The sequence below is a fragment of the Pongo pygmaeus genome, chromosome 1 (genome assembly GCF_028885625.2).
Source record: "Pongo pygmaeus isolate AG05252 chromosome 1, NHGRI_mPonPyg2-v2.0_pri, whole genome shotgun sequence".
Lineage (NCBI taxonomy): Eukaryota > Metazoa > Chordata > Mammalia > Primates > Hominidae > Pongo > Pongo pygmaeus.
Window position 1 is genome coordinate 214150441 of NC_072373.2, and position 143719 is coordinate 214294159.

General features: G+C 46.8%; 1 protein-coding gene and 2 pseudogenes across 10 annotated transcripts; 2 read left to right on the forward strand and 1 right to left on the reverse strand.

The window, feature by feature from the left end:
- Positions 1 to 13618: 13618 nt before the first annotated feature.
- LOC129006519 (neuroblastoma breakpoint family member 1) lies at positions 13619 to 85870 on the reverse strand. Of its 10 annotated transcripts, none has more exons than XM_063659070.1 (45): positions 85630 to 85870; positions 85065 to 85193; positions 80788 to 81059; positions 62489 to 62571; positions 62150 to 62219; positions 61284 to 61313; positions 61000 to 61127; positions 59388 to 59597; positions 57544 to 57646; positions 56493 to 56707; positions 55370 to 55442; positions 54693 to 54904; positions 53432 to 53641; positions 51586 to 51688; positions 50535 to 50749; positions 49412 to 49484; positions 48735 to 48946; positions 47474 to 47683; positions 45628 to 45730; positions 44577 to 44791; positions 43454 to 43526; positions 42777 to 42988; positions 41516 to 41725; positions 39670 to 39772; positions 38619 to 38833; positions 37496 to 37568; positions 36819 to 37030; positions 35558 to 35767; positions 33712 to 33814; positions 32661 to 32875; positions 31537 to 31609; positions 30860 to 31071; positions 29600 to 29809; positions 27765 to 27867; positions 26714 to 26928; positions 25590 to 25662; positions 24920 to 25125; positions 23580 to 23631; positions 20233 to 20396; positions 19141 to 19192; positions 18308 to 18480; positions 17555 to 17606; positions 16769 to 16941; positions 16003 to 16054; positions 13619 to 15375 (listed from the first exon to the last, which is right to left on the reverse strand). In XM_063659070.1, the coding sequence occupies exons 8-45, from the start codon at positions 59560 to 59562 to the stop codon at positions 15132 to 15134; spliced, it is 5799 nt and encodes a 1932-aa protein (XP_063515140.1). In that variant the 5' UTR covers positions 59563 to 59597; positions 61000 to 61127; positions 61284 to 61313; positions 62150 to 62219; positions 62489 to 62571; positions 80788 to 81059; positions 85065 to 85193; positions 85630 to 85870; the 3' UTR covers positions 13619 to 15131. The 10 variants fall into 10 exon arrangements, with proteins under 10 accessions (XP_063515140.1, XP_054292207.1, XP_063515143.1 ...); XM_054436232.2 differs by having other exon boundaries at positions 61000 to 61203; XM_063659073.1 differs by lacking the exon at positions 62489 to 62571 and having other exon boundaries at positions 61000 to 61203.
- On the forward strand, positions 63177 to 68606 carry LOC129006527 (profilin-1-like; annotated as a pseudogene).
- Positions 85871 to 93584: 7714 nt separating the features above from the next.
- LOC134737843 (rootletin-like) overlaps positions 93585 to 143719 on the forward strand; it is a 68939-nt pseudogene continuing 18804 nt past the window's right edge.

Consider the following 143719-nt stretch of genomic DNA (forward strand, 5'->3'; position numbering starts at 1 on the left):
TGCTCCCGGAAGCTCTGTCCCAGGTAGTAGTCAATGTCATTGCTCCTTAGGAGATCCTCAAAAGATTTTACTGTATCTTTTGCATGCTGGGTGAGAAGATAACAAATACCTCTCCCTTCTTGTATTTTTTGCCATAGGTAAGACAGTTCCCCGGGCCTGATCCTAAATCAGGGAATCATATTTCCTAATGCAGGACAGAAGAGGAAAGGGTGGATGATAAGTTATGGGGGCTTCTGTAGAGATTTCTGTGAGAACATCTCTAAGAAACTCCCCCAGACTGAATTCTGGCACACAAGCCATAGGAGGTATTTAAGAGTAAATTCTTCCCTGATAAAGTATTGCACTAAACAATTTAGTATGGGCCGGGCGTGGTGGCTCACGCCTGTAATCCCAGCGCTTTGGGAGGCTGAGGCAGGCAGATCACAAGGTCAGGAGCTCGAGACCAGCCTGGCCAATATGGTGAAACCCCTCCTCTACTAAAAACACACAAAAAAATTAGCTGGGCATGGTGGCCCATGCCTGTAATCCCAGCTACTTGGGAGGCTGAGGCAGGAACATTTCTTGAACCTGGGAGGTAGGGGTTGCAGTGAGCCGAGATGGCACCACTGCATTCCAGCCTGGGTGACAGAGCGAGACTCTGTATCAAAACAAAACAAAACCAAAAATTTACCATGCTACTGTTCTTCAACTGTTGTATATATGTTAATTATATGTCCCTAGATAAATCATAAGGTCTGTGAGAATGAAGATAGTTCTGCATTTCACATCCCTTACAGCACCAATATCACAGAGATTCACAGCAGATACTCAATGAATAATTAGAATCATTTCATCCTAAGTCTAGACAGGACCTTTCATGTCTTCTGTTTTAACCACCACCTGATGCCTGAATTTCTTCTATGTTGTGATACTGTGGCTGACTGTATTTTGCAATCATGCCCATCACATAAACTCTCATGCCATCAACCGATGGGACCCAAAACAAGAGACCCTAAGTGACAGCCACCCAGCTGAGCCCAGTCAAACCACAGAACCATAAAGCAGAATAAAGTATTGCTTGAAGTTACTAAGTTTCAGAGTGGTTATTACTTAGCAATAGATAACCAGGACACATATCAAGATGAATGTCTGTGTTTTCAACACAAAGTATCAATAACACTTATAACTATGGCAAATAGCATTGAGAGCTTAATATATGCTAGGCACTATTCTAAGCACTTGTACTTTTTTTTTTTGTTTTTTTTTGAGACAGAATCTTGCTCTGTCACCCAGGCTGTAGTACAGTGGTACCATCTCGGCTCACTGCAACCTCCACCTCCCAGGTTCAAGCGATTCTCCTGCCTCAGCCTCCTGAGTAGTTGGGATTACAGGCAAGCACCACCATGCCTAGCTAATTTTTGTATTTTTAGTAGAGACAGGGTTTCACCATGTTGGGTAGCCTGGTCTTGAACTCCTGACCTCACGTGTTGCGCCTGCCTTGGCCTCCCAAACTGCTGGGATTACAGGCATGAGCCACCGTACCTGACCAGCACTTGTATTAAGTCATTTAAACCTAATATCCACCCTTTGAGATGGGTTCTCTTATCATCTCATTTAATGGGTAAGGACAAAGGCTCAGAAAGGTTAAGAAGGTTGCATGGGTATAAGCATCAGAGCTAGGCAGTCTGATTCCAGTATTACTACTATACTATACTATTAATGTACTATTGTTTTACTAATATATCTCTAAGAGGAAATCCCTGAGACCTGGTATCTCCCAGATACTGGGGCATCATCCTATGCTCTCCTGCTTGCCTACCTGTCTTTTCCACAGACCTATATCTACCATTTAAATCAGTGTCCTTGTGAATACCCAGACATGTTCTTTCTTCCAACTGCCTGAGCTACCCTACACCAAGCACAAACTTACACATTTTCAATCCAGACAGTGTCCAAACAGTGCCATCCTTACCCAGGCCATGAGGCTGATTTCAGCTGCTCAGCCAGCTTCCCTTTTAGTCGATTTTTTGGGAGCTGGGCCTCCAGCTGGGATACTCTCTGGATGAGACTCTCCAGATCCTTTTTGGCCTCAAGTCCTGGAGAGTAGAAAGCTCCAGTGCCATCAGACAGCCATACCTCATCCTCATCAGTGACACTATGAGGTGAAGACCCCTCCAGGGTGTTAACAGCTCCCAGCTTCCAGGGTCTTTCCAGACTAGACAAATAATCACTTGTAACCGAGAGGGTCCAGACCCAGCTCTTGAGGTTTTGAATGACCTTGTTGGCATTCTGCAGCTGGCCTTCAGATGTTTGATGTCCTTTCATAGGACTGAGATGTTTTCTGACTTTCCATATACCTGGAACTCTTCCTGCTTCCCTAGCTGGTTCTGCAAGGGCTTCCTCTCAGAGGAACTAGCCAGCATTGAGCCCCAGCGCCCCTGCTCAGAGCACAGCCCCTCCATCAGGACCATTTCCTTGAGGCTGTTGTGCCCCTCACACTCTGAAAAAAGACAAAGATGTCTTCCTAAATAAAAGTTGGATGTGCCATTGTGGCCACTGCCTTTGAGAAGAGGCAGGTTTGGTCATGAGGACAATAATTACTAGGGAAAAAGGTGAGGTAGTACTTTATTCAACCCTGACACTGTGCTAGGCATTCGAATACAGTATTTCTTGTCCTCCTTATACCCACGAGTTAGGTTTCACCACTTTCTATTTTACTGACTGGGGAAACCAAAACGTAAAGAGAGGCGGTAAACTAGCTTGTTCTAGATCACTCAAACCAGCACATGACAGAGCCACAATTCAAATCCTCCAACGTCCTGTGTCCATTTCACACACACTGATGTTTCTCAAGACACTAACATGGCCTTATCTAGTTACAATGGCCATAAGAATGTAGGACAAGCTATTCCTGCATGCTGCTAGTTTAATGCTCTCTAAATTTTAGTATAATTTAAAAGTTTATTGGGTTACAACTGTGTGAAAAATAGGCATAGGAAAATAAGACTTCAAATAAAGATGTCAGCATGTTAACACCAGTGTATTAGGGCAGTGGTAGTCAGAATCACAACTAATTCACGGCATTTTACCCAATGCCAGGCACTGTTCTAAAACATTTTATAAGAATTTACTCATTTAATTGACATTAGTACCTGATGGGGTAGGTCGTTCCTTTATTACTATTTTAACATTTGAAAAAACTGGGGCATAGGAAAGTTTACAAATTGGGATTTGAGCCAACCAGTCTGGCCCCAGGATCTTTTCTCTTAACTGCCACACTACACTTCCTCAAGAATGAGAGAGACTGTGTTTTTCTTCTCTTCTGGTTTTCAATGTGGTGGGTGGCCCTATAGTTGTAGTCCTTTTATAATGCAAAACAAAATTATTTTTAATTTATGGTTTGCATGTTTCCAAAACCTCATGTGGTCTCTAAGTAGGCCTTAGTATTTCTATAATAGTCAGTTGGATAGAACTTCATATTACTGTTATTATTATTAGCAATATGCCACAAACTAATTGTAGAAATTCAAACTTATACTCAGTCTCATCCTGGGTAAGAGTTCTCCTATTAACCTCCTGTCCTCCTCTTCCCCACTACTTGTCAGGTGTGGAATTGGCCAACAGCACCCTAATGTGACAGCTGACTCCAGGGAGGGAAGGTGAGCCCCACACCTTGTGCTCTTACTGGGACTGGTGGTTTCCTCCCATTCAGCCTCATTCTTGCTTCGGCCACAAGTCTCATAGCCCAGGTCCTGGAGGTCCACCTGGACCTGCTTGCTGTCCTGCTTCACCAAGGATTCACTTGCTTGGGAAGAGACAGCAGGTGTTACAGAATGCCTGAATTTCCCACGTATGCCCTCAGCCTCAATGGCACATACCCTAACCTTTTGGGGCAGGGAGGGCAGATCCACAGTGCAAGAGAAGCTTCTTTGAACTGGTGGGAGAAGAGACCACCAGCTCCAGGAAGCAGAATTTCTTTCCACAGGAGGAGCCTGCATTTGCCATTGATAATCTCCCCTTCAGATAACCTAGGCTTTAGTTGGGACAAGATATCTGTAAGTCAGGGATTGTGTACTCTCATCTCTAGCAGCCCCATTGAAGCTGGCAAGTGCTTTATCAGCAGGGGTTCAATAAATGTTGAATGTAAAACATGGCTGATTACTTTTTATTTTCAATCCAACAAACCTCCATTTCCAGTGAGAAAATCTTGCCAAAACCAACCAAGCAAATGCGTAAAAGTATATGAAAAAGAAAATGAAAGCGTCCCTGCCTCCCAATCCCACTTGCTGGGTGTCAGCTATTATTGATTACATGGAGGAAGGGGGCGAAGCACCCAGGAAGTCCCAAGTCCTGTTCTGACAATCATCTGGCTTCCCTGGGCAAAGGGAAAAGAGGGAAGGCAAAAAGAGTATAACATTACTGTGTGCAGAAATTTCCCCTTGGTACAGGAAACGCTGGTAAACTGAGAGAGTATGTTTACCATGAGGGAGGCCTCAAGGGCTCTTCTCTGGCCCTAAGCCCAAACTGGATTTTGCCTCATTTTCCAAGGTGCAAATGAAATGGTAAAAGTTGATCAAAGGAGAGGGCAGAGAAAGAAGGAGGACGACTCCTCCCTCCCAGGTCCACCTTCCTTGGTGTTGCTCGAGGGATCAGAGGAAATGCATGAACATAGGTGCGTGGGAACTATGGCTGCTATATGAACTCAGTGCCCTCCAGTTATGAGCTATTGTGAGGTTCCATGATGTAATGGTGAGCGCTTTGGACTCTGAGTACAGTGATCAGCGTTCAAGTCTCAGTAGGACCTTTCTGAATAATGCCAGTGATGTTCCTATTGCTCCCTAAGCGGAATGGGGGAAATTGCCCCAGTCATGTTCACAGACCGTCCAGGCCACTGGCTGTGTGCAATTGGAGTCCCGGACCCAGCGACCCAGCAAGACCCTTCTCCTCTCACTGTGACCCTGGGCCTCCAGGTGACAGGTCTCCTCCACTGAAAAGGCTGCCTCCCCTCAATCTTAGACCCCAAGTTCTCTTTTATTCACATCATTGGGCCATTGCCCTGTGTCTCTTTGGAAGAAATGACCTATATGGAAAACTTTACTTCCAGGATTCCCTAATTCCTTCATCCCTTAGGACGGCGCAGTTTTTCAGCTGCTGGTCTTGGCTCCAGTTCTAATGCGCACATTTCATTTTGTTGTCATGGGATCCCCTCCAACCGGCTACCAGTGGGTTCATGTCCTTGGGGTCTCTGTGGACGGCAACTAGATGCTGCTGTTGTTCCAAGTCCTGACACCTGTCTCCAGGGAATTGCCTCCCTTAGCCTCCTAAATCAGCCAATATTTAGATTTGGGTCTGGGACCCCAGCAACTGTGGAGAACAGAGGTTCCCGATCCCTGGCCAGCTCTCCCGCAGTGAAGGGGAGAGGAGCAGAGCAGCTGGGAGGGGCAAGTCTGGGGCCCTGGGCAACCCCCTTCTTCCTGCCCAGACTCTGCTCCAAGGAGCAGTTGCCTTAGGACCAGATCAGATGGAAACTCTTTTGTTCTCTTCTCATCAGCAGAAAAATTTAGGCAAGAGCTCTGGAGGACCTTCCTAGCTCCTAAAAATGATGTGGCCAAATCTCTCCAGTTTTGGAAATGCCCAAGGTTACCAAGTATTTTGAGGGCTCACTTTGGAGCCTCTGAAAAGGAGGGGTGAGGGCCCATGGAAGGTACCTGAGGAATGCAGGGGATAGAGGGGAAAGAGCAGACAGGAGGGAGGAGAGAAGGAGGGAAGGGGAGACAGTTCAGTGACTGCCCTCTGCCCCCAATGTCCCCACTGTGGCACCTTCCAGCAGGTGGTTTCCATCTCTTATTGATGTCCTAAGAACTTGGCTCTATGGAACGGTCCCATCCTATTTGTCTGGCATGAGTCCTGGCAAAGTTTCTTTTCATTGTCTGGGGGATGAGATGGGGGTATATAGGTTTGCAAGTGACTAGGAGCTAAGTCAGGACCCTGTGGAGCCACTCAGAGTCAACTGTCCAGTAGCCTCCTTCCCCCATTCCCTTGCAGGATGATGGCCGGCAAGACAGGGCCTGGAGAAGACCAGGGCACCCAAGGCCACAGAAATGCCCAGGGATGAGTCCTGGCTGGAGATGCCTTGGCTGAACTCACTGTGTACTTCCAGGGTGCACAGGGCAGGGACTCTGGGGGTCTGGCCGGGAGACTGAGCAAGGGGACCTGGCAGCTTATGCAGAAGGCTTCTGCACAGCAAAGCAGACATTCTTCTTGGAACCCCCAACCCAAATCAGGTCTTCCACCTCCTCTTCCTAAAGACCCTTTACTGCAGTCATTCTTTTACTAGAACTACAAGTTTATAGCACATACATTTCAGTGCGCTCATCTGGCCAACCACCTTCAGTGGCCAGTGCCCAAGGTAACCTCCCTCCCTACCAAGACCTGAACTCAGGATCTTACCTAAGGAGAAGTTGTCCTGTTCTTTCTTTCCCACCAGAACTGCCCTGGCCCAGACCCCATTTCTGTCTGATGACCAGGACAGTCCCCTCTCCAGTCTCCCAGGTTGGGGAGGGCAGATTCTCCTCAGCTCCCTGCCCCTGAGAGACCCCAACAGTCCTGCATGGCTTCAGCCCACAGAAGACTATCCATGGCCCATATCTCTCAAAACTCTCCCCTCCCACTCTGAATCCACCCTCTACTGCATGCTCCCCTCACAGAACAGACATGGTTTCTTTTCATGTCCTCATTTTCCCTACCCATATCCCAGGTTGACTTTTCTGTCTTAGAACTACCTGTCCCTCTTTGGACAGCATCTTCTTGGTACTACACATGAAGATGTCCTGCTCTCCCCTGCTCAAGGAGAGAGTGCCTGACCTGAGCTGGGCCCATCAGATCCAGTACTTACCCAGAATAGGAAAAAGATGGGGAGGGTGACCAAAGATTACAAAAATCTCTGAAGCTTATCCACTTGAGAGAGAGTCCCTGAAGATACTGGCCTTTCATTCCCGCTATGTATATCCAATGTGACTGAACTCTGAATAACATATACAAGTTATAATAATGTAGTAGTTAGTCTTCAAACTAGGACACAAACATGCTAGAGGGTAAGGTAGTGAGAGGCATGTTTGGGGGTGGTGGTGATGAGCAAGTATGTGAAGGAGATATAGCCCTAAACTTGAAAATCAAAAAGTAATAATATCCATTTAGACATAAGGAGATAAATAACTAAATACTTGCTTCTATGTGATGAGATTCTGGGAGTACACAAGGGGACTGCTGTTTTACTAAACAAATTTTCAAGTCTATATAACTTTGATAAAGTATCCAAATAAAAAAATTCCTTTCCCATATATGTATGTGTGTATATATGTATTTGTATATGCATATATATTTGCATTCTTTGTATTTTGAATATAAATATTTATATAGTCATGTTAATCCCTCTTTTCATTTAAGGATTTGAGTTTGATGTGATGCATGCAATGTGGTCCCACTGTGTGACTACAGAAATGTTGGCAAAAGTAAGTTCAGAGGAAATGGTAGGCAAGTACTTCCCAGTTTTGGCCAGAGATGCAGAAAAAAAGAATTCTCATAAAATAATAAAAGTATGACTTGTTATAGCTTCTTTTCACAGTAATTTGGATAGAAATTAGCAAAATCAGAAATGTATACTTTGGTCCGACAATTCCGTCTCCAGGTATCCATGGAGAAATAGACAAGGGATGCACGACAGATACCTGTGTCAGTCTGGTCCCTGCAGTTGTATTTGTAATAATACACATTGGAGAAATTTCACGGCCATCGGTTAGAGAAGGTTTGAAGAATGACCCATTCATATCAGGAAGGACTTTTCAAAGATCAAAGCCTGATGGAAATGCTGGAGGCCGTGACACTGATAGGAGCTCATGCGTGTTGATCAATTACTATGTGACAGGCATTGGCTCCATGCTTTTCCTGCACTGCTCGTTTAAATATTGGACAAACTAAGTGTTCTGATTTAGCCCATTGGACAGATAGAAATGGAAGCACAGAAAATTAATGTGTTTAACTTCAAACCCTGGCAGATTAGGTTTTTCACCCAGAGCCTGTGGCTTCACCATAGGTGTGATTCAGGTTCTGTCGTTCTCCACTTTAAGAATTTCCAGTATTCCAAATACGAGAAGCTGAGAAAGCAAACAAACAAATAAACAAACTCAAAACCCTAAAAACTGGGATAAGTGAGGGTAGATGTTTGCTGGGTGTGGATTCATAATGGACTTTTTTTGCCCCAAGCAACAAAGAGGCACCTTGGAAAATAGACAAGAGACAAGAAGAAGAGAAGCTTTAAGATATATTTGGTCAAGGAAGAGACTCTTCAGAGGGAAGACCACATCAGCTAGAAACATGAATGCGACTGGCTGGGCTCAAACCACTGACTTTTCAGTCAACTTCTGACAGCACTAACCTAGTGTTCCAGAGACACTGCTTGTTAAACAGTGAAAGCTGTTGCTCAATTGTGTCATCCATAATTGTCAAATATTGTCATTTAGCAGCACAAGGAAGTATTCTCTGTTGCCAAGCTAGAGTACCCATTACTCTTCTGTTTTGCTGAACATTCTTCCCCACCACAAACCCTCTTCAGAAGACTGGGGGCTCCTAAAACGTTGAGGCCAAGAGTCCTGTCCTTGTGCATGTTTGGGCATTGACCCAGGGCCAAATCAGTGGGAGACTCCTCCACGCACATGCCAGGTCCCAGGTGACAACTGCAGTCTCTGGATCTCAGGTCATCCACTTTCCTATTCCTAGCTCACTTCACCCATCATGAAGCCTGGTCAGGATTGCCAGAGACCCGAGTGGGCAGGTGCCCACACTAAAGACAGAACCTGCTGTGTGTCCACCTTGCTGATCCCTCCATCATTCTAGACAAGGCTTTGTGAGCCAAGGACCTTGGGTTTGCTCACAAGGCAGCCCCTCACCTAGTGGGCATTTGTTCATTATGTATATGTATATGTATATGTATATGTATATGTATATGTATATGTATGTGTATGTGTATATGTATGTGTATATGTATATGTAGTCCTCAGGTTGTATTCCTTAAATATATATAATATATGTAATTCCTTAAATATATAATTTTAATACAAAATTTTTAAAAGATTCCTTTCATAAACATTTACAATAACACCAAGAAATATCAACTACATAGCAAAGATGTGAAAGCCAGCCAGGCTCGCCATAGTATCAAGAAATATAAACTACATAGCAAAGATGTGAAAGCCAGCCAGGCTCAGCTTCAAATCTAGCACTTAGGAAGGCCATGGCAGGAGGGTCGCTTGAGCTCAGAAGCTTGAAACTAGCCTAGGCAACATAGTGAGACCTCATCTCTACTGAAAATCAGAAAAATTATCCGGGTGTGGTGGTGTGAGCCTGTAGTCCCAGGTACTCAGTGGATGAGGCCCTAGGATGTCATCAGCCTGAGAATTCCATGGTGCAGTGAGCTGTGATCTTGCCACTGTACTCCAGCCTGAGTGAAAGAGTGAGATCGTGTCTAGAAACAAAAGAAGAAAAAAAAAAGGTGTGAAAGCCTATATATTGAAGACTACCAAGTACTGCTGAGAGCAGTTAAAGACCTTTGGAACAGAGAATATTCCTTCTTGCATTTCAAGATTGCTTTTGTTTTGGGGGGACACTTGCTATTTTTTAGGAATATGAAGTTCTTCTTAGGTATTCCTGTAAAAAAGGCCACTTTTTGATAGGATTGTGTTGAGTCTGTGGATTGCTTTGAGTTGTGTTTTTCTCTTAACCATGTTACAACTTCCAACCCATGGACACAAGATGTCTTTCCATTGATTTCGGTCTTCCTTAGTCTCCTCGAGCAATGTTCTGTGGTTGTCTGTGTACAAGTACTGCACCTTCTTGAACAAATTTATTCCCAGGCATATGATTCTTACGGGTGCTATTATAAATGAAATCATTGTGTCCGTTTTCTTCTCAGATTGTTCATTGCCATCACAACGGATTGTTTGCTGAAAGTTTGCTGAATTCACTTATTAACTCTGATAGTGTGTGTGTGTGTATGTGTGTGTGTGTCTGGTGTCTGTGTGCAAGTATGTGTGTTTGCATTTGTATGTATTATTTGGGATATTCTATATATAGGATCACACCATCTGCAAATTGAGATCATTTTGTTCTCTGTTCAAAAATATTTTTTCTCATGTTTATTTTTGAAAGATAATTTGGCCAGGTGTAGAATTGTAGGTGACAGGTTTTCTTTTTTTAAGTACTTTATTGCAAACTTCTTGTTTGTAAAGTTTCCTATGAGAAATCTAATGCCATCCTTACATTTAGTGCTCTGTATGTAACATGTTCTTTTCCCTTTTATTACTTTTAGGATTTCCTTTTTATCACTGGTTTTGGGTGGATTTGATTAAGGTGTTCCTTGGTGAAGTTTTCTGCATGTTTCTTGTTCTTAGGATAATCATATTTCTGTAATATTTGAAGTTGATGGTTTCCATGGAGCTTCTAAATCTTTCATCCAGTATGTTTTAAATATCTTTGTCTCTCTTCTCCACTACCTGCCCTTCAGGGATTCCATTTAGCCCTATACTAGGGTGTTTAAAGTTTTTATGCTGATGGTCTTTTTATGTTTTCAAGTCATTTGTCAATGTGTGTTTCATTTATGTTAGTTTCAACTTCTATTCCTTCTAGTTCAATAATCTTCTCTTCTGCAATGTTTAATCCAGTGCCTTCTTCCATTTCAGACTGTAAGTCATAGTTTTTATCTACAGAATTTGATATTTAAAAAATCTTCAACCTCTCCATTTAACTAAAATACAATTATTGCTCTAATGTCCTTTTCTTCTATTTCCAACGTGTTTGTCAATTTCAACTAGATTATTAGATTCTTCATTACGTGTCATGTTTTCCTGCTTCTTTGGCTGCTTGATATTCTTTTATTTTTATTTATTTATTTTTTTGGGGATGGAGTTTCACTCTCGTTGCCCAGGCTGGAGTGCAATTGTGTGATCTCAGCTCACTGCAACCTCCGCCTCCCAGGTACACAAGCCATTCTCCTGTCTCAGCCTCCCAAGTAGCTCAGATTACAGGCATGCACCACCATGCCCAGCTCATTTTTTTGTGTTTAGTAGAGACGGGGCTTCACCATGCTAGTCAGGCTGGTCGAGAACTCTTGACCTCAGGTGATCCACCCGGCTGCTTGATATTCTAAGATTTGATGCTGGAGCTTCGGTGTCAATGCTCAAAAGTGCCCAAAGACACTGCCTGACCTCAGTGTCTATGCACACCCAAGCCTTTGCAACAGGAGAGGTAGAGACAGCAGAGATGAGTGTGCTACAACATGCTGGTAGAGGGTACCCCAATTGTGCTTGGGGCTTCCTATGCCTCATAGAAAAATGTGCCTTCCTTAATTTTTCCCATAAGAACAACCCTACTTCATGCCCTGTCTCTCTGTCCAAACACCAGGACAGCCCTCAGACCAGTCTCGACCACCCAATGGATTGACAAAGGTCCAGACATGATTCAGTGGAGAATGCATTCTCTTGTCAACAAAGGGTTGTGTAGAAACAACTGGACATGCATATCCCCAAAGGAAAAAGATTCACCTGAACCTCAATACTGACTCAAAAACTAACTCCAAATGGATTATGCAACTAAATATGAACTATAAAACTAGAAAAAGTATAGCAGAAAATATAAGACAAAATCTTCATGACACAGTTAGGCAAAGTGTTCTTTGTTATCAATAAACACAAACCATGAAAGAAAACGTTCATAAATTCAACTTTATAAAAATTAAAAGTTTTTGCTCAACACAAGACAGTATTAAGAGAATGAGCTGCAGATTGGGAGAGAAACAGGGGAAATGACAAATGTGACAAAGGGCAAGTGTGGTAGTTACTTGCACGTGTCACTGTGACCGAGCACCAGGGTACAGGGACATTCGGCCAAATGTGATTCTGGTTGTGCTCCAGAGAGTGTTTCACATATGATTAACATCGGGATGGGCAGACCAAGTGAAGCAGATTGCTCCCCTTAACGGGGAGGGGGGGACTCATGCGATCAATCAAAGGCCAGGAGAGAATTAAGAGGCCTAATGGGAAACAAATGCTTTCCTGGGTATCCAGCTTTCCTTCCATCTTGGGAATTTCAGCCTCCATAATCTCAGAAGCAAATTCACATATGTATACACACGCTTATACATTTCATAGGTATGTGGCTAAGAGTGTATTTTTAAAAGTTCAGCCATGAGATGATCGGTGAAGCCAGCCAGTGAATAAGGGTGTGTTCTTTTATATGACTTAGTCTTCTTTCGTACACGATTGAAGTTCTGCATTTGAAGTAGGAGGATAGGAGACAGCAAGTCCACCTAGGATGATAACAGCTGAATTTCTCAACAGACACTTCAAAGCCCTAGGGGTTAACTTAGAGAGTCAAAAATCCCACCCATAACCCTGCCCCTAAACACCAGGGCTAGGGAACACTGTGGCCCTCAGGTGATTTTCTTTAACTGGGTCTGGGAGCCACACAAGGGCAGAGGGAGCAGGAAACACTATGCAAATCGAGGCCAGGACAGCAGGGAGGGCCTGTTCATGACAGAACACAGGTAAAACTCTCCTCAGAAAGAGCATGTGGAGAAACACAGATCATGCCTGAGACCTGCTGGATTAGAGCACTGGCTACTGGGGAATTGAAAGGAAAGGGCTTCACCGTGCAGGGGACCAGAGGTGCCAGTCTTGGAAATGCAGAATTGCTGTGAGATGGGGAGGCATGGACAAAGGAAGCATCCTCTGGAGACTCATGGTGAAGAGAACAAACAAATGAAGTAACTGGCAGAAATTAAAGGTCCTGGTAGAACAGAATAGAATCCCACAACGAGAACATACACCATGTATGTCCCGCAAGGAAGACAATATCTCCTAAAAACGCAAGAAAAACCATTTTGGGCAAGCACCTTATATCCACTAATGCGATCCATGTATCAAGACCGTGAGGAAGATTAAACATGCTAAACTCAGCGAGACCTGACTCCCTCATGAGGACTCTGTTGAGGATGAGTACCACTCAGCAAGTGATGACTGTGACATTCACTTTTGAACAGCTCATGAGCATTAATATATTTAATTGTGGATCTAAACCAAAAACCAAGGTGCGGGCAAGATGACAACCACAGAGTGTCACTGCTATATGTTTAGGTTCAAATACTATTATGAGAAGTGGCCGGTAAAGGAGGTAGGAAAAAGAAAACACATCATGTAATTGACTGTCATATGGAAATATTTGACGTTGAAAGTCATAATTTAAAACGTATAAACCAAATATTAGAAGTGTGTCTAGTTCAAAGGGGGGAAAACTGTGAAACATTTTTAGTCAATATCAAACATGAGCTACACAACCCTTCCTAAATGCCAGAGGCACACACAGACACACACACACACACTCTCACAAAGAATATAAATAACTAGAACCAAGAAATGGAGTAAATACATTCTGCTTCATATGGTAAACATAGCCTACAATGTGGGAGAGATTAGAAAATAAACAGGGAAATGAAAATGTTTTTATTAATTCGCATCAGTACCCACCAAAACCAACCAGCATAACAAAAGATTATAACACTGAATGTAAAAAACAATCCAACAGTCCAGAGTGATAGGCAAAAGTTTTTAATCGTATAGATTAAAATGACTTTGGAGGAAAATTAAAACTCAGGCAGAGAATGTTTTTTTTGAACAATAGACACTAGCAAAAACAAAGGCCCAGTAAAAATTGAGACAGAACATTTCCAGTGTAGAGATATGAATATAAGAATAGACACAGGCAGGGATGATTAATAAATGATAAAATGTTTAGAGGATGATCATTGGAATACAGGACGTTTATACTTTTAAAAACCACTCTCCCAAATACTTCATTATAAGTAAGGTGTCTCTAAAAGGGATAGATCTCCTAGACCCCTCCTTAACCAAATAACCAGTCCTGATATCATGATAATGCTGATAGACAAACTAGACCTTCTCTGCCCACAGATGGGCTGAGGTTGGAAACTCACAGTATTGACTCTGCAGTGTACTTGACAAAACGTTTAGGCTGAATTTAATCATGAAGACATTTTCAGACAACTTCAGAATGTAGACCATTGAGCCAGACAGCTGACCTGTCCTCTGCAAACAAGTCCATGTCACCACAATCAATGACAACAACAAAAAGATGAGGAAATATTTGGGGTTCAAAATAAGTAAAGAAATGTAGATACATTATCATTTACTTTTTTTGAACCCAAAATATCCCTCCTCCTTTCTGTTGTGTGATTCGTGGTGACGTGGACTGTGTGAAGGAGACAGGTCAGTTGTCCTGCTCAGCGTTCTACATTCTGCAGTTGTCTGGTGATTACCTCCTATGAAACTCAGGCTAAGTGTTTTCTGCAAGAACATGGCATTGTTCATATTCTGCACTGGCAGAGTCCCGGGTGACATGCTGTCTCTTGCCAGCGGCTCCTGACTCCTGTTCTTTATAGGATGGAATTGAAAGGAGCAGGGCTAAGGCCTCTCAATGCTGTTTGTCCATCTAGCTGTGGTCTTCCTAAGTATTGATATCAATTGGAGGCTGAAGGACTATGGCTTCTCTACTCAAAGGAGCCTAGTGGGGTAACAATTGTCAAGAGCAGTCAGTGGTTCTGAAATACAATCCTCAGCCAAGGATCCCCCCTGTGTTACAGATGGATCAGCTAAAACAAACCAACGCTGATGATACAAAGAATGGGGTTAGGTTCATTGAAACCAGGGTAACACCTTAGGATGAGCTAAACACAAAGATGACACTGACCTTGAGCAGGTATAGAAGCTCAGAGACATGCCTGCAAAATGAAATCCCTGAGGAATTTTGTAGCTACCCAGAGATATCTGGTTCAAATTAGAATGTCTGGCAGATCACTCCCGGCATGTGCTACATAGTCATGTGAACGTGTCACAGCTAACTTGGGTCCAATGTCTTCAGACTGAGCACAGGTGGCCACTGGCATGGTCTCAGAATAGGAATAGAGCCACGCCCACTTTCCCATCCTATGTCTGGGCTTCCAAAGGGAACTACAGTTTCATTCAAACCTACATGTGCCTATAGGTCCTGCCTGCAGCAATGACATCTCTCAGCTTAGTAAGGGCTACTTAGTGTGGGAATATGACTCCCATCTGGAAGACCAGGTGGTGCCTTATCACCGTCAAAGTAAAAAACCTATTGTCCATGTCAAGGGCCAAGCTGATGTGTTGTTCATCAAATGAGTAAAAGGCACTTCTGTAGTGCTGGAATGAGGCATGTAGTTCAAAGTAAGTTGAAGTAGTCGAATAACATCTATCCAGTGAGTCCTGCAAGACTTCAGGCTCTTCTGCTTCCATCAGCACCCCATCGAGCCTGGAAAAGGAGACAAAACTAAAGAAGCAGCCAGGGAAAATCAGACACCACAGAGCCCCAACTAGATTTCAGGGGTAACATAAGGAAGTGGTTAAAAAAGGAAAAGCATAGATCCATTAATGAGGTAAAAATATTATTGCCTTTATGTTGGGATAGAACAGAGTCAGGTAGAAAACAGTGAAAGAGAAAGACAGAGACAGAGAGAGAGACAGAGACAGAGACAGAGAGAGACAGAGAGAGAGAGAAAGTTAGCTCAGTGAATTGGCCAGGCGACACACTGATAAGGGAGTAAAAGGACACTCTGAGTTAGTGCCCTCTTGACACACAGCAAACAGTGATCATGAGAAGAGTGAGCTCAATAGTTTTCCATCAAGTGTGCTTAAAATTCCATGCAGTCGCCATAAGGGTACAAATTCTGAGGTATGGTCAACCTATGGTATATTAGTAAATGATAAGGGGAGGAAGAAATGGAAACCTAAACGTCTACTGCAATGAAAACCAATAGCAATGTCAGTAGGAGTAATTCAGCCTTCATTGAAAACATGAAATCAAACACAGTGTTTTCCCTGGATCTGTTGTCTCCAGGTGTTAACACAGAATTAAGCGACCACAATTGCTGAAAGTTACCTGGGGCATGGTAGGTTTTGATCTTCTTCCCCTTCTTGGTACTTTTCAATTTCTGCAATAAATTCAGACATGGACAGACACATTAAGCTGATTCCCCTACACACATAACATTCCACTGCCTAATCCTCACACACGGACCTCAGGCTCCTCGGCATAAGAATAGGACACTGTGAGAGATATATTTCAGGAGGCCTGAAGGCTGGTCATGATAGAGATTCCTTGGTTTTTGTCCCAGAAACTAAGGGTAAAGTGTTCCTATTCTGGTAGATCATTATCCCAATACCATTTGTCCCAAGTTTCTGCAAATGGTTATGCCATATTTTTCCAATCAATTTAAAGCAAATGCCCTCAAATGATTTCTAGGAGAAAACCCACAATATTCAGCCCTGTCTCATCAAATACTCAGATCGTTCATGGTTGTGAGGATTTTAGACACTGAAATGAGAGTGAGAAAGGAAATCTACAAACCCTTGAGTCAAAATCATAGTTCTCTGAATTTGTCCCATCTGCCCAGGTCCAGTGCCTTGAGAGTAGAATCAGAGTGCCACAGGTATGGCCTGAGACTAGGAAGAGAGCCACGCTCACTCACCCATCCCATGTTTGGGCTTCCAGTTAGAACTAGAGTTTCATTCAACCTACATGTGCCTATAGGTCTTCAGTGCAGCAATGACATCTCTCAGCTCAGTAACGGCCTCTTGGAGCAGGAATATGATCTCTATATGGAAAACTCAGTGGATCCTTATCACCTTCATAGAAAGGTACTCACCATCCACGTCAAGAGAAAAGCCAATGTGTTGTTCCTCCAATGAGTAAAAGCAACTTCCGTAGGGCTGGCATGAATCAGGCAGTTCTAGATAACTAGAAGGAGTCGAATAACATCTCTCCAGTGAGTCCTGCAAGTCCTCAGGCTCTACTACCTCCAGCAGCTCTCTACTGAGCCTGGAAAAGTAGAAAATGTAAAGAATAAGCCAGGGGAAATCAGACACAGCAGAGCCCCAACTGGATTTCATGGGGAGCACAAGGAAGTGGTTAAAAAAGAAAAAGGATACATCCATTAATGAGGTAACAAATTATTGCCTTCAGTTGGGATGGAACAGGGCCAAATAGAAAAGAATGAAACAGAAAGACAGGCAGAGAGACAAAGAGACAGAGGCAGAGAGAGAGAGAGCTTAGTGAGTTGTCCAGGTGACACACTGATGAAGGAGTACAGGACACTCTGAGTTAGTGCCCTCAGGACACACAGCATACAGTGATCATGAAAAGACTGTGCTCAATAATTTTCCATAAAATGTGCTCCAGTTTCCGTGCAGTCACCATGAGGATACAGCTTTTGAAGTATGGTCGACCTACGGTAGGTTAGTAAATGATAAGGGGAGGAAGAAACGGAAACCTAAATATCTACTGCAATGAAAACCAACAGCAATGTGAGTAGGAATAATTCAGGCTCGGTTGAAAAGATGTAATCGATAATGTCGGCCTGCTCTGCTTTCCCTGAACCAGGAGTCTCCAGGTGTCAACACGGAATTAGCTGTTGACAATTGCTCAGACTTACCTGGGGCATGGTGGGCCTTGGTCTTCTTCCTCTTCTTGGTCCTTTTTAATTCCTGCAATAAATTCAGACAGGGACAGACAAAATAAGCCAATTCACCTACATCCATAACAGTCCACTGTCTAATCCCCACACAGGGACCTCAGGCTCCTCAGCATGAGAACAGGACAATGTGAGATATACTTCAGGAGGCCTCAAAGCCAGTCAATAGAGATTCTTTGGTTTGCATCTCAGAACCAAGGGTGAAATGTCCCTATTCTGGTAGACAGTTATCCCAAAATCATTTATCCCAAGTTTGTGCAAACAGTTATGCCTTATTGTTCCCATCAATTCAAAGAAAATGCCCCAGATGATTTCTAGGAGGAAAACTGCAGTATTCAGCCCTGTCTCATCAAATGCCCAGCTCATTCATGGTTACAAGACACTGAAATTAGAATGAAGGAGGAAATATACAAACCCTTGAGTCCAAATCATTGTTCTGTGAATTTTTTACATCTGCCTGGGTCCAGTGTGCTGAGAGTGGGCTCAGGTTGCCACAGGCATGGCTGGAGACTAGGAATAGAGCCATGCGCACTGACCCATTTCATGTCTGGGCTTCCAACTGAAACTACAGTTTCATTACAACCTCTATGCGCCCACAGGTCCTGCCTGCGGCAATGACATCTCTCGGGTCAGTAAGGGCCACTTGGAACAGGAATATCACCCCTATCTGGAGGACCAGGTGGAGTCTTATCACCTTCATAATAAGGTACTCACTGTCCACGTCAAAAGCCAAGCCAAGGTGTTGTTCCTCCAGTGAGTAAAAGGCACTTCTGTAGGGCTGGCATAAGTCAGGCAGTTCAAGATACCCACAAGGAGTTGAATAAAATCTATCCAGTGAGTCCTGCAAGACTTCAGGCTCTTTCTCATCCAGCAGCTCCCTGCTGAGCCTGGAAAAGTAGGAAAAGTAAAGAATAAGCCAGGGGGGATCAGAAACCACACAGCCCCAGCTAGATTTCATGGGTAACATAAGGAACTGTTTGAAAAGAAAAAGGACAGATCTACTAATGAGGTAAAAAATTATTGCCTCCAGGTTGGGACAGACCAGGGCCAGGTAGAAAAGGATGAAAGAGAAAGACACACACACACACACACACACACACACACACACACACACACACACACACACACATTGAGAGAGAGAGAGAGCGAGAGAGATAGTGAGCTCAGTGAATTGGCCAGGTGACATACTGATGAGGGAGTCAAAGAACACTCTATATTAGTGCCCTCAGGACACACAATGAAGAGTGATCATGAAAAGAGTGGGCTCAATAATTTTGCATAAAATGTGCTCAAGCTTCCCTGCAGTCACCATGAGAATACAGCTTTTGAGGTATGGTCAAACTTCACTAGGTTAGTAAACGATAAGGATAGGAAGAAATGGAAACCTAAACATTTACTGTAATGAGAACCAAAATCAACGTCAGTAGACATAATTCAGACTTGTCTGACAAGATGAAATCATTACTTTCAGCATGTACTGTTTTCCCCGGACTTGGCGTCTCCAGGTGTCAACATCAAATTAACTGTCCACAATTTCTCAGACTCACCTGGGACCTGTGGCCTCTTGGTCCTCCTTTTTCACTTGATCACACCAATGTCCTGCAAATAAATTCAGACAGGGCGTCTTACATGAAGCAGTTCTTCCTTGCACACAAAAACATTCCTCTGTCCAATCCTAACTCAGGGACATAAGTCTTCTCAGTGTAAGAACAGGAGACTTTGAGAGAAATATACCAGGAGGCCTGAGGCCAAGTCTTGAGAGAACTGACTTGGTTCCTTTCATGAGCCTTGGGCAAAATTCCCCTGTTCTGGAATGTGATCTTCCCAGTGTGCTCTGTCCTAGGTTTGTGTACACAAATGAGCAATGTTTTTCCCAATAGATTTGAGGCACATCGTTCTAATGCCTCGTAGGAGAGATACTGCAATATTCAGGCTTCTCTCATCAAATACCCAGGATTTCATAGTTTATGAGATTGTGGACACTGAGATTTGATGGAAGGGTGCGATGTACCAGCTCTTGAGTCAAAATGAGACTTGGTTCTACGCAGAAGCATCAGCTATCATGGCTTTTGTGGGTGAAAAGTCAGCCATTTATCTAGAAAACATACCAGCAAGATGATGGACAGATGAGCTAAAACAAGCCAACTAAAAGACACAGAAAATGGGGATAAATTCAGTGAAACCTGGGTCACATCTTGCATGGAGAGGTAGGCAAGGGTGACACCGGCCTTGGGCAGGTAAAGAACCACACAGACATGCTTTGGGAACAAAACTCATAAAGAACTTTGTCGCTGGCAAGAGACATTTAATTCAGGTGAGCTGATCTGATAGACAACTCCTGGACATGTGCTGCATAGCTTGGTGTGAGTTTGCCACACCTGCCTTGAGTTCAATGTCATGCCAATCGGTCCAGGGTGGCAAGGGCATGGCTGAGACTAGGAAGAGAGCAAAGCTCACTGACCCACCCCATGCCTGTGCTTCAGACTTGATTCCAGAGTGATTGAAATCTACACTGATATATAGGTTCCACCCACAGTGATGGCAACTCTCAGCCCAACCAGGGGCGCAAGGCCCAAAGATTATGGGGTCTACCTGGGACATGAACTGGAGCTTTATCACCTTCACAATGGAGTACTCACTGCCTATGTCAAGAGCCAAGCCGACTTGCTGTTCCTCTACTGAGTGAAAGGTGCTCCTGTCAGACTGGTATGAGGCAGACATGTCAGGAGAAATTGAGAGAGTCGAATCATCTTCATCCCAGGACTCCTGGGGGGCTTCCTCCTCTTCAGACTCCTGCAGATTCCTGATAAGCCAGGCAGGACAGGGTTGACAGAAGACATAACCAACAGAGATTAGACGACAAACCTTCCAGATGATCTGATGGGAGACAGAATGGAGTGCTCACAGAAACCAAAGGCATTTTTCCTTCAAGAGAAATAAAACTATCCTTCGAAATGCAGGCTGGAGGTTGACTGCTCTGAGGACTGAACAAAAATGGGCAGCATGTGCTCAGTACATTTGCCACAGATCAGCCAATGCAGGGCACCTAGACTCTCTCTGTAAACTACTATCACGACTTGCAGCACAGAGAACTAACACAGGGCTTCAACTACTTTGTATAAATTGGGTTGAATTTTACATGCAGCATTGAAGTGAACAGAGCTCTTGAGGCAGTGCAGACACAGATCTTGCGTATTAAGCATCCCCTTTTTAAAATATTTTGATATAATATGCTTATTTTTTCAATTTCTTTGCTTACACAAATACTAGCAAACATACTAACAAAAAATAAGCAGAAAGCATATATACATTCTCTCCCTGGTTTTAAACACATGGGAGAGAACAGGTGACACCAAGAAATCCCTGTTTGAAGGTCTGGAGTGGACCTCCAGCAAACTCCACCAGACCTGCAGCTGAGGGACCTCACTGCTAAAAGGAAAACTAACAAACAGAAAGGAATCAACGTCAACAAAAGGACATCCACACCAAAACCCCATCTGTAGGTCACCAGCATCAAAGACCAAAGGTAGATAAAACCACAAAGATGTGGACAAACTGGGGCAGAAAAGCTGAAAATTCCAAAAACCAGACAACTGCTTCTCCTCCAAAGGATCACAGCTCCTCACTAGCAATGGAACAAAGCAGGACAGAGAATAACTTTGATGAGCTGACAGAAGTAGGCTTCAGAAGTCGGTAATAACAAAATTCTCCGAGCTAAAGGAGGATGTGCAAACCCATCGCAAGGAGGCTAAAAACCTTGAAAAAAGATTGGACGAATGGCTAACTTGAATAAACAATGTAGAGAAGACCTTAAATGACCTGATGGAGCTGAAAACCATGGCACGAGAACTACGTGACGCATGCACAAGCTTCAGTAGCCGATTCGATCAAGTGGAAGAAAGGGTATTAGTGATTGAAGATCAAATTAACGAAATGAAGTGAGAAGAGCAGTTTAGAGAAAAAAGAGTAAAAAGAAATGAACAAAGCCTCCAATAAATATGGGACTATGTGAAAAGGCCAAATCTACATTTGATTGGTGTACCTGAAAGTGACGGGGAGAATGGAACCAAGCTGGAAAACACTCTTCAGGATATTATCCAGGAGAACTTCCCCAACGTAGCAAGGCAGGCCAACATTCAAATTCAGGAAATACAGAGACCACCACAAAGATACTCCTCGAGAAGAGCAACTCCAAGACACATAATTGTCAGATTCACCAAGGTTGAAGGAAGGAAAAAATGTTAAGGGCAGCCAGAGACAAAGGTCGAGTTACCTACTAAGGGAAGCCCAACAGACTAACAGTGGATCTCTCTGCAGAAACCCTACAAGCCAGAAGAGAGTGGGGGCCAATATTCAACATTCATAACGAAAAGAATTTTCAACCCAGAATTTCATATCCAGTCAAACTAAGCTTTCATAAGTGAAGGAGAAATAAAATCCTTTACAGACAAGCAAATGCTGAGAGATTTTGTCACCACCAGGCCTGCCTTACAAGAGCTCCTGAAGCAAGCACTAAACATGGAAAGGAACAACCACTACCAGCCAGCCACTGCAAAAACATGCCAAATTGCAAAGACTATCAATGCTAGGAAGAAAGTGCATCAACTAACAGGCAAAATAACCAGCTCACATCATCATGAAAGGATCAAATTCACACATAACAATAGTAACCTTAAATGTAAATGGGTTAAATGCCCCAGTTAAAAGACACAGACCAGCAAATTGGATAAGGAGTCAAGACCCATCTGTGTGCTGTATTCAGGAGACCCATCTCACGTGCAGAGACACACATAGGCTCAAAATAAAGGGATGGAGGAAGATCTACCAAGTAAATGGAAAACAAAAAAAAGCAGGGGTTGTAATCCTAGTCTCTGACAAAACAGACTTTAAACCAAGAAAGATCAAAAGAGACAAAGAAGGCCATTACATAATGGTAAAGGGATCAATTCAATATGAAAAGCTAACTATCCTAAATGTATATGTATCCAATACAGGAGCACCCAGATTCATAAAGCAAGTCCTGAGAGACCTAAAAAGAGACTTAGACTCCCACACAATAATCATGGGAGACTTTAACACCCCACTGTCAATATTAGACAGATCAATGAGACAGAAGGTTCACAAGGATATCCAGGACTTGAACTCAGCTCTGCACCAAGTAGACCTAATAGACATCTACAGAACTCTCCACCCCAAATCAACAGAATATACATTCTTCTCAGCATCACATCACACTTATTCCAAAATTGACCACATAGTTGGAACTAAAACACTCCTCAGCAAATGTAAAAGAACAGAAATCACAACAAACTGTCTCTCAGACCACAGTGCAATCAAATTAGAGCTCAGGATTAAGAAACTCACTCAAAACCACACAACTACCTGGAAACTGAACAACCTGCTCCTGAATGACTACTGGGTAAATAACGAAATGAAGGCAGAAATAAAGATGTTCTTTGACACCAATGAGAACAAAGACACAACATACCAGGATCTCTGTGACACATTTAAAGCAGTGTGGAGAGGGAAATTTCTAGCACTAAATGCCCACAAGAGAAAGGAAAGATCTAAAATCAACACCTTAACATCACAATTAAAAGAACTAGAGAAGCGAGAGCAAACAAATTCAAAAGCTAGCAGAAGGCAAGAAATAACTAAGATCAGAGCAGAACTGAAGGAGATAGAGACACAAAAAACCCTTCAAAAAAATCAGTGAATCCAAGAGCTGGTTTTTTTGAAAAGATCAACAAGAAATCCCTGTTTGGCTAGTTCACCTGGCTCATCTGATTGCAAGTTCCTATCTTGAGAGGATTATGAATTAAAACCACCACAAGGGCCACAAATAATGGACAACATTGTTAATAAGGACAACTTGTAGCTGGGTGAATGGAAGAAAAAGTTCTATTCATTGCTTCCTCATTTTCTCTAAATCTACAATCTCCAGCTGCCACTACTGAATTAACAGCCCACAATTCCACAGGATTACCTGGGAGACACTGGCCCTTTTTCCTCCTCTTCTTCATGATCACTTTCATTTTCTGCAAATAAATTCAGAGAAGCAGGTCACATTAAGCAATTCACACATCACATATGACCAAATCAGTGTCCAGTCATTACACAAGGACATAACTATTCTCAGTGCAATAATATGGATTCTGACAGGAGTATTCTAGAGTGCCCTAGATCAAGTCTGGTGAGAAGTAGATGACCCTGCTTTCCAGACCCACAGGCCAAAACTTCCCTCTACAGGTAGACCATAATGCCATATTCCCTGCCTCAGTCTATGCAAAGTTAAACAAAAATCTTCCCCCAAAATCGCCAACAATTTGTCAAACAATTTTCTAGAAGTGTTGTTGCAATACTGACTTACATCACCAGGTAACATGGACATTAAATGTTTAGAGGGATCTACACATGAAACTCGACTGACAGATAAATTCTAATAACTTTTGCATTAAAAAGAATCTGTGATTTGGGAGGTCAAGGAAGGTGAATCATTTGAGGTCATGAGTTCAAGACCAGCCTGGCCAACATGGGAGAATGCTGTCTCTAATAAAAATACAAAAACTAGCCAGATGTGGTGCTGAGCACCTGTGGTACCAGCGACTCAGGAGGCTGAAGCAGGAGAATCACTGGAACCTGGGAGGCAGAAGTTGCAGCAAGCCAAAATGGAGCCACTGCACTACAGCCTGGGTGACAGAGCGAGACTCCATCCCCCCCCCAAAAAAGAGAGACAATCTGTGAGGCTACAAAGAAACATTGGATCAGCCATTGCATTGATGGGGTGGAGAACCAGGGTACAGCCTTGCTTTATGGAACTATATCAGCAAAGTAAAAAAGAAAAGTTTCCATCCTGATTTCAAGGTGACTGTGCAGCTAGCCAAGCTGACTTAAAGGAGATCAAGATTAAAGCTGAGAGCAGTAAAGCCTGGGGAACAATACTTCCAAATACAAATGCAAGGCCGCCAGTCTCCTTAAAAAGGCATAGAAACTCCATGGACATTGCTCAGGGACAGACGACTTAATCACAGGTGACAAGAGATACTGAATCGAAGCTACGAGGCCTCACAGATACTTCCTGTGTACCTGCTGCACTCAGGTGACTATGACATTGTCACACTTGTCTGGGGTCCAGGAACTTGACACTTGGGACTGGGAGACAAAGGCATGATATGAGCTGAGAAGGACAGAAAATCTCCCTGATGTCTCTGTTTAGAATCCCATCATAGATATCATTAAAACAAATTTGTGTGTAGAGAGCGTCTCTTCAGAGTTTATCATCCCCAGCATAGGAAAAGCTGTGAGACAAAGGAAAATAGAGGCTACCTGGGATAATGCACACAGCATCCAACCATTCATCATGAGAGAATGAGTCAATGAGAGTTGAGTCGAACTGGTTTGCCTCAAATGTGATTTTGGTGTTCCTGTGAGGCTGGTTGGACTCACAAGGGCCGTGGCTATTTGAACAAGTGACGACACATTCCTCCAGTGAGTCCTCAGGGACTTCCTTTTCTTCAGGCTTCTGCACCTCCCTGATGAGCCAGGTGGGATAGTGATGACAGAAGATTAAACACACAGGGATTGGACCCCAGGGAGTCCTAGCCGGTTTTGACAAGAGGCATTAAGAAAGTGGCCCCAGAAAGCAAACAGGAGGTTCCCTTTCAGAGGGAACAGGCAATCCTCTTCTCTCTGCAACAGAGCATGGCTGCCATGGGAGCCAGAGAGGAAGACAGCAACTGGTGTTCATTGAACTGGACAGACAGGAGCCGAGGAGGATGAAGACTCAGCTATCCCTGAATGGCACAGACATGACACCCGCCACACACAGAGAAACACAACAGCTGCCACACCCTGTGTCCAAGCTGGGTTGAGTTTCACATACTGTGGCCAAGGGAATGCAGGCTTTCGGCCCATCGTAGATGCCAGAGAGGGTGTGCCTCCTAGACCTTTTTCATATGTTACAACCCATTACTTGCTCCCGATTATTCAGTGTTACCTGGGGGTACATAATTCCTGCACTTTCTCAGCCTCCTCAACTTTAACATCTTCATCCTCATCTTCGTCATTTTCTGTAAATACAGATGTGTTCTTTCAGATATTTCCCACTTCACACTCTACAAGCACAGTCAGTCCAATGTGTACACAGACATCAACATCAAGGCATGGTCACTGTTCAACTGAAAGCTCTCATGTTTTCTCTTTAACAAAATGCCCTGGCATGGTTTCCTGATCCATCAGGCAATGCATTTCTGATCCGGAGGGCCACCATCAAGATGTGGCCAAATATGGAAAAGATCTTTTGCTCCCCATATGATGGAGGCTTCTACAGCCTCTCTCTGGACTTTGGCAGCTGTCCCCCCCCATGCCACTACAGGTCTGATTCCCAGGCACAGGCTTGGTGTCCTGTCACAGTTCACATTTCAAACATAATTCTTTCTCTTAGGAGAGGACAAACTTGTCCTACAGTCCTCTATGCATCAGGAGACTTCACAGGCCCTCCAGGTGGCTTCTGTCCTGTTATTCAGGGACATTCTCTCCATGGGGAGTGCTCCACTCTCAAGCACTTCCTACCACCAAATGCCCCCACATCAAGTGCCTTCTCCAACACCACACGGTGAGGGGCTTTATCTCATTTTGAAAAGCAGTCGTAAGCGTTCCCACATTTGGATGCTTCAGACCCTTGCAAGAGACAATTTGCCTGCCTTTGCAGATGGAGACAGAGAAACTCAGGAAGGATAAATCACTCACTCACGGACACTTTCTAAGAACATTGCCAAAGAGACAGCCTGGGAACCTGCCTTCTGAGTCCAGAGCTCTTTTCACTCTAACAAGCACCCTCCTGTCACAGCCTCCTTCCTGTCCTTTAAAACTAGAAACGTGCTGCTTCTTGCTCCAAAGACCACCTTCCATCAAGGAAGGAGGGACATTTGCAATACTGTGACCTCCAACCCCATGGGTTTCCCATCTCTATTCTTATCCAGGAAGTCCTGGTCATGTCACGGCCACATATGTTTAGTGGGAAAAAACACCACCGATACAACTGTCATTGTGAAAGTATGGAGGTCTGGAGTCTCTCATAAGCCTGGGGTTTTCGCTCATCAGGGCCTATGGCCACATTACCTGGGCTGAGCTTTTGGACGAGGTGCTGTGCCAGCCTACATCCCTCAGCCAGCTCTTCTCGGAGGTCCCGTCCCTGGGAGTTGTCCGGCTCATCCAGAGTGAGGAGGGCCTGGAGATGCTGTTTCAATGAGCGGGAGGCATCTCTCCCTTCCTGTAACTTCTCCCTTAATCGGGTAAGCTCTCGTTCATGAGAGTGAACCAGGATTTTATATTGCCTAAGGTGAGAGAGTAGAGAAAATTTAACAGTGGAAAGAGATGAGTGATCAGTTCCAATATTGTGACACAGATGTCTGAGACAATGTCCTCAAGGAGACCTCCAAGCAGAAGACCAGCACGTGTGTAAAGAAATGTCTGTGCCAAAGAGAAAGAATAAAAAATGGTTCACGGGCTTCCTCTACATGAGAGAGGGCTCCTGGAAGACCCTCCACGATGTTGCATTCATCTTTCTCTTCTGTCAACAAAAGTAGGTGTCTTCCTAATTCAGTTTCAAAAACACATCCATCCTTTCAGTTCCTCACTCTGGCCATGGACATTTCCACGTGAATATACACATAGTGCATCTTGCAGCGACTAGATACAAAGCCATGGACAGAAATGAGGCTAGGTGCAGATGGGGCCAATTGAAAAGATGAAAGTAAAGAATGACAGGCTCGAGAAGGCAACATTGATTGAGTGAAAGGATGAGAAGCCACAGTCAGTCAGGAGGTGATTCTGACTAAGGGTAAGTGGGGTGGTGATGGCACATCAGTTTGAGTATACTGAATGCTGCTGGCTGGTTCCCACTCCTTCGATTAATTTTGTGTTATGCGCATTTCACCTCAACAACTACTTGTTTGAAAAACAGAAAATAAGGCTCTGAGAAACAACTGCAACCCATAACTTATTATTGTCCTTGTTCTCTGCTTGATAAATCTTTGTGTGTCGTGAGCCTGCCATGGCAATTCCTGCCCTTCCGCTGGCCCAGCTTAGCTCTGATTTCTCCCTGCCGAGCTGCTGTACTTCAGAGATGTACACACCTGCCCACCTGCCTGACCCCACGGGGCCCGCTCACCTGAGCTCCTCAGCTTGCCCGAGCTGCTCTGCAAGCTTCTCTTCCTTGAACAGCCGCTCATCCCTCAGCATAGATTTGAGGAGGTCTTTGCAGTCTTCATACTCTGAGAAAAGACAGACACGCCTGCCTCAGTGAAAGGCTGGACATGCTGCTCTGGTCACTGCCTACAGGGCAGAAGCCAGGTCCATCCCAAGGACAAAACTGTGCCCACTACCAGGCTCTAGGCAGGGATTTCCACATCTTTACTCTTCAGTCTCCCGATTTTCTGGCATTTGATCCTCCAAAATTTAGAGACGAAGAAAGAGAAACTCAAGGCACGTCAAGGAAGTTGACAAGATGATTCAACCACAACGAAGTGGAGTCAGAATTCACAGCCCCTGAGGTCTGACTCTGAATGTGGGGCCACTTTCCCAAGCCTTGCAGCCTCTCCTCTAAAACACTGCACTGGGGCATGAAGTAGTGATTTCTTGTACAGTCGGGAAGGCCCTTCGGACTATGGGACTGATGGTTTCCCTTTTACTGGGAAATTCAACGACAAATACATCAAAGATCTTAAACATCTTTGATTTTTAAATCATATCTTCAGATGTGATTTTAAGAATCACATCTGAAGCATAAAGTATGAGACATAAGACCATAAGGCCATGAAGGAAATCTGCCCAAATACTTATAAGGTTTGTGTTAATTTAGAAACAGTAGAAAGAGGAACTAAGAGATACGCCAATAAACGTTGTAAGAGATTGACAAGAAATAGCTCATGTAATTCACTGCAGCAATTTACAGAGGTAGGTATTTCTCTAGTACCCTATGTACAGATGAGGAAACTGAGGGACAGACAAGACAAGCAACTAGGATGGAGCCGAGAAGACAGGCTCAGGGTCCCTGCTCTGCACGCTGCACTGCTACTTCCACATATTCTCGGGTGCGATCTTTCTTCCCCTTTAGGAACAAGAGCCTGTGACCCAGGAAGCAGGACTTCCCTCTCACCAGGGAACTCTCTGCTTTTCTTTTGATCAGTCTTGCCCTGTCACCCAGGCTGGAGTGCAATGGCCTGTTCTTGGCTCACTGCAAACTCTGCCTCCTGGGTGCAAAGGATTCTCCTGCCTCAGCCTCCCGAGTTGCTGGGATTACAGGCGCCCACCACCACGCCCAGCTAATGTTTATATGTTTAGTAGAGATGGGGTTTCTCCATGTTGCCCAGGTTGGTCTCAAACTCCTGACTTCGTGATCCCCCCGCCTCAGCCTCCCGAAGTGCTAGGATTACAGGAGTGAGCTACCGTGCATGGCCCCTACTCCCCGCTCTTGATGCTGTCACTTATAGATACCACAGGTTCTATTAGGAGCAGACTCCTCTTGAAGTCCCTCAGAGCGGGTACTGTGTACTATCACCAAGTTTCCCTCAGGGTCCCTAGAACAGAGTTTTGCCTATTGGGCCTCAACAGAAGTTTGAACAGAATAAGGGTTCACTAGTCCCACATATTTAGAACAACAGACTAGGTGTTATTTGTCTGCCGGATCTTATATGGTACAGAGAGGATTCTTGAAAACACGATTTAGCCTCTTGGAGAAAACCAGTGGTTCTGTGCCTGTGTCCAAAATGAATAACTGCGATTTTAACTTTAGGCCCACCCCTACCTGACTGCAAACTTGGAAAGTTGCTAAATACTTTGGTACCTCTGACTTCCAAATTTAACAAAATGTGAAAATGCCCATTTCTATTTTCCTAGAAGTATGGGAAGGTTGAAATTATTTTCAATGGAGAGAGCATGTAGTTTCTCAGAGAGAAGACAGGACATCGTTCATCACTTTTGTGAAGGTGAGCCTACAGAACTTACCGTAATTATTCTGCCGGTTGGCCAGGAAGTAGGCCAGTTGAGTTACAAGAAATTTCTGTTTGAGGTTTCTGAACTGCTGTTTGTGCTCTGCCAGCTGGGGGCGCGATTTCCTGTTGATTTCTAGAATGTTCATCTCTGCCTCCTCACTGGACCAAGGGCCAGCAGACACCACCATGCTGACGTTTGTGGCAGAAGAGGTGGGGCCAGGGACTGGGGAGAAGACAACCAAGCACATGATGGGTTAAAAACTGGTGAAATCAAGTAGGTTTAATCAGGACTGAGGGATGTCACTGACAGCCTTGTCCACTTCTTTGAAGATGTTGTCTCCCTGGTTTCACTCTTCTCATCTCCAGTCTTGATCTCCTTTAAGTCAACTTGTCTTAGCTACGCAGTCACCTTGAAACCAGGACATAAACCCTTCTACCTTTTCTTGCTTATAAGTTTCTAAAAAGCAAGGCTGGGCCCTGAGTTGTTGACCCCATGAGCGGCCAATGTTTCTGTGTAGCACAACAGATGGCTTTTTGTTTTTTAAATTTTTTTGTTTGTTTGGGTGCTTGGTTTTTGGTTTTCTGTTTTTTGTTTGAGATGGAGTCTCACTCTGTGGCCCAGGCTGGAGTACAGTGGTGCTATCTCAGCTCACTGCAACCTCTTCTCCCAGGTTCAAGCGATTCTCGTGCCTCAGCCTCCCAAGTAGCTGGGATTACAGGCGCCAACCACCACGCCAGCTAATTCTTGTATCTTTAGTAGAGATGGGGTTTCGCCATGTTGGCCAGGCTGGTTTCGAACTCCTGACCTCAGGTGATCAGCCCACCTCGGCCTCCCAAAGTGCTGGGATTACAGATGTGAGCCAGCGCCCCTGGCCAGAGACTTCTTATTAATAGCTAAGACAAGCCAATGAAAAGGAGAGAGAGTCAAGCCTGAGAGTCGTGAATGAGGGTGGGAGGACACTCTGAACCGACCCTCCCACCTAAGCCTCCTGAGCAGTTGGGACTATAGGCACGCAGCACCATGCCTGGCTACTTTTTTGTATTCTTTGGAAAGATGGGTTTCACCATATTGTCCAGGCTGGTCTTGAACTCCTGAACTCAAATGATCCTCCCACTTGGGCCTCCCAAAGTGCTGTGATTATACGTGTGGGTCACTGCACCTAGCTCCATCCTAGTTTCTGACTAAACCAATATGTATGTATACAGCCTGTCCTCAGAATTGATCTTCCATAGCCTAGACAGAGGTATGAGACACAAGGAAAATAGAGGCTACCTGGGAGAAGGTCTACAGCATCCTGCCATTCATCATCAGAGGATTCATTGTCTACAACTAGAGTTGAGTCGACTTGGTCTTCCTCAAATATGATTTTGGTGTTCCCGTGAGGCTGGTTGGACTCACAAGGGCCGTGGCTATTTGAACAAGTGACGACACATTCCTCCAGTGAGTCCTCAGGGACTTCCTTTTCTTCAGCCTTCTGCACCTCCCTGATGAGCCAGGTGGGATAGAGATGACAGAAGATTAAACACACAGGGATTGGACCCCAGGGAGTCCTAGCTGGTTTTGACAGGAGGCATTAAGATAGTGGCCCCAGAAAGCAAACAGGAGGTTCCCTTTCAGAGGGAACAGGCAATCCTCTTCTCTCTGCAACAGAGCATGGCTGCCGTGGGAGCCAGAGAGGAAGAGAGCAACTGGTGTTCATTGCACTGGACAGACAGGAGCCGAGGAGGATGAAAACTCAGCTATCCCTGTACAGTACAGACATGACACCCACCACACACAGAGAAACACAACAGTTGCCACAACCTGTGTCCAATCTCGGTTGAGTTTCATATACTGTGGCCAAGGGGAATGCAGACTTTCGGCCCATCGTAGATGCCAGAGAAGGTGTGCCTCCTAGACCTTTTTCATATGTTACCACCCACTACTTGCTCCCGATTATTCAGTGTTACCTGGGGGCACATAATTCCTGCACTTTCTCAGCCTCCTCAACTTTAACGTCTTCATCCTCATCTTCGTCATTTTCTGTAAATACAGAAGTGTTCGTTCAGATATTTCCCACTTCACACTCTGCAAGCACAGTCAGCCCAATGTGCACACAGTCATGAACATCTAGGCATGGTCACTGTTCAACTGAAAGCTCTCATGTTTTCTCTTTAACAAAATGCCCTGGCATGGTTTCCTGATCCCTCAGGGAATGCATTTCTGACCTGGAGGGCCACCATCAAGATGTGGCCAAATATGGAAAAGACCTTTTGCTCCCCATATGATGGAGGCTCCTATAGCCTCTCTCTGGACTTTGGCAGCTGTCCCTCCCCATGCCACTACAGGTCTGATTCCCAGGCACAGGCTTGGTGTCCTGTCACAGTTCACATTTCAAACCTAATTCTTTCTCTTAGGAGAGGACAAACTTGTCCTACAGTCCTCTATGCATCAGGAGACTTCACAGGCACTCCACGTGGCTTCTGCCTTGTTATTCAGGGACAGTCTCTCCATGAGGAGTGCTCCAGTCTCAAGCACTTCCTACCACCAAATGCCCCCACATCAAGTGCCTTCTCCAACACCACACGGTGAGGGGCTTTATCTCATTTTGAAAAGCAGCCATAAGTGTTCCCACATTCGGATGCTTCAGACCTTTGCAAGTGACAATTTCCTTGCCTTTGCAGATGGAGACAGAGAAACTCAGGAAGGATAAATCACTCTCTCACAGACAGTTTCTAAGAACATTGCCAAAGAGACAGCCTGGGAACCTGCCTTCTGAGTCCAGAGCTCTTTTCACTCTAACAAGCACCCTCCTGTCACAGCCTCCTTCCTGTCCTTTAAAACTAGAAACGTGCTGCTTCTTGCTCCAAAGACCACCTTCCATCAAGGAAGGAGGGACATTTGCAATACTGTGACCTCCAACCCCATGGGTTTCCCATCTCTATTCTTACCCAGGAAGTCCTGGTCATGTCACGGCCACATATGTTTAGTGGGAAAAAACACCACCGATACAACTGTCATTGTGAAAGTATGGAGGTCTGGAGTCCCTCATAAGCCTGGGGTTTTCGCTCATCAGGGCCTATGGCCACCTTACCTGGGCTGAGCTTTTGGACGAGGCGCTGTGCCAGCCTACATCCCTCAGCCAGCTGTTCTCGGAGGTCCCGTCCCTGGGAGTTGTCTGGCTCATCCGGAGTGAGGAGGGCCTGGAGATGCTGTTTCAATGAGCGGGAGGCATCTCTCCCTTCCTGTAACTTCTCCCTTAATCGGGTAAGCTCTCGTTCATGAGAGTGAACCAGGATTTTATGTTGCCTAAGGTGAGATAGTAGAGAAAATTTAACAGTGGAAAGGGATGAGCGATCAGTTCCAATATTGCAACACAGATTTCTGAGACAATGTCCTCAAGGAGACCTCCAAGCAGAACACCAGCACGTGTGTAAAGAAATGTCTGTGCCAAAGAGAAAAAATAAAAAATGGTTCACAGGCTTCCTCTACATGAGAGAGGGCTCCTGGAAGTCCCTCCACGATGTTCCATTCATCTTTCTCTTCTGTCAACAAAAGTAGGTGTCTTCCTAATTCAGTTTCAAAAACACATCCATCCTTTCAGTTCCTCACTCTGGCCATGGACATTCCCACGTGAATATACACATAGTGCATCTTGCAGCGACTAGATACAAAGCCATGGACAGAAATGAGGCCAGGTGCAGATGGGGCCAATTGAAAAGATGAAAGTAAAGAACGACAGGCTCGAGAAGGCAACATTGATTGAGTGAAAGGATGAGAAGCCACAGTCAGTCAGGAGGTGATTCTGACTAAGGGCGAGTGGGGTGGTGATGGCACATCAGTTTGAGTATACTGAATGCTGCTGGCTGGTTCCCACTCCTTCGGTTAATTTTGTGTTATGCGCATTTCACCTCAACAACTACTTGTTTGAAAAACAGAAAATAAGGCTCTGAGAAACAACTGCAACCCATAACTTATTATTGTCCTTGTTCTCTGCTTGATAAATCTTTGTGTGTCGTGAGCCTGCCATGGCAATTCCTGCCCTTCCGCTGGCCCAGCTTAGCTCTGATTTCTCCCTGCCGAGCTGCTGTACTTCAGAGATGTACACACCTGCCCACCTGCCTGACCCCACGGGGCCCGCTCACCTGAGCTCCTCAGCTTGCCCGAGCTGCTCTGCAAGCTTCTCTTCCTTGAACAGCCGCTCATCCCTCAGCATAGATTTGAGGAGGTCTTTGCAGTCTTCATACTCTGAGAAAAGACAGACACGCCTGCCTCAGTGAAAGGCTGGACATGCTGCTCTGGTCACTGCCTACAGGGCAGGAGCCAGGTCCATCCCAAGGACAAAACTGTGCCCACTACCAGGCTCTAGGCAGGGATTTCCACATCTTTACTCTTCAGTCTCCCGATTTTCTGGCATCTGATCCCCCAAAATTTAGAGACAAAGAAAGAGAAACTCAAGGCACATCAAGGAAGTTGACAAGATGATTCAACCACAACGAAGTGGAGTCAGAATTCACAGCCCCTGAGGTCTGACTCTGAATGTGGGGCCACTTTCCCAAGCCTTGCAGCCTCTCCTCTAAAACACTGCACTGGGGCATGAAGTAGTGATTTCTTGTACAGTCGGAAAGGCCCCTTGGACTATGGGACTGATGGTTTCCCTTTTACTGGGAATTTCAAGGACATATATGTCAAAGATCTTAACATCTTTGATTTTTAAATCATAACTTCAGATGTGATTTTAAGAATCACATCTGAAGCATAAAGTATGAGACATAAGACCATAAGGCCACGAAGGAAATCTGCCCAAATACTAATAAGGTTTGTGCTAATTTAGAAAGAGTAGAATGAAGAACTAACAGATAGTGTTTTCTCTGTGCCAATGAACATTCTAGGAGATTGACAAGAAATAGCTCATGTAATTCACTGCAGCAATTTACAGAGGTAGGTATTTCTCTAGTACCCTATGTACAGATGAGGAAACTGAGGGACAGACAAGACAAGCAACTAGGATGGAGCCGAGAAGACAGGCTCAGGGTCCCTGCTCTGCACGCTGCACTGCTACTTCCACACATTCTCGGGTGCGATCCTTCTTCCCGTTTAGGAACAAGAGCCTGTGCCCCAGGAAGCAGGACTTCCCTCTCACCAGGGAACTCTCTGCTTTTCTTTTGATCAGTCTTGCCTTGTCACCCAGGCTGGAGTGCAATGGCGTGTTCTTGGCTCACTGCAAACTCTGCCTCCTGGGTGCAAAGGATTCTCCTGCCTCAGCCTCCCGAGTAGCTGGGATTACAGGCGCCCACCACCACGCCCAGCTAATGTTTATATGTTTAGTAGAGATGGGGTTTCTCCATGTTTCCCAGGTTGGTCTCAAACTCCTGACTTCGTGATCCCCCTGCCTCAGCCTCCCGAAGTGCTGGGATTACAGGAGTGAGCTACCGTGCATGGCCCCTACTCCCCGCTCTTGATGCTGTCACTTATAGATACCACAGGTTCTATTAGGAGCAGACTCCTCTTGAAGTCCCTCAGAGCGGGTACTGTGTACTATCACCAAGTTTCCCTCAGGGTCCCTAGAACAGAGCTTTTCCTATTGGGCCTCAACAGAAGCTTGAACAGAATAAGGGTTCACTAGTCCCACACATTTAGAACAACAGACTAGGTGTTATTTGTCTGCCGGATCTTATATGGTACAGAGAGGATTCTTGAAAACACGATTTAGCCTCTTGGAGAAAACCGGTGGTTCTGTGCCTGTGTCCAAAATGAATAACTGCGATTTTAACTTTAGGCCCACCCCTACCTGACTGCAAACTTGGAAAGTTGCTAAATACTTTGGTACCTCTGACTTCCAAATTTAACAAAATGTGAAAATGCCCATTTCTATTTTCCTAGAAGTATGGGAAGGTTGAAATTATTTTCAATGGAGAGAGCATGTAGTTTCTCAGAGAGAAGACAGGACATCGTTCATCACTTTTGTGATGGTGAGCCTATAGAACTTACCGTAATTATTCTGCCGGTTGGCCAGGAAGTAGGCCAGTTGAGTTACAAGAAATTTCTGTTTGAGGTTTCTGAACTGCTGTTTGTGCTCTGCCAGCTGGGGGCGCGATTTCTTGTTGATTTCTAGAATGTTCATCTCTGCCTCCTCACTGGACCAAGGGCCAGCAGACACCACCATGCTGACGTTTGTGGCAGAAGAGGTGGGGTCAGGGACTGGGGAGAAGACAACCAAGCACATGATGGGTTAAAAACTGGTGAAATCAAGCAGGTTTAATCAGGACTGAGGGATGTCACTGACAGCCTTGTCCACTTCTTTGAAGATGTTGTCTCCCTGGTTTCACTCTTCTCATCTCCAGTCTTGATCTCCTTTAAGTCAACTTGTCTTAGCTACGCAGTCACCTTGAAACCAGGACATAAACCCTTCTACCTTTTCTTGCTTATAAGTTTCTAAAAAGCAAGGCTGGGCCCTGAGTTGTTGACCCCATGAGCGGCCAATGTTTCTGTGTAGCACAACAGATGGCTTTTTGTTTTTTAAATTTTTTTGTTTGTTTGGGTGCTTGGTTTTTGGTTTTCTGTTTTTTGTTTGAGATGGAGTCTCACTCTGTGGCCCAGGCTGGAGTGCAGTGGTGCTATTTCAGCTCACTGCAACCTCTGCCTCCCGGGTTCAAGCGATTCTCATGCCTCAGCCTCCCAAGTAGCTGGGATTACAGGCGCCAACCACCACGCCAGCTAATTCTTGTATCTTTAGTAGAGATGGGGTTTCGCCATGTTGGCCAGGCTGGTTTCGAACTCCTGACCTCAGGTGATCAGCCCACCTCGGCCTCCCAAAGTGCTGGGATTACAGATGTGAGCCAGCGCCCCTGGCCAGAGACTTCTTATTAATAGCTAAGACAAGCCAATGAAAAGGAGAGAGAGTCAAGCCTGAGAGTCGTGAATGAGGGTGGGAGGACACTCTGAACCGATCCTCCCACCTAAGCCTCCTGAGCAGTTGGGACTATAGGCACGCAGCACCATGCCTGGCTACTTTTTTGTATTCTTTGGAAGGATGGGTTTCACCATATTGTCCAGGCTGGTCTTGAACTCCTGAACTCAAATGATCCTCCCACTTGGGCCTCCCAAAGTGCTGTGATTATACGTGTGGGTCACTGCACCTAGCTCCATCCTAGTTTCTGACTAAACCAATATGTATGTATACAGCCTGTCCTCAGAATTGATCTTCCATAGCCTAGACAGAGGTATGAGACACAAGGAAAATAGAGGCTACCTGGGAGAAGGTTTACAGCATCCTGCCATTCATCATCAGAGGATTCATTGTCTACAACTAGAGTTGAGTCGACTTGGTCTTCCTCAAATATGATTTTGGTGTTCCCGTGAGGCTGGTTGGACTCACAAGGGCCGTGGCTATTTGAACAAGTGACGACACATTCCTCCAGTGAGTCCTCAGGGACTTCCTTTTCTTCAGCCTTCTGCACCTCCCTGATGAGCCAGGTGGGATAGAGATGACAGAAGATTAAACACACAGGGATTGGACCCCAGGGAGTCCTAGCTGGTTTTGACAGGAGGCATTAAGAAAGTGGCCCCAGAAAGCAAACAGGAGGTTCCCTTTCAGAGGGAACAGGCAATCCTCTTCTCTCTGCAACAGAGCATGGCTGCCGTGGGAGCCAGAGAGGAAGAGAGCAACTGGTGTTCATCGCACTGGACAGACAGGAGCCGAGGAGGATGAAGACTCAGCTATCCCTGTACGGTACAGACATGACACCCACCACACTCAGAGAAACACAACAGTTGCCACACCCTGTGTTCAAGCTGGGTTGAGTTTCACATACTGTGGCCGAGGGGAATGCAGACTTTCGGCCCATCATAGATGCCAGAGAGGGTGTGCCTCCTAGACCTTTTTCATATGTTACCACCCATTACTTGCTCCCGATTATTCAGTGTTACCTGGGAGCACATAATTCCTGTACTTTCTCAGCCTCCTCAACTTTAACATCTTCATCCTCATCTTCGTCATTTTCTGTAAATACAGAAGTGTTCATTCATTTATTTCCCACTTCACACTCTGCAAGCACAGTCAGCCCAATGTGCACACAGACATGAACATCTAGGAATGGTCACTGTTCAACTGAAAGCTCTCATGTTTTCTCTTTAACAAAATGCCCTGGCATGATTTCCTGATCCCTCAGGGAATGCATTTCTGACCTGGAGGGCCACCATCAAGATGTGGCCAAATATGGAAAAGATCTTTTGCTCCCCATATGATGGAGGCTTCTACAGCCTCTCTCTCGACTTTGGCAGCTGTCCCCCCCATCCCACTACAGGTCTGATTCCCAGGCACAGGCTTGGTGTCCTGTCACAGTTCACATTTCAAACATAATTCTTTCTCTCAGGAGAGGACAAACCTGTCCTACAGTCCTCTATGCATCAGGAGACTTCACAGGCCCTCCACGTGGCTTCTGCCCTGTTATTCAGGGACAGTCTCTCCATGGGGAGTGCTCCAGTCTCAAGCACTTCCTACCACCAAATGCCCCCACATCAAGTGCCTTCTCCAACACCACACGGTGAGGGGCTTTATCTCATTTTGAAAAGCAGTCATAAGTGTTCCCACATTTGGATGCTTCAGACCCTTGCAAGTGACAATTTCCTTGCCTTTGCAGATGGAGACAGAGAAACTCAGGAAGGATAAATCACTCACTCACGGACAGTTTCTAAGAACATTGCCAAAGAGACAGCCTGGGAACCTGCCTTCTGAGTCCAGAGCTCTTTTCACTCTAACAAGCACTCTCTCATCACAGCCTCTTTCCTGTCCTTTAAAACTAGAAACGTGCTGCTTCTTGCTCCAAAGACCACCTTCCATCAAGGAAGGAGGGACATTTGCAATACTGTGACCTCCAACCCCATGGGTTTCCCATCTCTCTTCTTACCCAGGAAGTCCTGGTCATGTCATGGCCACATATGTTTAGTGGGAAAAAACACCACCGATACAACTGTCATTGTGAAAGTATGGAGGTCTGGAGTCTCTCATAAGCCTGGGGTTTTCGCTCATCAGGGCCTATGGCCACATTACCTGGACTGAGCTTTTGGACGAGGTGCTGTGCCAGCCTACATCCCTCAGCCAGCTGTTCTCGGAGGTCCCGTCCCTGGGAGTTGTCCGGCTCATGCGGAGTGAGGAGGGCCTGGAGATGCTGTTTCAATGAGTGGGAGGCATCTCTCCCTTCCTGTAACTTCTCCCTTAATCGGGTAAGCTCTCGTTCCTGAGAGTGAACCAGGACTTTATATTGCCTAAGGTGAGATAGTAGAGAAAATTTAACAGTGGAAAGGGATGAGCGATCAGTTCCAATATTGCAACACAGATTTCTGAGACAATGTCCTCAAGGAGACCACCAAGCAGAAGACCAGCACGTGTGTAAAGAAATGTCTGTACCAAAGAGAAAGAATAAAAAATGGTTCACGGGCTTCCTCTACATGAGAGAGGGCTCCTGGAAGACCCTCCACGATGTTCCATTCATCTTTCTCTTCTGTCAACAAAAGTAGGTGTCTTCCTAATTCAGTTTCAAAAACACATCCATCTTTTCAGTTCCTCACTCTGGCCATGGACATTTCCACATGAATATACACATAGTGCATCTCGCAGCGACTAGATACAAAGCCATGGACAGAAATGAGGCTAGGTGCAGATGGGGCCAATTGAAAAGATGAAAGTAAAGAATGACAGGCTCGAGAAGACAACACAGATGGAGTGAAAGGATGAGAAGCCACAGTCAGTCAGGAGGTGATTCTGACTAAGGGCGAGTGGGGTGGTGATGGCACATCAGTTTGAGTATACTGAATGCTGCTGGCTGGTTCCCACTCCTTCGGTTAATTTTGTGTTATGCGCATTTCACCTCAACAACTACTTGTTTGAAAAACAGAAAATAAGGCTCTGAGAAACAACTGCAACCCATAACTTATTATTGTCCTTGTTCTCTGCTTGATAAATCTTTGTGTGTCGTGAGCCTGCCATGGCAATTCCTGCCCTTCCGCTGGCCCAGCTTAGCTCTGATTTCTCCCTGCCGAGCTGCTGTACTTCAGAGATGTACACACCTGCCCACCTGCCTGACCCCACGGGGCCCGCTCACCTGAGCTCCTCAGCTTGCCCGAGCTGCTCTGCAAGCTTCTCTTCCTTGAACAGCCGCTCATCCCTCAGCATAGATTTGAGGAGGTCTTTGCAGTCTTCATACTCTGAGAAAAGACAGACACGCCTGCCTCAGTGAAAGGCTGGACATGCTGCTCTGGTCACTGCCTACAGGGCAGGAGCCAGGTCCATCCCAAGGACAAAACTGTGCCCACTACCAGGCTCTAGGCAGGGATTTCCACATCTTTACTCTTCAGTCTCCCGATTTTCTGGCATCTGATCCCCCAAAATTTAGAGACAAAGAAAGAGAAACTCAAGGCACATCAAGGAAGTTGACAAGATGATTCAACCACAACGAAGTGGAGTCAGAATTCACAGCCCCTGAGGTCTGACTCTGAATGTGGGGCCACTTTCCCAAGCCTTGCAGCCTCTCCTCTAAAACACTGCACTGGGGCATGAAGTAGTGATTTCTTGTACAGTCGGAAAGGCCCCTTGGACTATGGGACTGATGGTTTCCCTTTTACTGGGAATTTCAAGGACATATATGTCAAAGATCTTAACATCTTTGATTTTTAAATCATAACTTCAGATGTGATTTTAAGAATCACATCTGAAGCATAAAGTATGAGACATAAGACCATAAGGCCACGAAGGAAATCTGCCCAAATACTAATAAGGTTTGTGCTAATTTAGAAAGAGTAGAATGAAGAACTAACAGATAGTGTTTTCTCTGTGCCAATGAACATTCTAGGAGATTGACAAGAAATAGCTCATGTAATTCACTGCAGCAATTTACAGAGGTAGGTATTTCTCTAGTACCCTATGTACAGATGAGGAAACTGAGGGACAGACAAGACAAGCAACTAGGATGGAGCCGAGAAGACAGGCTCAGGGTCCCTGCTCTGCACGCTGCACTGCTACTTCCACACATTCTCGGGTGCGATCCTTCTTCCCGTTTAGGAACAAGAGCCTGTGCCCCAGGAAGCAGGACTTCCCTCTCACCAGGGAACTCTCTGCTTTTCTTTTGATTAGTCTTGCCTTGTCACCCAGGCTGGAGTGCAATGGCGTGTTCTTGGCTCACTGCAAACTCTGCCTCCTGGGTGCAAAGGATTCTCCTGCCTCAGCCTCCCGAGTAGCTGGGATTACAGGTGCCCACCACCACGCCCAGCTAATGTTTATATGTTTAGTAGAGATGGGGTTTCTCCATGTTTCCCAGGTTGGTCTCAAACTCCTGACTTCGTGATCCCCCTGCCTCAGCCTCCCGAAGTGCTGGGATTACAGGAGTGAGCTACCGTGCATGGCCCCTACTCCCCGCTCTTGATGCTGTCACTTATAGATACCACAGGTTCTATTAGGAGCAGACTCCTCTTGAAGTCCCTCAGAGCGGGTACTGTGTACTATCACCAAGTTTCCCTCAGGGTCCCTAGAACAGAGCTTTTCCTATTGGGCCTCAACAGAAGCTTGAACAGAATAAGGGTTCACTAGTCCCACACATTTAGAACAACAGACTAGGTGTTATTTGTCTGCCGGATCTTATATGGTACAGAGAGGATTCTTGAAAACACGATTTAGCCTCTTGGAGAAAACCGGTGGTTCTGTGCCTGTGTCCAAAATGAATAACTGCGATTTTAACTTTAGGCCCACCCCTACCTGACTGCAAACTTGGAAAGTTGCTAAATACTTTGGTACCTCTGACTTCCAAATTTAACAAAATGTGAAAATGCCCATTTCTATTTTCCTAGAAGTATGGGAAGGTTGAAATTATTTTCAATGGAGAGAGCATGTAGTTTCTCAGAGAGAAGACAGGACATCGTTCATCACTTTTGTGATGGTGAGCCTATAGAACTTACCGTAATTATTCTGCCGGTTGGCCAGGAAGTAGGCCAGTTGAGTTACAAGAAATTTCTGTTTGAGGTTTCTGAACTGCTGTTTGTGCTCTGCCAGCTGGGGGCGCGATTTCTTGTTGATTTCTAGAATGTTCATCTCTGCCTCCTCACTGGACCAAGGGCCAGCAGACACCACCATGCTGACGTTTGTGGCAGAAGAGGTGGGGTCAGGGACTGGGGAGAAGACAACCAAGCACATGATGGGTTAAAAACTGGTGAAATCAAGCAGGTTTAATCAGGACTGAGGGATGTCACTGACAGCCTTGTCCACTTCTTTGAAGATGTTGTCTCCCTGGTTTCACTCTTCTCATCTCCAGTCTTGATCTCCTTTAAGTCAACTTGTCTTAGCTACGCAGTCACCTTGAAACCAGGACATAAACCCTTCTACCTTTTCTTGCTTATAAGTTTCTAAAAAGCAAGGCTGGGCCCTGAGTTGTTGACCCCATGAGCGGCCAATGTTTCTGTGTAGCACAACAGATGGCTTTTTGTTTTTTAAATTTTTTTGTTTGTTTGGGTGCTTGGTTTTTGGTTTTCTGTTTTTTGTTTGAGATGGAGTCTCACTCTGTGGCCCAGGCTGGAGTGCAGTGGTGCTATTTCAGCTCACTGCAACCTCTGCCTCCCGGGTTCAAGCGATTCTCATGCCTCAGCCTCCCAAGTAGCTGGGATTACAGGCGCCAACCACCACGCCAGCTAATTCTTGTATCTTTAGTAGAGATGGGGTTTCGCCATGTTGGCCAGGCTGGTTTCGAACTCCTGACCTCAGGTGATCAGCCCACCTCGGCCTCCCAAAGTGCTGGGATTACAGATGTGAGCCAGCGCCCCTGGCCAGAGACTTCTTATTAATAGCTAAGACAAGCCAATGAAAAGGAGAGAGAGTCAAGCCTGAGAGTCGTGAATGAGGGTGGGAGGACACTCTGAACCGATCCTCCCACCTAAGCCTCCTGAGCAGTTGGGACTATAGGCACGCAGCACCATGCCTGGCTACTTTTTTGTATTCTTTGGAAGGATGGGTTTCACCATATTGTCCAGGCTGGTCTTGAACTCCTGAACTCAAATGATCCTCCCACTTGGGCCTCCCAAAGTGCTGTGATTATACGTGTGGGTCACTGCACCTAGCTCCATCCTAGTTTCTGACTAAACCAATATGTATGTATACAGCCTGTCCTCAGAATTGATCTTCCATAGCCTAGACAGAGGTATGAGACACAAGGAAAATAGAGGCTACCTGGGAGAAGGTTTACAGCATCCTGCCATTCATCATCAGAGGATTCATTGTCTACAACTAGAGTTGAGTCGACTTGGTCTTCCTCAAATATGATTTTGGTGTTCCCGTGAGGCTGGTTGGACTCACAAGGGCCGTGGCTATTTGAACAAGTGACGACACATTCCTCCAGTGAGTCCTCAGGGACTTCCTTTTCTTCAGCCTTCTGCACCTCCCTGATGAGCCAGGTGGGATAGAGATGACAGAAGATTAAACACACAGGGATTGGACCCCAGGGAGTCCTAGCTGGTTTTGACAGGAGGCATTAAGAAAGTGGCCCCAGAAAGCAAACAGGAGGTTCCCTTTCAGAGGGAACAGGCAATCCTCTTCTCTCTGCAACAGAGCATGGCTGCCGTGGGAGCCAGAGAGGAAGAGAGCAACTGGTGTTCATCGCACTGGACAGACAGGAGCCGAGGAGGATGAAGACTCAGCTATCCCTGTACGGTACAGACATGACACCCACCACACTCAGAGAAACACAACAGTTGCCACACCCTGTGTTCAAGCTGGGTTGAGTTTCACATACTGTGGCCGAGGGGAATGCAGACTTTCGGCCCATCATAGATGCCAGAGAGGGTGTGCCTCCTAGACCTTTTTCATATGTTACCACCCATTACTTGCTCCCGATTATTCAGTGTTACCTGGGAGCACATAATTCCTGTACTTTCTCAGCCTCCTCAACTTTAACATCTTCATCCTCATCTTCGTCATTTTCTGTAAATACAGAAGTGTTCATTCATTTATTTCCCACTTCACACTCTGCAAGCACAGTCAGCCCAATGTGCACACAGACATGAACATCTAGGAATGGTCACTGTTCAACTGAAAGCTCTCATGTTTTCTCTTTAACAAAATGCCCTGGCATGATTTCCTGATCCCTCAGGGAATGCATTTCTGACCTGGAGGGCCACCATCAAGATGTGGCCAAATATGGAAAAGATCTTTTGCTCCCCATATGATGGAGGCTTCTACAGCCTCTCTCTCGACTTTGGCAGCTGTCCCCCCCATCCCACTACAGGTCTGATTCCCAGGCACAGGCTTGGTGTCCTGTCACAGTTCACATTTCAAACATAATTCTTTCTCTCAGGAGAGGACAAACCTGTCCTACAGTCCTCTATGCATCAGGAGACTTCACAGGCCCTCCACGTGGCTTCTGCCCTGTTATTCAGGGACAGTCTCTCCATGGGGAGTGCTCCAGTCTCAAGCACTTCCTACCACCAAATGCCCCCACATCAAGTGCCTTCTCCAACACCACACGGTGAGGGGCTTTATCTCATTTTGAAAAGCAGTCATAAGTGTTCCCACATTTGGATGCTTCAGACCCTTGCAAGTGACAATTTCCTTGCCTTTGCAGATGGAGACAGAGAAACTCAGGAAGGATAAATCACTCACTCACGGACAGTTTCTAAGAACATTGCCAAAGAGACAGCCTGGGAACCTGCCTTCTGAGTCCAGAGCTCTTTTCACTCTAACAAGCACTCTCTCATCACAGCCTCTTTCCTGTCCTTTAAAACTAGAAACGTGCTGCTTCTTGCTCCAAAGACCACCTTCCATCAAGGAAGGAGGGACATTTGCAATACTGTGACCTCCAACCCCATGGGTTTCCCATCTCTCTTCTTACCCAGGAAGTCCTGGTCATGTCATGGCCACATATGTTTAGTGGGAAAAAACACCACCGATACAACTGTCATTGTGAAAGTATGGAGGTCTGGAGTCTCTCATAAGCCTGGGGTTTTCGCTCATCAGGGCCTATGGCCACATTACCTGGACTGAGCTTTTGGACGAGGTGCTGTGCCAGCCTACATCCCTCAGCCAGCTGTTCTCGGAGGTCCCGTCCCTGGGAGTTGTCCGGCTCATGCGGAGTGAGGAGGGCCTGGAGATGCTGTTTCAATGAGTGGGAGGCATCTCTCCCTTCCTGTAACTTCTCCCTTAATCGGGTAAGCTCTCGTTCCTGAGAGTGAACCAGGACTTTATATTGCCTAAGGTGAGATAGTAGAGAAAATTTAACAGTGGAAAGGGATGAGCGATCAGTTCCAATATTGCAACACAGATTTCTGAGACAATGTCCTCAAGGAGACCACCAAGCAGAAGACCAGCACGTGTGTAAAGAAATGTCTGTACCAAAGAGAAAGAATAAAAAATGGTTCACGGGCTTCCTCTACATGAGAGAGGGCTCCTGGAAGACCCTCCACGATGTTCCATTCATCTTTCTCTTCTGTCAACAAAAGTAGGTGTCTTCCTAATTCAGTTTCAAAAACACATCCATCTTTTCAGTTCCTCACTCTGGCCATGGACATTTCCACATGAATATACACATAGTGCATCTCGCAGCGACTAGATACAAAGCCATGGACAGAAATGAGGCTAGGTGCAGATGGGGCCAATTGAAAAGATGAAAGTAAAGAATGACAGGCTCGAGAAGACAACACAGATGGAGTGAAAGGATGAGAAGCCACAGTCAGTCAGGAGGTGATTCTGACTAAGGGCGAGTGGGGTGGTGATGGCACATCAGTTTGAGTATACTGAATGCTGCTGGCTGGTTCCCACTCCTTCGGTTAATTTTGTGTTATGCGCATTTCACCTCAACAACTACTTGTTTGAAAAACAGAAAATAAGGCTCTGAGAAACAACTGCAACCCATAACTTATTATTGTCCTTGTTCTCTGCTTGATAAATCTTTGTGTGTCGTGAGCCTGCCATGGCAATTCCTGCCCTTCCGCTGGCCCAGCTTAGCTCTGATTTCTCCCTGCCGAGCTGCTGTACTTCAGAGATGTACACACCTGCCCACCTGCCTGACCCCACGGGGCCCGCTCACCTGAGCTCCTCAGCTTGCCCGAGCTGCTCTGCAAGCTTCTCTTCCTTGAACAGCCGCTCATCCCTCAGCATAGATTTGAGGAGGTCTTTGCAGTCTTCATACTCTGAGAAAAGACAGACACGCCTGCCTCAGTGAAAGGCTGGACATGCTGCTCTGGTCACTGCCTACAGGGCAGGAGCCAGGTCCATCCCAAGGACAAAACTGTGCCCACTACCAGGCTCTAGGCAGGGATTTCCACATCTTTACTCTTCAGTCTCCCGATTTTCTGGCATCTGATCCCCCAAAATTTAGAGACAAAGAAAGAGAAACTCAAGGCACATCAAGGAAGTTGACAAGATGATTCAACCACAACGAAGTGGAGTCAGAATTCACAGCCCCTGAGGTCTGACTCTGAATGTGGGGCCACTTTCCCAAGCCTTGCAGCCTCTCCTCTAAAACACTGCACTGGGGCATGAAGTAGTGATTTCTTGTACAGTCGGAAAGGCCCCTTGGACTATGGGACTGATGGTTTCCCTTTTACTGGGAATTTCAAGGACATATATGTCAAAGATCTTAACATCTTTGATTTTTAAATCATAACTTCAGATGTGATTTTAAGAATCACATCTGAAGCATAAAGTATGAGACATAAGACCATAAGGCCACGAAGGAAATCTGCCCAAATACTAATAAGGTTTGTGCTAATTTAGAAAGAGTAGAATGAAGAACTAACAGATAGTGTTTTCTCTGTGCCAATGAACATTCTAGGAGATTGACAAGAAATAGCTCATGTAATTCACTGCAGCAATTTACAGAGGTAGGTATTTCTCTAGTACCCTATGTACAGATGAGGAAACTGAGGGACAGACAAGACAAGCAACTAGGATGGAGCCGAGAAGACAGGCTCAGGGTCCCTGCTCTGCACGCTGCACTGCTACTTCCACACATTCTCGGGTGCGATCCTTCTTCCCGTTTAGGAACAAGAGCCTGTGCCCCAGGAAGCAGGACTTCCCTCTCACCAGGGAACTCTCTGCTTTTCTTTTGATCAGTCTTGCCTTGTCACCCAGGCTGGAGTGCAATGGCGTGTTCTTGGCTCACTGCAAACTCTGCCTCCTGGGTGCAAAGGATTCTCCTGCCTCAGCCTCCCGAGTAGCTGGGATTACAGGCGCCCACCACCACGCCCAGCTAATGTTTATATGTTTAGTAGAGATGGGGTTTCTCCATGTTTCCCAGGTTGGTCTCAAACTCCTGACTTCGTGATCCCCCTGCCTCAGCCTCCCGAAGTGCTGGGATTACAGGAGTGAGCTACCGTGCATGGCCCCTACTCCCCGCTCTTGATGCTGTCACTTATAGATACCACAGGTTCTATTAGGAGCAGACTCCTCTTGAAGTCCCTCAGAGCGGGTACTGTGTACTATCACCAAGTTTCCCTCAGGGTCCCTAGAACAGAGCTTTTCCTATTGGGCCTCAACAGAAGCTTGAACAGAATAAGGGTTCACTAGTCCCACACATTTAGAACAACAGACTAGGTGTTATTTGTCTGCCGGATCTTATATGGTACAGAGAGGATTCTTGAAAACACGATTTAGCCTCTTGGAGAAAACCGGTGGTTCTGTGCCTGTGTCCAAAATGAATAACTGCGATTTTAACTTTAGGCCCACCCCTACCTGACTGCAAACTTGGAAAGTTGCTAAATACTTTGGTACCTCTGACTTCCAAATTTAACAAAATGTGAAAATGCCCATTTCTATTTTCCTAGAAGTATGGGAAGGTTGAAATTATTTTCAATGGAGAGAGCATGTAGTTTCTCAGAGAGAAGACAGGACATCGTTCATCACTTTTGTGATGGTGAGCCTATAGAACTTACCGTAATTATTCTGCCGGTTGGCCAGGAAGTAGGCCAGTTGAGTTACAAGAAATTTCTGTTTGAGGTTTCTGAACTGCTGTTTGTGCTCTGCCAGCTGGGGGCGCGATTTCTTGTTGATTTCTAGAATGTTCATCTCTGCCTCCTCACTGGACCAAGGGCCAGCAGACACCACCATGCTGACGTTTGTGGCAGAAGAGGTGGGGTCAGGGACTGGGGAGAAGACAACCAAGCACATGATGGGTTAAAAACTGGTGAAATCAAGCAGGTTTAATCAGGACTGAGGGATGTCACTGACAGCCTTGTCCACTTCTTTGAAGATGTTGTCTCCCTGGTTTCACTCTTCTCATCTCCAGTCTTGATCTCCTTTAAGTCAACTTGTCTTAGCTACGCAGTCACCTTGAAACCAGGACATAAACCCTTCTACCTTTTCTTGCTTATAAGTTTCTAAAAAGCAAGGCTGGGCCCTGAGTTGTTGACCCCATGAGCGGCCAATGTTTCTGTGTAGCACAACAGATGGCTTTTTGTTTTTTAAATTTTTTTGTTTGTTTGGGTGCTTGGTTTTTGGTTTTCTGTTTTTTGTTTGAGATGGAGTCTCACTCTGTGGCCCAGGCTGGAGTGCAGTGGTGCTATTTCAGCTCACTGCAACCTCTGCCTCCCGGGTTCAAGCGATTCTCATGCCTCAGCCTCCCAAGTAGCTGGGATTACAGGCGCCAACCACCACGCCAGCTAATTCTTGTATCTTTAGTAGAGATGGGGTTTCGCCATGTTGGCCAGGCTGGTTTCGAACTCCTGACCTCAGGTGATCAGCCCACCTCGGCCTCCCAAAGTGCTGGGATTACAGATGTGAGCCAGCGCCCCTGGCCAGAGACTTCTTATTAATAGCTAAGACAAGCCAATGAAAAGGAGAGAGAGTCAAGCCTGAGAGTCGTGAATGAGGGTGGGAGGACACTCTGAACCGATCCTCCCACCTAAGCCTCCTGAGCAGTTGGGACTATAGGCACGCAGCACCATGCCTGGCTACTTTTTTGTATTCTTTGGAAGGATGGGTTTCACCATATTGTCCAGGCTGGTCTTGAACTCCTGAACTCAAATGATCCTCCCACTTGGGCCTCCCAAAGTGCTGTGATTATACGTGTGGGTCACTGCACCTAGCTCCATCCTAGTTTCTGACTAAACCAATATGTATGTATACAGCCTGTCCTCAGAATTGATCTTCCATAGCCTAGACAGAGGTATGAGACACAAGGAAAATAGAGGCTACCTGGGAGAAGGTTTACAGCATCCTGCCATTCATCATCAGAGGATTCATTGTCTACAACTAGAGTTGAGTCGACTTGGTCTTCCTCAAATATGATTTTGGTGTTCCCGTGAGGCTGGTTGGACTCACAAGGGCCGTGGCTATTTGAACAAGTGACGACACATTCCTCCAGTGAGTCCTCAGGGACTTCCTTTTCTTCAGCCTTCTGCACCTCCCTGATGAGCCAGGTGGGATAGAGATGACAGAAGATTAAACACACAGGGATTGGACCCCAGGGAGTCCTAGCTGGTTTTGACAGGAGGCATTAAGAAAGTGGCCCCAGAAAGCAAACAGGAGGTTCCCTTTCAGAGGGAACAGGCAATCCTCTTCTCTCTGCAACAGAGCATGGCTGCCGTGGGAGCCAGAGAGGAAGAGAGCAACTGGTGTTCATCGCACTGGACAGACAGGAGCCGAGGAGGATGAAGACTCAGCTATCCCTGTACGGTACAGACATGACACCCACCACACTCAGAGAAACACAACAGTTGCCACACCCTGTGTTCAAGCTGGGTTGAGTTTCACATACTGTGGCCGAGGGGAATGCAGACTTTCGGCCCATCATAGATGCCAGAGAGGGTGTGCCTCCTAGACCTTTTTCATATGTTACCACCCATTACTTGCTCCCGATTATTCAGTGTTACCTGGGAGCACATAATTCCTGTACTTTCTCAGCCTCCTCAACTTTAACATCTTCATCCTCATCTTCGTCATTTTCTGTAAATACAGAAGTGTTCATTCATTTATTTCCCACTTCACACTCTGCAAGCACAGTCAGCCCAATGTGCACACAGACATGAACATCTAGGAATGGTCACTGTTCAACTGAAAGCTCTCATGTTTTCTCTTTAACAAAATGCCCTGGCATGATTTCCTGATCCCTCAGGGAATGCATTTCTGACCTGGAGGGCCACCATCAAGATGTGGCCAAATATGGAAAAGATCTTTTGCTCCCCATATGATGGAGGCTTCTACAGCCTCTCTCTCGACTTTGGCAGCTGTCCCCCCCATCCCACTACAGGTCTGATTCCCAGGCACAGGCTTGGTGTCCTGTCACAGTTCACATTTCAAACATAATTCTTTCTCTCAGGAGAGGACAAACCTGTCCTACAGTCCTCTATGCATCAGGAGACTTCACAGGCCCTCCACGTGGCTTCTGCCCTGTTATTCAGGGACAGTCTCTCCATGGGGAGTGCTCCAGTCTCAAGCACTTCCTACCACCAAATGCCCCCACATCAAGTGCCTTCTCCAACACCACACGGTGAGGGGCTTTATCTCATTTTGAAAAGCAGTCATAAGTGTTCCCACATTTGGATGCTTCAGACCCTTGCAAGTGACAATTTCCTTGCCTTTGCAGATGGAGACAGAGAAACTCAGGAAGGATAAATCACTCACTCACGGACAGTTTCTAAGAACATTGCCAAAGAGACAGCCTGGGAACCTGCCTTCTGAGTCCAGAGCTCTTTTCACTCTAACAAGCACTCTCTCATCACAGCCTCTTTCCTGTCCTTTAAAACTAGAAACGTGCTGCTTCTTGCTCCAAAGACCACCTTCCATCAAGGAAGGAGGGACATTTGCAATACTGTGACCTCCAACCCCATGGGTTTCCCATCTCTCTTCTTACCCAGGAAGTCCTGGTCATGTCATGGCCACATATGTTTAGTGGGAAAAAACACCACCGATACAACTGTCATTGTGAAAGTATGGAGGTCTGGAGTCTCTCATAAGCCTGGGGTTTTCGCTCATCAGGGCCTATGGCCACATTACCTGGACTGAGCTTTTGGACGAGGTGCTGTGCCAGCCTACATCCCTCAGCCAGCTGTTCTCGGAGGTCCCGTCCCTGGGAGTTGTCCGGCTCATGCGGAGTGAGGAGGGCCTGGAGATGCTGTTTCAATGAGTGGGAGGCATCTCTCCCTTCCTGTAACTTCTCCCTTAATCGGGTAAGCTCTCGTTCCTGAGAGTGAACCAGGACTTTATATTGCCTAAGGTGAGATAGTAGAGAAAATTTAACAGTGGAAAGGGATGAGCGATCAGTTCCAATATTGCAACACAGATTTCTGAGACAATGTCCTCAAGGAGACCACCAAGCAGAAGACCAGCACGTGTGTAAAGAAATGTCTGTACCAAAGAGAAAGAATAAAAAATGGTTCACGGGCTTCCTCTACATGAGAGAGGGCTCCTGGAAGACCCTCCACGATGTTCCATTCATCTTTCTCTTCTGTCAACAAAAGTAGGTGTCTTCCTAATTCAGTTTCAAAAACACATCCATCTTTTCAGTTCCTCACTCTGGCCATGGACATTTCCACATGAATATACACATAGTGCATCTCGCAGCGACTAGATACAAAGCCATGGACAGAAATGAGGCTAGGTGCAGATGGGGCCAATTGAAAAGATGAAAGTAAAGAATGACAGGCTCGAGAAGACAACACAGATGGAGTGAAAGGATGAGAAGCCACAGTCAGTCAGGAGGTGATTCTGACTAAGGGCGAGTGGGGTGGTGATGGCACATCAGTTTGAGTATACTGAATGCTGCTGGCTGGTTCCCACTCCTTCGGTTAATTTTGTGTTATGCGCATTTCACCTCAACAACTACTTGTTTGAAAAACAGAAAATAAGGCTCTGAGAAACAACTGCAACCCATAACTTATTATTGTCCTTGTTCTCTGCTTGATAAATCTTTGTGTGTCGTGAGCCTGCCATGGCAATTCCTGCCCTTCCGCTGGCCCAGCTTAGCTCTGATTTCTCCCTGCCGAGCTGCTGTACTTCAGAGATGTACACACCTGCCCACCTGCCTGACCCCACGGGGCCCGCTCACCTGAGCTCCTCAGCTTGCCCGAGCTGCTCTGCAAGCTTCTCTTCCTTGAACAGCCGCTCATCCCTCAGCATAGATTTGAGGAGGTCTTTGCAGTCTTCATACTCTGAGAAAAGACAGACACGCCTGCCTCAGTGAAAGGCTGGACATGCTGCTCTGGTCACTGCCTACAGGGCAGGAGCCAGGTCCATCCCAAGGACAAAACTGTGCCCACTACCAGGCTCTAGGCAGGGATTTCCACATCTTTACTCTTCAGTCTCCCGATTTTCTGGCATCTGATCCCCCAAAATTTAGAGACAAAGAAAGAGAAACTCAAGGCACATCAAGGAAGTTGACAAGATGATTCAACCACAACGAAGTGGAGTCAGAATTCACAGCCCCTGAGGTCTGACTCTGAATGTGGGGCCACTTTCCCAAGCCTTGCAGCCTCTCCTCTAAAACACTGCACTGGGGCATGAAGTAGTGATTTCTTGTACAGTCGGAAAGGCCCCTTGGACTATGGGACTGATGGTTTCCCTTTTACTGGGAATTTCAAGGACATATATGTCAAAGATCTTAACATCTTTGATTTTTAAATCATAACTTCAGATGTGATTTTAAGAATCACATCTGAAGCATAAAGTATGAGACATAAGACCATAAGGCCACGAAGGAAATCTGCCCAAATACTAATAAGGTTTGTGCTAATTTAGAAAGAGTAGAATGAAGAACTAACAGATAGTGTTTTCTCTGTGCCAATGAACATTCTAGGAGATTGACAAGAAATAGCTCATGTAATTCACTGCAGCAATTTACAGAGGTAGGTATTTCTCTAGTACCCTATGTACAGATGAGGAAACTGAGGGACAGACAAGACAAGCAACTAGGATGGAGCCGAGAAGACAGGCTCAGGGTCCCTGCTCTGCACGCTGCACTGCTACTTCCACACATTCTCGGGTGCGATCCTTCTTCCCGTTTAGGAACAAGAGCCTGTGCCCCAGGAAGCAGGACTTCCCTCTCACCAGGGAACTCTCTGCTTTTCTTTTGATCAGTCTTGCCTTGTCACCCAGGCTGGAGTGCAATGGCGTGTTCTTGGCTCACTGCAAACTCTGCCTCCTGGGTGCAAAGGATTCTCCTGCCTCAGCCTCCCGAGTAGCTGGGATTACAGGCGCCCACCACCACGCCCAGCTAATGTTTATATGTTTAGTAGAGATGGGGTTTCTCCATGTTTCCCAGGTTGGTCTCAAACTCCTGACTTCGTGATCCCCCTGCCTCAGCCTCCCGAAGTGCTGGGATTACAGGAGTGAGCTACCGTGCATGGCCCCTACTCCCCGCTCTTGATGCTGTCACTTATAGATACCACAGGTTCTATTAGGAGCAGACTCCTCTTGAAGTCCCTCAGAGCGGGTACTGTGTACTATCACCAAGTTTCCCTCAGGGTCCCTAGAACAGAGCTTTTCCTATTGGGCCTCAACAGAAGCTTGAACAGAATAAGGGTTCACTAGTCCCACACATTTAGAACAACAGACTAGGTGTTATTTGTCTGCCGGATCTTATATGGTACAGAGAGGATTCTTGAAAACACGATTTAGCCTCTTGGAGAAAACCGGTGGTTCTGTGCCTGTGTCCAAAATGAATAACTGCGATTTTAACTTTAGGCCCACCCCTACCTGACTGCAAACTTGGAAAGTTGCTAAATACTTTGGTACCTCTGACTTCCAAATTTAACAAAATGTGAAAATGCCCATTTCTATTTTCCTAGAAGTATGGGAAGGTTGAAATTATTTTCAATGGAGAGAGCATGTAGTTTCTCAGAGAGAAGACAGGACATCGTTCATCACTTTTGTGATGGTGAGCCTATAGAACTTACCGTAATTATTCTGCCGGTTGGCCAGGAAGTAGGCCAGTTGAGTTACAAGAAATTTCTGTTTGAGGTTTCTGAACTGCTGTTTGTGCTCTGCCAGCTGGGGGCGCGATTTCTTGTTGATTTCTAGAATGTTCATCTCTGCCTCCTCACTGGACCAAGGGCCAGCAGACACCACCATGCTGACGTTTGTGGCAGAAGAGGTGGGGTCAGGGACTGGGGAGAAGACAACCAAGCACATGATGGGTTAAAAACTGGTGAAATCAAGCAGGTTTAATCAGGACTGAGGGATGTCACTGACAGCCTTGTCCACTTCTTTGAAGATGTTGTCTCCCTGGTTTCACTCTTCTCATCTCCAGTCTTGATCTCCTTTAAGTCAACTTGTCTTAGCTACGCAGTCACCTTGAAACCAGGACATAAACCCTTCTACCTTTTCTTGCTTATAAGTTTCTAAAAAGCAAGGCTGGGCCCTGAGTTGTTGACCCCATGAGCGGCCAATGTTTCTGTGTAGCACAACAGATGGCTTTTTGTTTTTTAAATTTTTTTGTTTGTTTGGGTGCTTGGTTTTTGGTTTTCTGTTTTTTGTTTGAGATGGAGTCTCACTCTGTGGCCCAGGCTGGAGTGCAGTGGTGCTATTTCAGCTCACTGCAACCTCTGCCTCCCGGGTTCAAGCGATTCTCATGCCTCAGCCTCCCAAGTAGCTGGGATTACAGGCGCCAACCACCACGCCAGCTAATTCTTGTATCTTTAGTAGAGATGGGGTTTCGCCATGTTGGCCAGGCTGGTTTCGAACTCCTGACCTCAGGTGATCAGCCCACCTCGGCCTCCCAAAGTGCTGGGATTACAGATGTGAGCCAGCGCCCCTGGCCAGAGACTTCTTATTAATAGCTAAGACAAGCCAATGAAAAGGAGAGAGAGTCAAGCCTGAGAGTCGTGAATGAGGGTGGGAGGACACTCTGAACCGATCCTCCCACCTAAGCCTCCTGAGCAGTTGGGACTATAGGCACGCAGCACCATGCCTGGCTACTTTTTTGTATTCTTTGGAAGGATGGGTTTCACCATATTGTCCAGGCTGGTCTTGAACTCCTGAACTCAAATGATCCTCCCACTTGGGCCTCCCAAAGTGCTGTGATTATACGTGTGGGTCACTGCACCTAGCTCCATCCTAGTTTCTGACTAAACCAATATGTATGTATACAGCCTGTCCTCAGAATTGATCTTCCATAGCCTAGACAGAGGTATGAGACACAAGGAAAATAGAGGCTACCTGGGAGAAGGTTTACAGCATCCTGCCATTCATCATCAGAGGATTCATTGTCTACAACTAGAGTTGAGTCGACTTGGTCTTCCTCAAATATGATTTTGGTGTTCCCGTGAGGCTGGTTGGACTCACAAGGGCCGTGGCTATTTGAACAAGTGACGACACATTCCTCCAGTGAGTCCTCAGGGACTTCCTTTTCTTCAGCCTTCTGCACCTCCCTGATGAGCCAGGTGGGATAGAGATGACAGAAGATTAAACACACAGGGATTGGACCCCAGGGAGTCCTAGCTGGTTTTGACAGGAGGCATTAAGAAAGTGGCCCCAGAAAGCAAACAGGAGGTTCCCTTTCAGAGGGAACAGGCAATCCTCTTCTCTCTGCAACAGAGCATGGCTGCCGTGGGAGCCAGAGAGGAAGAGAGCAACTGGTGTTCATCGCACTGGACAGACAGGAGCCGAGGAGGATGAAGACTCAGCTATCCCTGTACGGTACAGACATGACACCCACCACACTCAGAGAAACACAACAGTTGCCACACCCTGTGTTCAAGCTGGGTTGAGTTTCACATACTGTGGCCGAGGGGAATGCAGACTTTCGGCCCATCATAGATGCCAGAGAGGGTGTGCCTCCTAGACCTTTTTCATATGTTACCACCCATTACTTGCTCCCGATTATTCAGTGTTACCTGGGAGCACATAATTCCTGTACTTTCTCAGCCTCCTCAACTTTAACATCTTCATCCTCATCTTCGTCATTTTCTGTAAATACAGAAGTGTTCATTCATTTATTTCCCACTTCACACTCTGCAAGCACAGTCAGCCCAATGTGCACACAGACATGAACATCTAGGAATGGTCACTGTTCAACTGAAAGCTCTCATGTTTTCTCTTTAACAAAATGCCCTGGCATGATTTCCTGATCCCTCAGGGAATGCATTTCTGACCTGGAGGGCCACCATCAAGATGTGGCCAAATATGGAAAAGATCTTTTGCTCCCCATATGATGGAGGCTTCTACAGCCTCTCTCTCGACTTTGGCAGCTGTCCCCCCCATCCCACTACAGGTCTGATTCCCAGGCACAGGCTTGGTGTCCTGTCACAGTTCACATTTCAAACATAATTCTTTCTCTCAGGAGAGGACAAACCTGTCCTACAGTCCTCTATGCATCAGGAGACTTCACAGGCCCTCCACGTGGCTTCTGCCCTGTTATTCAGGGACAGTCTCTCCATGGGGAGTGCTCCAGTCTCAAGCACTTCCTACCACCAAATGCCCCCACATCAAGTGCCTTCTCCAACACCACACGGTGAGGGGCTTTATCTCATTTTGAAAAGCAGTCATAAGTGTTCCCACATTTGGATGCTTCAGACCCTTGCAAGTGACAATTTCCTTGCCTTTGCAGATGGAGACAGAGAAACTCAGGAAGGATAAATCACTCACTCACGGACAGTTTCTAAGAACATTGCCAAAGAGACAGCCTGGGAACCTGCCTTCTGAGTCCAGAGCTCTTTTCACTCTAACAAGCACTCTCTCATCACAGCCTCTTTCCTGTCCTTTAAAACTAGAAACGTGCTGCTTCTTGCTCCAAAGACCACCTTCCATCAAGGAAGGAGGGACATTTGCAATACTGTGACCTCCAACCCCATGGGTTTCCCATCTCTCTTCTTACCCAGGAAGTCCTGGTCATGTCATGGCCACATATGTTTAGTGGGAAAAAACACCACCGATACAACTGTCATTGTGAAAGTATGGAGGTCTGGAGTCTCTCATAAGCCTGGGGTTTTCGCTCATCAGGGCCTATGGCCACATTACCTGGACTGAGCTTTTGGACGAGGTGCTGTGCCAGCCTACATCCCTCAGCCAGCTGTTCTCGGAGGTCCCGTCCCTGGGAGTTGTCCGGCTCATGCGGAGTGAGGAGGGCCTGGAGATGCTGTTTCAATGAGTGGGAGGCATCTCTCCCTTCCTGTAACTTCTCCCTTAATCGGGTAAGCTCTCGTTCCTGAGAGTGAACCAGGACTTTATATTGCCTAAGGTGAGATAGTAGAGAAAATTTAACAGTGGAAAGGGATGAGCGATCAGTTCCAATATTGCAACACAGATTTCTGAGACAATGTCCTCAAGGAGACCACCAAGCAGAAGACCAGCACGTGTGTAAAGAAATGTCTGTACCAAAGAGAAAGAATAAAAAATGGTTCACGGGCTTCCTCTACATGAGAGAGGGCTCCTGGAAGACCCTCCACGATGTTCCATTCATCTTTCTCTTCTGTCAACAAAAGTAGGTGTCTTCCTAATTCAGTTTCAAAAACACATCCATCTTTTCAGTTCCTCACTCTGGCCATGGACATTTCCACATGAATATACACATAGTGCATCTCGCAGCGACTAGATACAAAGCCATGGACAGAAATGAGGCTAGGTGCAGATGGGGCCAATTGAAAAGATGAAAGTAAAGAATGACAGGCTCGAGAAGACAACACAGATGGAGTGAAAGGATGAGAAGCCACAGTCAGTCAGGAGGTGATTCTGACTAAGGGCGAGTGGGGTGGTGATGGCACATCAGTTTGAGTATACTGAATGCTGCTGGCTGGTTCCCACTCCTTCGGTTAATTTTGTGTTATGCGCATTTCACCTCAACAACTACTTGTTTGAAAAACAGAAAATAAGGCTCTGAGAAACAACTGCAACCCATAACTTATTATTGTCCTTGTTCTCTGCTTGATAAATCTTTGTGTGTCGTGAGCCTGCCATGGCAATTCCTGCCCTTCCGCTGGCCCAGCTTAGCTCTGATTTCTCCCTGCCGAGCTGCTGTACTTCAGAGATGTACACACCTGCCCACCTGCCTGACCCCACGGGGCCCGCTCACCTGAGCTCCTCAGCTTGCCCGAGCTGCTCTGCAAGCTTCTCTTCCTTGAACAGCCGCTCATCCCTCAGCATAGATTTGAGGAGGTCTTTGCAGTCTTCATACTCTGAGAAAAGACAGACACGCCTGCCTCAGTGAAAGGCTGGACATGCTGCTCTGGTCACTGCCTACAGGGCAGGAGCCAGGTCCATCCCAAGGACAAAACTGTGCCCACTACCAGGCTCTAGGCAGGGATTTCCACATCTTTACCCTTCAGTCTCCTGACTTGCTGGCATCTGATTCCCCAAAATTTAGAGACAAAGAAAGAGAAACTCAAGGCACATCAAGGAAGTTGACAAGATGATTCAACCACAACGAAGTGGAGTCAGAATTCTCAGCCCGAGGTCTGACTCTGAATGTGGGGCTACTTTCCCAAGCCTTGCAGCCTCTCCTCTAAAACACTGCACTGGGGCATGAAGTAGTGATTTCTTGTACAGTCGGAAAGGCCCCTCGGACTATGGGACTGATGGTTTCCCCTTTACTGGGAATTTCAAGGACATATATGTCAAAGATCTTAACATCTTTGATTTTTAAATCATAACTTCAGATGTGATTTTAAGAATCACATCTGAAGCATAAAGTATGAGACATAAGACCATAAGGCCACGAAGGAAATCTGCCCAAATACTTATAAGGTTTGTGTTAATTTAGAAACAGTAGAATGAAGAACTAACAGATAGTGTTTTCTCTGTGCCAATGAACATTCTAGGAGATTGACAAGAAATAGCTCATGTAATTCACTGCAGCAAATTACAGAGGTAGGTATTTCTCTAGTACCCTATGTACAGTTGAGGAAACTGAGGGACAGACAAGACAAGCAACTTGGATGGAGCCCAGGAGACAGGCCCAGGGTCCCTGCTCTGCACGCTGCACTGCTACTTCCACACATTCTCGGGTGTGATCTTTCTTCCCTTTTAGGAACAAGAGCCTGTGACCCAGGAAGCAGGACTTCCCTCTCACCAGGGTACTCTCTGCTTTTCTTTTGACGAGTCTTGCCCTGTCGCCCAGGCTGGAGTGCAATGGCGTGTTCTTGGCTCACTGGAACCTCTGCCTCCTGGGTGCAAAGGATTCTCCTGCCTCAGCCTCCCGAGTAGCTGGGATTACAGGCGCCCGCCACTATGCCCAGCTAATGTGTGTATTTTTAGTAGAGACGGGGTTTCTCCATGTTGCCCAGGCTTGTCTCAAACTCCTCACCGTGTGATCCGCCCGCCTCAGCCTCCCAAAGTGCTGGGATTACAGGAGTGAGCCACTGTGCACGGCCCCTACTCCCTGCTCTTGATGCTGTCACTTATAGATACCACAGGTTCTATTAGGAGAAGACTCCTCTTCAAGCCCCTCAGAGCGGGTACTGTGTACTATCACCAAGTTTCCCTCAGGGTCCCTAGAACAGAGCTTTGCCTATTGGGCCTCAACAGAAGCTTGAACAGAATAAGGGTTCACTAGTCCCACACATTTAGAACAACAGACTAGATGTTATTTCTCTGCCGGATCTTATATGGTACAGAGAGGATTCTTGAAAATACAATTTAGCCTCTTGGAGAAAACCGGTGGTTCTGTGCCTGTGTCCAAAATGAATAACTGCGATTTTAACTCTAGGCCCACCCCCACCTGACTGCAAACTTGGAAAGTTGCTAAATACTTTGGTACCTCTGACTTCCAAATTTAACAAAATGTGAAAATGCCCATTTCTATTTTCCTAGAAGTATGGGAAGGTTGAAATTATTTTTAATGGAGAGAGCACTTAGTTTCTCAGAGAGAAGACAGGACATCGTTCATCACTTTTGTGATGGTGAGCCTATAGAACTTACCGTAATTATTCTGCTGCTTGGCCAGGAAGTAGGCCAGTTGAGTTACAAGAAATTTCTGTTTGAGGTTTCTGAACTGCTGTTTGTTCTCTGCCAGCTGGGGGCGCGATTTCTTGTTGATTTCTAGAATGTTCATCTCTGCCTCCTCACTGGACCAAGGGCCAGCAGACACCACCATGTTGACGTTTGTGGCAGAAGAGGTGGGGCCAGGGACTGGGGAGAAGACACCGAAACACACGATGGGTTAAAAACTGGTGAAATCCAATAAGTTTTATCACGACTGAGGGATGTCAGTAACTGAAATTCTTAACTTACTGTTGACAAAAATGTGATCAGTCCCCGCAGCACTTTAGGATCGTTAACGACAAAAACAATGTTCAAATTGCCTGAGCTCAGAGCTGTAGGCACTGCCAATAGCTCCGTCTCCAACAAGAGTGAGGAAGATCGTGGCCGGTGTGCCAGGTAACGGTCTGCAGTTGCAATAACAGAATTAGAAGGTGGGGGTGCCATGGAATCTTAGGAGCCCTGCATTCCAATTGCCCAGGCTTTGCTGAAACACAGGCACCCTGGTCTCACCTGAGGGTCACCACCAATGGGGATCATTCCTCCAAAATTCACTCTCAGTATTCATTTACACTTGTGACAATGCCACAGACCCATCTCTTTCCCAATACATCTAAGCACATTCCTCACTTTTTATCGCTTGTCTGAACAACATCATCGAGGCAGAACCAGTTTCCCAACAGGTTATATTTTCATAATGGTACTCATGAAGTCACCCTACCTGCTCTAAGTTAAAACAGATCTTAAGGCTTTTCCACAAGTGTAAGATATCAAACTTTTAGCCTGCCCTGATTTCCTCTGGGTCTTCTCCAGTTTTGTCTGTATCCACTGGAAAGTGAATGAATAATTCATTTGTAAAAAAGTTGTCTTTCCTCTCTCAGTATTCTTCTTGCTGCTTCCCATTGTTATCTTGATTTCTTTTTTCTTACTGGGGCACCATCTTGGCTTTTCATTACACTCTAGACCAGTTTGACATCCCTATATCCAGAGCTCTTCCTCTATGTGGGTTGATTTTTTAATGTCACTGAGCACTACATTTTATACTTGTCACTTATGGATGTCATTCTAGTGTTCCAAGAGCTCTTTTCAAGGTATCAAGTGATCAAAATCATTTATATAGAGATCTCCTGAAAACATGTGTGACCATCTGTCTTGGGAAGTTTCATAAACCTGATGCTATTTTGTTGTTTCTATTTTGTTTTCCCATATACTGCAAAGAACAGGGCTATGAGCGGTTCTTATGGAATATGGTTTGATATCTTTTTTGTTGGGTTGGACTAACACCATTGATTTTTGGTTTCATTCCTCTAACAGAACATGGCAAGATCAGGGTTATGGTTGATCTAACAGAACATGAGGATCACGGTTGGTTGGTGATCCTCAGTGTTGCAGTAGAACGTGAGTTTGAGATGAGAGGAATGAGTAGGAAAGAGTGATCCCCTGAACCACCTCCTCACTTTCTGAGCTTTCATCCCCACCTAGGTTTTGTGAGCCTGGAACTTGGGAGACTGTTCTGTAGCCCAGGTCTCCTAAGATTGGCTGCTGGACTTGCCTGAGTTGAGGGTGCAGTGAGTGTGATCCTGGGCTGTCCAGTATTCATGTGGAAGTGAAGGAAGGAGGACTGGATCAATCCCATTTCAAAGCGTGTCTCTCTGCAGCCCGCGCTGTCCTCCAATCACACTGTAAGGATACTGCTTTAAGATGTATCAACGGCTTTAAGTAAATATATTTTCCGGCATTTGGGAGACCTGACATCCTGTGTCATAATGAAAATCTGTCATGTTTCTTTATTTTAAAAATGATAAAACTGCAAGTTCACAGAGTTACATGGCTTACTTGAGGTCACACAGCGATGAGTTTTCAGCACTGCCAATAAAAGCAATCACAGTAATTATTCAGTAATTATTCATAGGATCCATATAATTCAGTAAATATTCACATAATTATTTACTAGTTGTTCATTGACCAATTCGTACAAGGCATTTTGCTCAAAACTGTGCTCATATTTGGACACTGTATCTTCATCATAATCCTGTGGTAATGCTATTATCCATAAGTAACAGGTAAGTAACCTGAAGAAGACGGGTAGCAAATCATGTATTTGGACACATTTCCATTTTTTTTTTGGTTTTTGTGATGCTGGAAGAATGACCAGAATGAGTCATAGGAAGAGTATACATTCCTGTAGTATTTTCCAGGACAGAGGTGTGACTTCCTAGAGTACTGGGACCAGAATTCCCAAGTGTCTGCAACCTTGCTTTAACAGTGTGGGAAATAACCTCTATCACCTGGAATTCCTCTGGAACTCTGGAATATACAAGAGAAGTATGAGACTTGGGTCTTCCCTTGGCTGTGTTTAATTCACTCTTCTATGGAATACCAATGATTCTCACTAAGACTGGCCTTTTCATAACCACAATGTGCATTTTGTGGAGAAGATTTTACGCTTTGCTCTATTTAGAAAGAATAAATATGAGCAATGGTTTAGGTTTTATGCCCTGGACTTAATATTTTTCTGATTCCTGTTTTGAGATTAAATTCTCATGTAAATAGAAAAATACTCATTATTGCTTATAAGGCCAAGTTTGTTATTAGTTTGAGTTTTTGAAGATGAAGCACAAACTTTTGATTTTATCTTTGTCTGTCCCTGTCAGAGCCATTCGTTGTCTCTCAGTATGACCTGGACTTGCCCCTGCACTTACCCTCATCCTGCTGAACCATCTCCATGCACTGTCCAATTCCATCAGTGACTCGGGCTCCTCCCAAGACTCCCTGAAAAGGGCACAGGGATCAGGACGTTAGGAACATTCCAGACACAAAGGCAACCCATACTGTAGAGTGGGCAGCTGTGTTTCCACTTCCCTAATATTCCAGTGATGTCCTAAAACTGAAAGGAACACTTTCCCTTTTTAGGGGTCTGTTCTTCATGTCTCAGTGCCTCTGATCTAGTGAACACAACTGTCCTGAAAGTGAAAGAACTTGCTAAATTTCTAGTTTCTTCTTAGGTGCCTAAAATAGATTTATAAGACTTCCTTACTTACCCATGACTGCTGAAGTTTGAATTCTTAGCAGTACGATTCTTTTTCTTGTAAGGCGAGCAGCTTAGGAAAGATTGGCCATCTTGCTGTGCAAAAAGAGGTAAATTTAATTTCTACTCAAAGCATGCTTGAATTTGAAATTAGGGCTTCCACTCTGCCGAAGTTGGAGCATCACTGCATCAGGCATGTGTCCTGAAGGGCTCGTGTCTCTGCTATACTCAGAGTTTAAATGGAGCCCAGCAAGCCAGATCTCCTTTACTTCTAGGTTCCCTCAACAGTTTCTCCTCTGCTTTAGAGACTGCATTGAAAATATTCTTGTTCTGCTGTTGTGTTTTGGCTTTGGAATGATGTCATGCAGCTCAATGGGTCCCACCCCCAATTGATCAAAGTAAGAAACAGCTGGGAAAGTCAGTGCAAATACAAGTTCATTGTCCTCCTTGCAGGGATTCTGATTCAGAGGGCTCAGGTGGGGCCTGGAATGTGTTTGTTAACATGACTCAGATGTGCAGTCAATTTGGGGACCCACTGATAGCATTGACCTTACAGTTTATGGGATGATTCTTCCTGTTTTGCTGATGAAGAAACTGAGGCACACAGAGTCTGTAACTTGCCCAAGTTCCCCTTGCTGTAAGTCCTGGAGCCAGATCTAAGGTGGACCAGTTCTTCTCTCCCCTATACCTCATTTCTGAATAAAGGAAAACTTCTGGAATTTCACTTCTTTCATCTGACACATTTCCTCACAACATGCAGCCAGCATCATATTTTGGTCACTTACTATTAAAGTGAGATGCTTTTTTTTTTTTTTTTTTTTTTTTTGAGACAGGGTCTTATTCTGTCACGCAGGCTGGAGTGCACTGGTGATTATAGATCACGGCAACCTTGAACTTCTGGGCTCAAGCGATTCTCCTACCTCAGCTTTCCAAGTAGTTGGAACTCTAGGCACACATCACCATTTCTGACTAATTTTTTATTTTTCATAGAGACAAGGTCTTGCTATGTTGCTCAGGCTGGTTTTGAACTTCTGGCCTCAAGCGATCCTCCCACCTAGGCCTCCAAAACTGCTGGGATTACAGGAGTTAGCCACTGAACCTAGCCCTGAAATGCTTTTCTTTTCATGTTTTTTTTTTAATGAAAATACAGGACATGGAGATGTGGAAAGACACCTTGCTTTATTACTTTTGTTATTATTATTATTTATGCAGTAGAATTTATATATCACAAAATTCACCATTTTTAAGCATATATTTCAGTGTCTTTTACCATATTCCAAAACTTTCACAACCATCACCACTACCTCATTCCAGAATATTTTCATAATGCCAAAAAGCATGCCTGTACCTATGGGCAGTCACTCTCCAATTCCCCCCTTCTTGCGCTCTCTGACAACCACTAATCTACTTTCTCTATATATTGATGTACTTGTTCTGGGAACTTCCTCTATATGGAATAACAAAGTGTGGTATTTTCTATCTGCTTCTTGGAATACTGTTCTCAAGTTTCATCCTTTCTAGCCTGCATCAGTACTTCAACTTTTTATGGCCAAATAATATTCCACTATATGGTTATACCACATTTTGTTTATTCATCAACTGATGGTGGTTTAAGATGTTTCCACTTTTTAACTATTATGAATAATGCTGCTGTGAACAGCTTTGTACAAGTTTTTGAGTGAACACCTGTTTTTCATTTTCTTGATTATAAACCTAGGAGTGCAATTGCTGCATCATATGTCACTTTATGTTTAACTTTTTTTATGTTTAACTTTTTGAGGAACTCACACACTGTTTACTAACTTCAGTAACTACATCATTTTAGATTCCCAATAGTAATATATGAGAATTCCATATTCTCCATCACTTTTGAAACATGTGTTGTCTTTATTTTTTTCTTAAGTCATACTGCTGGGTGTGAAGTGGTATCTCATTTTGGTTTAAATTTACATTTTCCTAATGACGAAAAACATTGAACATCTTTGCATGTGCTTCTTGGCCATTTGTGTGTTTCCTTTAGAAAAACCTCTACTCACAGCTTTTTTCCCATTGTTAAATGTGGTTGTCGTTTATTGCTCAGTTATATGAATTCCTTATATACTCTAGGTACTAGACCTGTGTCAAATATATAACTTGGAAATAGTTCTCCCATTATGTGGCTTATCTTTTCACTTCCTTGAGACAGTGTCCTTTGAAGCATATGTTTTTTATTTTAATTAAGTCCATTTATCTATTTTTCAGTTGTTTGTGCCTACTGAAAAAATGTCTAATCCAAAGTCACAAAGATTTGTACCTATGTTTCCTTCAAGACATCATCTTTTGAATGAGAACTTTCCTGGGTTTTAGAGGAGGGTGGACATTGTTTATTTATGCCTCCTGTCCATTACTGACGTTCCTCCTGATTGTTATTCATATGCTCACCACCCCTCCATGGAGCATCCATGGCCTGTAACAGAGATCTGGGGACTGATATCCTTCAACTGACTTTGGCACTGGTGTGAGCCCCGGTCATGTGATTCAGCTTGGCCTTAACCCGACCCAGTTGCACATATTCCTCAGGCCCTTTAGAGTTGAAGTCGAGACCTCTCTGAGAACGCTTGCCAGCCCATGCTGTTCTAAGGCTGGAGCAAACTTCCTCCGTCTATTCCAGACAGAGGGGACTGCAGCGGTTAGACTCACTCAAGATATCTCTGGTGTTAGAAAGAAGACCTGTTTCAGGGTTTGGGGAAGATTGTTCAATATGAATTAGGTCCTCTTTAATTATTTTTACTGTATGTGTGACTTCTTTCTAGAAACAAAGGAAGAATATGTATGTTAGAACATTTTGCCTATTCTTTGTCAATTGTTGTTTATCTACAATTTTAAGATGGCTAAAGGAGAGTTCAGTGTCAATATATTCTTAACAACTAATTATGGCTCATGTCCACTGCCATGCAATCATATTTAAATCTATCAACTATCCTGTTACTTAGGTATTATCCTGTTCCTGATGAGAAAACAAACTCAGAAAGATTGCTAAATTTCCCTAGGTCACAAAACTAGTGAGGAGAGGAATAAGAATTAGAGACCAGTTCCTTTGGCCTTCCAAGCTAACCTTGTACCATTAGATCAAACTGATTCGCATACTTTTGCTGGAATTAGTCTCTCACTTGATTTTCCCAAGGAAACAGTGTGCCACTTTAATCAAACTTTGAAATTTAATACTCTTTTTATTATACTTTTTTGTCTTTGTTCTATTCCATTGCTTTTGGTTTCTTCTCAATGGATCCCTCTTATTTCTAGGCTAAATATTTGTTACCTACTTTCTGTCAATTTTCAATTTTTGAGTGTTTGTTATCTCTCTGTTGTATGCTAACAGTTCTTCACTGAGGTAAAATTTGCATAGAGTATACTGCAAAAAACCTAAAGGTACAGCTTAATAAAATTTACTGTAATTATACATTGTATAATAACACCCAGTTGAAGACAGAGAACATTTTCCCCCATGCCACAAAGTTCTGATGTGATTCTTGCCAGTCAATACTCATCCCCCAGATGAAGAACATATTCTGAATGTTGTCACTGCATTAGCCCCTTTGTATTGCTGGAAAGGAATACCAGAGGCTGGGTAATTTATAAAGGAAACAGGTGCATTTTGCTCATAGTTCTGCAGGCTGCACAAGAAGCATGGCAACCGCAACTGCTCCTAATGAGGGCCTGAGGCTGCTTCCACTTGCAGCAGAAGGTGAAAAGGAACCACAGTGTGCAGAGATCATACGGCGAGAGAGGAAGCAAAAGAGAGCAAGGAAAGGTGAGAGGCACTTTTTAATAACCAGCTCCTACAGGAACTAAGAGAGTGAGAATTCACTCACTACCTTCTCCCAGGGTGGGGATTAATCTATTCATGAGGTATCCACTCCCATGACCCAAACACCTCCCAATTACCCCCACCTCCAACACTGGGGACCACATTTAAACATGTGATTTGGAGGGGACCAATATTTAAAACTTAGCAGCCACCATAGATTCATTTTGCTTGATCATGTGCTTCATAAAAATGGAATCATTTTGGCTGGGGCTGGCGGCTCATGCCTGTAATCCCAAGACTTTGCAAGGCTGAGTCGGGCAGATCACCTGAGGTCAGGAGTTCAAGACCAGCCTGGCCAACATGGTAAAACCCTGCCTCTACAGAAAATACAAAAAATTAGCCAGGCGTGGTGGCAGGTGCCTGTGATCCCAGCTACTTGGGAGGCTGAGGCAGGGAAAATGTTTTGAACCCAGGAGGCAGAGCCGAGATCGTGCCACTGCACTCCAGCCTGGTGGACAGAGTGAGACTCCATCTCAAAAAAATTTTAAAAAGGAATCATTTAGTACTTTCTCTTGTTTTGACTTCTCCTACTCAGGTGCTTCTATATGCCACTAATTTGTTTGATTGTGTTTTTCCCTTTTTCATTTTGTTTTGGCCAAGTAATATCCTATTGACTGTATGATTATCACACAATTTGATATCCATTTTTCTGATGGGAGAGAGGTTTACTTGTTGGCTACTGTGCATAAGTAACTATGAATATTCTCATACAATTATTTCTGTGAAGGTACATACTTATTTTCCTGGGTATCTATAGCTAGGGATGGAGTTGATTGGTGAATGGGAAGAAAATGGACACAGAGTTTTGCAAAGTTATTGTATTATTTTACATTTCTATGAAAGATGTAGGCCATTTCCAGTTGCTCTACATTCCCGCACACTTAATATTTTCAGTCTTTTAAATTATAGCCATTCTACTAGGTGGGTAGTGATATCCTATTTTGGTTTTCTCATGCCTAATGTTCAGTGAGATATCTTCTTATGGAAAATATCTTCTCAAAATTTTATGTTCATTGATATACAGGTGTCTTTGTCATTTTCTTTGTAATCTATAGGAGTTCTTTATATATTTTTATATATTTTGAATGCATCCACTTATATACACAAATTTTTTGCTATATTATATAGCAAATAATTGTTTGGTCTAAGATTGCTTGTAAGTCGTTAAACAACAACATAATAAGCAGAAGGTTTTTTAAAATGAAGTGCAATTCGCTTGATTTCTTATTGCGGTGTTACATTATCTAGTCTAAGAAACATTTTCCTATGTCAAGTTCATGAAATTATTTCCTATTTTTCCTTTACACGGTTTCTAATTTTAACTTTCACATCTTAAGTTAATTTCAATGTATGATGGAGAGTGGTTAACATTAACTTTTTAAAACAACAAATATTATTTCACTCAAAATCGTTTTACTTAAAAGTCTTTCATTTCCCCAATGAAGGGCATTGGTGTCTTTGTTTTTAAAACATTTAGAAGTGGCGGCGTGAGCATGCTCCCACTCCTGGATGGGAATTGAACAATGAGAACACTTGGACACAGGGCAGGGAACATCACACACCACGGCCTGTCATGGGGTGGGGGGCTGGGTGAGGGATAGCATTAGGAGAAATACCGAATGTAAATGACGAGTTAATGGGTGCAGCAAAGCAACATGGCACATGTACACCTATGTAACAAACCTGCACGTTGTGCACATGTACCCTAGAACTTAAAGCGTAATAAATATATATATATATATGGTGGTGTGAGGGCCGCTGCACAGCTAGCAGAGCTGTGGTGAGGAGGGCAGCGCCTCCCCTGTGCCCCAGCCCAGGTGGCCCCAGCAGCAGTGACCAGAAGGAGCCCCCGCAGCCGCGCAATGGCCAGGTGGACACCTCTATCTACAGCCTCGTGGTAAATGGGAACTGTTAGGTTTGAGGCCATCGTGGGCAACAAGGACTCAACCTCCATCTGGGCTGCCGTCCCAGGGAAAACCTTCGTGAACATCACGAAGCTAAGGTTGGTGTCCTGGTTGGCAAAGACTGGTCAAGCTTTTTCGTGAATGGACTGACACTGCGGAGCCGGAAATGTACTGTGGTCCCGGACTCACTGCTGCAGGATGGGGAGTTGACCGTGGATCTTCAAACAAAGAGCATCGGTGGAGCCCCCACCTTCAATGTCACTGTCACCATGACTGCCAAGACGCTAGGCCTGCTGATGGGCAAAGAAGCTGTCCATGGCAGTTTCATCAAAAAGAAATGTTATGAAATGGCCTCCCACTTTCAGCGTTCCCAGTACTGACCTCCTTTGTTCCTTCCCCTCAACCGTTCCCCACAGCTTTGCCCTCCTTTACTTCTCATACACACATATGCCATTTTAATTTTGGGGGCCATTACCCCACACCCCTATTGCTGCCAAAACCACATGGGCTGGGGGCCAGGGATAGATGGACAGACACCTTCTCCTACCCATGGCCCTCCTGTGTGTGCTTGGAAAATTTTTTTGAGGGATTTTTTATGAATAAAAAAGATTCTACTAAAACAACTAAATAACTGTACATATCTGGTCATATTGTTTGAATCTGTATTCTTTTACTTTGATATATTTATGAATACTTACACCAGTACTACCGTTTGTAAATTACTGTAGCTTTAAAATCAGGTTTGAAGTCTAGCAGAGTAAGGCTTCTTCAAGACCGACTTGCCTATTCTAGGTTCTTGGATTTTCCAATACATTTTGAAATTAGCTTTTACATTTCTCTAAAATCTCCTACTAGAAATATTAATCAGAATTGTATTAATGTAATATGCTAACAAAATTGAATCTTCCAATCAATGAACATGATATATATTTCTCTATTTAGTCTTCTTTAATTTTTCTCATCAATTGCTTTTAGGGGCCTTGTACCTGCTTCACTGCATGTATTCTTAAGCATGTAATGATTCCGAATACTAATTTCTATTATGTTTTATTGAATTTCATTTTCTAGCTGCTATTTGCTAGTATGGAGAAATTAACATGACGAAATCAACGTTATAAAGGCATTATTTAGGTACAACAGAGTGCACCACTTTAAAATGTGTAATTCAATGCATGTTTACAAATGTATACACTAATGGAACTACTGCCACAACCAGGATAGAGGAATTTCCCTATGCCCCAAAGTTTCTTGTACCCCTTTGCAGTTCATCAGTCTTTCAGCCCTCGGCCTCAAGGAGCTGCTGTCACTTCAGATCCGTTTCCATTTTCAACCATTTTCTATAAATGAAATTATACCCGTATTCTTTTGTGTCTGCCTTCTTTCATGCATCAACATAATTTTAAAATCCATCCATATGAGTATTTGCATCAACGGTTAATGCCCTGTAATTGCTGAGTAGTATTCCTTTGTGCGGCTATACCACGTTTGTTTATACTTTCACTTGTTATTGGACGTTTCTATCATTCCACGTTTGGGCTATTATGAAGAAACTATCATAAGCATCCATATGTGGCAGGCCAGGTCTCACTAACACAGGCCTCCCTAACAACTGTTTCAGTACCGACTGAGTGGTTCAGTTAAATATTAAGAGGAAAAAAAAAAAAAGCCCAGTCCCCTTATTACAAAGGCTGGAATGTAACGAAAGCCCACCGAGTTTTGCCTAGGCTTTTCCTGGGCCTTAAAGCATGACAAAATAACGAAGGCATTCTTAACAGGAGTCATTTAGTATTAAACAAGTTTTATTGGGGGTCTGAAGAAACTCCCCAGGCCTCCACAAACAAGTTTATTGGAGGTCTGAAGGAACTCCCCAAACCTCTGTGATTTAGCAGGAGACAAGGGTGCCCAGCACCTAGACCCATTTAGATTAAGTGAATTTACTGAGGCTTCAGAGGAAGGTCTTCAGGACTCAGACCTTACTTATAGATTAGAAGTTAATCACTTACGTATTTAGATGAATGCACACTTCCACATACACATATAGTTTAGAAGGTACATAAGCTCAGGAAAACTTTGTAATTTTGAGTTGGTCTGCTGATAATTTCCAGGCCTTTTCCCTGAAACCAGTTGCAGAAGTCAAAACTCTCTTCCTCCCCAGTTCATCTGCATCTCATTACTGGGCCACAAGAAATAGCAGCCCACCCCTCAGTCTGGTCTGGAAATACACATACAGATCATGTGCAGACATAGTGTGTAAATTCCTAGGAATGGAATTACTGTCCATCTGATTTGTGTATGTTTAACCTTTAAGAAACTGTTAGATTTTCAAACGAGTCCTACCATTTTTCATTCCTACAAGTATAAGACTTCCAAGTGCTTTATATCCTCACCAACATGTGCTATTTTCAGCCTTTTAAATTTTAGTCATTCTCTTGGATATGTACTGGTATCTCATTGTTGTATTGATTGATCTCCCTGATGACTAAACAGTAGAGCTTCTTTTCCTAGGCTAATAGACCATTCATGTATCTTCTCTTCTGAAGTATCTATTCAAGTCTTTTGAGAAATTGTTTCATTGTGCTGTTTATCTTATCAGACTTACATATATATATATATATACACACACTATATATATATACACACACACTATATCTACACACTATATATATACACACACTATATATATAAATACACACTATATATATATACACACCATCTAAAAAAACACTTTGTTGGAAATAAATATGATATCTCCTATATTGTGGTTTCTTTTTATGTTCTCTTTTTTTTTTTTTTTTTTTTTTTTTTTTTTATTTCTGAAGTATTTATTGATCATTCTTGGGTGTTTCTCGGAGAGGGGGATATGGCAGGGTCATAGGATAATAGTGGAGAGAAGGTCAGGAGATAAACACATGAACAAAGGTCTCTGGTTTTCCTAGGCAGAGGACCCTGCGGCCTTCTGCAGTGTTTGTGCCCCTGAGTACTTGAGATTAGGGAGTGGTGATGACTCTTAAAGAGCATGCTGCCTTCAAGCATCTGTTTAACAAAGCACATCTTGCACCACCCTTAATCCATTTAACCCTGAGTTGACACAGCACATGTTTCAGAGAGCAGGGGGCTGGGGGAAAGGCCATAGATCAACAGCATCCCAAGGCAGAAGAATTTCTCCTAGTCAGAACAAAATGGAGTCTCCTATGCCCACCCCTTTCTACACAGACACAGCAACAATCTGATCTCTCCTTCCTTTCCCCACACTTCCTCCCCTTCTCTTCAACAAAACCGCCATCGTCCTCATGGCCCGCTCCCGATGGTCGCTGTCTCTTCGGAGCTGTTGGGTACACCTCCCAGACAGGGCAGCCGGGCAGAGGCGCTCCTCACCTCCCAGACAGGGCGGCTGGGCAGAGGCGCCCCTCGCTTCCCAGACGGGGCCGCCCGGGCAGAGGCGCTCCTCTCCTCCCAGAAGGGGCGGCCGGGCAGAGGCGCTCCTCACTTCCCCGACGGGGCCGCCCGGGCAGAGGCGCTCCTCGCTTCCCAGACGGGGCCGACCGGGCAGAGGCGCTCCTCAGTTCCTCCCAGACCGGGTGGCAGCCGGGCAGAGGCGCTCCTCACCTCCCAGACGGGGCGGCCGGGCAGAGGCGCTCCTCACTTCCCCGACGGGGCGGCCGATCAGAGGCGCTCCTCACTGGGGCGGCCGAGCAGAGGCGCTCCTCACTTCCCAGAGGGGGCGGCCGGGCAGAGGCGCTCCTCACTTCCCAGACGGGGCGGCCGGGCAGAGACGCTCCTCACTTCCTCCCAGATGGGGTGGCGGCCAGGCAGAGGCGCTCCTCACCTCCCAGACAGGGCGGCCGGGCAGAGGCGCTCCTCACTTCCCAGACTGGGCGGCCGGGCAGAGGAGCTCCTCACCTCCTAGACGGGGCGACCAGGCAGAGGCGCTCCTCACTTCCCAGACGGTGTGGCGGCTGGGCAGAGGTGCTCCTCCCTTCCCAGATGGGGCAGCCAGGCAGAGGCGCTCCTCACTTCCCAGACGGTGTGGCGGCCGGGCAGAGGTGCTCCTCCGTTCCCAGATGGGGCAGCCAGGCAGAGGCGCTCCTCACTTCCCAGACGGTGTGGCGGCCGGGCAGAGGTGCTCCTCCCTTCCCAGATGGGGCAGCCAGGCAGAGGCGCTCCTCACTTCCTCCCAGAAGGGGTGGCGGCCAGGCAGAGGCGCTCCTCACTTCCCAGAGGGGGCGGCCGGGCAGAGGTGCTCCTCACTTCCTCCCAGACGGGGTGGCAGCCGGGCAGAGGCACTCCTCACCTCCCAGACGGGGCGGCCGGGCAGAGGTGCTCCTCATCTCCCAGACGGGGCGGCCGGGCAGAGGTGCTCCTCATCTCCCAGACGGGGCAGCCGGGCAGAGGTGCTCCTCACTTCCTCCCAGACGGGGTGACGGCCGGGCAGAGGCACTCCTCACCTCCCAGACGGGGCGGCCGGGCAGAGGCGCTCCTCACCTCCCAGACGGAGTGGTCAGGCAGAGGCGCTCCTCACTTCCCATATGGGGTGGCGGCCGGGCAGAGGCGCTCCTCACTTCCCAGATGGGGCAGCCGGGCAGAGGTGCTCCTCACTTCCTCCCAGACGGGGTGGCAGCCGGGCAGAGGCGCTCCTCACCTCCCAGACGGGGTGGCCGGGCAGAGGCGCTCCTCCCTTCCCAGACGGAGTGGCCAGGCAGAGGCGCTCCTCACCTCCCAGAGTGGGCGGCCGGGCAGAGGTGCTCCTCACTTCCTCCCAGACGGGGTGGCGGCCAGGCAGAGGCGCTCCTCACCTCCCAGACGGGGCGGCCGGGCAGAGGTGCTCCTCACTTCCTCCCAGACGGGGTGGCGGCCAGGCAGAGGCGCTCCTCACCTCCCAGACGGGGCGGCCGGGCAGAGGTGCTCCTCACTTCCTCCCAGACGGGGTGGCGGCCAGGCAGAGGCACTCCTCACCTCCCAGAGTGGGCGGCCGGGCAGAGGCGCTCCTCACTTCCCAGAGTGGGCGGCCGGGCAGAGGCGCTCCTCACTTCCCAGAGTGGGCGGCCGGGCAGAGGTGCTCCTCACTTCCCATAGGGGGCGGCAGCCGGGCAGAGGCGCTCCTCACTTCCCAGATGGGGCAGCTGGGCAGAGGTGCTCCTCACTTCCTCCCAGACGGGGTGGCGGCCAGGCAGAGGCGCTCCTCACCTCCCAGACGGGGCGGCCGGGCAGAGGCACTCCTCACCTCCCAGACGGGGCGGCTGGGCAGAGGCGCTCCTCACCTCCCAGAAGGGGCGGCTGGGCAGAGGCGCTCCTCACTGCCCATATGGGGTGGCAGCCGGGCAGAGGCGCTCCTCACTTCCCAGACGGGGTGGCGGCCAGGTAGAGGCGCTCCTCACTTCCCAGATAGGGCAACAGGGCAGAGGCGCTCCTCACTTCCTCCCAGACGGGGCGGCCGGGCAGAGGTGCTCCTCATCTCCCAGACGGGGCAGCCAGGCAGAGGCGCTCCTCACTTCCTCCCAGACGGGGTGGCAGCCGGGCAGAGGCGCTCCTCACATCCCAGATGATGGGCGGCCAGGCAGAGGCGCTCCTCACTTCCCAGATAGGGCGGCCGGGCAGAGGGGCTCCTCACATCCCAGACGATGGGCGGCCAGGCAGAGACGCTCCTCACTTCCTAGACGGGGTGGCGGTGGGGCAGAGGCTGTAATCTTAGCACTTTAAGAGGCCAAGGCAGGAGGCTGGTAGGTGGAGGTTGCAGAGAGCCGAGATCACACCACTGCACTCCAGCCTGAGCACCATTGAGCATTGAGTTAGCGAGACTCCGTCTGCAATCCCAGCACCTCGGGAGGCCGAGGCAGGCAGATCACTCGAGGCCAGGAGCTGGAGACCGGCCCGGTCAACACGGCGAAACCTCGTCTCCACCAAAAATACAAAAACCATTCAGGCGTGGCGGCACGCGCCTGCAATCCCAGGCACTCGGCAGGCCAAGGCAGGAGAGTCACAGGAGCCCGAGGCAGGGAGGTTGCAGCAAGCCGAGATCCCGGCAGTACAGTCCAGCTTCGGCAACAGAGGGAGACTGAAAAAAGAAGGAGAGGGAGACCGAAAAAAGAGGGGAGAGGGAGAGGGAGAGGGAGAGGGAGAGGGAGAGGGAGAGGGAGAGGGAGAGGGAGAGGGAGAGGGAGAGCTGGTCACAGGATTCCTTATAGGATTAACCTCCTTCCTGAATCCCAACTTCACGGTGGTGGTGATGACAGGTGTCCTGTATCCCATGCTCACGTCCCTGAAGTCATCAGCCTATCCCCAGTTAGAAAAAATTACATGTATATAGAGAGGCCTCTTTGGAAGGAGCAAAAGCTTTCTCACCTTTGTACGTTTGGAATGTACAATAGTATAAACACTTTGGGAAAAAATATCTGGCATATTCTTACAGAATCAAACAACTACCTATTCTATGACTCAGTAATTCCTAAGCATTTATCCAAGAGAAACTAAAACATATGTCCAGAAAATGATTTATACAAGAATGTTCATAGCAGTTTTATTCTTAATATGAAAAACTGGAAACATTCAAGTATCTGTCAATACAAGGATGGATCAATAAACTGTGATACATTCATTCCATGGAATGGCTAAAGGAACGAACTGTTGACACACAAAACAACATGGATGAATCTCAAAAACATTTTGAGTGCAATAGAAACCATATGCAAAAGAGTGTGAGAAAAAAGATAAATAATAATAGTTTCAAGAAATGCACAGCAGACAGCCCAGAGGCAAAGACCCACAGGACAGCGGGCTGGTCCCAGGCTGTTGATCCTAATTAAGAAACTTCTGCTGGATTTTGCCCAGCTCCATTTCCAAACTATTTTGGGTCAGTGACTTCTTTATCCCTTCCATGTTTCCTCATTTTGAACTAGAATCACTGTAGCTGTTATTCTATGTCTGTCCCGTCATTTCACACTAGGGGCAGATAAGCTGTTTGTTCAGTTTCACAGGTCAATGGAGGTAAGGGAATTATGTCAAAGACCTGCACTTTGTGGACACCCTCACAAGCCTCAGCCTCATCCACATCTGGTGTGGATGTTTTAGATGGAATTTTAAACTTTTGATCTGATGTGATCTACATGACATTTTTCATGTTGAACTAATGCTTTAATGACTTGAAATTTGGAAACCTTAGGGGAGAGGGAGTTGGGGGAATGTGAGTGTCCTACTGTGGTAGGTGGAATTTCTGAAATGGTCCCCAAATATGTCACACCCTTGTCTCTAAAGCCTGTTAAGGTGATGAGACACCATTCCTGTGATTATGTTGTTACGTGCCAGTTACATGACTTTGACCTGGTGAGGTTACCTGCATGAACTGGATCTAATCACATCACTCCATACATGACAGAACTTTCTGTGGCTGGTTGGAGAAGATGAAGTCATAGAAGGTAGGAGCTTGAGAAGGACTCCATGAGTTGTTATTGGTTGATGATGGAAAAGACAGGTAAGGAGGAAAGCACGTTGCCTCTGGAGTCAGAGTGTCTCCCGGCTGATAGTCAGCAAAGACAAAGGGCCCTCAGTCCCCCACAAACAAGAATAGGAACTCTTTCAATATCTGTAGTGAACTTGAAAAAATAACTTGAGCTCTAGAAAAAAACACAGCCAGCCCATTCCTGGATTTTAGCCTCATATGACTCTGATCAGAGAACCCAGCCACTTCATTCCAGATTTCTGTGGTTTCAAACCACTGGTTTGTGGTACTGTGATAATTGGCAGCAACAGAAAACTAGTACAGATGCCTGTCTCTTTCCTTGAATTACAATTTCAGATACATGGATGCTAACCTCTCTAAGAGAAAAAAATCAATCAATCAATCAATCAATGAAAGAACTACAGTAAAAATATTGCCCTCACATTTATGTGGCTGTTCCAGAGCACTTGCCACCTGAAGAAGACAATGAGGGGTATTTCAGGCATGTGAGGAGTGTGGCTTTACTGTTATCAATCACATTTCTGAAAGAATAAAAATGGTTCAGGTTGGGCCGTGGCTCATGTCTGTAATCCTAGCACTTTGGGAGGCCAAGGCAGGTGGATCACTTGAGGTCAAGAGTTAGAGACCAACCTGGCCAACATGGAGAAACCATGTCTCTACTAAAAATACAAAAATTAGCCAGGCGTGGTGGCAGGTGCCTGTAATCCCAGCTACTCAGGAGGCTGAGGCAGGAGAATCACTTGAACTCAGGAGGTGGAGGTTGCAGTGAGCTGAGATCACGCCATTGCATTCCAGCCCGAGGAACAGAGCAAAAACTCCATCTCAAAAAATAAATAAATAAACAATAAAGATGCTTCATTACTTAACTCCACATACTATTATGTGAAAATGTATCATCTCGATTTTCATAGCAGATTTTTAAAAATTCCTTTTCTTGTGCTCACCAGACAAGGTTTGGTAGCAAATACCAGTCACCAGAACAGAAGAACCAATTCAAGGAGAGCCATAAACAGGACTACTATTATGTTCCCCAAAAAACCATCCCTAGAATGCAATCTCTTCTCTACCTGTCACAAAACGAACACAATGGTCCACTATATAAAGTCCCAAACACATGAAAATGTAAATATAATGAAGTCTACTTTCCAAATATTTATTCTATTCACACCCAGTCATGGGGACCAGGGAATTAGGAAATGACTACAAAGAGGCTCAAGGGAATTTGGGGAAGCGACAAAATGTGCTAAAGTACTGATCTGCTGATGCATCTGCTGAAGCCATCTGCTGATGGCTGCACAATTCTATATATCACCTTAAATCACTGAGTTGTACATGGACAATGGGTGACTTTTATAACAAGTAATCCTTTAAATGAACTTTTGGATATCCATTCCAACATGGAAAGAGCTAGGCAGTCATCACTTGTCCTCACAGCTAGAAAAAAGCTGAACAAACTGAAAGCCAACGCTTCTAGGGTGGACCAGAGAATTGAGGTCACAGGGAAAACAGCCACCCTAAAAATGAGAAAAACAGGCTAACACACAAGGAGTCAGAGCTCACAGGGAAGAGAAGCTACTGGGGACAGCAAGTGGGAGGAGCACTTAAATGGTATTGACAGATTACTAGAAGCTGTGGGTGGCCTGGCCAGAGCATTAAAAACTCCTTGAAAACCAGACTAAGGGGAATCTCACACATTTCCAAGTTTTACTACAATGATCTCAACCAGGTTCTCATAATGAAGTTCAGAAAAACCCCCTGACATTTGGCACTACCAACTTGAGGACTTACACTAAGCTACAGTAACCCAAATAGTGTGAAGTTGGTGAAAAGAGAAAACACACACAAATAGATCCACGGAAAAGAATACAGAGCCCAGAAACAGGCCTACATACAGTCCACTTATCTTCCATGAAGGTTTAGAGACAATTTAAAACAGCAAAGACAGCCTTTCCAACTAGTGGTGCTAGAACAGCTGGACAACCACATGCAAAAATAAATAAATAAATAAATCCAGGTATGCATGTTATACCCTTTATAAAATAAATCTTACATGTAAATGTAAGGTGCAAAACCATAAGAATCCTAGGAGATAACATAGGAGAAAATCTCGGGGATCCTGGGTTGGATGATGGCTTCTTAAATACAAAACCAAAAGCACAATCTACTAATGAAAAAAAATTAAGTTGAGCCTCATTAAAATTAAAAACTTCTGCTCTGTGAAGGACACTGTTAAGAGAATGGAAAAAGCAAGTCACAGACCGGCAGAAAATATTTATAAAATAATCTGATGGAAAAACTGCTGTCCAAAATATATGAAGAATTCTGAGAACTAAACAATGCAAAGCAAAAAAAAAAAAAAAAAAAAGACAGGTGAAAGATCTGAACACCTCATTAATAAGATATACAGATGAAAAATAAGCATATGAAAAAGATGCTCAAAATCATTTGTCATTAGGGAATTGCACATTAAAACAACAAGGAGATATCACTGTATTAGAATGGCTAAAATTCAAAAAGGCGAACATACCAAATGCTGTCAAAGATGAGGAGCAACTAGAACTTTCCATCGCTAGTGGAAATCAAAAGGGTACAGTCACTTTGGAAAACTTAAGTTCACTCAAAATCCTGCACATAAGTACTTACAGCAATTTTATTCATAATTGCCAAAACTTGGAAGTGCCCAAGATGTCTTTCACCAAGTGAATGAATAAAAAACTGTTGTAGCCATACAATGAAATCTGATTCACTGATTTTAAAAAACAAGCTATCAAGCCATGAAAAGACATGGAGGAACTTCAAGTACATAATGCTAGAAAGAAGCCAGTCTGGAAACCCACATACCGTATGATTCCAACTCTAGGACATTCTTGGAAAGTCAAAAAGATAGAAGTAGTAAAATGATGAGTGGTTGTCAGGAGTGGAGGAGAGGAGGATGCACGAAATGGTGAAGCACAGGGAATTTTCAGCAGTGAAACTATTTCACATGATGCTGAATTGGAGATTTAGGACATTATGTAATTGCCAAAACCTATAATCTGTGAAACTCAAATAATGAACTCTAATGTAAACTATGGACTTTAGTTGATAATGACATATCAACAGTGGTTCATCAATTGTAACGAACGGACCACACTAATACAACATACTAATAGGGAAAATTGTGTGCTGGAGGACAGGAGAGCCTAGGAGAACTCTCTGTACTATCCACTCAAGTTTTCTGTAAACCTACAACTGTTCTAAAAAATAATGTCTATTAACTTTTTAAAATTAGGATGCAGCAGCCCCATATCAAGGTTTTGGTGGCATCCTGTTATTGTGTGGTTAGTACTTGGCATTGAAGTGCACCAACCTGGAGTCAGAGCAGTTGGAGATTTCAAGGCCTATGCCATTTACCTCTAACCCTGGGGTGCCCCCGGAATACAGATAGCAGATTGGTTAAGGAGAAGCAGCCTCAGCAATCTAGACAGTGCAGGTTTCTGGTAAGGACAGGTAAAAACCATCTGGGTGGGCAGAACTTGGTGAAGACTAGAAACCATTGAGACTCAGAAGCTGCCCCAGTGGCACCCACAAATCAAAGGAGGGGGCTGGGAAGAGCTAAGGGCTACTGGATGAGCTCTCTACCTGCCAGACAGAAGCAGCTCCAGAGATTTTGGTAAATAATGTAGGTTTCAGTACAGTGTGAGCTCTTCAAAAAAGTAGAGAGAATGAAAAGGAAAGAAAAAGAGAGAGCATGAGAGAGAAAGAAAAAGAAAAGAAGAAAGGAAGAAAGGAAAGAAGGGAGGGAGGGAGGGAAGGAGGAAGGAAGGGAGGGACGGAGGGTGGGTGGGAGGGAGGGAAAGAATAGAGAGAGAGAGTTGGAGGGAAGTAGGGAAGGAAGGAAGGAAATGAACAAATTTACATGAAGATGAGAACAGTGGGGAAACTTACACCACCAATATTTTCCATTAACAGAAACACGCTAAGTAGTTACTAGAGAAAGACACGCTACTGTAAAACCATACACTGTTTCCATGGGGTACAACCCCTTCCTCCTCCTCTGAAACACATTCTATCTCTGGCCCACTGTTACCACACACACTGAGTCTTGTCTTTGGATAAGTTCTGGTGCCCACAAGAATGAGATGAGACAGTGGATCCCAGAACACCAGGCCGCAAACTTCCCTGTTGCTCCTTGTCCACTCCAGAAGCTACCCGGCTGCAGTTGGGGGCCTCAGCCCCTGGGTCTGATGTCATCCATTTGCCTTTCTCACTGGACTTCTCTCCTTGAACTGGCTCCTACTCCCCCAGGACCTGTGGGCAACCACATGAGAAGAACACAGGCCATGCCCCTTTCTCCCCCTCTCAATGCCTGCAGTGGTGGGTTCTGTGGGGTAGTGACCTGAGATTTACTCATTGTGGGGTCTCTAGCCCAGAGCAGGGCCTGGTACCTAATAGTCACCCTATGAATGCTCAGTGAAAGAAGGCGTCCACCACAAGGTCCTGGGAAACCAAGAATTCCACCGTGGCCCATAAATTCTAAGTCCTACAGGATTCTGGAATGGGAGATGGGAAAGGCCTTCAAAAGTGGCCACTTTTAACCCATTATATTTTAACCCATTATACTGGCAACTGAGACATGTTTCCCCATCCTGGACACATCCAGAGGGCACTGCCTAAAACCAGACACATCTCCCCACCCAGGACAGTGTAGGGGCCTTAGCCTGGGGGATGCAGGTGGACAGGGAGGGGGTGAGCCATGAAAGCTGAAGAGCAGAAAGCAGGTGAAAGGGGACAGTAGGGTGGAAACAGAGAGAAATGGGGGCAGAGAATGGGGGGTGAGAGGGGAAGAGCGAGGAGTGGGATGCAGATCTAGCTAGTAAGGAAAAGTCCTGGAGAGAACACTGTCCTCTCCTGAAGTAAAATCACTTCCACCTGACCACGACACTGCAGGTCATGGGCGGCACACGATATTTGTTCATTCATTTAGCAAATATTTATTTAATATCTGTTTCATGCCAGGCAAGGCCCTGCGATGTTTAGGGACCTTGGCATCTTCCCTTCACATCTGAGTCATAATAGAAAGAGGACTATCTGACCCTACCGAGCTGGCAATGCCTCGGGATTTTTACCTGTTGGATCTGGCAGCTCTTGATGTTGGCCCACACCATGTGAGGCTGCTCTTGGTGCACCGAATGGGGAAGTTTCTACATCAGGGCCTCGGAGAATCCACTGGAAGCTCTGGACAGTGGGAGTCAGTGGCATCCCCAGCGTGGAGGCCAAGAGCACACAGCGCTGAAACTCCAGACACCCTCAGGAGGACGGCAAAGGACAATTGGCTGGTGAGAGCCTGGGTCACCAGGAACCTTCGTCTGGGTCTAAACAGGATTTGCCTTCAGATTGCCTGTGAGATAACAGAGAGAAATCAAGGTTAACATTGAGATTTGGAGCTTCGGCAACTTGAAGGATGGAGCTGCCATTTACGGAGACTGGGAAGACCCAGGGAAGAGCAGGTTGAAAGGTGGTGGGGAACTAGAGGTGGTTGGGTTTCTGTCATAGGTAATCAACAGTCCTGACCAGCCTGGGCAACATAGTAAGACCCCGTCTCAGAAAATAAAAAATGAAAAATAAGCTGAGCATGGTGGCGCACACTGTAGTCTCAGCTACTCGGGAGGCTGAGGCAGGAGGATTCCTTGAGCCTTCAGTTAGAGGTTAGTAGCTACGATGGCACCACTGTACTCCAGCCTGCGGGGAAAAATATAAAGAGTCCTGACTAAATACTAGAGTAGCCAGGGAAGTTTTCACAAAGTAAGTAATATTTGAGGCAGAGCTTAGTGAACAAGAATTCCATTATTTCTGTTAGGGAATTAAGAGTGTGGGTGTTGTTAGTTAATGCTTATTGAACTATCTTTGGAATCTCATCTACTGGTCTAGCTGGTCTATCTGTACACGTATATTCTACATGCTGTCTCACCGAGCTTTCGCTAGGTTATGCTACAGTAACAAAGCCCCCAAAATCTTAGCAGCTACACATACAAAGGTTTATTTTTCATTGACATTTCCCTTCATGGCAGGTTGACTGTGACTCTGCTCTATCCAAGCTATTTTATTTGTTAGATGGTGAAAACTGTGATACTTGGAGATTGCTGAATATGCTATTGGTATGTTCATTCATTCATTCATTTAAGAAATATTTATTCAATATCTGTTTCATGCCAGGCAAGGTCAAGTACTGAGAATACAGTGGTGAATAAAAGAGACAAAATCTCTAATTGCCAGGAGCTTATATTGAAAATCAGATTAAACACATACAAAATAATCATAATAACAACAATGAATACTATATTCATAAATAGCTGTAAGAGATTTTAGTAAATCTTTTAAATTAGAAAAATAGAAAAAATATTAAAACTAAAATGGCCAGGTGTGATGCCTCATGCCTGTGATCCCAACACTTTGGGATGCCAAGGTGGGAGGATCATTTCAGCCCAGGAGTTTGAAACTAGTCTGGGCACTATAGGAAAACCGTGTCTACAAAAAGGAGAAAATTAGCCGGGCATAGTGGTGCATGCCTGCAGACCCAGCTACTAAGGAGGCTGACGTGGGAGGACTGCTTGAGCCTGAGAGGTCAAGGCTGCAGAGAGCCATGATCGTACCACTGCACTCCAGCCTGGGCGACAGAGCGAGACACTGTCTCAAGAAAAAAAAAATTATTGGATGTAGTCCTAAAACTATTATGTAGAATACTATTGTTTACATCTCATCACGTGAGCCCTTTAAATGGCTTAACACTTATTTAGGTATAGTCCATAAAGTTTTCCTGCTAATTAAGTAAACCTAAGAACAATTAAGTATAAAAGAGTTACTGCCTTGACAGGAAGATTGTAAAAACTTTAAAAAGACAAATAAAACAGTCAAAACTGCAGCTCTGTGAGGCTCAAATAACATCTAATTCAAGTCGCAATGAACATCTAGCAATCATTCTGAACACCATATAATTCACTTAATACATTTTGCCTGAACACCCAACACATCTGAATTACCAACACCTGTATGTAGCCAAGAAACTGGCAATCATTTATAAATTATCACCTATGACTCCATCTGCTCTATGCACTTATTTTTTCAATTTTATTCATTTATTTATTATTTTTATTTTTTGTAGAGACGGGATCTCACTATGTTACCCAGGTTGGTCCAGAAACAGAAACAGACCCACACTAATTTCATAAATCAGATGACCATATAGTCATTCGATTTATGAAAAAAAGTGCCACATGGTGCAGAAGGAAAAGGATGGTCTTTTCAATGAATGGTGCTGGATCAAGCAGACACATCCATGTAGTAAAAAGTGAATCATAGCCAGGTGGGGTGGCTCACACCTGTAATTCCAGCACTCTGGGAGGCTGAAGCAGGCAGATTACTTGAGCCCAAGAGTTTGAGACCAACCTGGGAAACATGTTGAATCCCCATCTCTATAAAAAATACGAAAATTAGCCAGGCATGGTGGCACAGGCCTATAGTCGCAGCTACTCAGGAGGCTGAGGTGGGAGGATCACTTGAGCCAGGAGATGGAGGTTGAGTGAGCTGAGATCCTGCCACCGCACTCTAGCCTGGGCAATAGAGTGAGGCCTTGTCTGAAAAAAAAAAAAAATGCAAAAACTAAAATAAAATTGTTATAAGGTTAACACAGAAAAATATGTTCATACTCTTAGGTTAGGCATTGATTTCTTAAACAGGACACAAAAAGCAGTAACCATTAAGGAAAAGATTGATAAAGTATAATTTCATTAAAATTAAGAATCTCAGGCTGGGTGCAGTGGCTCATGCCTGTAATCCCAAGCCTTTGGGAGGCCGAGGGAGGTGTATCACTTGAGCCTAGGAATTCCAGACCAGCCTATGCAATGTGGTAAAACCCCATCTCTACTAAAAATACAGAAAACAGCTGAGTGTGGTGGTACTCCCCTGCAGGTCCCAGCTACTTGGGGGCTGAGGCAGGGGGATCACCTGAGCCTTGTGAGGTCAAGGTTGTGGTGAGCTGTGATTGTGCAACTGCACTCCAGCCTGGGCAACGGAGTGAGATCCTGTCTCAAAAAAAAAAAAAAAGTTACGAGAATCTCCATTCCTGAAAAAACAACATAAAAGAATGAACACGCAAGCTACAGATTGAAAAAAGGGAAATGCAATACATATAAATCCTAGAAAGGAGGCATATCCAGAATGAAGTATTACAAATCAACAGGAAAACAAGCATATCAATGAAAACTGGATAAAAAGATTTAACAGGCACTTCACAAAAGAGGACACATAAATGGCAATAAAAGATAATCTCAATGAAACCACACTGATATATTACTGCACCCCTACTAGAATGGCAAAATGATTTTTAACTGACAGGCATCAGAGACGATGTGGGGTAACCAGAATATCCCTGCTAAATGGTACAACCACTTTGGGAAAATGTTCAACAATATGTAATACTAAAGTTTTATCATTCATATACCTCTAAAACCAACAATGCCACTCCTACAAATTTACCCCAGTCTTGTAATGTTCTATTTCTCGATCTGTGGTGGTTCATTTGGTCAAAATTCATTACCCTTTTTTTTTTTTTTTTTTTTTTTTTGAGACAGGGTCTCACTCTGCCATCCAGGTCAGAGTGCACTGCCATGATTACGGCTCACTGCAATCTCAACCTCCCGGGCTCTGGTGATCCTCCCACCTCAGCCTACCGGGTAGCTGGGACTACAGGCACACACCACCACACACAGCTAACTTTTGTATTTTTAGTAGAGATAGGGTTTTGCCACGTTGCCGAGGCTAGTGTGGAAATCCTGGGCTCAAGTGATCTACCCACCTTGGCGTCTCAAAGTGCTGGGATTACAGGTGTCATCTACTGCACCCGGGCCACCTGCACATTTTAAATTGTGAACTTCTTCTGTATACTTCAGTAACTTTTCCAAGATTTCTTTGATGCAAAGTTCTCAGAAATCTTAAAGCTAGCATTTCAGAATAAAAAAATAGCTTCTGGTTCACTAGTGAAATTTTACTAATAAAATTTAAAAACAAAAAGAAAGCTACTAACGCATATCAACTCAGAACAGATTAAACACTATCAGCAGATCTTTTCTTTAACTTTGTGAAGCACTGGGATTCATTCCTTTGGCAAAGAAAGGATGAACAACACTGTAACCCAAAGAAAAGATACCACTGCCAGAAAAGACTTCTTTTGGAAAGCAGCTCTAGCAGCAAAAGACAGGAGGAAAGCAAGGAAACCAGACCAAACGTCTTGGTTAACTCTTTGGTGAAAGGACGCCACATGAGATGGCCTAAGAAGCCAGAAAGACAGACACAGGGAAATCACAGCAATTCCTCGGAGTGCAAACAGCAACCCCACAATCCAACCTACCCGAAATCCTGCGGTTCATTTGAGGTTTGCCCCGCTAGTCAGGAGGTGATTCAGTGATGGCTACAAACGCTCCTCATGTGCATCCTGGACCTGGCACACCTGGCTTGCCCATCACCAGCCTGGAGACACCTGCCAGGAGCAGAATCCCGGAGGCCAATAAAGACCCCAATTTTGCAAGTCAGGGGCGCGAGCGCTCTCGCCTCTCAGGTCCGCAGAGGGAACCGATTTCCGGCCTCGAGGGTGGGGTGCGGGGTCAGTGTCCTCTACAGGATATAGGAGGACGTGCCCCCGAAGCTGCTCCGTCCCTCCACCCCCTGGGATGCCACAGAACACCCGCCAGCGAGTTTCCTCCCCAGCGCCCACGACAGCTGGGCTGCGGGCGGCAGCGGCAGGCGAAGAATCCAGCGCAGGGAACTTAGTCCGGGGGGCGCGGGGGGGGGGGGCCACGCCCCCCTGCAACACCCCCCGCTCGCGCAACAAAACTTGCGACGCCCGCACCTCGACCCAGGTGTGCGCCCGCTGGTCCCGGATTCACCGCCCGCCCAGCCTGGCGCGGCGCCCTCACCTCAGAAACGCTGGGTGGACTTCGCCGTAACTTCCCATCCCAACGGCAGCCGGCAGCCGCGCCGCCGCGCCTCGGCCCAGCTCCTGGCGCCGCAAGTTGCCTGTCCCGCGTTCCCAAAAGCACCGCGCGCAGAAGCTCAGGCAGTCTCGGGATCCTCACCTACCCATCCCAGTACCGCCGCTGTCTCAACCGCCACCCAACCCCTAGCCTGTGCCTGCGCCTGCGCCTGCAGCCCACTGGCTCCTCAGGGTCCGGATCGGCCGCGTCAGGAGAACCCAAGGCGCAGGCGCAGCGGGGCCTTAAAGGGACACGGCAGCCTCTACTGCACAAGGGGTTGGAGCAGGTTAGGGGCCCTGAGGGCCGAGAAAAGCAGTAACCGAGGGGATGCACCCAGTGCAGCTGGGACAGGGAAATCCCCCTCTCCCCTCTGCCTCTCTTTCAAAGCACCAGCCCTCCACCCTCCAAATCGCTGATTTCCCCGGCCACTTGAACAGCCCCTGCCAGGTTAAAGAGGCAGGAGACACATCCGCTACGGGCCCGGAGCGTCCCCGCGCGCCCGGACAGATTTTATTTTTTTCTGAAAAGATGGTACATTTACATGGTTCAAAATTCAAATAGGGCCAGGCGTGAGCCCTGGAGTTCGAGAACAGCCTGGACAAAAAAGAGAGAGCCCCTTCTCTATTAAAAAAAAAAAAAATTAAATAGTACAGAAAATTGTAAAGTTAAAATAGGCATCTCTCCCATTCCTGTCTCCCAGTCTCACCCTGTAGGCAATCTGTGGGATGCTGTTCCTATGAATCCTTCCAGGGATATTTTATGTACGTTTTCGCTTTTTTTTTTTTTTTTTTTTTTTTGAGATAGAGTCTTCCTCTTGTCGCCCAGGTTGGAGTGCAATGGCATGATCTTGGCTTACTGCAACCTCCACCTCCCAAGTTCAAGCTCTTGTCCTGCCTCAGCCTCCCAGATAGCTGGGATTACAGGTGCCCGCCATCATGCCTGGCTAATTTTTGTATTTTTAATAGAAACAGGGTTTCACCGTGTTGGCCAGGCTGGTCTCGAACTCCTGACCTCAAGTGATCCACCCACCTTGGCTTCCCAAAATGCTGGGATTATAGGCATGAGCCACCACACTCAGCCTGAATTTTCACTTTTTAAAATTTTTAGTTAAATTTTAATAGAGCCAGGCACAGTGCCTTATGCCTGTAATCCCAGCAATTTGGGAGGCTGAGGTGGGAGGAGTGTTTGAAGCTAGGAGTTTAAGACCAGCATGGGCAACATAGTGAGACCTCCATCTCTAAAAAAATTTAGAAATGTTGGGGGCTTGTCTAGTATCCTCGGGGCTGAGATCAGAGTTGCCCAGGAACCCAGGGAGGTGAGGGCTCAGAGGGTGGTGAGGGCACAGAAGAAGGGAGTGGAAACCTAACTCTCAGGCTTCGGTTCCCATATCCTTCCCCAGGCCAGGCCCAGGCCCTGGTCTCCAACTAGGGGCAGTTGGGAGGTAGAGGTGGGAGGACCACTTGAGTCTGGGAGTTCCAGGCTAGAGTGAGCTGTGATGGACCAATTGTGCCCCAGCCTGAGAAACAGCAAGAGCGTGACTCAAAACAAAGCAAAGCAAAACAAAACAAAACTGAATACTAAAAAATGCATTGGCCGGGCGCGGTGGCTCATGCCAGTAATCCCAGCACTTTGGGAGATGGAGGCAGGTGGATCATGAGGTCAGGAGTTCAAGATCAGCCTGGCCAAGATGGTGAAACACCGTCTCTACTAAAAATACAAAAAAAATTGGCCGAGGCTGGTGGAGGGTGCCTGTAGTCCCAGCTACTGGGGAGCCTGAGGCAGGAGAATGGCGTGAACCCGGGAGGTGGAGCTTGTAGTGAGCCAAGATCACGCCACTGCACTGCAGCCTGGGCGACAGAGGGAGACTCCATCTCAAAAATAAATAAATAAATAAATAAATGTATGTTAATAGGCACATGCAGCTAGTGGCGACCATATTAGTGCAGAGCCACACCCATAACGCTCCACTGGTGTTATGCCCAGATGCTGACTTATTCTTCAGCACTCCCCAGCTCAGACCTCCCCAGCACCTGCTCAGGAGCTCTTTGGCGCTCCGCAGCCCCTGCACCTAGCACTGGGCGTCCTCGTGGCCCTGCATGGTGCCGTTGGTCTTGTCCAGCAGGCGCTGCAGCTGTTCCTCTGGGGCCCGCCGCTCACTCTCGCTGTCGCTAAGCTGCTTCCGCAGGGTGCCCAGCAGGTCCTGGCTTGCCTCATAGCGCCCACGCATGTCCTGCGGCATGCGGATCACAGAGTCTAGGGGGGTCCTGGGAGGCCTCCAGAGCCCACCTAGGCTCTTCTGGTTCCAGGAATACACACTAGCAGGCGGGGTCCAGGGCCTGGACCTGGCCTGGGGCAGGATAGGAGCCTAGGCCTGAGAGGCAGCTTTCCACTCCCCTCCTTTGTGCCCTCACCACCCTCTGAACCCTCACCTCCCTGGGGTTCCGGACAACTCTTACCAAAGCCCCCCCGGATGCCAGACAAACCCCCAGGCACACTCGTCTCCCGGGTGCTGACCCCACCCCCAGGGCTCCCAGGCTCCTCCCCCTTTTGCATCCTGGTTCCACTCTCACAATCCTCCCTACCCTGGCTCTGCCCTCGTTCCCAGGCTCTCATCCCAGGCTCTGATTCCCCTTGTTAGACCTTTTCCCAGGGTCTTGGCTCTGTATGACCAGGGACCTGTCTCCCTCTCTACCAGGACCCTAACACTGCCGTAGCCTCCTCCCTCCACCACCTGCCCAACGCCCACCCCCAGCTACCCAAGCACCCCCACTTCTGGGCTCGGCTTCACCGCAGAGCTCTCGGCCACCTCCTTGGGGGTCCTGACACCCTCAGACACTATTTCTCAAGGCTCTGGCTGCACCCCAGAGCGCTCAGATTCCTTCCCCGGACCCGCCCCCTCCCCCGCCCCCACCTGGAGGGCGCGAACCCCTACCCCCGGGCCTCTGGCTGCGCCCAGAACTCTCAAGCCCCTTCCTAAATAGACCTGCAGCTGGCGCTTGTGCAGGGCGGAGCGGATCGGATCAGGGCGAGAGTGGAGGAGTCTGAGCAGGCCGGGGAGGGGCCTCGGCCCGGAGAGGAGTGCCGCAATGGGGACGGGGTCCGCCGGCCTGAGAGCCCCCACGGGCTGCCATCTGACGCAGTGGGAGGCAGGCTGCCGCTCTCAGCGTCAGACAGGACGGCCTGAGGGTAGGGTAGGGAGGCAGAAGGAGGCCGCAGAGTTAGGAACCGCGGGGTTAGCTGGCAAAGAGGCCCAGGCGAGGCTGGGGGCCGCCTCATCCCAAATGCTCCCGCTTACAAGAAGCCTTCCTGATTTCACCTCCTCCACTAGCTCAGTCCTCAGCTCGCCGATGAGGCCTCCCATTTATTGCGAAGACATCATTTGGCGTTGCTCACAGGTGGGTTCTGAAAGGGCCGTGCCTCCCCTCTGAGACTGGGGGCTCCCCAGGGCAGAGGCTGGGTGAGCTAGCAGGGGTGCTGAGCAGCTACAGCCTGGGTCCCAGGCCCCCACCCATTTGCAGTTCAGTCCCAGGCCACCGAAAGACTTGGGGGGGAGCCTGGGACTGCCTGGCAGGGCGCTGTCTTCCCACCTCTCTGGGCTCACACCTGTGCCAGGTCCCTTAGGCTCTGCTGTAGCCCCTCTCCGTCCTCTGTCTCCAGGGCCACCTGCTCCTGTAGCAGCAAGGATTCCTGGAGTGTGGTTAGGGAGACGAAGGGTGGTCGGGGTTCTGTCTTATCTGAAACCTCCCCTTCCCCTCCCTCCCTGGCCCACCACTGACCAGGTGGCCTCTGAAGCCATGTCCATAGGCCAGCCACCTGGTAGACCCCACAGCAGGCCCGAGGCCCTCACTGAACAGACCAGGCCCAGAGAAGAGCTGTGTCCTGCCCCAGGTCACAAAGTCGATTGGAGGAGAGGTGGACCTAGAACCCAGGCCAGGCCCGACACAGAGGGGTGACCAAACCATGCTGTGTGGGGGTGGGCAGCTGGGTTTTCAGAGGCAGCATCTGGACCTGGAGAGGGCAGATGCTGGTTCAAGTCCCAACTCTCCCGCTTACTGGCTCTGAGACTGGACAAGCATTTCCCCTCTTGGGCTTCAGTTTCCCCATCTGTGTCATGAGGATTATGCTACAGGGCTGCTTCGAGGAAGAAATGGGATGGAGGAGGTGAGTGTGCTTACCACAAAGCCTGCACACCTGTGAGAGCTGAACCTGAGTGTCAGTGGGATGCTGGGAGTGGCCCAGGCAGCCCAGCCCTAAGCCTGCTACCATGGATCTGGCCAGTATCCCATCCCACCCTGCCACATCTCAGGGGCAGCTGCAGCTCACCAGGGCCTCAAGCTTCTCGACGACGTCCTTGTTGACCTGATCCTTCTCCAGATTCTGCTTCTGAAGATGCTCCACTGCCAGGGCCAGCTCTGTGACTCTGGAGTTGGGGGAGCAACAGAGGTAAATAGGGGACCACCCCCGCCTCTCAAATCCACTAGTTCTGTGTCCACCATGCTTCTCCAAACCGGAGGCAGGGACCTTAACATCCACCTCCCTGGCTGTGTGACCTTAGACAAGTCCTGGCTCCTCTCCAGAGTTCACACTTCTCATCTGTGAAATGGGAATGAGGTTGCCACCAGCTTTATCTCATGGGAAAGCACATGAGGACTTGTCCAGGTGGCAGGAGTAAGGGGCACAAGTTCTTTCTTTGTTGTTTTCTTTTGAGACAGAGTTTCGCTCTGTCATCCAGGCTGGAATACACTGATGTGATCTTGGCTCACTGCAACCTCCACATCCTGGGTTCAAGTGATTCTCCTGCCTCAGCCTCTCTCGTAGCTGGGATTACAGGCACACACCACCACGCCAGGCAAATTTTTGTATTTTTAGTAGAGACAGGGTTTCACCTGTTGGGCAGGCTGGTCTTGAGCTCCTGACCTCAGGTAATACCCCACCTTGGCCTCCCAAAGTGCTGGGATTACAGGTGTGAGCCACCGCACCCGGCCACAAGTTCTGTCATTGGAGGCTAAGCTGTTTATTATATACACGGGGCAAGTGCCTGGGAACCTCAGTGGGGTGCCTGGGAAGACTGGCTGAGTTCACAGAGGAAGGCCCTGCCCCTAGTGAATAGATGCTCCCTTCTCCCCAACTCTCCAGTTTTACCTTCTGCAGGGACGCCTGCCTTGTGTGGCACCCACCAGGTACCCACCTGGGACTGAGGTCAGCCTTTTCCAGGTCGCTTTGCATCTGCTGCTGGGCCAAGTCCTTCTCATGGAGCACCTTGTCCTGCAGCTGCTCCTCCAGCTGGGCCTGCAGCAGGGCCTGCTTCTCCAGGACTGCCTCAACCCAGCTCCCTGCCAGCCGCAGGCACATGCTCAGTCCCAGGCCGGTCTCCTGGACAGCTCTCCTCCCAGCTGCAGCAGGTCCCTTGGGAAGAGAGCACAGGATGGGGATGGCATGGGGCTCGCTCCCAACTACAAATTAAAACTACGCTGGGGCCAGGAGTGGTGGTTCACACCTGTAATCCCAGCACTTTGGGAGGCCGAGGCGGGCAGATCACCTGAGGTCAGGAGTTCGAGACCAGCCTGGCCAACATGGTGAAACCCCATCTCTACTAAAAATACAAAAAATTAGCCAGGTGTGGTGGTGCATTCCAGTATTCCCAGCTATTTGGGAGGCTGAGGCAGGAGAATTCCTTGAACCTAGGAGGAGGAGGTTGCAGTAAGCTGAGATCATGCCACTGAACTACAGTCTGGGCGACACAGCCAGACTGCGTCTCAAAAAAATAAATAAATAAAATAAAAATAAAACTACACTGGGCTGGGCACGGTGGCATGGACCTGCAGTCCCAGCTATGCGGGAAGCTGAGGCAGGATTGCTTGAGCCCAGGAATTTGAGGCCAGCATGGGAAATATAGTGAGACTCCATCTCAAAAACTAAAGAGGAAGAAAAAAAAAACAACCCTACACTGGGATGCCATTTGTCCACTATCCCTTACACAGCTGGTGGGAGGGTGTGTACAACCACAACGGAGGGCACTGAGGGAGAGCTCCGAAAACTATGCATGCATAGGACCTTCCCCACCGGCTCCTCCTCTAAGAACGTATCCAAAGATATACCCCAGCACAGAGGAGATGGCTTGTGGACAAGGAGGTTCACTGCAGCATTGCTCATGTAAGAAATCCTGGTGACAACCTAAATGTCTATCAAAAGGGGACTGCTACTAAGTACACGATGGTACATCCTTTAAGTGGAAAACTGTGGCCAAGAAAAAACAGTGGAGAAATTCTTCCTGGCCTGATCCAGAGCCACCTCCCAGTTATAACTAGTAGGTGAAGAAAGCATCTTCAAGAACTGTGAAGATGAAATTTTACCAGGCGTATGTACAAAAATTATGTGTGTATCTGTGTGTGTGTGTGTGCATGTGTGATCTGCTTCATTTGCTTATGAAGGTCACTTAAGAGGAATTGATAGGCCAGGCATGGTGGCTCATGCCTGTGATCCCAGCACTTTGGGAGGCCGAGGCGGGAGGATCACCTGGGGTCAGGAGTTCAAGATCAACCTGGCCAACATGGTGAAACCCTGTCTCTACTAAAAATACAAAAATTATCTGGGTGTGGTGACGTACGTCTGTAATTGCAGCTCCTCGGGAGGCTGAGGTAGGAGAATCACTTGAACCAGAGAGGCAGAGGTTGCAGTGAGCCGAGCTCGCACCACTGCACTCCAGCTTGGGCGACAGAGCGAGACTCCGTCTCAAAAAAAACAAAAACAAAAACAAAATTTTAAGTAGCCTTTAAAATTTTTATATTTTACTTTTGATTAGGTCACATGTTCATAAGGTTCACATTTCAAAAGGGTACACAGTAAAATGGCTCCCTCTCACCTCTGACCCCAGATATACCCCTTCCTTCCTTGGAGGCAAGCAGCATTATCAGCTTCTTTTTCTTTTTATATATACAATTTTTTTTTGTTTGTTTTTGTTTTTTTTTTTTTTTGTCTTTTTCTTTTTTGGCCACCAAGTTACCATGAGAAGCATTATCAGTTTCTTTTTTTTTTTTTTTTTTTTTTTCTGAGATGGTGTCTCACTCTGTCTCCCAGGCTGGAATGCAGTGGCAAGATCTTGGTTCACTGCAACCTCTGCCTCCCGAGTTCAAGTGATTCTCCCACCTCTACCTCCAAAGTAGCTGGGATTACAGGCGTGAGCCACCATACCCAGCTAATTTTTGTATTTTTAGTAGAGGAGGGGTTTCGCCATGGTGGCCAGGGTGGTCTTGAACTCCTGACCTCAGGTGATCCTCCCCCCCTTGGCCTCCCAAAGTGCTGGGATTACAGGCATGAGCCACCGCGCCTGGCCTATCAGTTCCTCTTAAGTGACCTTCCAGGGTTATTTTATATAAGCAAATAAAGCAGATCAAACACACACACACACACACACACACACTTTTTTGTATATACGCCTGGTAAAATTTCATCTTCACAGTTCTTGAAGATGCTTTCTTCACCTACTAGTTATAACGGGGAGGTGGCTCTGGATCAGGCCAGGAAGAACTTCTCCACTGGTTTTTCTTGGCCACAGTTTTCCACTTAAAGGATGTACCATCGTGTACTTAGTAGCAGTCCCCTTTTGATAGACATTTAGGTTGTCACCAGGATTTCTTACATGAGCAATGCTGCAGTGAACCTCCTTGTCCACAAGCCATCTCCTCTGTGCTGGGGTATATCTTTGGATACGTTCTTAGAGGAGGAGCCGGTGGGGAAGCTCCTATGCATGCAGAGTTTTCGGAGCTCTCCCTCAGTGCCCAACCTTGTGGTTGTACTCACCCTCCCACCAGCTGTGTAGGGGAGGGCCTGTTACCCCAGAGCCCCTCCCTGTGTATTATGTGACCCCTTTTTTTTTTCCCCAATCTGAGAGTGGACAAATGGCATCCCAGTGTAGGGTTTGTCTGTTTGTTTTTTCCTCTTTTGTTTTTGAGATGGTGTCTCTCTATGTTTCCCATGCTGGTCTCAAACTCCTGGGCTCAAGCAATCCTGCCTCAGCTTCCCGTGTAGCTGGGACTGCAGGTGCATGTCATCGCACCCAGCCCAGTGTAGTTTTCTTTTTCTTTTTATTTATTTATCTTTTTGAGACGCAGTCTGGCTGTGTTGCCCAGGCTGGAGTGCAGTGGCATGATCTCAGCTTACTGCAACCTCCACCTCCTAGGTTCAAGCAATTCTCCTGCCTCAGCCTCCCAAGTAGCTGGGACTACAGGAGTGAGCCACCATGCTTGGCTAATTTTTTGTATTTTTAGTAGAGATGGGGTTTCACCATGTTGGCCAGACTGGTCTTGAACTACTGACCTCAGGTGATCTGCCCACCTCGGCCTCCCAAAGTGTTGGGAATAGGTGTGAACCACCACGCCCAGCCCCAGCGTAGTTTTAATTTGTAGTTGGGAGTGAGTCCCATGCCATCCCCATCCTGTGCTCTCTTCCCAAGGGACCTGCTGAAGCTGGGAGGGGAGCTGGCCCAGACATCATGAGCTGTCCAGGAGGTGGGCCTGGGACTGAGCACGGGCCTGCGGCTGGCAGGGAGCCGGGCCAAGGCAGCCCTGGAGAAGCAGGCCCTGCTGCAGGCCCAGCTGGAAGAGCAGCTGCGGGACAACGTGCTCCATGAGAAGGACCTGGCCCAGCAGCAGATGCAAAGTGACCTGGACAAGGCTGACCTCAGTCCCAGGTGGATATCTCGTGGGTACTAGTCGGGCGTGGTGGTGTGTGCCTGTAATCCCAGCTACAAGGGAGGCTGAGGCAGGGGAATCACTTGAACCCAGGATGGGGAGGTTGCAGTGAGCCAAGATCACATCCCTGTACTCCGGCCTGGATGACAGAGCGAAACTCCGTCTGAAAAAAAAAAAACCACACACAACACAAAAAGAACTTATGCCCCTTACTCCTGCCACCTGGACAAGTCCTCATGTGCTTTCCCATGAGATAAAGTGGTGGCAACCTCATTCCCATTTCACAGATGAGAAGTGTGACGTCTGGAGAGGAGCTGGGACTTGCCTAAGGTCAAACAGCCAGGGAGGTGGATGTTAGGATCCCTGCCTCCGGTTTGGAGAAGCATGGTGGACACAGAAGTAGTGGATTTGAGAGGCAGGGTTGGTCCCCCACTCACCTCTGCTGTTCCCCCAACTCCAGAGTGACAGAGCTGGGCCTGGCAGTAGAGGATCTTCAGAAGCAGAATCTGGAGAAGGATCAGGTCAACAAGGACGTCATCGAGAAGCTTGAGGCCCTGGTGAGCTGCAGCTGCCCCTGAGATGTGGCAGGGTGGGATGGGGTACCGGCCAGATCCATGGACGCAGGCTTAGGGCTGGGCTGCCTGGGTCGCCCCCAGCATCCCACTCGCACTCAGGTTCAGCCCACACAGGTGTGCAGGCTTTGTGGTAAGCACACTCACCTCCTCCACCCCATTTCTTCCTCGAAGCAGCCCTGTAGCGTAATCCTCATGACACAGATGGGGAAACTGAAGCCCCAGAGGGGAAAGGCTTGTCCAGTCTCAGAGCCAGTAAGTGGGAGAGTCGGGACTCGGACTCCCATCCATGCTTTCCAGATCCAGATGCTGCCTCTGGCAACCCAGCTCCCCCCACCCCCAACCAGTGGGACACTCACTCCTCCAGGGTACGGCCTGGTTTGGTCACCCCTCTGTGTGGGGCCTGGCCTGAGTTCTAGGTCTGGCTCTCCTCCAATCAACTGTGTGACCTGGGGCAGGACACAGCTCTTCTTTGGGCCTGGTCTGTTCAGTGAGGGCCTCGGGCCTGCTGTGGGGTCTACCAGGTGGCTGGCCTATGGACATGGCTTCAGAGGCCACCTGATCAGTGGTGGGCCAGGGAGGGAGGGGAAGGGGAGGTTTCAGATAAGACAGAACCCCGACCACCCTTTGTCTCCCTAACAGCACTCCAGGAACCCTGTGGCTACAGGAGCAGGTGGCCCTGGAGACAGAGGACAGAGAGGGGCTACAGCAGAGCCTAAGGGACCTGGCACAGGTGTGAGCCCAGAGAGGTGGGAAGACAGGGACCTGCCAGGCAATCCCGGGCTCCCCTGCCACGACTTTCAGTGGCTTCGGACTGAACTGCAAATGGGTGGGGGCCTGGGACCCAGGCTGTAGTTGCTCAGCACCCCTGCTAGCTCACCCAGCCTCTGCCCTGGGAAGCCCCCAGTCTCAGAGGGGAGGCACGGCCCTTTCGGAGCCCATCTCTGAGCAACGCCAAATGATGTCTTCCCAATAAATGGGAGGCCTCAGCGACGAGCTGAGGACTGAGCTAGTGGAGGGGGTGAAATCAGGAAGGATTCTTGTAGGAGGCGGCATTTGGGATGAGGCGGCCCCCAGCCTCGCCTGGGCGTCTTTGCCCAGCCAACCCCGCGGTTCCTAACTCTGCGGCCTCCTGCCTCCCTCCTCTACCCTCAGGCCATCCTGTCGGAGGCTGTGAGCGGCGTCTGGCTGAGCGGCTCCAAGTGCATCGCCCATGCCCCCTATGGCAGCCTGGGGGGCTCTCGGGCCAGCGGACCCCATCCCCACTGCGGCGCTCCTCGCCGGGCCGAGGCCATTCGCCCCGCTGAGGCCCCTCCCCGGCCTGCTCAGACTCCTCCACGCTCGCTCGCCCTGATTCACTCCGCCCTGCACAAGCGCCAGCTGCAGGTCCAGGTAGGAAGGGGCGTGAGCGTTCTGGGGGCAGCCAGAGGCCCGGGGGGAGGGGCTCTCGCCCTTCGGGTGGGGGCGGGGGCGGGTCTGGGGCCAGGGGCCAGGGAGGGAGTCTGAGCTCCCTGGGGTGCAGCCAGAGCCCTGAGAAATAGTGTCTACGGATGTCAGGACCCCCAAGGAGGTGGCCGAGAGCTCTGCGGTGAAGCCGAGCCCAGAAGTGGGGGTGCTTGGGTAGCTGGGGGTGGGCGCTTGGGCAGCTGGTGGAGGGAGGAGGCTGCGGCAGTGTTAGGGTCCTGGTAGAGAGGGAGACAGGTTCCTGGTCATACAGAGCCAGGACCCAGGGAAAAGGTCTAACAAGGGGAATCAGAGCCTGGGATGAGAGCCTGGGAACGAGGGCAGAGCCAGGGTAGGGAGGATTGTGAGTGGAACCAGGATGCAAGGGGGAGGAGCCTGGGAGCCCTGGGGGTGGGGTCAGCACCCGGGAGACGAGTGTGCCTGGGGGTTTGTCAGGCATCCGGGGGGCTTTGGTAAGAGTTGTCCGGGACCCCAGGGAGGTGAGGGCTCAGAGGGTGGTGAGGGCACATAGGAGGGGAGCGGAAGCCTGGCCCTCAGGCCGAGGCCCCTATTCTGCCCCAGGCCAGGTCCAGGCCCTGGACCCCGCCTAGCGTAGGCTAGTGTGTATCCCTGGAACCAGAAGAGAGTAGGTGGCTCTGGAGTCCTCAAAGGACCCCCCTAGACCCTGAAATCCCCGCGCCCCAGGACATGCGTGGGCTCTATGAGGCAAGCCAGGACCTACTGGGCATCCTGCGGAAGTAGCTGAGCGACTGCGAGAGTGAGTGACGGGCCCCAGAGGAACAGCTGCAGCGCCTGCAGGACAAGACTGACCGCACCATGCAGGCCCACGAGGACTCACAGGGCGAAGTGCAGCGGCTGCGGAGCGCCAACCAGCTCCTGAGCAGGTGCTGGGGAGGTCTGAGCTGGGGAGTGCTGAAGAATAAGTCAGCGTCTGGGCATAACACCAGTCGAGCGTTATGGGTGTGGCTCTGCACTAATATGGTCGCCACTAGCTGCATGTGCTTATTAACATTTATGTATTTATTTATTTACTTATTTTTGAGATGGAGTCTCCCTCTGTCGCCCAGGCTGCAGTGCAGTGGTGCGATATCGGCTCACTACAAGCTCCGCCTCGCGTGTTCGCGCCATTCTCCTGCCTCAGCCTCCCAAGTAGCTGGGACTACAGGCGCCCGCCACCACGCCCGGCCAATTTTTTTTTGTATTTTTAGTAGAGACAGGGTTTCGCCATCTTGGCCAGGCTGATCTTGAACTCCTGACCTCATGATCCACCTGCCTCCGTCTCCCAAAGTACTGGGATTACAGGCATGAGCCACCACGACTGGCCAACACTTATTTTTATTTTTTTTAGTATTCAGTTTTGTTTTGTTTTGCTTTGCTTTGTTTTGAGACACACTCTTGCTCTGTTTCCCAGGCTGGGGCACAATTGGTCCATCACAGCTCACTGTAGCCTGGAACTCCCAGACTCAAGCGGTCCTCCCACCTCTACCTCCCAACTGCCCCTAGATGGTGGCCACGGCCTGGGCCTGGCCTGGGGAAGGATATGGGAACCGAAGCCTGAGAGTTAGGTTTCCACCCCCTTCCTCTGTGCCCTCACCACCCTCTGAGCCCTCACCTCCCTGGGTTCCTGGGCAACTCTGATCTCAGCCCCGAGGATGCTAGACAAGCCCCCAACATTTCTAAATTTTTTTAGAGATGGGGGTCTCACTATGTTGCCCATGCTGGTCTTGAACTCCTAGCTTCAAACACTTCTCCCACCTCAGCCTCCCAAATTGCTGGGATTACATGCATAAGCCACTGTGCCTGGCTCTATTAAAATTTAATTAAAAATTTTAAAAAGTGAAAATTCAGTCTGGGTGTGGTGACTGATGCCTATATCCCAGCACTTTGGGAAGCCAAGATGCGTGGATTACTTGAGGTCAGGAGTTTGAGACCAGCCTGGCCAACATGGCGAAAAGACATCTCTACTAAAAATAAAAAAAAGTTGGCCAGGCACAGTGGCTCACGCCTGTAATCCCAGCACTTTGGGAGGCCGAGGTGGGAGGTCAGGTGTTCGAGACCGGCATGACCAACTTGGAGAAACCCTGTCTCCACTAAAAATACAAAATTAGCCATCCGTGGTGGCGCATGCCTGTAATCCCAGCTACTTGGGAGGCTGAGGGAGGAGAATCACTTGAACCCGGGAGGCAGAGTTTGCAGTGAACCGAGATCACGCCATTGCACTCCAAGCCTGGGCGACAAGAGTGAAACTCTGTGTCAAAGAAAATAAATAGGCCGGGTGCGGTGGCTCACGCCTGTAATCCCAGCACTTTGGGAGCCAAGGCGGGTGGATCACGAGGTCAGGAGATCGAGACCATCCTGGCTAACATGGTGAAACCCTGTCTCTACTAAAAATACAAAAAATTAGTCGGGCGTAGTGGCGGGCGCCTGTAGTCCCAGCTACTCGGGAGGCTGAGGCAGGAGAATTGCGTGAACCCAGGAGGCGGAGTTTGCAGTGAGCCGAGATTGTGCCACTGCACTCCAGCCTGGGCGACAGAGCCAGACTCCATCTCAAAAAAATAAAAAATAAAAATAAATAAATGAATAAAAATAAAAGTAAAAAATAAAAAAAATTAGGGCCGGGTGTGGTGGTTCACGCCTCTATTCCCAGTGCTTTGAGAGGTCGAGGCAGGCAGATCACTTGAGGTCAGGAATTTGAGACTAGCCTGGCCAACACCATGAAACCCCGTCTCTACCAAAAATACAAAAAATTAGCCGGGCATAGTGGCGGGCGCCTGTAGACCCAGCTACTTGGGAGGCTGAGGCAGGAGAATGGCGTGAACCCAGGAGGTGAAGGTTGCAGCAAGCCGAGATTGTATCACTGCACTCCAGCCTAGGCAACACAGTGAGACTCCATCAAAAAAAAAAAAAAAATTGCTGGATGCAGTGGCTCACGCCTGTAACCCCAGCACTTTGGGAGGCTGAGGCGGGCGGATCACGATGTCAGGAGATCGAGACCAACCTGGCTAACACAGTGAAATCCCGTCTCTACTAAAAATATAATAAATTAGCTGGGCATGGTGGCGGGTGCCTTTAGTCCCAGCTACTCGGGAGACTAAGGCAGGAGAATGGTGTGAACCCGGGAGGCAGAGGTTGCAGAGCCGAGATGGCATCACTGACTCCAGCCTGGGCGACAGAGCGAGACTCCATCTCAAAAAAAAAAAAAAATTAGCCGGGCATGGTGGCGGGCGCCTGTAGTCCCAGACACTTAGGAGGCTGAGGCAGGAGAATGGTGTGATCCCAGGAGGTGGAGCTTGCAGTGAGCTGAGATGGCGCCATTGCACTCCAGTCTGGGCAACAGAGCGAGACTCTGTCTCAAAAAAAAAAAAAAATCACGTCGTGAAGTGTTTTTGCACCTACCACCAGTGGGGAAAGTGGCAGCTCCTGGCAAGTCTTTGGGGTCCCATTTGTTGCCTTCTCCTCCCTCCCCTGCTGTGGCCAACATGTGCCTATGTAGCAGGAAGCTGTGGGACCTGCAGACTCAGCTCTATGAGGCTTCCCAGAATTGAGGGGCATGGGGTGTTCTAGAGGGCATTTCCTGGTCACATGGTGTAGTAGAACTGGTGGCACAATTGCCCGTGCGTCCCAGGAGCCTAGCCTGGCCTCTTCTACCTGGTAGGGTGCTTGGAGATCACACCAGTGCCTCCATCCACTCCACTAGGCCTCCAAGTGGGCGGGCTGGGGAGAAGGAAAGCCAGCTTCTTCTGCTGGAGGGTGTGAGTGAAATGAGTCAGCCATGGACAGGGTGGTCAGGGAAGGCTTCCTGGAGGCAGGTGCCTTGGAAGACAGGAGGATGTAGCTCATGGCTAGAGCAGCAGCCAGCTACCTTCTCTGGAGAGAGCAGCCCCAGCATCCCCTCTGCTCCCCCTCCCCTTGTCCTGAAGGGAGAAGAGCAACCTGGCCCACAGCCTGCAGGTGACCCAGCAGCAGACCAAGGAGCTGCAGCAGAAGCGGGAGAAACTGCAGGCTGCCCAGGAGGAGCTGCGGCACCAGCAGGACCGGCTGGAGGAAGAGCAGGAGGACGTGGTGCAGGATGGCACAGGTGAGCAGCATCTTGCCACCCTGCCAGGGCCCTTCAAATGTGCCTCGGGTCCCCTGACAGTGCCCCCAGGGGGGTTAGGGAGCACCCACTGGGTCCCGGGCCTCCTACCATCTGGACTCCTCTGATGTCAGGTTTTCTAACCAGACCCATTTCAGGAAATTGGGGCTCAGGGACGTGTGGTCACTTACCTGGGGTCAGAGAACTAGTTAAAAGGTAGAATTTGGATGATAATAACAATAGTTAAAATAACAGTGGTAATATTAGTAATAGTATTTTTAAAATTTAGTTATGATAATAATAATATCCTTACTGATTTCACTAAGTGCCAGATACCATTTTAAGCAATTCAGTTCTCTCATTTAACTCCATGATAACTCTATGACATAGAAGCTGTTATCTCCATTTTGTGGATGGTAAACTGAGGCACAGGGAAGCCATGTCACTTGCCCCAGGTCACACAGCTAGTTAGCAGAAGAGCCAGGATTTGAACCCAGACATTCTGCCTTCAGAGTTAATTTCTTCATCACTGCGCTGCTTACCTCTCTGGGACGTGATCAATGATGATGTTTAGTAGACTGTTGTGGAGCATGTTATTCTTGTTTCTGAAGGCCCTTGGGGAGATGTGTCAGGCACTATTTTAAGCACATGTGAAATTTGTATCCTTAAAACAGGCTGGGCGCGGTGGCTCATGCCTGTAATCCCAGCACGTTGGGAGGCCGAGGCAGGCAAATTGCCTGAGGTCAGGAGTGTGAGACCAGCCTGATCAACCAATGAAACCCTGTCACTACTAAAAATACAAAATTAGTCGGGTGTAGTGGCACATGCCTGTAATCCTAGTTACTTGGGAGGTTGAGGCAGGAGAATCACTTGAACCTGGGAGGTAGAGTTTGCAGTGAGCCAAGATCATGCCATTGCACTCCAGCCAGGGCTTTAAGGCGAAACTCTGTCTCAAAAAAAAAAAAAAGAGCATTTACATTTAAACCAAATGTATTTGTCCAACAAGGGAATGGAATGGGGGTGTGGAGAGGGGGAGAGTTTATCATGATAGTGAGTATTCAGGCAGAGGCTAAGTTTTCACTTGGCTGAAGGCTCTAGAAAGGGTCACGTGGACAGATGCGTCCTATTAGTCCTTCTAAGTGTGAACTTCCATGTAAGGTTCCCTTAGTCACCTCTGAGCACTTACTTTGTGTCAAGTTTTCTGTAAGGCTCTGAGGACCCAGAAACAAATGAGACAAGGTCGTGGTTACTCAACTGAAATACTGAAGCAGGATAGAGAAAGGCTGAGCTCTGGAAACAGGAGGCTGGAGTTTAATGCCTAGCTCTGTTATTTCGTAGCTGTGCGTCACTGGAGATGCCACTTGGCCTCTGGTTCTGTTTCCTCATTTATGAACTAGGAACAACAGTTATCTTCATAGATTACAGGAACCCAATGACAAAATATACCTGGAGCATTTGTAGCACAGTGCCTGGTATGTAGTAAGCATGTTATTTTATTAGAAGTAATATTTTTATGATGACCTTGGATAAGTCACTTCGTTTTTCAAAGCCTCAGCTTTCTCATCCATAGGATGGGAGTTAACACTGACATCACGGGGTTGGAATCTTGTTGTGTCGTGGGGTCGGGAGCTGCCATTTCGTGTCTCCGCTTCCTCCTGGGATAAGTGTGTCACATCATGCCCACTTGATCACGGACGGAAACCAGCCCCGTTCAGCGCAAAGGAGGAACCTGAATTAACAAGGACGCGATTTCCTGGCTGCGCTCCCAGGGTAGGAGGTTTGCGCTGGGTCCCATCCCCCGGCCGGTCCTGCCCAGGAAACGCGGAGAGAAAGCCAGGAACCAGGCCCGCCAGGCCCTGCGGCCCCTCAGCGCCGTCCCTCCTCCCTGGCCCTCGGTTGCGGCCCCTCAGCGCCGTCCCTCCTCCCTGGCCCTCGGTTGCAGGAAGCCGGCTGGCGGGAACGCCCTGCCTGGTGGGTGGGAAAGGCCGAGAGCGCGCCCGGCACCGGCGGCTTCCCAGGCCCGCGGCCGGCTGGCGGCGGGGAGCTGTCACTGCGGCAAACGGCGAACGCGCCGGCCCCCTCCCCCGCCGCCCGCAAGCCTGGTGCAGTCGGCCCATGAGTATTTCCAGAAGTGCCGCAGCCGGATTCATGGCTCACTGGCGCAGGAGGGGAGAGAGGCTGAGTCCTGTCAAGCGCCAGCGCCCCACCCGGCACGGAGCGCAGGCCGCGGGGGCCGGGCTGGGGAGGGAAGGGTGTCCAGCCCTCTCTTTTGGGTGGTGAGATGCTGAGGCCTGAGGGTTTCTAGGTGAGTGTTCAAGGTCATGGCTAGTAAACGGCAGGGCCGGGGTGCAACTCGGGATCTGTTTCATCCTAAGTTTGTGCCTCGGATCTGTGGTTCTGCTCCAGGTTTTCGAGGTGTTTGGGGGGCGGGGGTTACGTTCTTGCCGCACCTCAGGAACTGGAGTTCTGTACCCAGGGGCTACCGATGTCCTCTCAGAGGTCTGTGAACCCCTTGTAATTGTGTAAAATGTTGTGTGTGTTGCATTTTTCTTTGAAGTTTCAGAGGCGTCAGTGATCCAACAAGAATTATAGCCCTCTGCAGGGCATGGTGGCTCACGCCTGTAATCCCACCACTTTGGGAGGCCGAGGTGGGAGGATCGCTTGATTCCAGGAGTTCGAGACCAGCCTGGGAAACATAGTGAGACCCCCTCATCCTTACAGAAAATTTAAAAATTAGCTGGACGTGGTGGCACACGCTTCTAGTCCCAGCTACTTTGGAGGCTGAGACAGGAGGATTGCTTGAGCCCAGGAGTTTGAGGCTGTGGTGAGGGGTGATTGTGTCATTGCACTGCAGCCTGGGTGACAGAGGCCAGACCCTGTCTCAAAAAACAAAAAACAAAAAAACCCCCAAAATTATAGCTCTCCAAGTCTGCTTTGAGGACCCCAGCTTCATGAGAGATCATACCTCATGAGAGGTTGAGGTTCATCTATGTCTATAGCCTCTTGAGAATATTTCTGCAAAGCCCCAGCTGTTACTCTGTAGCAACTTGGGGGCCTCTACAGGATCCCAGATCTTTCTACTGGATCTTGAGACTCTTTCTATAGGGTCTTGAGATCTCTCTGGGGATTTGAGCTCTTTATGGGGTCCTGGTGTCTCTTTCTGAGGTTCTGACAATCTCACTATAAGGTCCGATGGTCCTCCATGGAATGATTTCTAAACCTGGGCCTCAGGATGCCTATGAACTCCCTGAAATTGTATGCAAGATTTTGTGGGTCTGTCTGTATACATGGAATTCTGGAGAGAGGTTTCATGGATTTCACTAGATTCTCAAAAGAATCTGTGATCCGTCAAAAGCTGGGAAAAAACATTGCTTTAGAGCATTCATTTGGACAGGTCTTACTCCTTTCTCATCAATAAAAGTCAAGGAAGTAGGCGGCGGGCCGCGGTGGGTCACGCCTGTAATCCCAGCACTTTCGGGGAGGCTGAGGTGGGCAGATCATTTGAGGTCAGGAGTTCAAGACCAGTCTGGCCAACATGGTGAAATCCCATCTCTACTAAAAATACAAAACTTAACTGGGTGTGGTGGCGCACGCCTATAATCCCAGCTACTCGGGAGGCTAAGGCAGGAAAATCACTTGAACCCGGGAGGTGGAGGTTGCAGTGAGCCCAGATCATACCACTGCACTCCAGCCTGGGCGACAGAGCAAGACTCCATCTAAAAAAAAAAAAAAAAAAAAGTCAAGGAAGTAAAAGGTGGAGGAAATAAAAGACAGTGTTTTCTAGTAGAGTATGGGCTTTGGACTCAGGCATTCCTGGGTTAAAATCCCAGTTTTCCCATTTACCAGCTGTGTGACCCTGAGCATGTTCCTTACCCTCTCTGAGCCTCCAGGCCACCTCCTCTAGGAAGCCTTCTCTGGCTCCTCAATTCAGTTAGGTCCCCACCCTGCATCCCCCAATCCCTCCTGGCATATCACCTGATTCTTTGCAGCACTTAATGAAATTGTTATTAAGTAATTGTGTTTAATGTTGTCCTGTTTCTCCACTCCTCCAGTCCAGGAAACTTGGGACTTTTGCTGTATTAGAGTCTGTGTAGTGCCTGGCACATCTTAAGCACTCAGCCATTTCTTATGAAATAAATTAAAATGTAAAGGAATGGAGGGATGCAGGCCAGACACTGTACTAGGGACAGAAAGGGATCAGAAAGTAATAAGCATCATTCCTGTGGTCGAGGAAGTCCCAGGCTGGAGGGGGAAATAAGATGCATGCGAGGAAGACTGTCCTAATTGCGCTAATGGGGGATGAACACTAATGGAGGCAAACACTAGGGGGAAAAGCACCAAAAGATCCAAAGATGAGTGAGACCTAGTCCCTGAAGAGCTGAGATGCCTTTCCTTTGTATTATGTGTTACGATTTACAAAGCACTTAGCTTACATGAAATAGGTGGGTATACACTTACTCTGCAGAGGTGGGAAAACTGCTGCTGAGAAGAGTTCAATGACTTGCCCAAAGCCACCCAGCCAATAATGGCTGCCTGAGTGCATAGCTTATTTGCTTTGGAATACAGCCCATTTCCTCCCAGACTTGGGCTTTGGTGTTGCACATGTCTTGGTTTAGATCCTACTAGATGTGTGACCAGTAAGTGACTTTCCCTGTCTGAGCCTTATTTTCCCAGTCTGCAAGATAGCAATAATGACCCCCTATAACCTTTAAGAGATAGTATATGCAATATACTAGCAATAATGACCCCTATAACCTTTAAGAGGTAGTATATGTAAAGTACCCAGCATGATTCTTGGTTCAGAATAAAGGATCTATAAATGTTTGTGGAATGAATGAATGAATGAATGAATGAATGAATGAAATGCATGTAGTAATGGTTGCCCTGAAACATGAGGGAGCAAAGGAATAGAGGGAACTTAAAATCATGCCATTTTGGGGATGATAGGAGAATTGAGGGCTATTTTATTCCTTCCTATTCTGACTTTCTATGATTCTTGGCGGACTTTGCACTGGCCTCAATCATACTGGGTAATCATTTATTGTTTGCAAACCAGCAAAAGTGAGCCAACTCCAGCTTCGTTAGCTTTCTTTTTATGTATATCTTTATTGCCTTTTTTTCTGATGGCACAGTAATACTGCTACTTGTAAAAAATTAAGTTGCAGAAAGATATAATGAGTGAAAATGAAAGTGCAAGTTTAGACATGGTAGACACAAGGTGCTGACATATTGTGATTCTTTGGAAGGTGTGGAAGGGGCATAGGACAGTGTGATGGTGAATTTTATGTGTCAATTTGACTGGGCTAAGGGATGCCCAGATAGCTGGTAAAACATTATCTCTGAGTATTTCCAGGAGATATTAATATTTGAATTGGTAGATTGAGTAGAGAAAATTGCCTCCACCAATGTGGGTGGGCATGATCCAATTCACTGAGGGCCCAACAGAACAAAAAAGAGGAGGAAGGAAAATTTGCTCTCTCTCATTGAGCTGGAACATCCATCTTCTCCTCCCCTTGGACATTGGAGCTCCTGGTTCTCAGATCCTTGGACTCTGAGACTTACACCAGCACTTCTCTGCCCACAAACCCCCATTCTTAGCACCACCATCTTTTCTGGTTCTCCAGCTTGCAAAAGGCAAATTGTGGGACTTCTCTGCTTCCATAATCTTGTGAGCCAATTCTCATAATAAGTAAATTATATATATATATACTCCTATCGGTTCTGTTTCTCTGGAGAACTCTGACTAATACAGACAGGGACAAAAAAGAAATTCTCCCTGCTTAAAAGTCTTGTCCTGGCCTTGTCATGATTCCTGAGACTTCTATTAGGTGTCTTACTTTTGGCTTGTAGCATTGAAAGTTCAAATGCAACCAAGGGCTAGGGTCAGGGGAGAAAGCGAAAATTGTCTCGGCGTGGGCTTTCTTGGATCCCCACGAAGGAGGAGATGGGATCTGTGGAACTTTCTATTGCAGTATGCACAGATGGCTCAGGTGCCCACTGCTGGTATACCTTGTAGCTGTGTTTTTACCCCCTTTCCCCTCCATAGCAAAGTCTTTTTTGAAAGTTCTCACTATATGCACACACAGAACAGCAAAGCAGGCTGGGCACAGTGTCTCACACCTGTAATCCCAGCACTTTGGGAGGCCAAGGCAGGTGGATGGCTTGAGCTCAGGAGATGGAGACCAGCCTGGGCAGCATGGTGAAACCCCGTCTCTACCAAAAATACAAAAAAAATTAGCTGGGCGTGTTGGCAGGCACCTGTTATCCCAGCTACTCAGGAGGCTGAGGTAGGAGGATTACTCGAGCCTGGGAAGTGGAGTTGTAGTGACCCGAGATCATGCCACTGCACTTTAGCCTAGATGACAAAGTGAGACTCTATCTCAAAAAAAAAAAAAAGAAAAAAAAGAAAAAACAAAAACAAAATGAAACTCAGCAAAGCAAAAACAAAGAAAAAAACTGAAGGTTCTCTATTTAGCTCTTTTTTATTTATTTATTTTTTAGAGACAGTGTCTTTCTCTGTCACTCAGGCTGGAGTGCAGTGCAGAGATCATAGCTCACTGCAGCCTCCAACTCCTGGGCTCAAGCAATCCTCCCTCCTCAGCCTCCTGAGTAACTAGGACCACAGGTGTGAGCCACCATGCCTGGTGGTGGCTCACACCTATAATCCTAGCACTTTGGGAGGCTGAGGTGGGCGGATCATGAGGTCAGGAGTTCGAGACCAGCCTGACCAACATGGTGAAACCTTGTCTCTACTAAAAATACAAAAATTAGCCGGGCATGGTGTCGCAGGCCTGTAATCCCAGCTACTCAGCAGGCTGAGGCGGGAGAATTGCTTGAATGCGGGAGGCGGAGCCGAGATCGCACCACTGCACTCTAGCCTGAGCGACAGAGCGAGACTCTGTCTCAAAAAAAATTAAAATAAAAATAAATAAATAAGTAAAATTTTGGCTAGGCATGGTGGCTCACGCCTGCAATCCCAGCACTTTGGGAGGACAAAGCTAAAGGATCGCTTGAGCCTAGGCATTCGAGACCAGCCTGGACAACATGGTGAAACCCCGTCTCTACTAAAAATACAAAAATTACCCTGGTGTGGTGGGTCATTCCTGTAATCCCAGCTACTCGGGAGGCTGAAGCAGGAGAATCGCTTGAACTTGGGAGGCAAAGGTTGCAGTGAGCCCAGATCGTGCCACTGCACTCCAGCCTGAGCGACAGAGGGTGACCTCTGTCTAACATAATAATAATAATAATAATAATTTTTTTTTTGTAAAGACAGGGGTCTCACTATGTTGCCCAGGCTGGTCTCAAACTCCTGGTCTCAAGTAATCTTCCCACCTTGGCCACCCAAAGCACTGGGATTACAGGTGTGAGCCACTGCGCCTGGCCTATGTAGTTCTTTATAGTCTCCATATTTTTCTATGCATATACTAAGCATATATTACAAATTATAACTACAGGATCCTACTACACTTGTAATTCGGCAACTTACTCTTACTCTTTTCACTTAACAATGCCCAATAGGGAGCTTTTATTGTCCAATCTTACAAATCTATTCCTTTCCTTTTACTAATGGAGCTTCTTGAGGGCAGGGCTATTATTTAGCTCTACTTCCAGTCCAGTGTCCAGCATATGGGAGGTCTTGCTGGGAGGATGAGGACCTGTTCAAATAGTAACAGCAACCACTATATCCTGGCATGAACTAGGTGCCAGGCTCTGAACTCAGCTCTTTCACATGTTTAACCCTCACAGGCACTGTGTGAGAAAGGTAGTATTATTATTTCCATTTTGCAGATGAGAAACTGAGGTGCAGAGACCTAAAAGCCCAAGATTACATAACTAGTAAGTGGCAGAGCTGGGTTTTGAATCCTGATCTTTCCTGTGCCAAAGCTTTTGCTATGAATAAATCAATAAGTGGTTGCTGAGCTCATGGGTCCTGGGGAGAAAGTTCTTTCTTCAGAACCTCCCTTGTATGTCCTGGGTTCTTCCTTCTAAGGGTTTGTGGTACTTGGAATCAGCTTTAGCCCTTAGGAGCAACTCAGTAAAGGCCCTTACTTTGCCTCCAGCAATCTTACAGCCATGATTACTTTTCATGGGAAGTGGTGTTTTTGAATATTTTTTCTAAAAATAAGCTATAATTTATTAGGGGCCTTTGAGGACCGAGCCAGGCATTTCAGGACACCCATGTGCCTGCCTGCAGCATAGGAAATTAATCAGAACCCCAGAGTTCCTCCCCTCCTTCCACAGGCCAGTGCTCTAGAAATGCCCAGTGCCTCATTGCAGTTCTCCTAGAGGATTGCAGAGATGCCAAGGGCAGTTTAACACAGATCCACGTCTCTGTAAAGAAGGTGAGAGGAGAAAGGCACAAAGCAGAAATGGGTCAGCTCTGCTGCAAAGAACTCTCAGAGAGAACTCCAAGCTGACCCCAGCTTGCAGGCATGCTGAATGGCAGAGATGCCCTGGGGCATCATCAGATGTGACTCTGCTGAATCCATCTGGGGTCTGCAGACTGGAGTGCTGGTTTCCATTCCAATGGGAATGCTTTGCAGGGCCACTTTCAGCAAGCCTCTTCCTTTCTCAAGACCCTAAAGTCTTCCATATGAAATGATTAGGTGGATTGTCATGAGGTGCTGTGTGGTGTTAATAACTAGAAATAATACTGATGATAGTAATTATATATATAAAAAAATATATAAATCATACAGTAATTTTTTATATATATATATATATATATATTTTTTTTTTTTTTTTGAGACAGGGTCTCGATCTGTCACCAGGCTGGAGTGCAGTGGCATTATCATGGCTCATTGCAACCTCCACCTCCCAGGTTCAAGGGATCCTCCCACCACAGCCTCCTGAGTAGCTGAGACTGCACGGGCACCACCAGGCCCGGCTAATTTTTAGTATTTTTTGTAAAGACGGGGTTTTGCCATGTTGCCCAGGCTGGTCTCAAACTCCTGGACTCAAGTGATCCACCCCCGCCCCCCGGACTCAACTGATCCTCCCAAAGTGCTGGGATTGCAGGCATGAGCAACCGCGCCTGGTCAATATAATACTATTGAAAATAAGAATGACAGGGGCCTGGCGTAGTGGCTCACATCTGTAATCCTAGCACTTAAGGAGGCTGAGGTGAGTGGATCACCTGAGGTCAGGAGTTCGAGACCAGCGTGGCCAACATGGTGAAACACCGTCTCTACTAAAAATACAAAAATTGGCCAGGTGTGGTGGCAAGTGCTGGTAATCCCAGCTACTTGGGAGGCTGAGGCAGGAGAATCTCTTGAACCTGGAAGGCAGAGGTTGCAGTGAACTGAGATTGCGCCACTGCACTCCAGCCTGGGCGACAAGAGAGAAAATTCGTCTCAAAAAAAAAAAAAAAAAAGAAAGAAAATAAGAATGACAATCATATTGTTCATATTGTTTGTGGAACACTGTGCCTGATGTTTTCCATACAGTATCTTAGGTAATTTTAAAACAAACACCACAAGACTATATTATTATCCCCATTTTATAGATGAGAAGACAGGCTCAGAGACGGCTATTATGACCCCAGAACATATGATCCCAGGGTTTTCTGGCATCAAAGCTTGAGCTCCACAAACATGTGGGTTCTGACCTCCAGGAAGTGCTAAGAAACAAATGGGAGGTCGTTTCTTTATAAGTTATAGTGTTCATGCCCACGTGAGGGTTAAACACAATGTTATTGGTTATTCAGAACAGGGAGGATTGCTTTCTGGCTGGGAGAAGCTGGGAGGTGAGACAGCAGGGGAAGAGCTTGAGCAAAGGGTCAAATGTGGGAAAGCAGTGGGTGTGCTAAGAGAAGTTTGGATAAACTGTGTGTGTGTGTGTGTGTGTTTGTGTGTGTAAAGGTAGGAAGTGATCATACCAGGCCAGGGCTTTGGCCTTTATTCCATAGGCAATAAAGAGCTTACACAAGAGATATCTCAAGAGACCAACCATGCTGCTGTAGTCAGAGAGGAAGCAGCCCTCAGCCTATCTGTGTCCTGGCTTGTGAATGCTGCTGTGTGCCAGCGTGTGGGAGGGCATCCGCAGCGAGAGCAGTCTCTGGCTGTGTCCTGTACTATGCTGGGTGTGGGTCTTGGGCTGTCTTCGAAGCCCTCCTCCTGACTTCTCAGGGCACTAGGTGCCTTTTAGATAGTAGACTTAAAGGAAGTATGTCATAGAAGTATGGGAGGGGATTTTGAGATCATCTGGTTATTCCCCCTTCCCATTTTAAAGAAGATGAAAATCGGGAACATAGATGGGAAAGTACTTGTCTAGCATCACACAATGAATTAATAGCACAGTGTGGGACTGGAACCCATGCCTCCCGAGTCTGAGCTGAGTTCCTTCTCTGCATTTGCGGAGTAATAGAAATAGCATTTGTTGAGTGATTATTCCATATCAGGTTCTAGGCTAAGCACCTTTCCATTGATTATCTCATTTAATCCTCACAACCCTACTGAGAGTGCCCTGCTTTTTTTTTTTCTTTTGAGACAGGGTCTCACTCTGTCACCCACGTTGGAGTGCAGTGGCACGATCACGGCTTACTGCAGCCTCGATCTCCCCGGGCTCAAGCCATCCTCCTACTTTAGCCTACAGGCGCGCGCCACCACGCCCGGCTAATTTTTGTATTTTTTATAGAGATGGGGTTTCGCCATGTTGCCCAGGCTGGTCTCGAACTTCTGAGTTTAAGCCATGCGTCCGCCTCAGCCTCCCAAAGTGGGATTACGGACTTGAGCCACCACGCGGGCCGAAAGCGTCCCTCCTGAAATCGAGAAGTCTTGTCTTCCATTTCGATTTCCCAGGACGCCTAGCACAGGCCCTAGCTACGGAGGCAATAAAAATCTGGTGGAGTCTAAGTCCTGGGTAGCGAAAAAAAACAGGACGGAGGGGGCGGGGCCTGCAGACCAACCCCGCCCATCGCAAAGACCCCGCCTTTCAGAACGCTGACGTCACCATCCGGCCCCGCCCCTCATTGTCAGTCCCGCGGGGCCAGAGGAGGCTGTGGTCGCTGGCAGCTGAGCGCCGGAGCCGTCCGCGGGCGGGAGCGCGGTTCCGGGCCGCCGAGGTGAGGGTCTGTGAGGCGGCGGCGGGAGCGCGGCGCGGGGGGCTGGAACGGGCGCGGGAAGCGGAGGGCGGCGGGGTTGGGAGGCCGGTCCCGGGTGAGGTCGGGGCACCCGCGGCCACGGGGCAGAAGAAACCGCGGGCGCAGCCGAGGAGGAATGGGGGTGTGGAGTTGGGGAAGAGTTGGAATGGATTTTGGAGGGAGGGCTCAGGAGGGGACCTTTTGGGGCGAGACCCGGCACATGTTTGTGGAGTTGGAGGAAGAGACTGAGGAGATTTTTCCTCGGGAGGGGGAGGGAAGGTTCTGAGGAGACTTCTTGGTGGGAGCGAGACTGAGGAGAAATGTTTGGGGCAGAGACGCGGAGGAGACGTTTTCGAGGGGGCGGCGAAGAGTTTCGGGGGTACAGTTTGGGGTTGGGAGAGGGGGCGCGGGCCGGACTGGGGCGGGGGGCGACGAGGCGGCCGGGGAGGGGGCTGCGCGGGGCCCGGCGGGCACCGGAGGAAGGAAGTGATCAGACAGGAAGGGTCCGGGAGCTCCAGCAGGAGGAGGAGGAGGGCGGTTTGGGAGCGCGTCGGGCCGGCGTGCGGGGCCAGCTGCGGGCGCGGGGCGCCGGGCGCGGGCCGGGCGGGGAGGGGGTCCCGCGGCCGGCGCAGCTGTCGGCCGCGCCGGCCAGTGTCCCAGGCGCTCTGCTGCTCTGGCAGCCAGACCGCTGGGCCGGGAAGGAATTCGAGACATTCGCTTTGTTTATGTTGCCAGTAGACAGTCCTTAGGACTAATTAATGGTGGAATCTGCAGGGGGACGCCGGCGAGCGGGGCCGGGGCCTCCCCCCGCCCGCCGTGGTGAACTTTCCGCAGCGCGGGGCCCGCCTCCCAGCGCATCCCCAGCCCCTGCCCAGCGGCCCGGGCGGGGAAGGAGCCATGGCTTCCCGGAGCGCAGGAATGAAGTGCGGTTTCTGGGGCTGGCGGCCTCTGGCTGCGGAGCCTGCCTGCAGGGAAGCTGGCGACCCGGAGCGGCCGCGCTGGGGCTTCGGAGCCCGGTTTAGAGCTCTTGGAGGTGGCTGCGGTTTCTGTGCATAACCTTGGAGGAGCCTCAGCGAGCCGAGAAAGACATCTTGCTTTGGAGCATCTGTTTCTTCATCGCGTCAACCCCTTTCCTAACACTGCAGAGCTTGTTGTGGCTTGTTTCGGAAATGCCGAGGCTAGTGCTCACCCTTGCGGGTGGGAGAGGGGAAGAGAATAGGCACCCCCAAAACCCCTACAGTGTCATTTCCAGAAGACCTGAGACTGCCTGCAGCTCTACCGTAGCACCTTCACTGACTTGAATGACCTTGGGGGAAGGATTGCGCTGCCGAGCCCTTGGTGTCGTTGGAGAAGATACTCTCTGGACCTCGCTGCCTTTTGGGGATGTTTTGAGGGGTGGGGTTTGCTCAGGGTATTTCTTTTACAAACGGCTGCAGTTCTGGCCTAAGGAGCTGGACTGGTGTCAGAGCCTGGAGAATTCAGATCACCTAATAAGATTTGACTACCTCAAATTAGGGAGGGAGGGGTTTGGATTTTAGGAGGACATTTCTTTTTGGGGAATCTGGACGGTATGTTCCAGATTGTCTTCTGTCACTTTGTTTGCAACTTTGGTAGTAGTCATGTGGTTAAATTGAATTACCCCCATAGAAAATTCTACTTTTGTCAGAAATAATTGTTTTACTCAGAATTCCCCTGGGGGCAGATTAAGGTTTTGCTCAATTTACTCTTAGAAGAATTTACTCCTAGAAGAATTTTCCAGGTTTCTAAAATTAAATCACTTTTCTAAACATAGTAACTGAAGTTTGAAAAGCTGGAAATAGTGAGCTGGGAAGGGAATGGGTTGGAGTATGAAGAAGGCAGCAAACACAGGTTCATCGTTGACCAGTGATTAATAATGCGAATTGTTAATTAGCCTTCCTTGATTATGAGGTGTTTTCTTAATCTTAAATAATTTAAGACCAAGAAAAGGAACTAATGTTGAGTTGCCTATTCTGTGCCCAGTTATTATGCTAGGTGGTATAGATCTTAGGCAGTCTTCCCAATAATTTTGTGAGGTGGTAGTTAGCATCCCTTTGTTTTTTTTTGAGACAGAGTGCTCTGTTTTTTTTTGAGACAGAGGCTGTAGTGCAGTGGTGAGTTTGGCTCACTGCAACCTCCGCCTCTCATGTTCAAGCTATTCTCCTGCCTCAGCCTCCCGAGTAGCTGGGATTACAGGTGTGTGCCACCATGCCCGGTTAATTTTTGTATTTTTAGTGGAGATGGGGTTTCACCATGTTGGCCAGGTTGGTTTCGAACTCCTGACCTCAAGTGATTTGCCTGCCTCGGCCTCCCAAAGTGCTGGGATTACAGGCGTGAGCCACTGTGCCCGGCCTAACCCATCTTTTACAAGAAAAATTTCACAAAACAACAAACAATATGGAAAGTCTTTATTTTGGAAAATCCCAGTTTATTCAAACCAAGGTGAACTAAGTATAAAAAGATGAGTGGATATAAATAACCATATTAAATACTGTGCCTTCAGGGGTACTCTGGAAGCAAATATAATAGAAGTATGAGTTTAAATGTTTAAATTAGACAATTTCCGTTGTTTTTCATTACTTTTCAGTATCATTTTACTGCTTTTACACAGATCTGGTATGATATTTCACATTTCCAATTCTGTTACTATGTAGTTTCATAGTCATCTCTGGGGCAACTGTAAGGTATTATGACTGCCTTTTTTTTTTTTTAAAGAAACAGGTTCTCATTCTGTTGCCCAGGCTGGAGTGCGGTGGCTCAGTAATAGCTCACTACAGCTTTGAACTCCTGGGCTCAAGCAATCCTCCTGCCTCAGCCTCCTGAGTAGCTAGGGCTACTAGTGCATGCCAGCATGCCTGGCTAATTAAATTTTTTTTTTTTTTGTAGGGACAAGATTTATTTATTATTTTTGTTTTGTTTTGTTTTGAGATGGAGTCTCGCTCTGTGGCTCATGCTGGAGTGCAGTGGTGCGATCTCGGCTCACTGCAACCTCCGCCTCCTGGGTTCAAGCTATTCTCCTGCCTCAGCCTCCTGAGTATCTGGGATTACAGGCTCTCACCACCACGCTGGGCTAATTTTTGTATTTTTAGTAGAGATGAGGTTTCACTATGTTGTCCAGGCTGGTCTTGAACTCCTGACCTCAGGTGATCTGCCTGCTTTGGCTTCCCAAAGTGCTGGGATTATAGGCATGAGCCACCGTGCCCGGCGAGACAGGTCTTGTTATGTTACCCAGGCTGATCTTGAACTCCTGGCCTCAAATGATCCTCCTGCCTCAGCCTCCCAAAGTGCTGGGATTATAGGTGGGCACCACTGTGCCTGGCCTGGGACTGCTTTTTTAAAACAAACATCAGAACTCTCCAAATGGGAAGTTATTATTTTTTTATCGAGACAGGGTCTCACTCTGTTACCCAGGCTGGACTCCAGTGGCATGATCACAGCTCACTGCAGCCTTGAACTCCCGGGCTCTAGCAATCCTCTCACTTTAGCCTCCCTAGTAGCTAGGACTATAGGCACACACTACCACATCTACTAATTCTTGTATCTTTTGTTAGAAATGGGATTTTGGCATGTTGCCAGGCTGGTGTGCAACTCCTGGGCTCAAGTGATCCTCATACCTCGGCCTTCCAAAGTGTTGGGATTACAGGCATGAGCCACTGCTCCCTGCCTTGGAAAGTTATGTATTTATTTTAGTGACATTTCCAGATTCTGAAATATTTGGTATATTTCTTTTGAATTTGTCTTTAGAGCATACTGCGTGTTCTTAATTCTGGTAAGTCTTCATTTTGCAGGTGCTTATATTTACCTTTTGGAGATAGGAAAGTCTGGTGAATGAAGTGAGTGGTCAGCATTGTTTTTGGTCACAAATGAAATGTTATTCTAAAAGGTGGAGACTAGGATTTTGTGTGTGTGTGAGGTTTGTCTTTGAGAATCCTATACATGGCACGTCAAAAAACTTTTGAGTCTTGGCCACGATTGGACTGGGATGCGCCCAGTCATCCCAATCATCCCAATCCGTGGAATCCATCCCAGTCATCCCAATCCGTGGAAGGTCTTACCTCCCAAGATGACGCCATTGAATAACAGCACTTGTTTTCAGTGCTGAACCCTCTATAAAACAAATCATGGTATGAATATAACCCATATTACGATTAAATTGGAATTCTCTTAATGAAAACATTAGGTTGTATTAATGTCACTGTGATTTTGTTTATAACGTTAATAAATTAATATTGTTAAATTTTGTCTAAGAAAGGAACATTTTTAATCTGCTGACAGGCAAATCTGTGTAGGAACAGATTCGAATTTAAGTATAATTAAAGGGCGAAATGTATTTTCATGGCCCACTTTCCAACGCTTTATTTTTTATTTTTATATTCTGAGACAGTCTCGCTCTGTTGCCCAGGCTGGAGTGCAGTGGCATGATCTCGGCTCACTGCAACTTCCGCCCCCTGGGTTCAAGTGATTCTCCTGCCTCAGCCTCCCGAGTAGCTGGGATTACAGGCTCATGCCACCATGCCTGGCTAATTTTTGTATTTTTAGTAGAGACAGGGTTTCACCATGTTGGCCAGGCTGGTCTCGAACTCCGACCTCAAGTGATTCGCCTGCCTTGGCCTCCCAAAGTGCTGGGATTACAGGTGTGAGCTACCGTGCCTGGCCGGCTTTATTTGCATAGGCTTTTACAGATGCTGAAGAACTCAAATAGAAAAATAGTATCATTTACCTTGGTCTGACAGCATTTTTTCTGTTTCTAAACATAAATCTCTGTTTTCATCTAGTTTCAAGTTAACTGGTAACGTTAAATGTTGAGATAGAGTTAATTTTTGGTTAAGTCCTGGAACAGCTTTATCAAAAATGTGCTGTTTTCCCAATTATCTGGGGGTATTTATCTGATTTAGGCCATTTTAGTGATTCACCAGTGAATGAGCAGCTCATTTAAGTGTTTATTTTTTTTTTAGATGGAGTTTCACTCTTGTTGCCCAGGCTGGAGTGAGTGCAATGGCACGATCTTGGCTCTTGGGTTCAAGTGATTCCCTCATCTCAGCCTTCCGAGTAGCTGGGATTACAGGCACCCGCCACCACGCCTGGCCCATTTAAGTTTATAATTCAGATTTTTCGAAGAATTCTTAGTCATTGAGGACTAATTATGAAACCGGTTGCTGACTTCTATGTGACAGCTACAGTACTTAAGTACTTTTTATGTGTTTATTTAATCTCTTTTCAGCAACCCATTAGGGTAGATATTAATACTATTATTATTCTCATTTTGCAGAGGAAAAAACTAAGTCCCTAAGATGTGAGATCGGTTTGCCCCAAGGTCAATGCCAAGCTAGGATTTTACCTTGAGTTTACTCTTGAATATTACATTGTTTTAACACATAATGATTTTATGAACTGTGCACTGCCCTCTAAGTAAATGAGGTCAACATTGTCTTATGTTTCCCAGGATCGAAAGAAAGCCATTTTTAGATCTTGATGGACTTAAAAGATTGATTAAATGGAAGACTTTACAGAAGTAATACAGAAGCTAGTTAAATATAGAAGATTCTTATAGAGATATTTACAAAATGTAGTTAGGGTGTGTAAACAAAGTAATGGTGCCTGGTAGATTTAAATCAGGAATATCAGTTTTTATGCTTCTTGCCACAGCTGTAATGGAGTGTAATATGATATATTCTTAGTGTAATTTGATAAAATTAGACATTTTCCAACATATGCGAAAATATTTTCTGTAGAAACTTGAGGACTTATGATTATGTTAGAATTTTGTTTTGAGACTAGATCCTAGGGCAGTTTTAAAGTGACTACCAGAATCTTAAAGAAATGTGATGGAAAAATAGATGGGAGGACAGTTAATGGAGCAGGGAGAAATAATATGGAAATAATAAGGTAACTTAGAGAGAAAAGGAAAATAAAGAAAAGAATTCCAGCACTTTGGGAGGCTGAGGCGGGCGGATCATGAGACCAGGAGATCGAGACCACCCTGACTAACACAGTGAAACCCTGTCTCTACTAAAAATACAAAAAAAAAATTAGCTGGGCGTGGTGGCAGGCGCCTGTAATCCCAGCTACTCGGCAGGCTGAGGCAGGAGAATGGCGTGAACCCGGGAGGCGGAGCTTGCAGTGAGCCGAGATCATGCCACTGCACTCCAGCCTAGGGGACAGAGCGAGACTCCGTCTCAAAAAAAAAAAAAGAAAAGAAGAAGAAGACAGGGTCTCGCTGTGTTCCCTAGGCTGGAATGCAGTACGTGATCATGACTCACTGCAGCCTTAATCTCCCAGCCTCAATCTCCCAGCCTCAAGTAGTCCTTCCACCTCAGTCTCCCCAAGTAGCTGGGACTACAGGCACAAGCCACCATGCCTGGTAATTAAAAAACTTTTTTTTTTTGTAGAGATGGGGGTCTGGCTTTGTTGCCCAGGCTGGTGTTGAACTCCTGGCCTCAAATGATCCTCCCACTGTGGCCTCCCAAAGTTCTGTGAGTTTTGTCAAATGTATACTGTCCAACAACCACCAACACAATCAAGATTTTGCACAGTTCCATCACCTCCTCAAAGTCCCTTCTGCTCTTTTGTAGTCTACCCCAATTCTTACCCTCGGGCAACCACTGCGTTGTTTTCTATTCCTATCATTTTGCCTTTTCCAGAATGTTCTGTATGTGGTAGTCTGTAGTCTGTAGCCTTTTAGTCTGGCTTATTTCACTTAGCATCATATTTTTGAGGTTCATCCACATTATTGCATATATCAGTAGCTCATTCCTTTACATTGCTGAGTAGTATTCCATTGTGTAGATGTATTATAGTTTGTTTATTGACCAGTTGAGGAGCATTTGGGTTGTGTGTGTGTGATAGAGTCTCACTCTGTTGCCCAGGCGGGGGCTGCAGCCTCGACCTCCCAGGCTCAAATGATTCTCCTATGTCAGCCTCCTGAGTAGCTGAGATGACTACAGGTGTGCACCACCATTCGTGGGTAATATTTTTTATTTCTAGTAGAGTCGAGACCTCACTATGTCACTCAGGCTGGTCTCAAACTCCCAAAGTGCCATGACTGGCTGAGACTCTGTCTTAAAAACAAAACAAAACAAAAACAGGTAAGAGAAAGGGCATCATCTCAGATTAAAGGGGTTTTTCATGTTGAATAATTTAGCCTTATGAAAAATTTACTATTCTTGGGTGAAAATACCATTGACTAAAATGACTGCCCTAGGAGGTCTGTTGTTATGCTAATAGTGTATGTTGAAATGACAGGTTACAGTTTACTGAGATGAGTTTAGGCTGAAGTGGTCTGTGAGGGCTTCATGCAGGCGGTTAGACTAGAGTTTTTCAGTGGTGGATGGATAGAGGTTGAAGAGGCAGAAAGGAAAGAGAAGGTTTTGTTTTTCTTTTACTTTTTAAATTTTTTTCTTTTGTATTTGAGAAAATTAAGGATGAGGGGATAGTTTTCTAGGCAAGAGCCAATCAAGGGCAAAGATAGAGATTAAACGTATTATTGATGGGAACTTCGAATACTTGTCTGATCTAGTGATAGAGTTTAGATTATGGACTAGGAAGGAGATAAGATTAGTGAAGTAATGCTCATTGAGATTATGAACAGTCTTAACAGTCATACCGAGAAATTTGGACCTGATCTTGCTAACATTTGGGAATCATTGAAGGTTTACAAGTTTGAGCAGTGACTTGATGAACTTGGAATTATGACATTAATCAAGAAGTGTTATATAGATTATCTGAAAGGGAGCCAGTTAAGGAATTTTTTTAAAGAAATAAAATTGTGCTGCAGGCCATGAATTTAGCAAGTGGAATGGGAAGAAAAAGGAATATATTGGAGAGATTTTGGAGAAGGAAGAGATGAGACTTAATAACGTAAAGAAGGAAAGAAAGTGAAGATAGCTCTTAAGCTTATGAAACTGGTAGAATTGGCCGGGAACGGTGGCCCACACTTGTAATTCTAGCACTTTGGGAAGTCGAGGCGGGTGGATCACCTGAGGCTAGGAGTTCAAGACCAGCCTGGCCAACATGGCAAAACCCTGTCTCTACTAAAAATACAAAAAGTAGCCGGGCATGGTCGTGGGCACCTGTAATCCCAGCTACTCGGTAGGCTGAAGCAGGAGAATTGCTTGAATCCAGGGGGCAGAGGTTGCAGTGAGCCCAGATTGTGTCACTCCACTCCAGTCTGGGCAAGAGCGAAACTCCATCTCAAAAAAATAAAGAAAGAAATGGGTAGAACTGAAGAACATTTGTGATATTAGTTAACTGAAGTTGGAAAGGGGGCAAGCCATAGCCTCTCTCTTTTGCCCTCAGATTCTCTGCTGACTGCATTATATCCATATGCTTTTTCAATTCCATTTATTTGTGAGATGTTGAGATTCTCTAAAATTGCCCCAGGATTAAGCTGGAAGTTAAAAGTTTAGTTTATTTTGGAAGTAATCATTTGGAAAAAAACACAGTACGTTTCAAACCGTGAAACACTGTATAAGTTCCTAGTTATGAAAATCATACCTTAATAGATGCTGTCATCCTTAGTTAGGTTAACTGTTAGGTAGAGAGGACTTTTTGGAAAACATTTGTTATTTTATGATTTGTTTAACATAATTTGCCCTGTGTGTATTAACAACAGTAACCAATAAATTGTGGTTCAGCTTGGATGGTTTAGTTTATAATGACATTAGTTAAAATAGTCTTCCATTTCTTTTCATTGCAACATGTGGAATATTTTATCTACCATTTCTTTTCTTTTTTTTTTTTTGGAGACTAAGTCTTGCTTTTTTGCCCAGGTTGGAGTGCAGTGGCGTGATCTTGGCTCACTGCAACCTCTGCCTCCTGGGTTCAAGCGATTCTCCTCCCTCAGCCTCCGGAGCAGCTGGGACTACAGGTGTGTGCTACCATGCCCAGCTAATTTCTGTATCTTTATTAGAGACGGGGTTTCACCGTATTGGCCAGGCTGGTCTTGAACTCCTGACCTTGTGATCCACCTGCCTTGGCCTCCCAAGTGCAGGGATTACAGGCGTGAGCCACTGCACCTGGCCATTATCTACCATTTCTTAAGCATCTACTGTGTAGTAGGTACTTGACTTATACTTTAATCTTTACAACTGCCTCATGAAATAGGTACTGTTATTCCTACTTTACAGGTGAGGAAATGGAAGCTCATAGAGATTTAAGAAATATCCCTGGGGGAACCAGGAGAGTTAGAATTCTAGATCAGTGACTTTAAAGTCCATGTTCTTTCTGCTCCTCTATCCTTGGATTACACATCATAAGAATAGGAATAAAGAGTGGGTCAGTTGAGCTAATTGATTAGATAGTAATTTGAATCAGTGAAGTGCTAACTAAATATTAACTGGTGTTATCTATCCTTTTCCATCCTGTCTGAGCATGCAGAGGGGGCTGAGAAGACCCAGTTATGGCTGGGTGCGGTGGCTCATGTCTGTAATCCTATCACTTTGGGAGGCCAAGGCAGGCGGATCACCTGAGATCAGGAGTTCAAGACCAGCCTGGCCAACATGGTGGAGCCCCATCTCTACAAAAATACAAAAATTAGCCAGGCATTACGGCAGGTGCCTGTAATCCCAGCCACTTGGGAGGTTGAGGTGGGAGAATCGCTTGAACCTGGGAGGCAGGGGATTGCAGTGAGCCGAGATCGCACCATTGTACTCCAGCCTGGGTGACAGAGTGAGACTCTGCCTAAACAAACAAACAAACAAATAACCCAGTTCTAAATAATAAAAATAGAAGACCCAGTTCTAGTCATGTGGCATTCATTTATCTTTTGGGGAATGTCCCTCCTATGCCTTTGTAGAACGCAACAAATCATTATTCAAAACAAATGTCCAATTCGAAAAACAAACACAAACAAACTGTTGACACAGTTCAGCAAATTGCTAGTCTTGGCAAATGAAATTAAAGGATATTTCAGGTCCAGCTTCTGGGAAAGTGGGTTTTGGAGATGAGTCCACTTGAAAATTAGGGCTAGTTAGTGCTGAAGACTTGTTGTCTGTGGTATCCAGCAGTTTTTTGATATGTTTGTCTTCATTCCCCTCATCCTCTGCAGCCATAAAGTTCTTTAAATTACTCTTCTTCATCTTCACTGTTGGTAAAAAGTTATCTCAAAGTTCCATCTGCCTTATTGCCTCAGTATTTTAAAAGCTCAGTCTCATTCTTTTCTACCTCATTCTTGATGTCCCTTTACTACCTGTTTCTGCTGGGTCTGGTAGAACCTGTGCACAAATGTGAGCAAAGTCCTAAGTTCTTAATTTTTTTTCTTCCAATATTTCTTCCATCTCCTAACCCATAAGTGAAAACACGGCTTTTTCTGTAATGAATGCTATTATTTCTGTTTCATTGGTTGAATACTCTGCAACTCCTTGGATGAGGGGAGCAATCATTGTAGTTCTAGTCATTCACTGTCTCTCTAGACCATTGTTTTGCCATTTTTGCACAGCTTCTGATTATTCAAAAAGTCTTTACCATCTGTTCTCTCCCCATTTTTATTGCTTTTTGTCTTTTGTCTTATTACTTTATTTGCTTTTGTCTGATGACTTCCAGGATGTACATGGACCAGTTTTCTTCTTCATTGCATTCTCTAGTATCCAGTACCTCACTCTCATCAGTTATCTTTCTCTCTTCCATCTTCAGCTTCGCTATTGAGTCTTTCTTTTCAGACTACAAATACAGAGGTCTTGTCTATCCTAAAACAAATAAAAATTTTCTGCCTTTTTATCTTTTTGAATTATTGCCATCTTTTTCTTCTTTTACTTCTAAACATTTTTTTTTTTTTTTTGAGACGGAGTCTGGCTCCATCACCAGGCTGGAGTGCAGTGGTGTGAACTTGGCTCACTGCAACCTCCGCTTCCTGGGTTCAAGCAATTCTCCTGCCTCAGCCTCCCGAGTAGCTGGGATTACAGGCGCGTGCCACCACACCCAGCTAATTTTTGTATTTTTAGTAGACGGGGTTTCACCATGTTGGTCAGGTTGGTCTCGATCTCATGACCTCGTGATCCACCCACCTTGGCCTCCCAAAGTGCTGGGATTATAGGCGTGAACCACCACGCCCGGCCCTTTTACTTCTAAACATTTTTAAAACGGCATTCTGTATGCAGCTTTTGCTTTTACACTCACTCACTTTTTAAGACTTTTCCTGTCTTGTTTCTGTCCCCAACACTACTGTAAATGTGCATTCAAAAGACCCAATGTCTGTATATTCAGACATTTTCCTAGCCTTATTTTCCTTGACTTGTTTTCCTTAATATTGCTGCAATATTTAAGTTGTTGATATCTTCCTTGAGCCTCTTTGACTATGAGTTAAAAATATATGTGTTTGACCCCATCTAGCCTGGTAAGGCCATTTTGCCTGGCATTTGGCTGGTTATTGGACTCTGGTGTTCATCTTGTGGCCTGTACTGACTAGCAGAGAAAGGGTGGAGCATGTTGGCACTGTACATCTTATAGTGCTCTGTACTCTGTGGACTTTTAAGTAAATAATTGATTTGACTTGCTAGTCTTCCTGTTTTCTCTTCCTCTCTCCTCAGTCCTGCTGTGGCTCGTGTGTAAAATGGATTGGTCACTTCTGGTCTTAACTCTGGTTAAATCTATAACAAGTAAAAAGTCTTATGTTGCTTTCAGAGTGGACTTTCTTAATTTTTATTTTTTAATTTAATTTTTTTTTTTTTTTTTTTTTTTTTAGGCAAGGTCTCACTCTGTCACCTGGGCTGGAATACAGTGTTGCCATCATGGCTCACTGCAGCCTCAACCTCCCAGGCTCAAGTGATCCTCCAACCTCTGCCTCTTCAGTAGCTAGGACCATACGCATGTGCCACCACACCTGGCTAATTTTAAACATTTTTGGTAGAGATTGGTCTCTCTGTGTTTCCTAGGCTGGTCTTGAACTCCTGGGATCAAGTGGTCTTCTCACCGTGGCCTCCCAAAGCGTTGGGATTATAGGCCAGACTTTTTGAAAGAATGATATGGATTAAATCCTTTGGTAAATGCTTGTTAGATTTGAACTGCTCCAAAAATTTTGGGAAATTTTAATATCAGTTAGTGTCCTAAATGAGAACATTTTTGTGTTCTCTTTTATTTTAGTATGGTTTCATGAAACAAATCAGATTCTATCACAGAAAAATAATTACACTGAGAATCTCAGTAGAATAGAATTCACAAGCATCACTTATTTTCAGGAATATTTGCTATAACATTGCACTGTGACAGTTCCCTGGAGTTTGTCATTGAATTTTGAGCTGAAGTTGCCCAGTTTCAGAAAGTTGCAGAGATAGCTGGGAAGAAGTAGCATGAGATTTGGGTTAGGCTAATACAAATTTAGTAAAGCAAATTTTCGAGATGACCTGATTTTTTGAGAAGGAAACAGTACTGAGTTATGCCACTTTGGTTGTTATTGTTTTGTTGTGCTACATTAAATGACCTTTGAAGATTGTCTTCTTGAAATTTTTTTTTAACCTTGGGAGATTTGAGTCATTCACTATTTTCAGATGTTTATCACCTCCCCTGACAAGAAATGGAATTATTCAGCCCAGAGAGATGAAAAAGAGCTTTGAACTCAGTCTGAAGATTCCGGGTCAGTCTTTGTCATTATTTACCTGTATGAACTTGAGCAAGTCGCAAATCCCTTTACCTTTTGGGTTTGAGATTTGTCAAATGAAAAAGTAAGTAATTTTAAGAAGACACTACCTATTTTAATTTGGGGCGTTTGATGAAAAGCCATACAGAGTGACTCTCATGTAATTAGAAATGTGGCAGTTTATATTAAGAGATAAGAGTTTGCAGTATTATCACTACACATAAGAAAAACAATGTAGCTATTGTATTCTTGTATTTCTTAAGTTCAAAATGATAGAAGAGATGCTTGCATAGGCAGCAATATTAGTTACATGGATTATAAATTTACTGGAAAATATTACCAAAGTATGGAGACACTGAAATGTGAAATGTAAAACATATGCCCATTTCAAGATTACTTGATAGCTTTGAGGCAAACGTTTTTTAGATACTTGTTTACATGGAAAATGGCAAAGAAAAATGAAATAAAAATATTAACAATAGTAGCTAATCGTGTTTGCTTAGCACTTACTATGTGCCAACAACTATTCTGAGATGAGTTTATAATCCATTTAATTTTTTTTTTTTTTTTGGTAGAGACTGGGTCTTACTATGTTGCCCAGGCTGGTTTCAAAATCCTGGCCTCAAGTGATCCTTCCACCTCAGCCTTCCAAAGTGGTTGCTTGGTTTACAGGTGTGAGCACCTGGCTTTGGCCAACTTTCTTAAAGCATTAAGCATTTCTCTTTTTTTTTTTTTTTTTTTTGAGATAGAGTCTTGCTCTGTCACCCCAGGCTGAAGTGCAGTGGTGCAATCTCGGCTCACTGCAACTTCTGCCTCCTGAATTCAAGTGATTCTCCTACCTCAGCCTCCCGAGTAGCTGGGATTACAGGCTCCCACCACCACGCCTTGCTAATTTTTGTATTTTTAGTAGAGATGGGGTTTCACTATGTTGGTTAGGCTGCTCTGGAACCCCTGATCTAAGGTGATTCACCCGCCTCGGCCTCCCAAAGTGCTGGGATTACAGGCATGAGCCACCGTGCCAGGCCAGCATTAAGCATTTCTTAAAGCCCATTTAGTTATTATTATTATTATTATTATTATTATTATTTATTTTTTTTTTTTTGAGATGGAGTCTCACTCTGTCACCCAGGCTGGAGTGCAGTGGCGCGATCTCGGCTCACTGCAACCTCTGCCCTCCGGGCTCATGCCATTCTCCTGCCTCAGCCTCCCGAGTAGTTGGGACTACAGGTGCCCGCCACCATGCCCGGCTAATTTTTTGTATTTTTAGTAGAGATGGGGTTTCACCATGTTAGCCAGGATGGTCTTGAGCTCCTGACCTCGTGATCTGCCTGCCTCGGCCTCCCAAAGTGCTGGGATTACAGGCGTGAGCCATCGCACCCAGGCTATTATTATAGTTTTGGAGACAGAGTCTCATTCTGTCACCAAGGCTGGAGTACAGTGGTGTGATCACTACTCACTGCAGTCTTGATCTTCCTGGGCTCAGGTGATCCTGCCACCTCTACCGCCCAAGTAGCTGAGACTATAGGCGCACACCACTACACCTAATTTTTGTATTGTTTTGATAGAGATGGGATTTTGCCATGTTGCCCAGGCTGATCTCAAACTCCTGGGTTCAAGTGATCCTCCCACCTTGGCCCCCCAAAGTGCTGGCATTGCAGGTGTGAGGCACCGCACGGGGGTCCCATTTAGTTCTTAAATTCTATGTGATAGGTATTATCCCTATTTTACATATGAGGACACAGACGCAGTTAAGTAACTTGCCCATACGGCTATTAAGTGACGTCGTGTGACTAGGTTTGTGTGACTCCAGAGCCTGTGTTCCGCATAAATTTATCTGTTACATGTTAATCTCAGAATGCGTAAAGATAATGGTACATGGGCTGGGCGTGGTGGCTCACGCCTGTAATCCCAGCACTTTGGGTGGCTGAGGCAGGCAGATCATGAGGTCAAGAGATCGAGACCATCCTGGCCAACATGGTAAAACCCCGTCTCTACTAAAAATACAAAAATTAGCTGGGCGTGGTGGCGTGTGCCTGTAGTCCCAGCTACTCGAGAGGCTGAGGCAGCAGAATCGCTTGAACCCAGGAGATGGAGGTTACAGTGAGCCGAGATCGCGCCCTGCATTCCAGCCTGGTGACAGAGGGAGACTCTGTCTTGAAAAAAAAGATGGTGGTGTTATGATGGTGGGGACAAAGAATTCAAATTATTTGTTCAGTGTTTTACTAGGTTATTGTGTTTGCTTTCTTAATCCATGTGTAGTAATATTCTAACATAATTTTCATTACATAAGTATATTTGAGTAATGTATACTCAAATTTATTGACTCAAATGAATTGAGTTTGAATTCCAGCTCTACCATATAATATTTGTGTAAACTAGGGAAAGGAACTCTGTTTTTCTGGGCCTCAGTTTACTCATCTGAAAAATGAGGTTGGCTGGCTGCAGTGGCTCATGCCTGTAATCCCAGCACTTTGGGAGGCTGAGGTGGGCGGATCATCTGAGGTCAGGAGTTCGAGATTAGCCTGACCAATAGTAATGAAACCCTGTCTCTACTAAAAATACAAAAATTAGCCAGGCGTGGTGGCCTGCGCGTGTAATCCCACCTACTCAGGAGTCTGAGACAGGAGAATCCCTTGAACTCAGGAGGCGGAGGTTGCAGTGAGCTGAGATTGCGCCATTGCACTCCAGCCTGGGCAACAAGAGTAAGACTCCATCTCAAAAAAAAAAAAAAAATCAACCTAAGCCTGGGCAACAAGAGTGAAACTCCGTCTCAAAAAAAAAAAAAAAAAAAGAAAGAGGTTAATAGTATCTGCATCATAGGGTTGTTGTGAGACAATACGTTAGTTCACGCAGTGGGCTTTAAATGACACAAAACAAACACAATAAATATTACCTATTATTGTGTTATGCTTTTAAGATTTTCAAGTACTTTAACATTTCCTTCAAATAGCATTCCTATGAGAGAGGTAGGGTCTAGAGTCTGTTATATTAAGTCTTGTTTCACAAAGAAATCCATGAAGAAACTTATTTAAGCACACCAGAACAAAATTAAAAGAAATAGGCTGGGCATAGTGGCTCACACCTGTAAGCCCAGCACTTTGGGAGGCTGAGGCAGGAGGATCCCTTGAGGCCAGAAATTTGAGACCAGCCTGGGCAACATGGTGAAACCCTGTCTTTACAAACACACAAAATACAAAAAATTATCTGGGCGTGGTGACATGTGCCTGTGGTCCCAGCTACTTGGGAGGCTGAGGTGGGAAGATCACTTGAGTCTGGGAGGTTGAGGCTGCAGTGAGCTGTGATCATGCCACTGCATTGCAGCCTGGGTGACAGAGCAAGACCCTGTCTCAAAAAAAAAATGATGAAAAAATCCCCCCAAAACCCCCACCAAAATGAAAAGAAATAAAATGTAAAACATTCCTTCACCCCAACCTGAAAGAGAAAAATAAAAAGGCTTGGGATGTGTTCTACTAGTTACCTCTCTTATATAAGCAGGACTAACTTGTGGTATTTGGAATGAGAGAAGAGATCATTGCTGGCTACTCATTTCTTCTTTTGTTTTTTTATTCTCTTCCTGCTGTTAGATGGGAGGTGGGGAGCATGTTACTGCATCTTTCTTATGTCCTAGTCTAGCCTAGCCATCTGGGAAGCTGAGAAACAATATTTGAAGGATATCACATTGCTGGGAACTGGGAAGACAGCTTACCTTTTTATGTGAAAAAAAGGTAAAATGAGAGGAGACGTGAGCTACCAGTATGATCTGTTGGTGTTATGTGAGTTGTTTCACCAATTTAACTCTTAAATGGATTTAATGGTCAGTTTCTTGCAGTCGTTTAGAGACATTTTTGGAATCTAAGTACTTCTAGGGCTTTTTTCCCTTCTTACAGCCTTATGCCACTTGATATCTCTCAGCTGTCAGCACCTGATTTAGCTGCAGTATGTACGGCAAGATCTCTGCATTGCTGTAACCAGATCTTGGTCAGATGTACTCTTTCCATCTCTTGGATGAAAAGATTTATTTGCATTTCTCCCTCAAGCTGGTATGCTATAGCATTGGAGACTCTTCCATATCCTTAGGAAAAACCTGAAAAGAAGAGTCTTTGAGAAGTCACCTTGTGTTGGGGCTTCTCTTGGCTAGCATTTCTCTGGCTGTAGCCTTCCCTTACATTTAATACATAAAAGCACTGTCTTCAGCAAATGTGTATTGTACCTCTCCTTGCAAGAGGCTACTACCGTATTAGTTACTGGAAATGCAGAGAGTGTAACAATCAAAGCATATTGGATTAGACTGAGTTACAATTGAAGATAGATAAAGCATTATACTGTAATGGAAGAGAGCTTTAGGATAAGGCAGTCCTGAATTTTAATTCTCAGTTCTGCCTCTTAATACCACTGTGACCCTGAACAAATTGCATAACCTCCCTGAACCTCAGTTTTCTCATCTGTAAAATAGAAGTACCAACAATACCTAGTTCTTAGGGTTATTTGAAGAGTTAAATGAGATAATAAATTTGTAACACCTAACAGAATGCTGGGATGTATTACTGTGAACTGTTATGAACCTTTCTGAAGTTGAGTTTCTCGTTAAAATTGGGATATTAATACTTAGCTCAGATTTGTTGTAAAAATGAAATAAGGATGGTAAACAGATAGCCTGGCGCAAAGGTTTTATCCAGCATAACGATCCTAGAGGGATGTTTATGGTAAGAATATGTGCAAAAAACAACTGAAGCAACTAAAACACTATAGACGGTGTTTCTACTGAAGTCATACCATCACCAGTAACTAGTCAGTGCCAGTTCAGCAATCTGGGTTACTCTGGCTGTGCCGAACTAAGTATGTGCATTTCCAGTTGTATTTTGCCCTCTATTTATTATTTCCTTAGTATATCTGAAAATCTAGTCATTTTTCTTTTTTATACATAGATTCTACTCATTTTAAAAGAGTCAGCTTAAATTTTACCATAGACAAGGTATGGTGGCTCACGCCTGTAATCCCAGCACTTTGGGAGGCTTAGGCAGGCGGATCACGAGGTCAGGAGTTTGAGACAGTCCTGGCCAATGTGGTGAAACCCCGTCTCTACTAAAAATACAAAAATTAGCTGGGCTTGGTGGCAGGTACCTGAAATCCCAGCTACCCGGGAGGCTGAGGCAGGGGAATTGCTCGAACCCAGGAGATGGAGGTTGCAGTGAGTGGAGATCGTGCCACTGCATTCCACCCTGCACAAGAGAGTAAGACTGTCGAAAAACAAAAAAGAAAAAAAAATAGAGACGAAGTCTTACCATGTAGCCCAGGCTGGTTTCAAACTCCTGAGCTCAAGCGATCCTCCTGCCTCAGCCTCCCAAAGTGCTGGGATTACAGGTGTGAGCCACCGTGCCTGGCCTATTCATTCTTTAAAATCTACCTTTAGGTATCTTCTTTTCTGTGAGACCTTCCCTAATCCATAGTAAGTTGCAGTTGACTCTTGAACAATGTGGGAGTTAGGGGTGCCAAGCCTCTGGTGCTGTCAAAAATCTGTGTGTGTGTGTGTATATATATATATATATTTTATGCACCCACCATTTATTGGATGCCTGTGTGCCCAGCACCTCAGGTGTGAAGCCAGACCACCAGGGCTCTGTTCTTGCAAGCTGTAATGAGTAATTCTGGCCCCATCATACCCTAAAGTCGGATTCAGAACTCAGATTATCCCGAGGCCACATATGCACCTGGAGAAACCAGACTCATCAGAAGGGACTGGCAGCTCCTTCCTTAGTGATCAAACAGCAAAAATATGCTTTCAAAGTGGGAGGCAATGCCAAAAAGAAAAAAATTGCCTTAAGAGAAAAACCATTACAAAAGAAGAAATGACTGTCACCAAAATTAAAGTGTCATGTATCCACAAAATAAAATATTAAGTAAAAATAATGCATTAAAAAGATCTTTTAAAATTTAGAGTAGGCTAGGTGCGGTGGTTTATGCCTGTAATCCCAGCACTTTGGGAGTCTAAGGCAGGAGGATTACTTGAGTCCAGGAGTACGAGACCAGCCTGGGCAACGTAGCAAGATCTTGTTTCTACAAAATATTTTTAAAAATTAGCTGGGCTTTTGCTGGACGCGGTGGCTCATGCCTGTACTCCCAGCACTTTGGGAGGCCGAGGCGGGTGGGTCACCTGAGGTTGGGAGTTCGAGACCACCCTGACCAACATGGAGAAACCCCATCTCTACTAAAAAAATGCAAAATTAGCCAGGTGTGGTGGCACATGCCTGTAATCCCAGCTACATGGGAGGCTGAGGCAGGAGAATCGCTTGAACCCGGTAGGCGGAGGTTGCAGTGAGCCAGAGATGGCGCCATTGCACTCTAGCCTGGGCAACAAGAGCAAAACTGTCTCAAAAAAAAAAAAAAAAAAAATTAGCTGGGCATAGTGGTGTGTGCTTGTGGTCCCAGCTGCCTGGGAGGCTGAGGTGAGAGGATCGCTTGAGCCCAGGAGGTCAAGGCTCCAGTGAACTATGATCTCGCCCCTGCTCTCTAGCCTGGGGGACATTGAGACCCTGTTTCCAAAAAAACACAAAAATTAGAGTAAAAATTTCAAGATGATTTTATGTTGTGGACCATGAGATCTCCCTGCTTGGCCTATAGTGCTTTGGTGGCCCATGTAGCAGAGGGGTGGCTGCACCACTGTGCCCACCCACCTTGCTGCCCAGGCCAAAATGTAACACACTGAATACTATGTCCTTGGGTGCTCACACTCCCTCCAGGGACACCAGAGACTCATTGCAATTGGCCAGTGATGTGGCTTGCTCCCCTCATCAGCTCTGACCAGTGATACCCATGTGAGTGGTCGAGGGCAAGGACACACCTGTCTTCTTGGGTCCCTTGAACATGGCATGAGGGTGTGGCTTGCCCACAGGAGGCTCAGGGGATACACTGGAAGGGCACTGCCCAAGGCTTTTTGTCTCCCCTACAAGGTCCCAGGCTCCCTTGCCTGGCTCCCCTCAACTCAAAGCAGAAAGCAGGTTTCCTGAAATCTAGCTTTCCTCCTTTCCCCCACCTTCCAGGAATGTGGCGCCAGGCCGTGTCCCATTCTCCAGGAGCCAGGCTGAGGGCTAGTTGTCACGCATGGGTGGCTCCAACCTGCTGGCCTGGTCAGAGTAGAGGGGTGGTAGGGACTGCTCCTCTCCCAGCCCACAGACCAGGTAGCTGTGGTTGTACTTGGCCTCTTTGCCGTACAGCTCCAGGAGGACCTTGGTGAGCTCTTTATCCGCCTTCTCCCTGGGCACACTGTGGCTAAGGATCCAGCCTGTGAGGTGCTTGAGCATTGGATTGGGCTCCAGCATGAGCCTGGTGTGGCCTGGCTGGCTCTGATGCCAGAGCAGGCCAATGTCGGAGATGGTCTGGAGCTCCATCATGGCCTCTAGCAGAGTGACCAGGGAGAGGTGTAGCTCTGAGGGTGCTGCCAGCGGCAGGTGTTGCCAGCAGCAGACACTGCTGTAGGCCCTGAGTGAAGGGCATGTCCTTGGGTGCCACTGGCTCATGTGAGGGGGACAAGGGGTCACGGAGGCCGAGAGGGGCTCACAGTAGATCCAATCGAACATGCCTGTCTTGCACACCAGCTAGATGCCCTCCTCCATGGTGGTCCAGGGCTAGAAAGGCAGCTCGGTGGCCTCAAAGGGCAGGAAGGACTTTTAGCGCTGGCACCAGGCTCTGAGCAGCCAGGCAAGCAGTGCCATGCCACTTTCCCACAAGGCATTGCAGTGGTAGTTGAAGATGGTGTTGTGAGTCAAGTTGCCCAGTAGCACCACCAGCTCCCAGGAGTTCAAGGACAGGGCGTGGCCCACCGGTTGTGCTTCTGCAAGATCCAGGTGATCATGAACTGCTTGGGGTTCTGCTTGAAGCCACAAGAGATGGCCAGGAGCTTGGTGTAAGTGTAATATGTGTAGTACATATGTGTAATATGTGTAGTACCCTTTCTCCCACCCATGTGAGTGGCTACCATTTGTCAGCCATGGTTGTAGTTGCCCTAAGTCAGAAAACAGCAGAGAGTCTGGATAGGTGCTACTATAGGTGTGAGAAGAATGGCCAGGCCCTTCAACTCCTGAAGGAAGCACCAAGAGGAATGGCAAGGCTCTTGGACTCCTGGAGGAAACACCATGATGCGGGGGTAGTAGTAGGGTGGCCCCTCAACTTGAAAATACACCCAGCCCTTACTCTCTTCAAGGCCTGAGTGTAACCTTTGACTTCTCCAAAACTTAATGGCCTCCTGTTGACCAATAACATAAACAGTTAACACGTTTTTTGTTTTTTTTTTGAGACAGAATTTTGCTCTGCCCTCCAGGCTGGTATACAGTGGCAGGAGCACAGCTTACAGCAGTGTCAGCCTCCCAGGCTCAAGTGATCCTCCCACCTCAGCCTCCTAAGTAGTTGGGTCTATAGGTACGTGCCACCAAGCCCAGCTAATTTTTAAAATTTCCTTGTAGAGACGAGGTCTTGCTATGTTGTCAGGGCTGGTCTCGAACTCCTGGCCTCAAGCAGTCCTCTTGCTTCAGCCTCTCAAAAGTGTTGGAATTCCAGGTGTGAACCACTATATTAGACCCACATATTTTCTGTGTTGTATGTATTATATACTTGTACTCTTATAATAAACTAAGCTAAAGAAACTGTTACAAAAATCATAAGCAGGAGAAAATATATTTACTATCCATTAAGTGGAAGAGGATCATCATAAAGGTCTTCCTTGTCATCTTCACATTGAGTAGGCTGAGGAGGGAGAGGAAGGGTTGGTCTTGCTGTCTTGGGGTAGTGAAGGTAGAAGAAAATCCATCCATAAATGGACCTGTGCAGTTGAAACCCATGTTGTTCAAGGGTCACCCATACCTCCTTCTGCCCTTTGTACATCTGTTGTTGCACTTAACACGTTGTGTTGTAATTATTTGCATACTTTATTTATAATAGACTATGAATATCGTAAGATCAGACTATCTCTGTATTCCCACTTTATAGTACATGCCTTGCTCAATAGATACTGAATTGAGACCTTGATGCTTTCACCTTGTGTTGGCATTTTACTTTTTCCAACCAGAGAGGGCATGAATGGGAAATGAGTGGGAAGTACGCTTTGGTGTCTGTGTGTGTGTATGTGAAAAAAAAAAATCTCTCTTTCTCTCTCTCTCTCTCTATATATATATACACACACGCATTATATATACAAAATATACATATATATATATATTTTTTTTTTTGAGATGGAGTCTTGCTCTGTCACCCAGGCTGAAGTACAGTGGTGCAATCTTGACTCACTGCAACCTCCATCTCCCGGGTTCAAGCGATTCTTCTGCTTCAGCCTCCCAAGTAGCTGGGACTACAGGCATGTGCCACCATCCCTGGCTAATTTTTGTATTTTTAGCAGAGACGAGGTTTCACCGTTGCCCAGGGTAGTGTCGAACTCCTGAGCTTAGGCAGTCTGAACTCAGTCTCCCCAAGTGCTGGGATTACAGGCGTGAGCCACTGTGCCTGGCCTCATTTATGTATATATATATATACGTGTGTATATATACGTGTGTGTATATACGTGTGTGTATATACGTGTGTGTATATACGTGTGTATATATACGTGTGTGTATATACGTGTGTATATACGTGTGTATATATACTTGTATATGTGTGTATATGTGTGTATATGTGTGTATATGTGTGTATATGTATATGTGTATATATGTGTGTATATATGTGTATGTATGTATATGTATGTATATGTATGTGTATATGTATGTGTATATATGTGTGTATATATGTGTATATATACACACACATAATCCATATACTATAAAAATCATTTTATGTGTATAATTCAGTGCTTTAAAAAAAATACATTCACAGGGTTGTGCAACCATCATTATTATTTAATTTCAGAACATTTTTATCACCCCCAAAAGAAACCCATACTCATTAGCAGTCACTCTCTGTTCTCTGCTATTCTAGCCCCTGGCAATCATAATCTACTTTCTGTCTCCATGGATTTGCCTATTCTGGACATTTTGTATAAATGGAATCATACCATATGTAGACTTTTGTGTCTGACTTCTTTCGTTTGCTATAGTGTTTTCCAGGTTCATCCACATTTTGTAGTATCTATCAGTACTTCGTTTTATTTTTTTAGGGCTAATAACCCATTGTATAATAATACTACATTTTGTGGTCGGGCGCGGTGGCTCACGCCTGTAATCCTAGCTCTTTGGGAGGCTGAGGCGGGTGGATTGCCTGAGCTCAGGAGTTCGAGACCAGCCTGGGCAACACAGTAAAACCCCGTCTCTACTAAAACACACACACAAAATTAGCCAGTCGTGATGGCATGCACCTGTAATCCCAGCTACTCAGGAGGCTAAGACAGGAGAATCGCTTGAACCTGGGAGGCAGAGGTTGCATTGAGCCGAGATTGTGCCATTGCACTCCAGCCTGGGCAACAGAGCAAGACTCCATCTCAAGATAAAATAATAGTAATAGTAATACATTTTGTTTATCTGTTTATTAGTTGATGGACATTTTTCACTTTTTGGCTGTCCTCAATACTTCTTCTACAAGTTTTGGTATGGATGTAAGTTTTCATTTTTGGGGGTGTAATTCCTAGAGTAGAATTGCTGGGTCATATAGTACCTCCATGTTTAACTTTTTGACAAACTGTCAGACCTTTTTCACAGCGTCTGTATCATGTTACATTCTCAATAGCAATGTATGAGGGTTCCAGTTTCTCTGCATTCTCTTACACTTGTTATTGTCTGTCTTTTTTTTTTTTATTATAGCCATACCAGTGGGGATGAAGTGTCATCTCATTTTTTTTTTTTTTTTTTTTTTTTGAGATGGAGTTTCGCTCTTGTAGCCCAGGCTGGAGTGCAGTGGCGCAATCTTGGCTCATTGCAACCTCCGCCTTCCAGGTTCAAGCGATTCTCCTGCCTCAGCCTCCCGAGTAGCAGGGATTACAGGTGCCCACCACCACACCCAGCTAATTTTTGTATTTTTAGTGGAGGTGGGGTTTCGACATGTTGGCCAGGCTGGTTTTGAACTCCTGACCTCAGGTAATCCACCCGCCTCGGCCTCCCAAAGTGCCGGGATTACAGGTGTGAGCCACTGTGCCTCGCCTCACTTTAGTTTTGATTTGCAGTTTCCTAACAGTTAATGATGTTGAGCATCTTTTCATATGCTTATTGGCCATTTGTATATCTTCTTTGGAGAAATGCCTGTGCAAATCCTTTGCCCATTTTTAGTTGGATATTTTTTTATTATTGAGTCGTAAGCACTCTGTATCTCTCTGTATATTCTGGATACTCGTCTCTTACTGGATATAGGATTTGGAAATACTTTCTATGTGGGTTTTTTGATTTAATTGCCTAGAGTTCATTGCCCATGCCATGTATAAGGATGATATAGTGGAACTAGAGGTTCTGACAGCATATGTTGACTGAAGTGATTGCCATATGACAGATAGCACCATTGTTGTTATGCAGTTCTAGAAGCCTTTGATTACAAGAAAGGAAGTAAGCATTTAACTGGGAACTGGGGAACTTTCATTTTATTTTTTTGAGATGGAGTCTTGCTCTGTCGCCCAGGCTCGATCTCGGCTCACTGCAAGCTCCGCCTCCTGGGTTCACGCCATTCTCCTGTCTCAGCCTCCCTGAGTAGCTGGGACTACAGGCGCCTGCCACCATGCCCGGCTAATTTTTTGTATTTTTAGTAGAAACAGGGTTTCATTGTGTTAGCCAGGATGGTCTCGATCTCCTGACCTCGTGATCCACCCGCCTCGGCCTCCCAAAGTGCTGGGATTACAGGCGTGAGCCACCGTGCCCGTCGGAACTTTGGGTTTTAGTCCTGTCATTGTCGCTGCCAGAGTATGACCTTGGGCATATTATGTAATTTTTTCAGAGTCAGTTTTCTCATCTGTAAAGTGAATGATTTGGACTAATCTTTAAGGTCACACAATACTAAATTTTGAGTTGATAAGGTCCTGGGGGCACATGTTATCGATCAGATTATACTCCCTCTCATTTGTTCTTACTGCAGAACCTATGTAATGCTGTTTTACCTTTGCTGGAAAATTTTGTTTTTGTTTTTTCCTCTTTAATGAAGGACCCTCTGTGTGTGTGTGTGTGTGTGTGTGTGTGTGTAAGATGGAATCCTGCTCTGTCGTCAGGCTGGAGTGCAGTGGCATGATCTTGGCTCACTGCAACCTCTGCCTCTCAGGGCCTGAAGGAGAGCCCGGCTACACGGGCAGCACTCACTATGCATCCAGGGGTCGGCAGAGGGTCCGGCAGGCCAGCGGGAGGGGCTGTGTTTAGAGCTGAAAGTGGACAGTGCACCAAGCGGGTTGGGAGCAGCCAGGGGCTGGAGGACACAGCAGGACCAAGTCTGAGGAGCCCCTCTGTCCCAGAGCACCGTGAATGCTCTGATGTCTGAGGTGCGGGACCCAGCTGGAGGAGGCTGCTGAGGCCCATGCCCAGGAGATGTGGAGGCTGCAAGAGCAGGCCCGAGACTGGGCAAGCAGTGGGACTCCTGTCTTCGCAAGGTGAGCAGCTGCCCCCCTCTTCCGAGCAGCATACCCTAAATGGAGCTGTGTGCCTGGGGGCCTAGTTCCCCAGGGCCCCGGAAGAGTGTCAGATTCCTCCCTGCATTTGAGGACCAATGAATAGCAACTTAGAAAGGAGGCAGCAAGCATTATGAAGCACCTGTTGTGTACAGGTGGGATTTGGCCTCAAGGAGGGGTGAGTGGGGTCTCTGCCCTCTTGGTGTTGTGCTCAGGACAGTCTTGACTGATGGTGACTTCAGGTCAAAACATTACTGATTACAGCATGCCTTGCTCAAATGATAACTCACAGCCTGCGGTCTGAACACTGCAGAGGGATGGAGCAGGCTCCCTGGGTCCAGGGATCTGGGGTACAAGACCCAGCTTGATGGGGTGGTCCCTGACCACTGGCCTGGGGACACCTGCTTTGTTCACAGGCAGAAGAGCTTTGGACCCAGTTGCGTCTGCTGGAGGATGCCTTTGATGGGCTGTGGCGGGAGCTGCTGGAGGCCCAGTGCAAGCTGCCTGAGAGCCAGGAGGGCCGGGAGGTACAGCGCCAGGAGGCAGGCAAGCTGCGGCACAGGCTGGGCGATGGCGCCAAGGAGCCCGAGGCCCTGCAGCGCTCCAATGAGGAGCTTTGGGCCACTGTGAAGAAGGCAGAGAGCGAGCGCATCAGGTGGGGCATTGCAGGAGGACCAGCCCTGAATCCTCATGGGATCCCATCCCTGAAATCTAACTTCACCCCCAAGGTTCTGGGGAAATTGCCCAGATACGGATCCTCTGTCTCCTAAGCAGAGCCTGGCACCTGGGTCTTTTTAGGAAGGTTTCCTCCTTGTTGACTGGGGAAAGGGGCAGAGGGGCAGCGGGCAGGGTTGAGTCCAGACTCAGACCCACCCACCGTCATCACCCTGGAAACCAGGTCCCCTCCTAGAGTCACTGGTCTACGCCTCCCAGCCGAGGGCCTGGGCCCCAGCCCTGGAGGGCCTAGCTCTTGGGAGAGGCTGCATGGGCAGGCAGTGCCTGACCCACTCCAGGAATTGGAGAAGGCGGCTTTTGTGTAGAGGCACTGACTACTCCCAGGACCCAGGGCAGCCCCTGACCTCTGCCCTCTCCAGCCTGAAGCTTGCCAATGAGGACAAGGAGCAGAAGCTGGCACTCCTAGAGGAGGCACGGACAGCCATGGGCAAGGAGGCCAGGGAGCTGCGAACTGGGCTGCAGGAGGTGGAGCGCTCACGGCTGGAGGCTCGGCGGGAGCTGCAGGAGCTCCGGCGTCAGGTACTCTCCCTGTGCCACCCCTTATCCTGGGGCTTGCTGTGTGCCCCGGGCCAGTAGCTCCCCCTTTCTGGAATCACGTTTCCCCCTATGTAAAACCAGGGGCTTGAACTGTGACAAGCCCTCTCACCTAACCTTGGTGTGAATGGATGGGCTTTGAGGAGTCCTTTAATCCCTGAAACTGTGCAGAAGTCTGCGTGCATTTGTGTGCACGCTCAGGCTCACATTTCTCCAAGGAGAGGAGCTGGTGTCCTTGTCCAATTCTCAAAGGAATCTGTGAACAACAAAAGGTACAGATTTTGTGAACTAGGTCAGAGGTTGGCAAATTGTTTTTTAAAGAGCTGAAATGGTCAATATTTCCAGCTTTACGGGCCACACAGTCTCTGTTGCAACTACTTGACTCTGCTGGGGTAGTGAGAAAGCAGTCCCAAACAGTGCATGAACAGAGGGGTGTGGGTTCCAGTAAAACTTTATTTAGGGACACTGAAATGTGAATTTTCTGTCATTTTCATGTGTCAAGAAATGTTGTTCTTCCTTTAGAAATGATCCATTTTCAACTATATAAAAATGTAAAAAAAAAGACATCCTTAGCTCAGACCCTTATAGAAACAGGAGACTGGCCGAATTTGGCCTGTGGACCGTAGTTTGCTGACCCATGAATTAGATGATCTCCAAAGTCATCAACAGCAGCATGCATTGAACAAGCACCTGCTGTCTACTGAGCACTGGCCTGGACACTGTGGGTTCAGGCTTCTCGCTCTAGAAGACGCAAAGAACAGGAAATGGCCTCATTCAGCACTTAGGCGCTGCCTCACCCAGAGATATCACAACCAGGCCAGGCGCAGTGGCTCACACCTATAATCTCAGCACTTTGGGGGGCGAAGGCCAGTGGATTGCTTGAGCCCAGGAGTTTGAGACCAGCCTGGGCAACATGGTGAAAACCTGTCTCTACTAAAAATACGAAAAATTAGCCAGCTGTGGTGGCTCATGCCTTTAATCTCACACTTTGAGAGGCCAAGGTGGGAGGACTGCTTGAGCCTAGGAGTTCAAGACCAGCCCAGGCAACATAGTGAGAACCAGTCTCTACAAAAAATTTAAAAAATAACTAGGTGTGGTGGCACACTTCTGGAGTCCCAGCTACTCGGAAGGCTGAGGTGGGAGTATCCTTTGTGCCCAGGAAGTCAAGGCTGCAGTGAGCTGTGATTGCATCATTGGACTCCAGTCTGGTCGACAAAGCAAGACCCTGTCTCTTAAAGAAGTTTTTAAAATTTTTATTTTTATATATTTATTTACTTATTGAGATGGAGTTTCACTCTTGTTGCCCAGGCTGGGATGCAATGGCGCCGTCTGCCTCCCGGGTTCAAGTAATTCTCCTGACTCAGCCTCCTGAGTAGCTGGGATTACAGATGCCCGCCACCACACCTGGCTAATTTTTTTGTATTTTTAGTAGTGACGGGGTTTCACCATGTTAGCTAGGCTGGTCTCGAACTCCTGATGTCAGGTGATCTACCCACCTCGGCCTCCCAAAGTGCTGGGATTACAGGCGTAAGCCACCATGCCTGGCCCCCCCAAATTTTTAAATTAAATTTGTTTTTAATTACTAAAAAGAGATATCACAACTGGATAGCCAGAGATATTCTGATACTCTGATAGCCAAGGATACCACAGCCCCCTTCACCCAGGCCCCTTCCTGAGAAACCACAAGACTCCCTGAAAGGAGCTGGCGTTTGCATGCCAGCTTTTGCTGGGCATGTTGCATGCTACGGCGTCTCCTGTTACCCCTGCTGTAGCACATGGGGGAGGTAGGCAGTACCCCCACCTGCTCCTGTGGGGAAATAGGTGCTTAGAATATTGCCGTTGTCTCAGATCGAATCCCAGTCTGCTGTCTGTGGGCTGTGTGACTTCGGGCAGGTTACTCTGACACTCTGAGGCTCAGTTTTCTCATCTGTTAAATAGGGATAATGTTAGTACCTACCTCATATAGCATTGTACCAAGATTAAACGAGTTAATATAACTGAAGTGCTTAGAACAGGACTGGACACATGGTAAGCGCTCCAAAAATGTTCATCACCATTGTAGAGGGGAAAGATAACCCAGGGAGCTGTGGTTCCTGCCTGTGAACTCCTGGTCTGCTAAGGGCTGAGCCCTCCTTCTATTATACCCACGCCCTCGTGAAAGTAGTTTTGACCCATTGATTAAATGGTAAACAGGCCGCTGGTGCCCAAGTGCCTGGCATCGCCCAAGTTCAGTGTGGTTATCTAGGGGCCGGCTCCCAGTGGATATGGGGTGGTATTTGATACATGTGTCCCTAGAGCAGTAGGTCCCAAGTGGCCTTGGGCCAGGACTGGGAGGGTACAGGGGCAGAGCTGAACCCCGTGCCGTTCCCGCACTCTCACAGATGAAGATGCTGGACAGTGAGAACACCAGACTGGGCCGGGAGCTGGCGGAGCTGCAGGGCCTCCTGGCGCTGGGCGAGCGGGCAGAGAAGGAGAGCAGGCGGGAGACCCTGGGCCTCCAGCAGGGGCTGACGAAGGGCAAGGCCAGCCTGGAGGTGATGTGGCAGGAGGTGACTGAGCAGGCGGGCGGGCTGGTGCATCTTTCCTCCCCCCCAGCAGGAAGCAGGTGGGCACCCCAATGCTGGGGCCATTCTGAAAGGCCACTCCCCAGGGCTTGCTCCTTCCCCCACTCCTTGAGACTCTTCCCCAGTTATAATAACAACAACCCAAAGAACAGTGGGCCTACTGTGTGCCGGCACAAAATGGGTAGGGAGGGGCCCTGTAGATACGACCTTGTTTGATTCTCCCAGCAGCCCCATGGGGTAGGTACCATTAGCCCTATTTTTATTTATTTATTTTTTTAAATGGAGTCTCACTCTGTCCCCCAGCCTGGAGTGCACTGGCACGATCTCAGCTCACTGCAACCTCTGCTGCCTGAGTTCAAGCGATTCTTCTGCCTCAGCCTCCTGAGTAGCTGGAATTACAGGTGCTCGCCACCACGCCCAGCTAATTTTTTTGTATTTTTAGTAGAGACGGGATTTCACCATGTTGGTCAGGCTCATCTCAAACTCCTGACCTCAGGTGATCCACTTGCCTCGGACTTCCAAAGTGCTGGGATTACAGGTGTGAGCCACCACGCCCTTCCTACCATTAGCCCCATTTTACAGAGCCCTCAGAGAAGTCGAGAGATCTACCCAAGGTCACACAGCCACCTAGGTCTGTCTGACTCCAAAGCCCACACGCTACCCGCTCTGCCTTGAAAGGCTGTTTCATCGCCATGAATCTGTTGTATGGCCCGGACCAAGTCACGTCATCTCTGTGCCTCAGAGCGTTCATGAGAGACGGGCTAGCACAGCCGGGCATGTATGAAGGGCCCTGGCACAGGTCCTGGCACCCAGCTGCTCAGTAGATGGGTTTCCAGTGCAACTGGTGACTGTGAGAGGTTGACTCTGAATGGCAGGGGTGGCTTTGTGTCTGTGTGACCATGCATCCCATCAGGAAATGATTTTTTAGTGCATGCCCCCACTGTGTGCAGATTGATTGATAAATTATGGGCAAGGGTGGCAATGTTGCCTAGTGGTTAAGGGAACAGCCTCTGGACACAGCTCCCTCTGGAACCAGTGGGCACTTAACCTTCCTGGCTGTTCACTGTGTTCCCAAGTGCAGCCCGCGGCCCCCGTGTGGCCCCATGTGGTGTGCCTCCCTGCCTTCCCCCAACCCCCAGGGCTGTGAGTACATGTGATTCATGAGCTACTGTCAAGCTATGAAAAAAAAAACCAGAAACAAAAACAGCCGGGCACAGTGGCTCACGCCTGTAATCCCAGCACTTTGGGAGGGCAAGGCTGGCAGATCACTTGAGGCCAGGAGTTCGAGGCCAGTCTGGCTAACGTGGCGAAACCCCGTCTCTACTAAAAATACAAAAATTAGCTGGGCCTGGTGTTGCTCACCGGTAATCCCAGCTACTCAGAGGCTGAGGCAAGAGGATCACTTGAACCCAGGAGGCAGAGGTTACAGTGAGCCGAGATTGTGCCACTGCACTCCAGCCTGGGTGATAGAGCTAGACTCTGTCTCCAAAAACAAACAAACAAAAAATCTACAAAAACGACAACAACAAAAACAGCCTTTGGAGCTAGAGTGCCTGCCTTTGAATCCCAGCTCTGCAGTGTACTAACTGTGTGGCCTTGGACAAGTTACTTAGCGTCTCTGTGCCTGTTTCCTCTTCTCTAAAGTGAGATCCGTTCATAGAGTAGTAATTAGAGTTAATATTTTTTGGAAATTTACTTAGTGCCTGGCACTGATAAGCCCTATGTATTCAAATGCCAGCTGTTATTACTAATAAACTATGGGCATTACAAGGCTTGTATAAAGAATAAAGAGATTAATAAACAAATTCTAGTATTTCCTCCCACGGGAATGTTTTTGCACCGCCTACTTGAGTGGCGAGCACTAAAGGAGAAAGTGTTGTGCTGACCACACAGCCAGGGATGGTGGGCTCCAGTCTGGGCCTTAGGGGTGGGGCGTCGGGTTGGGTGAGGCCTTGCCGACCCCCACCTCCTGGCATCACTCCAGCTCCAGGTAGCCCAGCGGAGATGTGAGCCACTGTGCCTGGCACACCCGGCTAATGTGTGTGTGTGTGTGTGTATATATATATATATATTTTTTTTTTTTTTAGTAGAGAAGGGGTTTCACCATGTTGGACAGGCTGGTCTCAAACTCTTGACCTCCAGTCGGGATGATCTGGGAGCAGATGATGGTGATGGCTGCACAACAGTGTGAATGTAATTCATGCTGCTCAGTTGTACACTTAAAAATGGTGAAAATGGCCGGGCACGTTGGCTCATGCTTGTAATCCCAGCACTTCGGGAGGCCGGGGCGGGGGGATCACTTGAGGCCAGGAGTTCAACACCAGCCTAGCCAAGATGGTGAAACCCCATCTCTACTAAAACTACAAAAAATTAGTCGAGTGTGGTGGCAGACGCCTGTAATCCCAGCTACTCAGGAGGCTGAGGCAAGAGAATCTCTTGAACCTAGGAGGCGGAGGTTGTGGTGAGCCGAGATCGCACCATTGCACTCTAGACTGGGCAACAAGAGCGAAACTCCATCTCAAAAAAAAAAAAAAAGAAAGAAAAAGAAAAGCCTGGGCATGGTGGCTCACAACACCTGTAATCCCAGCACTTTGGGAGGCCGAGATGGGCGGATCACCTAAGGTCAGGAGTTTGAGACCAGCCTGACCAACTTGGAGAAACCCTGTCTCTACTAAAATTACAAAATTAGCCAGGCATGGTGGCACATGCCTGTAATCCCAGCTACTCAGGAGGCTGAAGGAGGAGAATCGTTGGAACCCAGGAGGCAGAGGTTGCAGTGAGCTGAGATTGTGCCATTGCATTCCAGCCTGGGCAACAAGAGTGAAACTCTGTCTCAAAAAAAAAAAAAAAAAAAAAGTGGTGAAAATGGGCTGGGTGCAGTGGCTCATGCCTGTTAATCCCAGCACTTTGGGGGGCTGAGGTGGGTGGATCGCTTGAATCTGGGAGTTTGAGACCAGCCTGGGCAACATGGGAAAACCCCATCTCTATAAAACAAAAACAGCAACAACAAAAGTTAGCTAGGCATGGTGGCTCATGCCTGTAGTCCCAGCTACTTGCGAGGCTGAGGTGGGAAGATCTGTTGAGCTCATGAAGTCAAGGCTGTAGTTAGCTGTGAGCACGCCACTGGGCTCCAGCCTGGGCAACAGAGCAAGACCCTGTCTAAAAAAAAGGTGGTGAAACTGG

What these genes read in the sequence shown, in the direction of transcription:
- LOC129006519 (XM_063659075.1), bottom strand. Translation starts at nt 59,562, where the DNA reads ATGGTGGTGTCTGCTGGCCCTTGGTCCAGTGAGGAGGCAGAGATGAAC. An exon ending in CAGGAATTATGTGCTCCCAG is followed by an intron (nt 48,947 to 49,411) that starts GTAACACTGAAT and finishes CTGGCTCATCAG; the next exon opens with GGAGGTGCAGAAGGCTGAAG. An exon ending in CTTGGCTTTTGACGTGGACA is followed by an intron (nt 17,607 to 18,307) that starts GTGAGTACCTTA and finishes AATTTATTGCAG; the next exon opens with GAATTAAAAAGGACCAAGAA.